Source organism: Diadema setosum, chromosome 22 (assembly GCF_964275005.1).
Source record: "Diadema setosum chromosome 22, eeDiaSeto1, whole genome shotgun sequence".
In the NCBI taxonomy this organism is placed as follows: Eukaryota; Metazoa; Echinodermata; class Echinoidea; order Diadematoida; family Diadematidae; genus Diadema; species Diadema setosum.
This window is the reverse complement of record NC_092706.1, coordinates 6,049,963-6,194,141: the sequence shown is the minus strand read 5'-3', so window position 1 is coordinate 6,194,141 and position 144,179 is coordinate 6,049,963. Positions and strand designations below refer to the sequence as shown.

General features: G+C 38.4%; 5 protein-coding genes across 6 annotated transcripts; 2 read left to right on the top strand and 3 right to left on the bottom strand.

The window, feature by feature from the left end:
• Nucleotides 1-4,527: 4,527 nt before the first annotated feature.
• On the bottom strand, nt 4,528-11,620 carry LOC140245373 (dnaJ homolog subfamily C member 27-like). Its single transcript, XM_072324948.1, has 6 exons — nt 11,517-11,620; nt 10,209-10,351; nt 9,505-9,577; nt 8,608-8,804; nt 7,255-7,325; nt 4,528-6,362 (listed from the first exon to the last, which is right to left on the bottom strand). The coding sequence occupies exons 2-6, from the start codon at nt 10,341-10,343 to the stop codon at nt 6,257-6,259; spliced, it is 582 nt and encodes a 193-aa protein (XP_072181049.1). The 5' UTR covers nt 10,344-10,351; nt 11,517-11,620; the 3' UTR covers nt 4,528-6,256.
• A 2,209-nt stretch (nt 11,621-13,829) lies between these two features.
• On the top strand, nt 13,830-18,095 carry LOC140245359 (uncharacterized). Its single transcript, XM_072324935.1, has 3 exons — nt 13,830-14,018; nt 15,719-15,816; nt 16,424-18,095. Exons 1-3 carry the CDS (start codon nt 13,893-13,895, stop codon nt 16,620-16,622), a joined length of 423 nt encoding a protein of 140 aa, XP_072181036.1. The 5' UTR covers nt 13,830-13,892; the 3' UTR covers nt 16,623-18,095.
• A 2,513-nt stretch (nt 18,096-20,608) lies between these two features.
• Nucleotides 20,609-41,400, bottom strand: LOC140245005 (kinesin-like protein KIF9). 2 transcript variants are annotated; one of them, XM_072324596.1, is made up of 16 exons: nt 41,343-41,400; nt 39,029-39,154; nt 38,439-38,604; nt 37,653-37,759; nt 34,716-34,940; nt 34,095-34,271; nt 33,184-33,331; nt 31,952-32,163; nt 31,105-31,356; nt 30,258-30,418; nt 29,179-29,435; nt 28,184-28,306; nt 27,404-27,583; nt 25,113-25,213; nt 24,311-24,415; nt 20,609-22,633 (listed from the first exon to the last, which is right to left on the bottom strand). In XM_072324596.1, exons 2-16 carry the CDS (start codon nt 39,122-39,124, stop codon nt 22,508-22,510), a joined length of 2,436 nt encoding a protein of 811 aa, XP_072180697.1. In that variant the 5' UTR covers nt 39,125-39,154; nt 41,343-41,400; the 3' UTR covers nt 20,609-22,507. The 2 variants fall into 2 exon arrangements, with proteins under 2 accessions (XP_072180697.1, XP_072180696.1); XM_072324595.1 differs by lacking the exon at nt 41,343-41,400 and adding an exon at nt 40,202-40,550.
• A 5,458-nt stretch (nt 41,401-46,858) lies between these two features.
• Nucleotides 46,859-105,646, bottom strand: LOC140245096 (krev interaction trapped protein 1-like). The gene is made up of 15 exons (XM_072324693.1): nt 105,286-105,646; nt 104,263-104,602; nt 81,997-82,130; nt 68,728-68,862; nt 61,183-61,245; nt 58,995-59,088; nt 58,255-58,362; nt 56,250-56,348; nt 55,464-55,527; nt 54,402-54,553; nt 53,550-53,716; nt 52,905-53,040; nt 51,939-52,118; nt 50,701-50,826; nt 46,859-49,110 (listed from the first exon to the last, which is right to left on the bottom strand). Exons 2-15 carry the CDS (start codon nt 104,521-104,523, stop codon nt 49,012-49,014), a joined length of 1,818 nt encoding a protein of 605 aa, XP_072180794.1. The 5' UTR covers nt 104,524-104,602; nt 105,286-105,646; the 3' UTR covers nt 46,859-49,011.
• Nucleotides 105,647-115,506: 9,860 nt separating this feature from the next.
• LOC140245121 (tRNA wybutosine-synthesizing protein 5-like) lies at nt 115,507-123,685 on the top strand. The gene is made up of 8 exons (XM_072324720.1): nt 115,507-115,619; nt 115,896-116,050; nt 118,773-118,842; nt 119,566-119,610; nt 120,136-120,273; nt 120,410-120,497; nt 121,012-121,128; nt 121,814-123,685. The coding sequence occupies exons 1-8, from the start codon at nt 115,536-115,538 to the stop codon at nt 122,071-122,073; spliced, it is 957 nt and encodes a 318-aa protein (XP_072180821.1). The 5' UTR covers nt 115,507-115,535; the 3' UTR covers nt 122,074-123,685.
• Nucleotides 123,686-144,179: the final 20,494 nt, after the last annotated feature.

The following is a 144,179-nucleotide window of genomic DNA, read 5'->3' as shown; positions in this document are numbered from 1 at the left end:
TTTTTTTTTCTTTTTTTTTTTGGCTTTCATGTTAGGTCAAAATGATTATGGAGACGAAATTTGTTTACTATACTCCCGATTTTTTTTTTCATGAATATAGTCCTCTGAAGATGAAATCTGTGACAAAGGTTAACCGTTTGTATCTGCGTCCGTCCTATCAGGGTACAGGGATATTTTTTTTGTTTTTCTTGTTTGTATTCTTTAATTAAGTTGTTTCTCAGTTCTTCTTTTTTTTTTTTTGGGGGGGGGATGATGGCTAAAGAGCAAAGAAAAACAACCGGGAAGAGATCGAACCAACAAGAAGAAGCAATAAGACGAGGAGTGGATCGAAGTAAACATATAGTGGTAGAATTAGAAGTATAATTTATAGTTAGCAGCAGCTAGTACCGGTGTACAGTAGCAGCAGCAGAAGAAGAAGAAGAAAGAGAGAAGAAGAAGAAGAAGAAGAAGAAGAAGAAGAAGAAGAAGAAGAAGAAGAAGAACAACAACAACAACAACAACAAGAACAACAACAAGAAGATGAAGAACACTAAGGAGATGTAAAAAAGAGGAGAAATGAGAAGTACAGTGTAAATACACGGAGGAACATACAGATCGGACTTGTTGTGATATCAGTGCGCCATTTTCCGAGATTTCTTTTACAAAAAGTGAAACAGAAGTGGATGGAAAAGGCCTTTTTCAGAGAGTTACTAACTCTTAGCCAGAGGAAGGCGCTAATACTTTTCAATTTATTGAGAGACACAACGGCAGTAATTTGGCAAATACAATGTAAGCCCTATATGCAAGTAGAAAGTCCCCTAATACTGTTTCAATATCGTCAGCACGGCATATCTACTTATTACTGGTGTATCATGGGCGCCTATGATTCGAGTCATTCTTCATCACGTGACAATGACGTCAGACACGTGACGTCTGATCCATTTACAAGTATTACATTCTGTGTGTGTGTGTGTGTGTGTGTGTGTGTGTGTGTGTGTGTGTGTGTGATTCATTCTTAGAAGAGAATAATCTTTTTTTTTTTATCTCCAAAGAGGGCAGGAACCACCTCCTTCTGAGATCAGTGGTAGGAGATCATGGAATTGAGCTCAAAGTTTACCAAGTAAATTCTCCCATTAAAAACAACAACAACAAAACACAACCTCAAATTACAATAAATGAAATGAAATAAAATACAGCCATGAACATGCAACATGCAAAATCTGTCTGGGCAGCAATGATGACAGAAATTCATAAGAGAATGACACCTATAATTACTTATTAGTATGACTGCCATAAATTTATTATCATCAATAATATTTAGCAGTAATGCTCATGATCTTGGATGCCAAAATAATTCGGGATGATAAAATCATGAAATAAGCAAAAATCAAAATGACATCAATAATTAGCACTGTGATTATGAACACAAGAGAATATACACTTACCGAAATTGACTACAGGGAACAGTAACAAAAGTATATACAATGGCCGGGCCATTATAACTAGTAACTACGTTTACATTTTTCAATGAACTTGAATAAAATGATCAAAAAGCAACTAGGGACTTAGCTCAGACCGCCGAGTCTCACCTATACGGCGTGAATCTTACTTCCCAGCAACGTACCTATCTCACGTCCACCTGCTCAGCAATCATTTTCTCACGCCTCTCAGAAAAAACAAGAAAGAATAAAGAACGCGGCAGGCGTATAGATCAGCGCCTAAGTAAATTTAGTAGATCTATCAGGTAGATCTGTACGCACTGTTTCTTCTATTCTCCTTTCTAAATAGATAATCCAAAGAGATCTCTAAAAATTCTGCCATCATAATTATTAGGAGCCTAAATAGGCCTACTGCAGTCATGCCAGTCATATTAGGCCCTATGTGGACTCATTCACCCGTGATCAAAATTTGGGCAAAAATGTTCAAAATGATAACTGGCAAAATCACCATAATGAATAGATGGAAACTATGCAAGTAAAACTTTATTTAAAGCTATTGTACGTGCCCAAATTGCAAAATTTCACATTCCAAGATGAAACAGCTCAAAACGGCCGGGGGATGAGGAAATCCATCCCCACACGAGGCCCCTTCCTTTTCAATAAATTCCTTCCCAATTCGATCGCTATTTAATCGCAGTTTCTCACTCCCAGTCAGTTGGGAAACTTGACATCTCTGGAGCCTATACAGAGCAATATGGGATGGTAGATAAATTGATAGATATACGCACATAAATAAAAATCTCGATTATATCAAACATAATGTATAGCACGAATATAATCACACAATATTAAAGCAGCAATTAAGAAGTTGCACTTGTCACCACAGCGACGTCGGGTAGACCCTACAGTAGCATAAGCCTACTTAAAGGGATAGTGTATAGCAGCCCTAGTTGGTTGAGGAGGATTCAGCTTTTAACGTTTTTCGAGATACTTAGAAACCACTTATGAAATGTTAAAGAGCATACAATTCTAATAGATATTCAAACTTTATTTGATGAAAATTTGTTTCCAAATGGCTGAGATATTCACAACAAAGTAAAACAAATTAAGCGATAGGCCTCCAACCTTTTTAGGATCGCTTTGTTTGGGATATATCTGAGCCATTTCAAAACCAATTTCATCATCTAAACTTTGAATACATTTTAGAATATGCTTTTTCTTATTTCATAACAGGTTTCTCATTATCTAAAAAAAAAAAAAAAAAAAAGTCATCATCAAAAAACGTTGAAAACCTGAAGCTTCGTCTCAACCCGAAACTGTACATCCTTTTAATCAGTGGCGGATCTATAAAGGGGCACAACCGACGCACGTCCCCCCCCCCCCCCCGCCCTTTATTTTTCGTTAAAAACACAAAAAATAAAAAGAAAAGAAATGAAATGAAACCCAGAAATGGCACCAGAAATCTTAGTTGCTCCCTTACAGAATTCTTGGATCCGCCCGACCGCCCCTGCTTTAATCGTGTTCGCCGATCAGTCATACGGGCGAGATTTATCGCGGGTGCAGAGTCCTCATTACGGATCAAAGACTATACACGCGCGCTCCGTACGCTATGTGCGCTTGTCCAGTACAAAATGAATGGCGGCGTGAATTGAAGAAATATATACTTAACGTGCGCACCGCTGAACGGCCGGGCGTTGTGGCGTGCGCCTGTAATCCAGCTACTCTGGAGGCCGGGGTTGGAGGATCGTTTGAGAGCGGGAGTCCTGTTCGTCGTTGCGCTATGGCGATCGGGCGTCCACGCTAAGCTCGGCATCGATATGGTCGTGTGGTCGGAGGACCGGACGACCAGGTCGTCTAAGGAGGGACGAACCGGCCCAGGGCGGAAACGCAGCAAGCAAAAGTCCCCGTGTGGAGCAGTAGCGGGATAGCGCCCGTGAATAGGTAGCGGCGTGCAGCCCGTTCGACACAATGAGACCCAATCCTTTTGCTGCTTTTTTTTTTTTTTTTTTTTTTCCAAAATCGCTGTTTTTCTTCCGAGGAACTCTTTTTCCCTTTTCTCTCCTTTTCCTTTTTTTCTTTTGAAGGCTCTGACGTCTGTTCTCTCTAGTTTACTTGCCCAGTTTGAATCCATTTTTTTTTTTTTTTTAGTTACACAAATCTTTGCATTATCATGTAATTATCATAAAAGGATACAATCTTTGTATATCTGATGAAGAATTATTCCATTTATTTTGTGATTGTTGAGTAGTGAAGTTTAATTTGGAACATGAGAAGACAATTTCACACTTTTGACCCCCTCTGTTTAATTTGAGAAACTGTTTATCTATCTATATCTCTATCTACCTATCTAATTGCAAATGATAAATTCATGATATATGCATTTTTGTGTATCTGTATTTGCAAATGATAGATTTATGATGTATGCATTTTTGTGTATCTATATTTGCAAATTTCAAAGTAATAACCCTTCATTTGCTTTAAATTAAAAGGATATCAAATATCTTATGCTTAAAAAAGAAGAATTCCCTGTCCAATTTTAGAAATGGTGATTTTATATCTACATGTATGCATACATGTGTAGCTGCATGTTACACTGTATTATACATGTCAAGGAGATGTACACATGTAAGAGTAAATTCTGAGCTTACTGCACCTTCTTTATTGCTTTTTTCGGGGAGGGGACGTTTCTTTTTTTTTTTTTTTACACCAATCATTAGTTATTTTAGTACAATGTGACATAATAGTAAGAGTAGTACATTTGTGGAGTACTGTTTTAACAAATTGAGGTTGATTAATCATGATCATTTTGACAAGCTGTAGATTATCCATGTTCATGTACTCTAAGAATGTTCAATTGTTCATATTCACTGTTGTGATTTTTGTCTTTTCAAATAAATAAAATATATAATGAAAACAATTCTAAGTTATCTCATACATAGGCCCCTACACAATGTACAGCCACACATAGATGCATATACACACATACAAGTACTATGCATCCATTCACAACCACACACAAACTAACAACTGTATGTCATTAAAAAAGAAAATTATATTCTGTACACATTTTTTATCACATAGACACTACTAAGATGGAGATCTTGGGAAGAACATGTACAACGGACTGTACATACTTTAATAATACTTTTTAAAATGTACAAATAAAGATACAATATTTCCATGATTTAATTTGTACGATAAAATACATTGTATGAAAAAGAAATGATGATTCTGCAATGTACTTTTGGAATTTGAACCATAAACATTAGAGAACTTTATTGCTCACCATATCTTTCAGGTTCAGATTTGCATGAAGGACAGTAGCGATGATGTTAAATGTAAGAAATATACAGATCAATTCTGCAGTTTCTGCATGCACACCACTCTTACTGGCACACACACACACACACACACACACAACATGTGTATTATCTCTTTTACTGAATAGTGGACAAATTTTTGCCAAATTCTGTCTTTTCAGAATCATGCTTCTGGGATAAAAATGACACATAGGAAATATGCCATGTACACCGTACCGTAAAAAGCAGATTTTTTTTTGTGTGTAGGTGTGTAAATTTTTGCACATTTTGCATGACAAGAGTTATTCAAATATACAATGAAGTCAATACAGTCTCAAATTACTTTCCTAGCAATCAGGAAAAAAGAAACCTCTTTAAATATACAATATAACATCAAAATATTCTTTCAAATTGCTTTCATGGCAATTAAAGAACTCTGTAAATGTCATACCCAATAGAATACCATTCAATTACAACAAGGTGCAAAGATGAGCAGGAGAATCCATCAAAAGTAGAAGGGAGAATGAAACCGGTTTAATATGATATGAGGCTACTCATAATCAAAGTAGTGGGAGTGTGTTTCAGTGGCCATAGTCTCTCTTCTCCATAGACATGGCAGAAGGTCTCAGTGGGTGTCATCATAAATAACTGCCACATAGTATGAACTTGATTTGTAAATACATGTACATGTACCAAGGCAGAGGTAAATGAACTACCTGAGTATGCTGTCAATCAAAGACGGACATGATATTAATTCATTTCATGAAAAATTTCATAAGGGAAAGGACTGCTACTTTTAAGATTTGCTGGCTTAGTAATGTATTCTAGGTTGATTTTGTTTTGTTATTGTTGCTTTTGGTTGGTTTATTCACCTATGTTCAGGTCTAAAAATAGTTCTGCCCACTGCTCTCATAAAAAAAAATGATATGATAGCAACTTTTGCTGGAATGGCAATTGTCATGGTAATGACAAAAATCCAGCTTCCTAATTGGCTGTTGCTACAGTATTCCAGGAAGAGTTGCTGTCCTGACATCTTTTATGAAATGGGGCCCAGATGTTGTTCAAACTGCTAGTCTCCCAATTCTCTGAGTCCCAGAGCCTCCCCTGTGTATTAATCAACAGTACAAAAAGCCTTGCCTATCATATTTTGAGGAGACAGCATAGACATCTTACCGGTAACTAGCTATTCTTCATTCACAACAGGTTTCTTTTGGATACTGCATAATCATCACACTGATATCACAAATTGTTCCACAGTCTGTGGTTACTTTGGAACAATACAATCTTATTGCACATTACATTTCTATAATTGTCTGAATGGTGCTATGGGCAGGACCCTGCCAGCGGGTCACATCATTTAAAAAAGAAAAAAGAAAAAAAAAGCATGAACTAGTGTTTCTCTAAAGTGCAATAGGATACAGTAAGGCATCCATCCTTCAACAAGAGAGTCATTGAGCCCCTGCATAGTTTCCCGGTGGCATGTACACGCCGATAATGCAATGGTTTCCTGCAACAACACTAGAGCCCCTTGACAGAGGGTCACCTAGGAATGTCTGTGTACGAAGGCTTATACATGACGGCCTGGAGAATCTCACAGAACATTTTCATAATCCCATCTCCCGTCATAGCAGAGGTCTCGTAGTATCTGTTTTGAGAACACAAAACAAAACAAAAGAAAAAGAAAAAAATTACATAACAATCCAGTAAAAACTCAGAGGTTGGCCTATTCCAGTTGCCTATGCAAGTGAATTGTACACAAAGGCTTACAAAGTGCTGTATATTTACACACCGAATATTTCGCAGGGTTTTTATTTTCTCAAATTGAATATGACGTGCACACAAACATTTCTGCATTCAGTACTGTACTCAAGAATCAAAATTTGACCACTCGCGAAATTGTCGGAAGTCTCAATTCGCAGAACATTAGACTTGATAAATATATGGCGTTTATGGTACACCTCATATATTCCGCTTAACATGATATTTCACAATTTAGTACTTGTACAACCATTTTGTAAGTGGTTAAAATGGGACTGGCAAACCACAGCGAGAGAATGAGGTATGAATATCATTCTCCTCTTTTGCATGGACAAAGTACACTGTATATGTGTCATAGGAGACAATAGTTTGGCATGTTGTATATTTTTTGAATATATTATAGTGGTTAACTCACAAACTTTGCAAAAACTAAATTCCAATGCCTAAGAGAAGGCATCACACAAAGTACAATGTATTCAATGGTTTAGTGAGCACTGTCTGTGTCTATCTGTAAATCAACACACCAACCCATCTTTAATAATAATAATGATAATCATACATTTATATCTTATAGAGCATTTTCCTTAAACGTACATGTTCAAATGTGCTTTTCCAGTGGATTATTGATATTAATTGAACAGAAAAAAATGAAAACCAACAAAATAATGAGACTCCTCATACTCATCTGGAAATGAAATACTTTCACTTTAACAACACCCTTCTGCACTATACGAGTTTACCATATTAAGTAATTTTCTTTACAAGAGCCTTTCACCTACCTCAGTTTCTTCCCAGCAGCCCAACGCATTGCTTCATCAGAAGACACAGCTCTCTTTCCTCTGATGTCAACCTGCAAGTTAGTTAAAAGATAAGAATTATACAATCACATATAATACTGGACATAATTGCAAAAGCATATTTCCTTTTTGCTTTGTGTGATTCACATTTAACCCATTGAGGATGGGCTGATTTTGCTACAACATGCATTTTTCCATAGACACTTGCCCAAGTATACTTGGGACTCGTCCTCAACAGGTTAATAGTGTTTAATCAGGGGCGGATCGAGGAATTCTCTAAAGAGGGAAAGAGGGGGAGTCTTTACAAAATTAAAGGGGGGCGCATGAGCCCCCATATTTTTCTTTTTACTTCTTTTGTTTTAACAAATGATAAAAGGGGGCGTGCCCCCCCCCCCCCCATGTCTAGATTTGGTTCATTCTGTCACATATTTCAGTTAGCTAGGAACATCCTATTTTGATGATCAACAAATCATTTCAGAGGTGAGAATCATGTCTCTCAAAAGCTGAACTAAGAAATGTTATCTGACAAGTTTTTAATTTGTTGTTTCATGTAAGGTCACATGCTATTAATGGGTGTGTACAGTTCTGGTTGAGGTGAGGATTTAGCTTTTAACATTTTGTGAGATATTCAGAAACCACTCTATGAGATGTCAAAGAGCATGCAATTCTAAGGGGTATCAAAAGTTTATTTGATGAAAATTGGTTTTGAAATGGCTGAGATATCCAAAAACAAGGTGAAACAAAGAGGTCCTAATAAAAGGCGTGGCCTGTCGCCTTTTATTATTATCACTTTTTTGGATATCTCAGCCATTTCAAAACCAATTATTATCAAATAAATGTTGAATCCTTCTTAAAATTACGTGCTCTTTCATATTTCATAAGAGGTTTCTCATTATCTCACTTAGGAATGTTCAAAACATGAATCCCACCTCAGCCAGTACTGTACAGTTCCTTTAACCTACTATCATTGCAGTATCACTATAGAAGCTAAAGTTTCAAAATTACGATAACAGCAATGTTGTTTTTCATGCATACCATATTATGAAATGAAGAGTTTTATCGCAAAGCAAGCTAACTCCATACTTGTTAAGTTGAGATATTTGTGATTAAAGCTGCTAAAAAAACCCAAAAAAACAAAACAAAGAAAATAATAAGAAAATACAGGATATTTTCATCATAACTTCTAGAATATTTCTTATGTCACAAGTGAGGTGTTACTGGAAAGGTTTAATTTTGCTCTATCTGATGATGGACTTACTTTGAAATGTTTAGAAATGGCACTTAGCTCATTTTGCTATAAAACTCTACAAATTCTCAGCATCAACTCCTGTTTACCTTGTTGGCCACCATAACTGTGTGGCATTGAGTGTTACTGTATCTGGCCAGCTCTCGGAGCCAGAGCTCCAGGTTCTCAAAGGAGTGGCGGTTGGTAACATCGAAGACGAGGAAGCAGGCTTGGGTGTCAGTGTAGAGTTCGCTGCGCACCTCCTGATAGTCTGGATGACCTGACAGGTCCCACAGGTGCACTCTCACTGTAAGAGGATGATAAGAAAATAAACTCTATGAAATGAAGAAGATCAGAGAACATTTCAAATAGGCAGCACTCTCATTTTGTTTTAATTTCATTTCAATTTCACTTTGCTTCATTTCATTCCATAGCCTTAAATAGTCATTCATTCTACTTTCATTTCACTTACTTTCTTTCCTTTCCTTTAATTTCATTCTATGTCCTTTAATTTTATTTTGTTTCCTTTTCCTTTGAAATGTAATTGAAAATAAAGAAAAATGAAGTGTAATTGTAGGACATAATACACCTGCTATCTAAAATAAATGTAAGACACTGTAATTACACATGAAAAAAAAAGGTAAAACATTCAAAATGCAGCTGTTTAATCACAGAATCTTAAGAGCAACTGTGTAAATTAGTGAGAAATAAAGACAACCTACACAGATATGATCTTCCACTGATATACACGATGTACATATTAACATATGCATGTCAGTCAATATGTGCATGGGTTAATTAAAACATTATGCATGTATACCTAAGGATATGTGTTACATGTGCATCACTGATTTTTGCTAACATTCCTGATTATCATGAGTTCTGTCTTGTTGGTAGCAGATTGAAATTACTTATAAATGATCTATAGATAAGTTATTGTCTGAATCTATAGAAACACAATTATATGAATTGGAAGACATAAAAACACTGTTTTTAATGATACTCACAATCAATATTAGACACATTCTGAATCTTGAAGCCATAATCCACTCCTACTGTGGGTTGGTATCCAGGGGCAAACTAGAAAAAGAGGGATAATAATTGTTATTATTCGTAACACTGTTCCAAGAATTGCTACGAAGACTGAAAATTGATGAATTTGTACAACATTGAAAGATTTGATAGTTGGCATATAAAAAATATGAACATGCATTTCTTATGCTATGGAAATTAGATTTACAATGTACACACATAGATGCATGTAATAGAAAGCTTGTTCTATTATACTGGAGAGGGAGGGAGGGGTTTAGGTACAACAGGTACAAAATAACTTTAAGCAGAAACTACCCAGAGTTGTCATCTAAAGGGAAATTAAGGGAGGATAGTTACATTATACTGTAGATGCTCTCTCCTCCTACATCCTTACCAAGTCACATTTTTATAAGTGCTTCATAACATCAAAGCTTTAATACCCTGAAATGAAATATTGCCTAACAATATGTGGAGTTTCAACCATCCAATTATCAAAGTGGGGGGGGGGGGTGGGGGAGGGTGACGCCAGTGGCGAGGAAGCAATTACATTCAATGTAACAATCCAGTGAAAATATTCAATAAAAAAAAAGTCTAATGAAAATGGGGGGGGGGGGGGTTGCACCCAGGGCACCCCCATCTTGATCCGTCACTGCTGCAGATGTATTCCATGTTCATTCACCTTGTCCTCACAAAAATGCTTGATGATGCAGGTTTTCCCAACCCCAGCATTGCCCGCGGCAACCACTTTGATCCACATCAGGGAGGAGACCCTGTCCTTGACGGAAATGGGAAGATGACCAGCACTTCTGTCCATGTTGATATCTGAAACAAAACAAAAAGAAAAAACATCAAGCAATTTCAGTAAGCAAAAGGTCAGCCCTAAATGACACCAATCAACGTTTCACACGTCGACTAGCAAGAGCATCATCAGGCAGGGCAGGGATCACGTCGTTGGAAATGGTAGTCGAAGCCAACGCATAATCAAGACTAGAAAAGCACTCCGAGAGCGCAGACCTCCGCCAAGCAGCTACTTTTTACCAATGATCTTGCTCTTCCCAAAGAGATATTTCTCCTCTCCACCACCACTGAGGAAAAGCTCTGTGGGCTCTTCCATAGAGATCAGCGATTTCCACCCATAGGTATACATGCTGAAAAATCAACCTATTTCCCAATTTAGGACTAGGAGCCTTTGTGTATCATAAACCCTCAGTTGCGCGGCACGCCTCACCCTAGCAGAAACTATACAGCAGGTACTTTAGTGTGCGCATGCAAACCTCAAATACGATCAGCCTGAACTCCCAAGTTCATTGACCCTATACCTGCCAAAATATCAAATATCCTTCATAAATTCCCCAAAAATTCTCGGATTACAACCAAAACTTAATCATCTGTTACAGTCCTTACTAATTGTATCATTCTTAACCTTTCCTGCAAGTTTCATCCAAATCCGTCAACTACTTTTTGAGTTATTTTGCACACAAACAAACAAACAAGCAAACGGTAATGAAAACATAACCTCCTCCCTAGTATTGAGCTTGGCGGAGGGGCATTGACCATTGTGTCTATAACAATCTAATCTGATTATGATAATCAAGAACCCGGCAATACCAAGTTTATGTTTACATGTTGTTTGTAGAAGGTTCTGATACTGAGATAGTGGGGTTTTGATAATAGAAAGTACACACTCTCTAACCAAGAACGGTGACATACCAAGTACAATTGTACACTGTAGTAATTCTAAGTACACTGTACCGTGGTACATCGCTACATAAAGAAGTGCACAGAGCGAGACCCGCTGGTTGCTAGAGTATATCGGGAGACTCGCCGCTATTCGATGGGCTCGAGTCCCGAGTCAAGAGCCTGAACTCGCGCAACCCTCGATCGTCAGCACCTGTTTGTGTTTGGAGATTCATAACTGAAATCGACTAGAAACTCTGGGGATTTTACCAAATTATGACGGCAAATTAGGGTGACTTCATGAACATACCTTTTACAGACAGTCCTCAGCTTAGGGAAGAAAAAACAAGCAGACTAGCTAGCGCAAAGTGAGCCGGTGACATCATTCATACTCGAACACTCTCTTGGGTGTACACGTTCCTGTTATGGGTCCTGGACAACTCGACCTCCAGCGTACTCGACCCTAGACAATCACGACCTGAATACCAGATAGCTCGACAGAGTTGGATTATCAAAGGTTTGGTTTTCAGGGATACAACCAACTTAAAAAAAAAAAAAAAAAAAAAAAAAAAAATCCAAGTACACATGAAAGCTACAATATAGATCGAATTTGATAACTCCATTTTCATGAAAATTCCATAGTCTTTTCGGCTTGAGAAAACTGAGCTAAATAAGGATAGATATAGATTATAGTCTCATGTGTGAAGAAACTGCAATCCATAACTTCACATTGTACATAAATCGATAGTGCCATGCACATATTTTGTGGAGTCTATTGTGGTCCTTGAGCAGAAAAAAAAAAACAGAAAATGATAGCATACTGAATGAGAACGATGCCACATACGAATAGTAAACAACGGCTCACATACAGTAGGCCCTATTATCATGTCTGAATGTAGCGATATAACTCCATACACTGCAATAAAAGTCCGGTGATAATATGAAACACCGAGCTGGTGTTAAATTTCCGGTGCTCATTTATGGTGTTAGATTAACACCTCCTGGTGTCATTTCAAAATATAAAATTGTTTTTGAATAGTTTCTTACTGTTCCTCTTGTTGATTTTTGAAAAACAAGACGATCAAGAATTTTCCGATAAAGTACTTGATTTTTGAAAAAAAAAAATAAAGTGTGAACACATTAACACAGTAACACCAGTTAGTATGGGTCTCCTCATTGAAGCTGGACGGGTGTTATACCATTTACAGTTATATCAAATGAACACCATGCGGTGTAATTATTGAATTATCACCAGCTAGTGTCAAATACCACGAATGGTGAACACTATGACAACACCATCACAATTGCTTTGTATTACTTTACATGGAAATAAAATCATTTGAATTGAATTTGAATCGAATTTGAATTGAAATGACATACTTTTTACACCTGTGGGTGTGGTCCTCTATTGACACTTGATCGGTGTTAGATTTGACACCCATGGTGTTAAATTCAGCGCCAATGTTTTTGCAGTGTAGAGTATAACAATACCTGTTGCTAAACAGTTCCCTGTGTAGAATTATGCATGCGTAGTTCTAATTTTGTTCTGTTTTGGTATCAGTTCTTGTGTTCTTTGTTTTCATATTCAAATCATGTATGCGTGAAGCTGACTACTTTGTCGAGTCTAGCGGAGGTCAAGGATTTCCTTTTAAAAGTCCTCTGATATTATCTTTTGTAATCTTCATTGTTGTATTTTGTTATTGCCTTCGTATTAATCTACATCACCAATAACTTGAAATTTTACGAGAAAAGATGACACTGCACGAAATCAACTAGGAAACCTCAGAAAAGTCCTACTTTTGGACGGATCAATTAATTTTTCCACTCAACAAGAGTATCTGCCTCGCCGCCCTGGTTTAGTGGACTCCTAAAGCAAGATGTTTCATGCATTTAATTATTCAAATTGAATATTTGGAGGAACTTCATTCCCACATGTCCTTATTAGAGCAATTCAGTAGCCCCACACGTGAGACAGACACTTATAACGCTTTCTTATTTTTTTTTTTCTCACTAAACTTGAATACTTCGAAGAGTGCCGTCTCAAATCAATGGGATATTGTTCCATCTCCATACTGATTGTAAGTTAATTATAATGAATGGTGTTTATATATAATTGAGACTCTAACATAGCTACCTTGCACAGTGGTGAATCTGACTAATGTTACTATGTGGAATCCAAAGATATGTGAACTAAAAGCTTCAACACTGTTTTACTCTTTGTGTCCGAGTTAATGAAAATTTCACTGTTCTGTAAAATGCAAACAAAATAGATATACATGTAGGGTACAGTATATGCACCGTATGTCTGTGCTTATACTAGTATAGTAGGCCTATAATAATGTGAATAAATTCGGAATGCATATGTGTATACATATCTTTACATGAATCATTCAATAAATGGCGTTTTGATTTTTAAAGCGATGTTTTCTTCACTAAAAGATAAATTAATCAAACTCATGCCCGCCATTGACCGGGTCGAGTTGTCTAGGGTCAGGCGCGTTTCCTCAAGGGCCGGGCAGTTTTGAGGTGGAATCGCCCAAACTCGCAGCAATCCGTACCCATGGTACCAAGACGCTTTGCTCCGATCCCCCAGCGACTAGCTGTGATGTGGAGTTGGCTGCATGCACCGCTACACACGTGCCGGGGTGTACGACAGGAGGACCCACGACACATAAGAGCTTTAAACATGGCAGAAGAACGAAAGATCTGTAGTACCAACGGAGACGCAAACGAGGACAGAGAAACTGGAGAAGATAATCAGAGCAGTCGATCTTTAGCAGACTTTGTGACTCAAAATTATGCTGAGCAAAGGGTAAGATGCAAACCTATTCTCTTCGCGCGCTTCTTTGTTTGTAGATTCTACTGAGTTGTAGTCCTATAGGGCCTATTTACTTCAGTACACAGTTACACGCGTACACTGCACTAGCTTTACCAGGCCAGGCCAGGGAGGAGGATGTATGGTTGGACCTAGGTCTACTACTAATCGACCGCCTAATGTTTATTTGCTTGATAAGAATATTTAACACTGAAATTCACGTAAAAAACTTGACCTACGTGATTGAGAAAATCCAGCTCTATCAAATGCCGTTGTTCCCTTTTCGATTCGAAGTTTCAGTGCAAAAATATCGCCGAGGAACTTGCGTGGCCTCGTTTCAGCTCCCCGCGGTAAATCGCGTTTTTAGGATCGACCGCTGATTTTGCATTGAAAATGCACGTAAACCGAGTTGTATTGAACACCGTGTTGTACGAAGCTTTTTAGAAGCCTTTTAGAAACTTCCATAGATAGACATTACATTGTGCTGTCATTACGATTCGGTGAAAATATTCATTCGAAATTTTGTCCTTGATTAAAACCATTAATGAACAGTGAATTATCGCGTTTTCCCACACCATCCTAATCTACATTCAAAGCCAATCCATTTTTATGTGCTTTGCGCGCAGAGAAGTGCGTACTAAGTGTTCAGTGCGCGAATTATACGCGGTCGGTTTCAATAAGGGTGGTCGATATGTAATAGGGCTACCATACATCATGATTGTACCTCATTGACTGTCGCTGTGCTCTGTCTGTACGTAGAGGCGACCCTAACTGCCGTGCCTTTAATATGAGTAGATTGTCTAGTTTGGACTGTCATGCAGTTACCTTATCCCTAACTATACACAGCCCAGTCGCCGCTGTACATACGTAGCGCGACAGGGCTGTACCAACGAAGCTCCAAACACGAAGAGGGTCCAACGATCGCATGCGATCGGATTGAATTTTGATACTTTAGATCATTTTTTTTGTCACTTCAAACTCATCTGACGAACAAAATGATAATGAGACTTCATATCTATGCTATGAATATTGAAATTTAGATTTAATAACTTACCTAAAATGATGGTTATATGCAGCATGTGTGAACGGTTCACGAACGGTACATCGTCTTTCACGCCAGGCCATTTCCATTATCCGGGAGGTCACATGATCTGAATGCCCTTTCAAAAGGTCGCGCTGTCGACCGTGCTGCTACACCAACACTCAAGCAGCGCACATCGCACGCATGCAAAAGATTTCCGCAGAGATCAAGGCGCCATTTTGAATTCTGCAACGATGAACCCTGACGATGTTAGGGAATCCGCCAGAAAGTATCATTTTTTGGTTCCACGGACTTATCACGAGGGCTCTCAATGGACTTACGAACCTTCTGTAATACAAGCATGCACTAAGGTGAGTAACGTTTGGTAACGTGTACATTGTTTATAAAGAACGTATGAATTTTCATTAAGTTTTGTAGTTGTGTTGTGGTTCCCCACTTTGTAGGTGCCCGCTCGTTGGTCAGACGCTGTATTCGCGTAGCGTATTAACAGCGTCTGGTTGGGCTACCTAATCCCATACACAGCTCGCGCTCGATCATGGACAGAGATAACAGCTACTGTACATATGGACCCAAATGACTGCCCACCACTACTAGTTACAACTAGTTTTATCCATGACCATGTGTTTTTAATTCTTCTATCTGTTTGTTTTTTCAGGAAGCCCGACAGATGCGACATGGTGTCGCTAATCCCAGCACCGATGAAGAGGAGAGAGCAGATAAATTCATGGAAAGAGCCCTGAGTGAAAGCAGAAGGTGAGAATGCCATGAAACGGAGACAGAATGTACATCATGTACAGTTTTTAGCCTTCCAGTATAATCTGACAAGGCTAGGAGTGAATTGATCCTTAATAAGAATGAAAGTTTTGACATTTGATTGATCGAGTCTGAATTTGTGTGCAAGTTAAATTTTAAGTGACTGGAAGCTTACACTTTACAGTGACATATTGCAAGATGATTGTACACATGTTTGTTGATAATATAATTTGATAAATGAAAATAATGGCAATGATAATGCTGATGATGATGGTGATGATGATAATACCAATTGATAATGATGATGATGCATGATATTGAATGATAATATGAAAACAGTTAGATACCAGTACGTAATTATAGTGATGCTAATAACAACAAGAACATGTAACAATGGGCATATTTCATGCCATATAAAATCTGTCACTGACACTTCTGTTGTTTGAGTCATATGATTCAACGTCACTGACACTTCTGTTGTTTGAGTCATATGATTCAACAGCTTAGGTGCAGTCAAGGAAATTTTGCTTCAGAGTGTATTATCCTGCTATTCCTGTATAATGCACAAGGCAATGTTTGTGTTTTTTTCTTTCCTCGATCCCTACAGGATGAACGCAGAAGTCGCCCGCTCACAGAGGCGACAGAATGAACTCTACCGCGAGCTCGGTGAGGAGAACTTCCACGCATGGACCATGGAGCATGCATCCGAAGTGATAGTCACCCTGCCCCGGGACGGGGATGCGACCGTGGTTGACGTCATAGCAACAGATGCGGACAGCTCAGACAGTGGAGACATGATGAGATGAGAGCGTCTTGTCATGAAGGGTTCTACTGTATTAAAGAAAAAACTGAACTTTTCACTCGTAATTATCTTGATGCATGCTCCTGGCATAAGAATGATGGACTAGAATCATGGATTAACAGAAGAAAAAGAAGAAGAAAGGAAGATTGTCATTGTTGTCTACACTAGTTGAGGTGTGCTCAAGGTAGTTTAGCCAATGAAAAGCATGTATTCAGGTCATGTGACCATACAATTATTCGCTGCTTCATAGCATGCACTTTATAGTGTAATGTGTTACATTTCTTAGTGCTTGACTGCAGTGTGCAAAATGAGAATAGCACGAGAGATAACAGTTCAATTTAGTATCCCTTGCAAAGCCAATGACGATGCATATACCCAGCCAGCTAGTCAACATTGTTTTTGTCTCTCTGATGAATATCAGGAGCTCTGCAGACGAATGTTAAAGGCACATGTAGAATAAAACCTGAATGATTGATTCACTGATGCCAGATACATTTTCAAGCTAATATTAGTGAAAAGGTGTTTAGTAGATCTGTCGTAGTATCAAAAAGTGCAGGGTCACCAGAATGGTATTTACATTGAAGGCATTTTGTGTTTCACAATCACACCAATATAAATCCCCTTCATGCTCAACACACAACTGTACTTTTGCTTGTCACACAAAGTGTCATTAGATTTGCATCTTAATTGTGTTTAAATGTTTCATGGGAGAGAAGTGAAATATGCTGAGTTTAAGTTGTTTTATTAGTGAAATGTACATGTCTGTGTGTCAGAGATCTGTCATATATTCAAAACATCAAGGGCAGTGGGGAGACATATATGTATATGCCCTGTCTACCTATAAAAGTTTAACTGTATTTATTGTGTTGTAACTAATGTTCAATTACATACACCATATACTGAACTTTAATATGTGCATTAGACACTTATATGTAGCTTAACTTGTCATGCTTTTTCGTCAGCATTTATATTAGTCCATCCAAACTTGACCTTACTGTGAAGTTTATGAGCTCACTGAGGTGTAGCAATTTCCCTCAGTCCAACAGGAATGCCTTGGTGACTCTATAGGGCATCATAGGGGATTTGATGGTGATCTCTTTTCAGTGACAATAAGTTTCCCAACATCTGCGTGATTTGTCAAAGAAAGAACTATGGCAATGCTTGCCAAGTGACAAACAAAACACAGTGAGGGTTATTGTGCTGCACAATAAAGCAATGGCCTCACACTTATGAAGCATACTGCCTGTAATGGCCTTCCTAGAAATGCTTGAATTGCTGTGTATGACATGTGCTAATGATATGTATCTAGCTCACTATTGAAAGCAATTCACGATTTTTCCTTGCATGCTAAATATGAGTATAAATGGGCATTGTTAGATGCACTCAAATGTAGTATACAGTATACAGGAAGTTTGTACACAGACTGTTCTTATATTTGATAGCCGCACCTGTACATAAAAAGATGCCATACATTTTACTTCTGTTGTGATTGTGTATTTATTTTGATACACAGCATTTGATGGTATTTGTGTCGGGAGAGATAGATATATATAAAAGAAAGGAAGAGATAGAAAGTGAGAAATAAACAGAAAGGGAGAGAGAGAGAGATATATATATAGAGAGAGAGAGGGAGAGAGAGAGAGAAAAGGGAAGGCAAGGAGTACAGTGTCCTGTAAAAGTGGGTATTTTCGCGTGACTAATTTTTCGCGCTCGGCTGGGTAAGAAGAGTTTCGCGTGTTTTTAATTCCGCGGAATCCAGACATCAACTACAGGAACATATGGCAAGCAAAATTATTCGCGTGCTTTTATTTTTGCGCTGATTTCAGATTGCCCAAAATTCGCGAAAATTTCAACACCACGAAAATTTCCACTTCTACAGTGTTATACTTTCTTTTTTTATTTGTGGTGGATGTTTCAGTGTCCCTCCTATGCAACCATTAAATTTCTTCATTACTGGCCATTTGAAACTTGTAAACTCCCTCAAGTATCTCTGAAATATACGTCAACTTTTGTGATGCCAGTTTATCAAGTCATTATCAGAATTTGGTATGTTAACTTCGTCTTGCATTGCCAGAGATTTTAATATTTTCAATAGATTTGCAGTCGGCCTAACTTCTGTGTTCAAGGGATGGTATAGTTCAGGTTGAGATTGGGGATTCAGATTGTAACTTTTTGTGAGGTAATTAGAAACCACTTATGAAATATGAAAGAGCATACAATTCTAACAGGAATTCAAAGTTTATTTGATGAAGATCAGTTATAAAATGGTCAAGATAACCAAAAAACAAAGTAAAACAAAGTGGTGCTTATAAAAGGCGAGTCCCAACTTTTATTATGACCTCTTTGTTTTTTGGATCTCTCGGCCATTTCAAAACCAATTTTCATCAAATAAACTTTGAATTCCTCTTAGAATTGCATGCTCTTTTGCATTACACAAGAAGATTCTCATTATCTCACACAAAAAAAGCTGGAAACCTGAAGCTCCATCTCAACCAAAACTGTACCATCCTTTAAAGGGTGTGTACAGTTCTGGTCGAGGTGAGGATTTAGCTTTCAACGTTTTGCGAGATATTCAGAAACCACTCTATGAGATGTCAAAGAGCATACAGTTCTAAGGGGTATCAAAAGTTTATTCAATGAAAATCCGTTTGAAATGGCTGAGATATCCAAAAACAATGTCAAACAAAGAGATCCTAATAAAGTTGTGGCATGTCGCCTTTTATCATTAGCAGTTTTGGGGATATCTCAGCCATTTGAAAACCAATTTTCATCAAATAAACGTTGAATCCTTCTTAAAATTACATGCTTTTACATATTTCATAAGAGGCTTTTCATTATCTCACTTAGGAATGTTCAATACATGAATCCCCACCTCAACCAGTACTGTACAGTCCCTTTAATGTATGTGCCATTGAATTAGATACCCGTCTACCAGTTGAAGTCAGAAAGAAAATACAAATTATCTTACAAACTAAGAAATGAAGACCTGCACAGACAAAACTATGACTGGTATATGGCACAAAGAGCCTTGATATATATTTGGCTTGAGTGTGTGTGTGTGCGTGTGTGTGTGTCGTTTGTTTTCCTGGATGAAAACTGATGACTAGTTTAGTGTCAGAATTTGATATCACTAGATACAACCTATTTACATACAATGTTGTCTTTTGTAATTGATATGATAGGTCAATAACATGAATTTGTGCAAGAAAATATTTTGCCTCTTTCTCACCATCTCTCTAGCTTATTATTTCTTCTTCTAAGAGGTGAATCTATTCCCCGCTCCAGTCATGAGTGAAGCTGTACAGTGGGATAGAATTTAGTTGCCATTCATACACTTATCCAGAACCAGGGATACAGGTACTTGGGCAGTAGCCTTAACCCATTGAGGACGAGTCCCGAGTATATCCGGGCAGGTGTCTTATGGGAAATGCGTGTTGTGGCAAAATCAGCCCTTCCTCAACGGATTAATAGGCCCCTATTTAATTGTGTACAAAATAAGCTCTCTTAGATCATTTTCAGAGCTTGCCATGCCATTTATCTAGACTCCTTGCAGGGAAACATGGACAGACAATTGGACACACAGATCATTCCTCTCACGTAATCAAGCTTATAAATTCAATTCAACACAAGGGAGAATCATGAACACAGTTCTTACATTAGATTTGTATCTTTTTGCCATTTAATGTGAACATAGCGTATCGTTAAATTCCGCCTGCCTACAAAACTTGACTTCAAGGTGAATGCATCAGTGGAAGGACATATTGCATGATTATGCTGATACAAATTCATGTAGACACAGGCATATGTGGAAAAAAAAAAGAAGAAGAAATAACCTTTAATTGAAAAGTTGATTAGGAAATTCAATAACATATCAAGCACAATGTATGTTTCACTTATTCACATTATTTACACACACTGGCTGCAATTCACAAAGATAGTTTAAATCAAATCCATGTTGTGAATTTAGTCTACGAACAACCCCCCCCCCCCCCAAAAAAAAAAAAAAAAAAAAAACCAACAACAACAACAATAACAAACAAACAAAACAACAAAACAACAACCCAACATACGCAATAAGAGGGCATACATCTCACATGCATGTGGCAGTGTTCATTCGTTACTGGACGTCTGTTGGCACACGCATTGGGTCGCATTGCATTATACGCCATAAAAATCTGCATTATTGATGGATTAGAGTTAAACTATCTTCGTGAATTTTGGCCACTTTAATAGAGCAGCTTAGAATAAATATATCGCACTCCTCTGGATGATCTCAATATCAAACAATAGGAGTGTCTGATTACCATATACAACAGATACACTATTTTGTTCCTCTCAGATATATACAATTTCTGCATTCTCTGTACATGTTGTAGCATCACATTCCCCGCAATTTGCACAAGTACAGCACCAGCCCAGCAACTAAAATCATATAAGAACAGTGTCTGCCTTGGATACATTAATTCTGTATAATGTCAAAATCCTGTTTGTGTCAATCTCTCAGCATAGTGTCCAGATTTTGTTTCCTTTGGAATTCAGTTACAGGTGAACAAGCACAGAAGCAAAGCATTCCAAAAGTCAATAATACTTCCTACATCCACACAGAATTGACCCCAGTGAAGGAAGTACCTTGTATCGAAATAGCTTCATGGTACACTCTGTATCACTGTTGATGTTGGAATGTATCAAAATACTGTATGTCATTTGGGTTTACACAATATATTCTCATGATTAACACAACATGTTCTGCGAGGAGACATACCAACTTACGGTGTATGTATGTGACTGCACATATAAAGTACTGCAGTGGTATAGCTGGTTCAACATAATATGATTGCGCCATGCTGTTATATTCCTGTCATTGTAGTCATATCATTTTGCATGACGAATGGCAGCACACAGGATGAACACATAATGAATATGATTAAAAAAAAAAGAAGAATGATATTTATCTCATATCCACTAAGCTTAGTATGTACTTTCAACGTATAAAGCAATATTTTCAGTTTTATAAACCACAGAAATGCAGCATACACAGACCATTTGTGAAGAAGTGCTTTGATTATCTGTAATTATTTCTTTCTTCTTGAGTTCTTGTGTTTTTGGGCATAAAATTTGCCTCCACAAAGCTAAGCTCATTTAACATTACAGAAAAATTAAACATTTGATTCTTGGAACATACATTTCTGTATACGATAAGCAGTCCTCCATATTTACGGCATATTTTCTATTAAGATGAAATATGACTGTATTTTTTGCCATAAGCATAAGGTCCCACATGAACCAGACATGGAATGACCTCATCGGGACAGTATTATCACAAGCAAGGTTGACTTGATAATCTGATTCATTAATGAGTAGCATTCTTGATATCAAGATGCCATTGACTGTTGCTTGGGAACCCTGCTCCCTCTATAATAATGGGATGGGCAAGTGCATACACGTACATTATTTCTACAACAGTAATGTAAAACTACACATTTCCATTACGCATTTTGCATTATCGTATGCAAACACCTCATGGCTGATAATTCTGTCAGCTCATTTGCTTGGGCGATGTTACAATAGCAATGTTCAGCTGGTCTGGAAAGGCCAATGTTAACACGAAAGAGGCCGGATGCCTATCTCGTAAAAATGTGCACAAACTTTGAATCAAAGAAGACATTTTGGTTCTGTGTGTTTGAAAAGTTTCAAAGGTATTCTGGCCATGGAAAACTTTTCTTCAGCTGAAATTGGCTTGAACTTCCCTTCTTTGGCTGAAATCAACTGGAAACAGCAGTGGTCTTTGTCTTTACGTGATCGCTACAAAATGCAATCTGGAAATTTATCATCCATACAGTTGACAGCATAAGATTATGAAAAAAAAAAGATTTGTTCTTTGCGTTTGCACTAGTTTTGGACAGTCATCATGGTGGGAGGTTGATTGCGAACGGTGACGGTCGGCGATGTGACCGAGCGCTTGCGATTGGATGACACTTGGGGCTGCGGCTGCTGCATGGCTTGCTCCAAGATTTGCTGCAAGTGGCAAAAATAACAAAAGGAAGAAAGAAGAATCATATGTCAATATCAATGAAGTATACTTCAGCAGGTTTTATGAGATGATTGAAGGATCCACATATTGCAAATGATACTTTTACAAATCTCCTCCTGCAAAGAACAAAATCGTCTCGTTTTCAACTGTTTACTGTTCCTGTTTAATAAGAATACTATGATTAGACAGCTATTTTCACACCTTTTTTTAAAGAGCTAATTTTGTTATCAGCAAGTGTGGAAGAAAAAGAAAATCACTGATCAGAACATTTTTGTGGGATTGAATGAATGAATGTCCATAAAGTAAAGTTTATTAGCTGCTACAGAGATATATGTTGTAAAGATATTAAAAACAAGGAAAAGTAGAAATTACGCGGTGCGTAATATATGTCCCCGCCGGAAGTAGCATTTAGTAACACAATGTACAATATAGGTAAAAAGATCAAGGTCAAAGGTCAAAGAAGTCAAAGGTCAAAATTTTGAAGCCCTCACCTAGTGCCATCACATAAGGCAAACGGAATCGAAATCGGGTTAGAAATGGGGAAGGAGTAGCATTTTGTAGCCAATGTACAATGTAGGTAAAAACTCAAGGTCAAAGGTCAAAGAAGTCAAAGGTCAAAATTCTGTGTAGAAGTTTTGAAGCCCTCACCTAGTGCCATCACTTAAAGCAAACGGAATTGAAATCGGGTTACAAATGGCAAAGGAGTAGCATTTTGTAGCAAAATGTACAATATAGGTCAAAAATCAAGGTCAAAGGTCAAAGAAGTCAAAGGTCAAAATTCTGTGTAGAAGTTTTGAAGCCCTCACCTAGTGCCATCACATAAAGCAAACGGAATCGAAATCGGGTTAGAAATGGCGAAGGAGTAGCATTTTGTAGGCAATGTACAATATAGGTCAAAAATCAAGGTCAAAGGTCAAAGAAGTCAAAGGTCAAAATTCTGTGTAGAAGTTTTGAAGCCCTCACCTAGTGCCATCATACAAAGCAAACGGAATCAAAATCGGGTTAGAAATGGCGAAGGAGTAGCATTTTGAAGCAAAATGTACAATATAGGTCAAAGGTCAAGGTCAAAGGTCACAACTGAAATTCTGTATAGAAGTTTCAAAGCTCTCATGTAGTGCTATCATATAAAGCAAACAGAATCAAAATCGGGTTAGAAATGGCGAAGGAGTAGCATTTTGAACATTTTGATCACACACGGACGCACGGACGGACGCACGGACGGACGCACGGACGGACACACGGACACACAGACACACACACGTACGGAGCCCGTTTCATAGTCCCCTGCTCGAACTCGTTCGGCGGGGACAATTATCACTGAATCAGAAGTAACCCAGTGCAAACAGCATGATACCTAATACTTTCATAGTCACTTTATTTAAATGTAATCATATCCCTGCGCGATTATAAGAACCAATCCTCATACAGGACTAACAGCAGCCTGCCTCTTGGCTAAAAAAAGACTGATCGCATGAGTTTGGTATATTTTGTTCTTCTTCCTTTCTGTTCATTTCGAACTGAGACTTATCGTAAAGTAGTGGAAACAATACAAACATTCATCAAAACACACGGTAGACCCACAAATGACAGGAAATCAATATTCCCCAGACCGAGTTTGGGGTGAAATGGCGATTAGATTGAAGAAGAGGCTCTTAACTCACCCGTCTGTCCGTCCTCATCTTGGCGTTGTAGAATGAGGCAGAGTCAGGGTTCTCCATTAGCAGCTCAGACTGCAGGCGCTCAAACTTCTCTCCCTCGTCCTCCGGCTGCAGGAGAAAGCAGAAATTAAGAGAGATAAAAAAAATTAATCTATCTCTGGTACATTTATTGTATATCCATGTTTTGGGACAGACACCACTAACTTTATTCATTACATTTCAGATACAGAAAACCACGAGTTTAATTTTGCAAGCCTGTTATGGTCTCTTCTGTTTTGTAGAATGAATTTCGAACACTTTGTACACTGACTTGTAATACAGGTGACTCCAGTTACAATGAAGACTTGGGGATCAGCAGTTTTCTTTTGTTACACTGAAATTTTGTTATAACAAAAGGAACATTTGCACCATAGACTTTGTAGTGATGATAATTTTGAGACATATTTTTACTGCGTTGTAATGAAATTTCGTTATAACTGTGTTCATTGTAGCATAAGCAGGACACTACACAAGGATTCTTTTGCAATGCAGCCATCACGGTCTGCAATACCGTGCGAGAAATAATTTTATTAACAGAGACAACATAAACACCTTTAGCATGAAACTTGAACTCATTCCATTATATCATACATTACATTATTTACCTCTTCCTCATCAGTATCTGATACTCTAATATACTGCTAACAGTAACTTTGCAGAAAACGACTCTGTCTTGGGAACCTCTCTCTCTGGTCTCACAAAATCCATGTGGTACGACGAACCCAGCCTTAGTCAAGGTAGGGCGGGCCCTTCACATTCCACTCACCATGTCATACATAGTTCCTGGTCTGACTCCAATGCCAGCCCCAGAACTGCTCTGTCCCTCCTCGGCACTCAAGAAGCACTCAGAGTACCAGTTGTCGAATTCTGGAGTGAGAGCAAGAGGAAAATTGTCAAACCTCGCCAAGCATATTCTGGAGACACATATTCCATAGCAGAGAACTTAAAATACCATTGTATCAGTCATTTTAATAGAAAAAGAGCAGAGGAAAAACTGGAAAATAATATGCCATTCAGAGTCTCTAAAATTTTGGGAATGACATTACTGTATACGCTATATATTTCGCGTGGGTTTTATTTTCGCGAATTTCGCGAGTCGGGAGCTATTCGCGAAATTAACAACACGCGAAAATATTACCTTCCAAAATGAATCCCTTGCCTTGATGATACGAACATTTCAGTACTAGTATACCATGTCACGGCTTACCGAACAGACCATACTGGCTAAGCTTGTTTACGTACATATAGCATGTCCACGTGTAACTACTAGTATACACAGCCCAGTCGCTGTAAGTAGCATTCGCACAGCACAGCGTATTAACAGCGTCTGGGTGTGGTCGGGCTAGTCCACGTCTACTTACGAATACAGTATTCATCGCATAATCGGGACAGGTTGGGAGTAGCAAACATGGCCCCTTTAAGCGGGGTGCCCGATTTCGCGATGAGCACTCACCATACACTAACGGCATACGACATGTACATTATGTACAGTGCACACACACACACACACACACACACACACACACACATGCATACTGACGTACTGTACATGTACATGAATACACAACCACGCTACCCCTCGGCGCGACCCTCTAGCTGTCCCTGCATTCTCGCAATGATGCAGTCATCGCAACCGGCTTCTTCTTCTGTCACCTCTCTTCGAACACAAAATATGTGGATTAAAAGCTAGCACTTTCTTAAACATTCGTAGAATTCTTGGACACGTAGGGCGTTCTGTATAAATACATATCCACAACCATGGGAAATGATTACCCAGAACTGATGTGGGAACGTCAATGAAAAGTCCTACAATCATTCAATCATCACGGCTTGATTGTTTACTTGCCGTGATCACTGCACTGTACATGTGTTGTTGTATAGCGATCTAGCTCGCCATATATACACATGTACAGAAAAGCGAAGGCGGGCAGCGAGCTGAAATGTATGTGTACTGGATGGACGGAGGTCAAAACACACCAGTCCGAAGCTTGCTTTGTAAGTTTGATGTAAACGACAACTGACAGGGAATCTTTGAAATATTGTTGTGGTATTTTGGTAGATTTTTTGTGTAAAATATCAACAAAATCAAAGGTCGCTTGAAGAAAAATTGTCCCGTTTATCAGAGGTCCCCGCCCGATTATCCAGTGAAAATAACGTGCATTGGAAATGTTTCTGGGAAGCGTATGTCATTTAAGCGAGGTTCCCGATTATCAGATGCCCGATTATGCGGTGAATACTGTACTAAAGTATTGAGTACTCGTACCCCTCGTACCACTCGTCAGAAATCTAGCGCGATGGACTTAACATTTCAAAAATGTTGAATTCTAACTTACTAGTTCGCAGAGTTTGGTAAGTTTGGTAAGTAACTAGTATCATTCTTATTTGCGAGTAAGTTGAAAATTCATACTTTCTTTGCCACTTCATATTTTCTCTGGTCCCCCAATCGCGAATTTAACCACTCGCGAAAATGTGTGACAGCGGCAATTCGCGAAAATTTATGTACGCGAAAATTATAGCGTATACAGTATTTTGATATCCAATCCTACATACTTCAGAGTACCATCTCTTGCTCCTTTTGCTATCAAAATGTACTGCTGAAACAGCCTTCTGTATACAGACTGTTTTCGTAGGGACATTTTTGCTCTTCCCAGTCTATCAACCACATTCTTCACTCTGACAGTCTCAAATTAAGCAAATGGTGTGGTCAGCACAGCTGTAAATATGTTACAATGCCAAATAGCAGTCTTGTTATAACGGTTCCAAAGAAAAATATCGTTTCACAAAATTGAAAGAAATTTCACAAGATTTTTCCTCTTCACAACAAGCAAGTAGCCAAGCATGAAAAAGAAAAACAAAATGACAACTGCCTTCCTCACATTCTCCCTATGTTGCTTCCCTCCTCAACTCTCCTCTCTCTAGGCTATTCTTCTGTCAATCAGCCGTCCCTGCAAGGACTGCGTACGCATGGTGTTACTGCAAACCTCTCTACCTAATTTGCTCCACCATGCAAACCTTCAAGCAACACAACCTGACAACTGTGTGAAACATTCCACTCACCTGTGACGAGACGTTGCCTGCACTGGTCCACCAGCTTCTGACAGTATTGGATCTCGGATTTGACCTGGCGGAGTTCCTCGTAATCACTGCGGTACGAGGCCTTGAGCTCCTTTAGCTTTTTGATCATCTGGAACTCTTCCTCACTAATCACCGTCTCGCCCTCCTCGTTCACAAACTCTCCTGTAGAGTCACGACAAACCGCAAGAGTGTAATGGTTCCATCCCTCATTGGCACATTATCCAAAGAGTTTCGATACCTATACCAAGCTCTAACTTCACAAAATCTGTATAGAGGATTTCTGTATGACACATTAAAACATTCATTTTAGTGGAGGTCTCAGAATATCATCATGAAAAAATGTGAAAGGAAATTCAAAGCAATATCTATTTCCAATTGAAAATACCAAAACACTGGGTTCAAAATTGACATTCCCCTTTGAACTGATATGTACTATATCTTTTAGATACAAAAGGAACAAAATCATTCTACACCCTTTTGATTTTCATATTCTTTGCCACATGATCAATAACTCTGACAGATCTGGTTCTTGATTGCAAAATCAACTACACTTAACAAAAAATGCAGAAAACCTGAGAATACTCCAATTACTAATGCAGACACACAGAAAATAAATGCTGCATAACACTTGCATTCAGGAAGTTTGGAAGGTTGGACATATCGCAAAAAGGAGCACTACACATAGAGCACAAGAAGATTACTTCTGAAATCAAATCGAACGAATATGAACCAGAAAGTGAGTTCTAGAGAAAAAATTCTGACCTTGCTCCGCCTTCTCCTGCCTGAGTTTATCGATGGCCGTCCTTGTGACGTCAATCTCCTGCTTGGTCATGTTGATAGTCTTGGCCAGATCTCGGCAATGCTTCCGCTTGGACTTCAGTATATCTGTCCACCAATGGCACGGAGAAGAGGGGGGAAAATGGCACAATGAGGAAGTGTTCACGTCTTGAATATTTGAGAGTATATGCTTCAAATTCTAATCCTCCTCTCTTTTTGTTTTTTATGTCACTTTTTTTTTTAAACATAGGATAAATTCACTCATCTGCAGCACTGAACAGGAGAGCAAGAGGTGTAACAGTCATGATATTTTGTTCATAAAGGTCCAGATGTCAATGAATATACACATGTATTCATATATGATCTTTCTACTTTTTGAAAGTATATAAAACATATCGTCGCTGCGGCGACAAGACCTCGATATCTACAAAATGTCAAATGTTCAGGAGAGCAAAAAAACATGGCAGCCAAAGTACTATATCACATGGAATAGCTTTTGATTTGACATGAATGGTGCCTTCATTTTGGGGGGTAAGAAAGCTAGGATTTGGACAGGACATCACTGAACTGATTATCTGGCCATTAAACCAAAGATAGTCATTTCCAACAAAATTTGAGAAACAAGGTCTTATCACCGCAGCGACAATATGGTATTGCTACTTTTTGAAAGCATATACATATTGAGGTATTTCTACTTCATGAAAGTATATAAATATCCAGTCAAGTCTGTCTAAGCAACCCCCTGCCTTATACATTAGTACAACCACTAAAAACAATTCCCTCCTAAAAAAAGGCATGTTAAAAAAACGGTTTATAGTGGCCATCTGTCTATAATGGCCACTTTTTCATCTCCCTTCGGTGGCTTGCTACAGACAGGTTTGACTTTATGGTATTTGTAATTCTACTTTTTGAAAACCGTGTTTAATTTATCAAAGGAATTGAGAGAGGAGAAGAATCAAAAAAGAGGATGGTGCAGGTACCTTTATTTTCCATCAGTATCCTGTTGATCTCACTGCCCTTCTCATGCTTGAACTCTTCAAACGCCACAGTGCGGAGGGGCGGGGTGTTGGGTCGGGCCTGCCCCTGGCCGTCTGAGGTGGGGCCCTGAGAGCCGGTGGCCGACCCGGTCTCCGTCCGAACCGCCGACTCTCTGGTGTCCAGACCAACGTTGCCACCCCTGACAGGCGACGCCCGCTCGATACTTGGAGATGGACTTGAAGCTCCTTTTGGCTGAGGACTGGATATATTAAAGGGAAAAAAATGTTTACAAAAGAAGATGGATTCCTTACTACAAATAGACCATAAGATCGATTGGCATATAAGGGTCATAGAAGTGACTTGCACAGGGGGTTTGTTGCTCTTTCACTTTTGGATGATATATTTGTTTGACTGGAACACACAGCACAAACAAGAACTGACTGATCTCTCAAATGACTATCACTCTTACATGTTGTTTAAAACTATACATTCATTCATGAATATCAGGTCGTGTAGGTACACCCAAATTGATAATTACACTGCACAGCATCCTTTCACAGCCAAAGGCTGAATCACATCTCCTGAACTCGTATTCTTCAGTAATATGCATTGCAAATTAGCTGATCGTTACATTTTCAACAAACCCCACTCTCAAGGAGTGCCTCATTTGGACATATTTAACAAAACAATTTGGCTACAAAACAACTCAAAACAAAGCATGTACACATACACTTCAAAGCATATTCCTAAATAGACCTCCACTTCAGCATCTGATCAAGTCTTGTAATACTCAAGTTGCAATGGTACGGCATCAGACCTCTAAATTCATACAAATCAGAAAATTGGATCTGAACTTAGGTCATGTGACGTTTTGCCGATTAACAATCAGCTTCATCTGATGCCCTTCAGGTGGAATAAGCCAATTGTTTAATAACTGGCGAAATATTGCATGATATAAATTCAGATCCAGTTTTCTGATTCATAAGAATTTGGAGGTTATACTTCAACTGAATGAATGATAATTCACATAAGTTCACACAGCATCAGACCTTCACAAAGTACTAACAGTCCTCACACATACCTGCCCCTGTCCTTTGCCTTGCGCCCTCTTCCTTTCCTCGCCGACACCACGGAGGAGTGGGCCGGCTTGGAAGACGCCGGAGCGACCCCGATACCGAAGCCCTGCCCGTCCACTTCTCCCACATAGGAGGCGCCACCATCCTCATCGAACACAACGCCAGCCTGCAAAGGTAGGAGTTCACAAGCAGAATGGTATGGAGTCAGCATCATGAGGGAACCAAGGAGAATGAAACAATAAAAACTTTACAAAAATGATCGCCTTGACTTCGTATAAGTGACCCACATCATACATGAAGGAAAATGATGTTATTATATTTGTTACATCAAAATGATACTCTGGTCAAAGTATCTAATGATCTATTGTATGACATGCAGTCTATAGATACAAACTTTGAAAATAATAAGTTCGTATGAATAATCCAACCTTGAGTGGTGTAGCACACATAGTCTATACCTGCAAGATGCACAGGGTTCAAGAGGAATTATTGACTTTATTTGTCAACATGACAAAAAGAAATTGTCCATATTTCAATATGTCTGATATGCTTTCCAAATCACGAATACCTCATTTTGTAGTAAAATACTTGATTAAATTCCATAGGTTTTCTCTATATCTGATTTTTAGATTTCCCTGAAAATGGAAACTGCCAAACCTCCTACAGCTGAAAACAGATATTAAAGAAACTATATCATCGAGTAATCCTTCAAGCAATAGAGCTTCATTCACAACCTCACAACTTTCTGGTTTCATAGCAAATGAGGGTTCTCTGACATCCTACAAAGCATAAAAACACAAACAGAATATGTAACTATAATATAAATACAAGCGAACACAGTCTTAAGCTAACCTTTTGGGCTGCAGCGACGGCGTTGGGGTCCGTGCGGTCGATGAGGGTGAACTTGTTGCGCAGACGGCTCTCCACCTCATTCTCCATCTGGCTGACCATGGTCTTGAAGGAGGTGAAGATGGACTGGATCTGCCGGACGTTGACGATGTCGATCTCGTCCAGGGATCCGTCCAGGTACCGCCTCACCTGGTTGTTGATTTCCATCAGCTGCGTGTCCGACAGTGGCTCATACGTCACCTGACTTCGGTTGGCCTGCAGGGATGGAATGGCGACGGCAAAATACTTTGTAAATGAACGCATCACAGATGAACAACACCTTTAGACACACCTGTATTTGTATGGTTTCTATAATATCTAGCTGATTCATGGAGATGAGAGTATTCCGATCTTCAAGCTCACCTGGAGCACCATTGGGCGGCTAATAAGACTAATTCTGAAATTCTTTGCAAATGATTAACAAATTGCCCTACATCAACATGAACAAGCGCTGAATTGATCATGAAATCGGATAATTACCCAGTACCCACTGCAAACTACAGGGATGAAAACCAGCAATGGCTGTTGGGCGGAAGCTCGGTGGTGTAGTGGATAAGACACCTGTCCCCAGATCAAGAGGTTATAGGTTTGAATCCTGCCCAAGTATATTATGCCCATGATTTCTTTTGTCATGGCTACTACTAAAACACAGATCAATTTGGTGCTTATTTACGTCGATGTGGAGCAATTTGTTCTTCAGTTGCAATAGCAATTCAAGGAAGAAAATTATGAACTGAATTATTGAATTCTTATTGAAACTTATAGAAATGCTTGCAGTGACAGGGAGAGACTAGCTTGGAAGCCCACTCACCAGGGTGTCATGCATGGCCAGCTCATGCTTCAGGTGCTTGATCTCCTTCTCCAGCTTCTTCACCAGCAGGGCGGGGTCGAAGAACTCGTTCACGGCAGGGTCGATGGCGATGCACATCATGCGGGTGGCGAACCTCAGCGTGGAGATCGTCTCCTCTATCTGCTTGGCCTCGCCCCAGATGTTGGCTATCATCATTGTGTTGCAATTACCACCTGTGAGAAAAGCATTTTGTTTTCCCGAAAGAACCAAATGTTGAGTCAGCATTCTGCAACATCTGTACAATAAATGCTGTAACAGTGGTAATTTTTGCAGCATTTTGCACAACATGAAACAAACAGAAATTTTGTTTGATTGTTGTGTGTAATACTGTTCCAAAGTTTGATTTGGCAGAATCAAAACATGCAAAATTTATCTTTAATACCCGACTGAGTGTGAATAATTACTCACGTGAAAATATTACTCACATGAAAATTGCCACTTTTACAGTACTTCCAGTTGAAGTTTTGTCAAATGTTTCAGTAGATACAAATTATTTTGTTCACAGGGAACGCCATGCCGTAATTCATTGGCTTTGATTTTTATTTTTTTAAACACTTGCCAATCATTATAATCGTGATGCAATTGCCATCTTTTTATAAAACAAACAAAAATCCACTAGTCAAGACAACATTCTTTATAATCAATACAATACATACTCCTTGGTAAAGTTTTTGACAAATAAAAAAAAAGAAAAAGATACAAATCAGTTTGATCAAAAGGAAAATCCAGTTGCAATTCATTATATTTTCAGAAACACTGGCAAATCACCACTGTATTGTCATTAACACCTAGGGAGAGGATTAATAAAAAAAAAAAAAAAAAAAACCACCAAAATATAATTGATTACAGCATTCCTTTACACCTGTACAACAAATACTCCTGGGCAAAGTTTTCACAGCAAAACATTCACAATATAAACCAGTCTTACCAAAGGGAACATCAATATGTAATACATTAATTGTAATATCTGCAGAAATATGACTAATTAATCAATACAAAATGAGAGTAGAAAGAGACCGCAAAAAAAAAAATACTGCTCATATAAGTAACTGGGAGTGAATTGGAAATGAGTGAACTTCAACAAATGAAGCAAACTTTACTATTTGCTATTTTCATGTTTGTTTTCCTCAAACGTCTTTTCAAAAATTAATTGTGATTGGGCTTTCAGTTTCAAATAAACTATGCATGCTAACCGATGGAGTCTTTCAGGCAGTGAGTCAACTTTGTCTGTCGGTAGGGAATGTGCTCCCTCTTTCTGTCGGCCAGAGCGATGGTGGTCTGCTCCAAGAACGTCAGCGACTTGTTGATGTACACGGCTTCTTGCTGGGTCTTTCCCTCAGACTGGATGGGAGAGATAAAGAATAAAGAATCACATATTCAATGAATTGCTTCTCCGTGGTTTATCGTGCTTTAGTCCCCCTAACCCTTCAGCCTCCCCAACCCCTTCGAAACCGACACAAAAATGATGCAGCATCACGCTCCTGAAGTGTTCAACTCAATAAAAAACTGCTCCAATTTTGCTCTCTTCTTCAGCATATGACATTACTTTGGAATTTGTAGGCAACATCATTCCCTTGAAACACCTTCTTTTTTTTTTCCACTGACTTCCCTCTCATATCTAATAAACTGACGAGAGGCAGATCATAAAACTCTGCGATACACTAATTGCATCTGACAGAATTGACCTGCACTCAGTGCAGGCCACCTACTCAGTAAAATCGATCAGCAACAAATCTGTACATCTTCTTGTCTCCTTTTTTCCCCCTTCTTCTTTCTTGTTCTTTAAACAGCATTTAGATATGCTCCTGGATAGATAACACACCACACAGGAAGAGCATCTTCAAAGCAAAACAAAAAATACTAAAGGAAGTCAATTTCTCGGTGCACTAGGACCACCAACAGAGTAGTTTCACAACGGCAATGCCCCTCGCAAACTTACAACAAACACCACTGTTTTCCTTTGATTTCACAAAAGTTTCCATTTTCCCCCATCTGGCATTGATATTGCGTGTGAGATATTTTGTTTCGTTCCCACCACCATGACACATATAGCAATAGACAGAAGACGAAGAAGAAGAAAAAAAAAAATGTTTCCATGACTCACCCCAGTCTTGCTGAGTCTCTCTGAGCCAGCCAGGTCCACGAGGTTGAGTTTGCTGCGGATGTACTTGGCGTTGGACTCTGTCCGCGAGCGCGACTCCACGTGGATGGTGAAGATGCAGTGGGAGCGGGAAGAGACACTGTTGAGGGAGTGGGCTGCGATGGCGCGGTTTGTCTCGCCCTGCGATCAAAACAACGCAAAGAAGTATGATAATGGTTGCACAAAGGAGAAGCTGCACTGCATATTCAAGTTCACTATATAATGAATAGAGTGAAATCAAACAGTCAGAACAAAGAACATTCATAAAAGTAAAACCAACAAGGAAACAAATGTAAAATAAGAACGAAGCAAAATTGCTTTTTTTATTTTCTTTGTTTTTGCTGTTACTCTTCATGAATTAGATTGTATGCTCGATCTGTATCATCATGAACAAGAGAAAAAGAAGGAATTAGTCTGGGATTTGAAGTCACATCACCTACGGTAAGCAGTAGGTGATGCAGGTTGAAATCCCAATCACTCCTCCCTCCCTCACTTTACAAATGCCAACGGCATTTGGTCCCACATGTAGAAGATCATGTTGGGGAGGAGAAAGCAGCTACTAACATTCTACGTTCCTGCACACACCTCAAATAGGAGATTCAGGGCCTCCTCTTCGTTGTGGGCCAGATGGACGCCGAGACCCTTGATGTTGATGCCGTACTCGTCCTCGGTGATGGTCATGTTAGGCAAGCCTTGGATGCTGTAGGGCAGGGTGGAGAGGAGGTCGAACATGGTCTCGTTGTAGATCTCCAGGTAGCTGATCCGCACCGTGATGGCTTGCTCGGGCCTTTCCTCAATCTCCTTGTAGACCTGTAAACCAGCAGGGAGCATGACAGACCGTCAAATGATGACATAAAGAATCAATGGTGATGATGACATACTGTATAATGCCACTGAGGTGACAAGACCTTGAATCTGAAATTTTGGTGAAAATGACTTATTTGCATTAAGGGTCAGATAATCAGTTAAGTGATGTCCTCTCCAAATCCTAGCTGTCTTACCCCAAAAATGAAGCTACCAAGGCTTGTCAAAGGAAGGCTATCCAATTTGATTTAGTGCTTTGGCTGCCATGGTTTTTTTTTTTTTTTTTTTGCTCTCCTGAACATAAATGGCATTTTGTAGATACGAGTTCTTGTCGCCCCAGCAACGATAAAGCCATATATTTCGCAGGGTTTTTTATTTTTGCGAATTTCACAAGCTGGGTGCTATTTGCGAATTAACAACATACAAAAATATCATTATATCTGATCCCAACACAGATGCAACATGCATGCATGCTTTGGTACGCTGTACACAGTACATTTAAAAAAGGCATTATAATACTGACTCTGCGATTGTGACTTTAACTACTTATAAAATTGTCAGGAAGACGTGATTCATGAAAAATTACACTCACTAGATATGTGGCATAAACATAGATTGTGTTCACGGGGGTTGCAACGATTTTCAAGCTTTAAGCTTATGTTGCAATTCCTTTGCGTGTTCGTTACCTTGAATAATGTAGCTCTCTTAGTGGAGTTGTATACTATCCTGTAACTACTTCTTATCGATGTATACTTATTGTATATATTCTGTCTTGGCTATATGAGATGTACTTGCATACATTTGTATGCATTCCTATTTTGTGAACACGCATGAAATCTTGAATAAATAAATAAATAAATAAACAGTATTCAAGCCTATCAACTCGCAAATCAAAGCGTATGACGGATGTCTCCTCAGGCTTTAAGAACTTTTGAAACATGCATTTTTTAAGGATGCATTCTTAAAAGAATGTCACAATGCGTGAGAAGGTTTGTGGCATATCTGAGTGCATTTCAAGGAACTTTTTCTCAATTAACAAGGTTGCAATCTTTGCAGTCACCCTGGTAACAACTAATTGCAATCATAACTTTTTTTCTGAATCACTGTCGTTTTCATTCTTATAAATAACCATCATGCCAGTAAATGTTTGTGAACACTTTTTGAAGGCTCAAGAACTATCATGCCCACTCTGCCTATCTAAAACTAACCAAGCCGCTTAAATGTATGCATCAAGCATACTGCGCACTGTAATGGGATACAGCTGGTAATTACAAGGCTCTAAGAGCAGCCTTTGTTTGGGAAGTAACATATCTTCCTTCATCTAAAAGCAATGATATCAGGTTTGTTTATGTCATCAAGTGACATTTGTAAGGCTCTGCACTTCTATTCAGGCAACTCCCGCAAGTTAAGACTGTTATTTTCCCTTGTTATTTGATGAATGCCCCGATTCCATTTCATATTACTGTTGACAAAAGGAACAAATCAGTAATTAGCAGTCATGGTTGCACTTTGTAATCATGAACATTGGAAGCAAACCATGTTTTGAAATACAGTAGAGATGATTTGTTTACAGTTTTGAATGAACTTTCTCCACTTTTGTCTGGCTATTCTAACCATCTACATCCCAAGAATGACTTTAATTTCAAGTGCAGACAAAAAAAGAAAAAAATAACAAACAACCGAAACAGCATTTAGCTGTCCCTAGAACCAATTCCTTTCTTGTGGAAGTGCACTAGTGTTTGTTGTTGTTCCCCATGGTGGGAATAGTTTGCAATGTATCACCAAAAGAGCCTACCTACGTACAGTGTACCTTATTGTCATTTTAAAGGGGACTCATCAAAGCATAGTTGCCATCACTTGTGTAGCTTTTTTGGTTGGTAAAGGCGACGGTCTGGTTCATTCTTGCCCATTTCAATATTCCTGTGAGCATTTTAACATAAGGAAACAGGAGACACCATTTGTGACCCTGCACCTCAAAACAAACAAAAAGTCGCCAGACATGAATTTTTAGTTAAGACCATATTCTGAAAGAGCAGACTTTAAGCTTTAAAATGATGTATAACTCAAATCAAATGGACTCTCCTAACCTATCTAAATATTGGAAAGAAAGCACAAACTCAGGAAAAGTGTGAACTGAGAAAAGAGGCTCTCAAGTACAGTGTCTATTCAAGCGCTTAATCTTTACCAAACCGTGCTGGCTGTGCGATGAATGGGACAAAAAACAGGAAGTAAACCACCAGAGTAACAACAATGAAGGGATTATCAGATTAAACTGAAATTAAGCATGCCTCATTAACACATTCTGTCCATAATTAATGCCAACTTTCAAAGCAGTAGCACTATCTTTTCAAAAGTTATTAGAGTTGAAATTGAAGAGTGTGGACAAGGTTTTTCAGAAATGAAAAAGGGATTCTAAAGACACACCTAATCACACTACTCTACCAAAAATGTTCGAGATAAACTGCTAAAAAAAAAAAAAAAACACACTTTCCTGCCCGTTTTATGATACCAAATTTTAGCATAATGTAAAAGAAGACCCGCTCTTTCAGAAAATATGAAAAATTCAAGTTCGGCTTGGTTGACCCATTTCACTTATTTTCAGTCCTCACGCAAAATCAGTGTGTGCGACTTAATGTTCGTTTTGAGGTGCACGGTCACATTTATAACCATTTCCCCCTTGTGTAAACAAGATAGAACATACATGCATGGAACACCTACCTGCGATATTGCCCGGGGAATGATTCCCCTCTGCTTGTAGTTCTCGGTGGCCCCAGTCATGGTGTATGTCTTGCCTGCCCCTGTCTGTCCATAACACATCAAGGTTCCTAGGTGTCACAGAGGAAAACATACATTAATATGGTATGAACAAAGTAACATCTGGGAAATGATCAAAGAAATACATGAAACTCGGGGGGGGGGGGGGGGGGGGAAGCAATAAACAACTGCTCAAAGCTAAGTTAAAAAGAAAGTCAAAACAGCAGTTTTTTTAAAATGCATGCACAATCTTGATGTATTATCCCTGGGCTCCAGTTTGAATATATTCAAGAAAAAAAAAAATGAAATCAAGAAAGGTAGCTCATGTCACATAATAGGTAGAACAATTTTCGTATTTGTAATTTTCTCGTACTTACAGTTTACAATGTAGTTATGTTTCTATCCAAGCAAATTTTTTTTTTTTATTATTTTACTTTTTATCTTAGTTATTATTATAGTTTTCTGGTAAAAAAAGGAGAGGCTTCCTATTTGACCCGAAAAAAATGTCTCACAACCATGAGATCAAACAGCATGCTAGTATTTTGGTATTTGTAATTTTCTTACACTTACAGTTTTATAGTTTGCTTTCTATCCAATTTTTTTTTTTTTTTTACTTTACTTTCTATTTCAGTTATTATTATAATATTTTGGGCTTCCTATTTGACCAGAAAAAAAAAAAAATGTCTCACAAGGATGATATCAAATAACATTCTGTGGTTGCCAGGACACACAGAGAGTAGGGACACTCACCATTGTAACCATCCAGGAGCTGGGTGATGAGAGGTGAGGCTACTTCCTCATAGACCTGGTCCTGGCTGGCATTGTGGAGGATGCCGTCCATCTTGAAGGACCAGTCCAGGAGCTGGTTGTTGACCACTCCTCTGCGGACATCCTTGCGAGCGTGGATATTTATGGTCTGGAAGTCAATAACATAATACAATGGGTCATTATTATAAATCACCTAGCATCTGCCAACGTAAATAGGCATAATCAGTTAAATCTTCTCATCAAATAATAAAATTAAAAAGAACAATATTTATTAGTGTTACCCACTCATCTCAAACCATTTGTTGTAGACTTTCTGATTCAATTTGTGCTCTATCTGACTATGATTTCACTGGCGTTGTGCTTCTCAATCAATCACTAATTGAATAAAATTTTGTCATCGTACGTAATTTGAAATGCTTTATCAATTAGGAAAGAGAAGAAAATTCAACAAAATAACAAAGTTGCACTCGGGTGGAAAGCTACATTGTAACACCAGTACAAGACAAATGCACCTGTACACACACTGTAAAAACATGCATATAGATGCAGTACAAAATTTGTTTCATAAATACCTTTGTGTCAGGAACGATTTCGATCATGTCCTGGGCAAATTTGGCTGTGGGCCGGGTGCGTACATAGACGCGGACTTTACTGCTTCGCTTACTCATGAGTGAAGTGCTGCTGAACTTCAGTATACCCTGTCAATTGGTATTGGAAAAGAGAACACGATTTAAGATATATTCCACAATGCATATGAACACATATTTAACTGATGAAATCTTCTGCTTGCACTTCAATTCAATATGAACAGGGCTAGCATTAATTAGTACATTATGTATTGTAATTGCAAATGAAATTTTCAGGACTATCAACACACAAAGTGTAACTGCTGAAACTAGTCAGAGTTCCTGCTAACATTCATGAGTAAATGAGCTTGTTTCTTAGTGGAAGACATAAAAAATAGTACACAATGATGCTGATAAAGTTTATTGACAGAATGAATAATATCAACAGGCACATCAGCTCCAGTGCATAGATGGGAATATACAGATATGGTATTACCGGACAGTATAGTAATTCCATACATAATAATGACATTCAGTGCACATAGGACTTCACAGACTCACCTTACTGAGCATTGTATGGGCCAAAGTCACCAAAAATGTGACACAAAAATGTAGTTCAAATGATTAAAAAAAAAAAAAAAAAAAAAAAAAAAATCACAATTCACCTCAGAGTTAGATTTTGATTTATCAGCTAAGATTTTATCGCATAAATTCAATTATTATTTCATTATGAAAATCATGTCTGAATTTTTTTTTAATGCAACTTTGCACTGCTCTAAATGACAACTTTTGTAAAGGGGTGAACTTGAAGCCTATCTTTCAAAAATCTGAGTGAACAGAATTCACATAATTTTGCAAAATTCTTAATTTTTAAGGACTTTGTGAATTTTGTGGCATTTTTGCTCGAAATCTTATCCCCTGAGTACAGAATTCACAGCATAAAAAAAAAGCAAGAAAAAAAAAGCGACATATTCAATACAATATAGACACTAGTCAATACTCTCCAACAATCTGTGGCATATTCACATGGCACAACTACTGGTAAACAAATTTCTTGCTAACGTTAAGTCTTAAGAACAATATCTAGGAGGCCTTCTAGAATCTGATTTTAGACCTATAACAGTTAGGCCCTCTAGTCTACAACAGCCAGTAAATGCTGTGTAGATTCTAACATTATACCATCTTTGGAGTTGCAGTATTTTCTCTGTAAACCGGACTCGCTGCCAATGAATAATCATCTTCCACTTGGAACTCATCCGAGTCATCTGCCCCACCGTCATTGGAGGGTTGACTTGATTTGGAACCTCCCCTCCCTTCTCGTTTGCCCCGCATTTTCATAGCTTTAGGATTTTCAGTTCGCCAATCTTCTTTCAGTGGAAGCGTGTTGGTTGGTAAACCACAAAGAGAGCCAAGCCAGGCAGAAGCTGTTTGCTAAAACTCTGCAATCAAAAGCTGTTTTACATTTTTTAGATGTTGTGTGCTCTGTCTATGTTACTTGGCAGTTCTGAGCTACATGTAAAATTAGGGATCGAGCTTCGTGCCTGCTCGTCCCTCGTGCTGTATTTCCTTGCTGCACTGCGCTGCAGTCCCAGTGCAGATATCCGTTTCCTCAAGAGTCAAATACAATAGCAATTCTGAGCATATAATGCTCAATATCCAACTTAGACTATGTCTGTCTGTAGAGACTGATCTGGTTCTGAGCTGAGTAATGTTTGGAACAGAACTTCTTTTGTATATTCCGACAGTCTGTCTGATCAGCTGGGCCCAATCCAAGTGTGCAGTTTTTCATTTCGTGTTTCGTGTCCCAATTCAGCTCAGCACTCGTCGTCACCACTAAGTCTTGTTACAGTGCACTCCAATCTCTAGCCAGCTTGTTCTTCTTACGGCCGTTATGACAACATAATTAAAACGTCATAATAAAGTAAATCATAATTACGCACGCACGTGCATGATGAAACAAAAGATATTCCGATATCCCCCGAAATTATTTTAGATAAGTAATGTCAGAGCTGTCATTTCTTCATATTGCCAGTGCAGTGTACACCCGAGCTGCGCGTACAGCATATGATCGTGTGTAGACGGACGCCTAGTACCCTCAATCCCCGGCTCCAGCGGGGCACAGAGCTGCCAGAGGTGGCGTGGAAACACGGGGTGCAGCAGCGGTAGACATTGCATTGGTAGATGCCACGATCGTAAGATTTCTTATAAATTCTAAATAGCTGGGCATCACAAAAACGCCTAAAATCAACAAAAGTAAGAATGCAGCGAGAGAATGATATCATAATCATGCTCTAACAGTTAGAACATACAGAAAACTTACCCAATGAAGAATGTCAGGAATAAAGAAAATTTGTCCAAAATAATTAATCAACAAACTGCGCGTATACGGTGATGATACAATTTCCGTGCGTGTCGACAATTTCATGTACCTTGTGTTTGCTCGACCGTCGACGGACGCGCGACGCGTCCGTCGTAACACAATCGGTATTTACCGTATCGTCGCGTTGTTAGGGATCATGCACATGCGCAGAAGCGGGAATCTTCAAAGTCGCTTGCATGCGCATCGTGCTACACAGGTACCGCGGTACCGGTAAATCTTGGACCCTGGGCCTGCTATGATAATATGATATGATAGACCGTTTAGAATTAAGTTTCAGCATTAAATTAATATCTTTAGAATTCATGAAGCCAAAGTCGTGTTTAGAATCATTTTGCACGATAATCATTTATTCACGTCACCCCTTTTCAAACCGTTGCCCCTTTTGAATTTCTTGGTTACTATTAATTTTTTCATGTTCCTATATATAATTGATATGTTTTTTAGCATTGATCAGTGATTTGCAAAGTCTCCTTTGCGACTAATTGCTACTCCAACATCAGCTACAAAGTACTGGCCTACATGCAAGCATTCAAACTGGTAATGGATCTATTCTCTGTTATCTTTATTTCTTCAGAATTAAAGGGTGTGTACAGTTCTGGTCGAGGTGAAGATTTAGCTTTTAACGTTTTGTGAGATATTCAGAAACCATTCTATGAGATGTCAAAGAGCATGCGATTCTAAGGGGTATCAAAAGTTTATTCGATGAAAATCGGTTTTGAAATGGCTGAGATATCCAAAAACAAGGTGAAACAAAGAGTTACTAATAAAGTTGGGGCATGTCGCCTTTTATTATTAGCACTTTTTTGGATATCTCAGCCATTTGAAAACCAATTTTCATCAAATAAACGTTGAATCCTTCTTAAAATTACATGCTCTTTCATATTTCATGAGAGGCTTTTCATTATCTCACTTCGGAATGTTCAAAACATGAATCCCTACCTCAACCAGTACTGTACAGTCCCTTTAAGGCCCTATGATACTTCCAGACGGATCCCTTCCAGACATGTACATATCGATTATACAATGGGCTGCAATATATTGCACTATACATACAGTTGTATTTAAAAACAGAACATTATATTACATATATTTTTTTCTTGCTTTATCATTGGGGTTACTGACTGATTTACTTATTTTACTTTTTCTCCTCTATTGTAGTGTTTACACACCACTTTCTAATTTTTCTCTGAACTGGTACCGGTAAGTCACAGTGTATTGAGAAATACAAAATGGCAATAACAACCACTTTCATACTTTAGGAGCCATAAATACAGAGAAGATACATGTATGAACATTAGCCCGACCAGACGCTGAGCAACTGGGCTGTGTATAGTTATATGGACATATGCATAGACATGAACACCTAAAAACAAACATATTTATAGTCTCCATAAAAATATATTGATACCGGTACAATGTATTCACAGATACACCCACACATCCTCTACTAGAAATAAACACCTTCCACCTACACCCATACCAGGTGAAGGTGAGACTTCTCTGCTAATACACACACAAGTTACACAAACACACATGAACAGACCAACACCAATACCATACATACACTCACAATGACTCTAGGCACACTCACAGCATATATTAAATTGAGCATTACAAGGTTATTCAATATCTACAAGGGCAAAGCAGTCATAATATGAACAAAATCAAAAAGAAATTAAAAAAAAAATGTTGTGGCAGGACCCTCCTCATTCCAAACTAGCAAATCCACTTTTAGTCCAAATATATCACTTTCATCGCAGTTACCAAATATTGTCTCTATACTCAAGGCAGCTTATGAAAATCATACTTTCCAATATGAGTTCATGATCCATCACAAGTAAGTGCTCCTGCAGACAGAATTTGGAGCAATGCCACATCATTGTTACCTCTGCCAAGATGGTCATGTTTTTGCCAATGTTTTTGTTTGTTTTGTTTGTGTGTGTGTCTGTTGGCAATATGACTTCAAAATTTATAATTGCTTTCCTATGATTCCTGCTTTCTTTTTGTTGGGTCTAATGTGGTAAGAGAAACAAACATATGATTAGAGTTTAGTGGTGATTCACGATCTAGATTCAGCATTTTTTTCAGGATGTGTTCACAGTTCTTACCCTAACATTACTCACTTTTGGCCTATGCTAGGGTTTACATCTTCCAAGTGCTTCTAGTTTATTTATTTGTTTGTTTGTTTGTTTGTTTGTTTGTTTGTTTGTTTTGTCATATGATATATCAGATTGTCATCATTCAACACATTCATAAAAAGGCAAAACGAATAATCACCACAGGGAGCAAGACAGATTTCCATGTAAAAAGCGCTACTAAAAGAGCAAAACAAGGAGCACCTCCCTTCACTTTATTCCTCGATTACTTTATCCAAAATAAGAATCATATATACACACACCCTGGTCACTTCATCCTTGCAACATTCAGGAGATATATCACAAGTTCTTTCAAGTAGTACAAAGCCTAGTATTTTTTTTTTTCTTTTTTCTACAGAAGATGAACATCCCTGGTTACCTTCTGGGCAGAGACATAAAATCGCAATTGCAAGTAATTCCATCAACCACCAACTTGGCAACTCTCAAATTCACAAAATTTATGACAATTGTATTACATCAAACATAGAATATCTTGTTTTTACAAGAACAGCTCATACAAAGACTCAGATATGGATGACTGTAAATGATGGCATTGCAAAACACACCACTAGCAACACACACTCTTCATTTTTTTCCCTCTCTTTTTTTTTCTGATGATCTGACCCCATTCAACTGGAGTTAAAATACTGCATACTGGGCAAAATGTAACAGAAAATAATATGTGCAATGTAGGAGGAGTACCAAATTAGTCTCTTTTTTTCCCAGAAATCTTAAACACCTTGACATGAAAAATAAAACAAAGAAAATTTAACAAAACAGAAAAGTAGTTCATTTGGCAAAGAGCGAGTCTATGTTTTACAAAAACAATATAACGGGGAGACGGGTTAGAGAATAAATAAATAAATACACGTTTAAGATAGTTTACTTTCAAGCTATAATTATCTCTCAAATGATATTGCATTAATACAGTGATTAAGAAAGTAAGTAATGAGAAACTTAAATCCAGATATTACATCTGCAGGAATGAATTACTAGTAATTCCATCACTGCACTTGATTTCGACAAAATCATTCATTCTAAACGGATATTCTATTTGTCACAAATGACTTGGAGATGCCGTCGGCATCGAAAGCACACAACACAAAATTCAGAGATTAATTCCAGCATTACAGTCACAAGCTCAGACAGTTTGCCGTCCAATTCAATAGGTGCTAGCTTCTCATGAAAATCTGTTTATTTTTTTGTACACATAGGGACAAGCTGAAAATGAGATTATAACCTTAGAAATCACCTTGCCACGGACACATAAAGAAGTTGACATTGTTCAGTGTGCATGTCTCATTATTCTTCAGTGAAAGGCAAATATCATTCCCGTAAGGATATGAGAGGGGGCTTGTTTCCTTGTGGCTTGATTTGATTCTAAAATGTTCTGCTGCTGATAATAACGGGAAGAACTGCCATTCTCACTGCATGGGAATATATTCGGACCATCAGTGAAATAAAGTTAATTTGAATTTGTGGGCAACTCAAAATTATTTGCATCAGTTGAAAAAAAAAAAAAAATTATTTCCAAAGATTTCTCAGTGTGAAATTCCCTCTTTAGATCTGTCCATTTAATCCAGTTGTGTCAAATCCTCAAAAAGTTTAATGACTGAAAGAAGAATTAATAAAGAAGTACACTGTGCTTCGATCGAGCCTCCAAAGATTCTACAAGAGACAGAAAAAGTGTCAAGAATTTCTAAAATTCATAAAACATCAAACTATGATCCCTAAGTTGAATACATTCATTATGAGTTGATCTATTGAATATGATAAATAGAAGTGATTGTCACAACTGCAAGAATCAAAACATTCTCTAACCAAAAAAGTTCAGTATGGCACATTTACAGTCGCACAAGGATTTCTTTGAAAAAAAAAAACCCAACAACAACCAGAAAATGCAACATAAATTGCTCACAAGTACAAACAAATAGAGAATATAATCAGTTCCTTGCTTCAGCAAATCACTCAACACACATGAATGTTTCATGATATCATGATAATAATACTTGAACCAGGGTTTGACAGTAAAAGTGGAAAATGTATGTTGCACTGCACAATATTCTATCAAAACATGCTGGAAGCAGTTTGGGGTGGCTGGGATGAAATAAATACAGTTTTCAACGTGTATATATCCTGTTGATAAATGTAAAACACGACCTTGAAGAAAAACAGCTGTCCAGCTAAAAGCAGACTTCTATACCAGTGTATGATTTTAATAAACTTAAACTCAAACTCACACTTGATGAGTTGATGAGTTTGCTGGGAAAAAAAAAACCCACAACAAACACAAAAGAAAGATAACTGAGAGCAACAACAGAACAGAACGACAAAAGGCTATGAAGTACTGAACACAGAAAGCTTCGGAATGAAGCTCTGTGTCTTGAAAAGCTTCATCTGAGTGGTAGATGCCACTTCAATTTTGGGATAGAATGGAACTGTCTTTGCCTACAGTCTCTCAAATTTCATGACCACGTGGTTGCACGCTGTTGGTTTGATGCTGAGTAAAAAATAGTGTCTTCACTCCTGATACATGGTTTTCAAATTTATTTGGCGTTTACCACAAATCGTAAGAGCACCTGCCCAGGATGCAGAGTGTCTTATATCGCGTCACTAACTGTTCGGACTTTTTCAAGAAATTTACATCGGCAACTAGCACAAGAGCATACACTGCCACAGAGTTGTCTAGAGCGATTTGAAGAAAAACAAAGTTCAGCCTCAACTACAATCATTTCACCCAGCCAATGTGATTTACTAGCTACATTTTTTCCCCTACTTCTACGACTAGTACTATTGCTAAATTCATAAATATATCATACATTGCAAATATATACAGACACATGTAAAATTAGCTCTCTTCTCTCCTACTAAATACCAACATCAAATAATGTATTGCAAAATATACAAAGATCTGTTCAAACTCTTATCACACGACACTCTATTAGATGTCCTTCCTTCTATAAGCAAAGTGGCAAATCATTGCAACCATTTCTTCCTTTTTTTTTTTTTTCATCTTCGATTTCTTACAAACTATTATGAACTGCTTTTTCTGCCCCTGTTCTGAAAAGACCAATCACAAGTTGAGATATGTTGTACTTCAATGCTATTACGGACGCAGGATTATCACTGTCAGCAAATCACATTCATTCCACTATATCTATAAGCGAATGTCTGTTGTTTGGACCAGAAAGTTGACACAAAACTTCCTGATGCCGAATCATGAGTGTTTCACTGAATATGGACGTATCTCTACAGCACTGATAACTCTTTGAAATATCATGGTCTTTTTGCACACATTTTATTGCAACTCATTTTTAAAAAAATCTTTCCATTTCATCCATTCAGCTAGTACATTACAGAATTTTGCCAAAACAAAGAAACAAACATAGTCATAATATCTATGTCTTTTTCTTAGTTTCATTTCCTTAGTTCTCTGCTTTAAAGTAGTGACACATCTAAACAGGTCGCACGGAGGCAAAAGCTCCAAGCTGATGACTGAAAATTGTAGCCAAGGGGGTGTGTGAGATACAGTCCACGTTAACAGTTTGAAGCACAGTAGGGGCCCTTTCTTTCATCAGATCTTCGATCTGGGGGTACGGACGTGAGTCACGGTGTGGAAAGGAACACCCCACCGGAATGCGAGCAAGAGGCCAAGAACCTCGAGTGCTCACTTTCAATTTGTCTCATGACCCACCCCAAAGAGATAACATCAACACACATACACACAAAAATAAAATACAATACCAACGCGAACAAGAACGATTGTGACTTTCTGAGTACTGATACTGACAAAATGAGAAATGCCTTACGGCGACAGTCCAACTCTTTGTCGGTCCGTGTCTCTCGCTCTCACTCACTATTTCTCTCTATTCCGCTTTCTCTCACACAATCTAGCAAAGCGACGATAGAACAGCGCAAAAGCCGACTTAATACTATTTGTATATATACCAGTATTGGCCAGGTCCTTGAGGTAATGACAGGCAAGCGTAGTAGTGTAAGAGTTCTTCACATAAGGTAGTCTACATTACTGGTATCTATCGGGAAATATGCAAAGAATTTCAACCCATGAACATCATGGGAGGGGATATAATTTTGCTTGCTCACAGACTAGGGAAAATGAGGGAGATGTTCAATAGTGAAGATATGATCTACCAACTATCTACCAACTAAACAGATACTGTCATTCCTGATAAAAATCTTGTAAAAGTCTTGTAAATATCTTGCACAAAGCTTTTCATCGTCCTAAATTTTGCTACTGTGTACTAGGTGTTGTTTCAATGCTCTCTTACCAGAGTGAATACGCAGCACATGTTCACTAAAGAAAACATTAACAAATACTATGACTTATATAATCATATCAATAAATTACGTAACTGGTATGGTGAGGGAAAACATAATATAAGAGCCCATCTGCTGGTTTATCACACTGAAAAGGAATGGGAAAGGATCTGTTTTAAGTAATTGGTCTTCCATTGAAAGTGACTGCAAAGGAGACAGTTGAAAATCATCAAAAATATAAACTCCATTATCAGTGATACTGACTCTAGGATATTATGAAACAAATTTCTGTGACTAATAGCATTTTCATGTTGATGAAAATTTTGCAAACACCCTTAAAAAAAAAAAACTGGAAAATTAGTGTAATTGGCCTATCCTATTTTTCTTTTCCATTTTCTTGATGGCTTCCAATTAAAAACAATTTTGATTACACCATGTGTGAACACATTTTGCGGCCCTTGTCAGCAAGCCTTATGGCAAGGGGAAGTAAATACCACAGATGGCCATGCCAGGCCCCCTTGAAAATTATTCATCTTGCCGTGATCACATGCAAAAAAAGCTGTTATCTACTGCTACATCACATGCAGATGCAGGGGACTATGAGGTACATGTAGATAGTACACAGACAGCATCTTCGTGCCGCAACTAATATCCTGGTCAAGAGAATCATTACTACCACAGCTAAACTGTGGTTAGCATAAAGAGTCAGGCCCTTGATCAGCAACCGCAAAACTTTCCCATGGCACACGTTATGGTTGTTAGTGCATCACAAATAAACTATGGTGCCACTGGCTGGTTCACTGCAAGTTACGCAGTCCTTGCTTTCTTGTAAGCACTTCACAATCGCCATCCCTCGCTATTAAACAGCTCATCTCCGTGGCTGGGTCGGGTAAGAAGTGAAGTGGACAAAGTCAGGAGCCTCAGTCCACAGCTCACGAGGCTGGACGAAAAATAATCTTCAGCAAAGAGAGCATTCGTATGCAGTTTCTGCTAGCGAGCAGCGAATGTTCCTCAGAGCAAACGAAAGTCATGCACAAGTGTCCCACGGACAGAAGTGGTCTATGGAGAGCCACTCCTTTTTCTTTTGGACACATCAGCATGAAACTCTTTTTGGACGCTTTGGAAATGAGGAAGCGGGGAATCCAATTCTGCCGAGGAGAGTCTTGTTACATGCCTGCTACCACGACCTGGCTGCCTCAGTGCCTCTGTAGGCTGTTAGCCCTGCTCGTCGATGGCTGGTCCTCGGCGGCGAGCCGGCCCGACAGCTTGTTGGCAAGGTTGCTGATGATCGCCGCCTAGAGAGAGAGAGGAATTGGAGGAATTTCACGTGTGATTACCATCTCTACACATGGTCTACAAAACAGGGACTCAATCGTTATCTTACCTGTGCACAAAACAATCATACTGCATCATCTTCACTTGATCCCTTCCATTTGTTACTGACATACAGTATTCATCGCATAATCGGGCATCTGATAATCGGGAACCTCCCTTAAATGACATACGTTTCCCAGAAACATTTCCAATGCACGTTATTTTCACTCAATAATCGGGCGGGAAACTCTGATAAACGGGACAATTTTTCTTCAAGCGATCTTTGATTTTGTTGATATTTTACACAAAAAATCTACCAAAATACCACAACAATATTTCAAAGATTCCCTATCAGTTGTCGTTTACATCGAACTTACAAAGTAAGCTTCGGACTGGTGTGTTTTGACCTCCGTCCATCCAGTACACGTACATTTCAGCTCGCTGCCCGCCTTCGCTTTTCTGTACATGTGTATACATGTATATGGCGAGCTAGATCGCTACATATTGACAACACATGTACAGTGCAGTGATGGCGGCAAGTAAACAATCAAGCCGTGATGATTGAATGATTGAAGGACTTTTCATTGACGTTCCCACATCAGTTCCGGGTAATCATTTCTCATGGTTGTGGATATGTATTTATATGGAACGCCCTACGTGTCCAAGAATTCTACGAATGTTTAAGAAAGTGCTAGCTTTTAATCCACATATTTTGTGTTTGGAGAGAGGCGACAGAAGAAGAACCCGGTTGCGATTACTCTACATCATTGCGAGAATGCAGGGAGAGCTAGAGGGTCGCACCGAGGGGTAGCATGGTTGTGTATTCATGTACATGTACAGTACGTCAGTATGCGTGTGTGTGTGTGTGTGTGCACTACATGTACATGTCGTATGCCGTTAGTGTATGGTGAGTGCTCATCGCGAAATCGGGCACCCCGCTTAAAGGGGCCGTGTTTGCTACTCCCAACCTGTCCCGATTATGCGATGAATACTGCACTTGAGTGGATCTCCGTGAATATGTCACCAGTTGGGTAGAAGTGTATTTGGTTATAAACATTAATTGTGAGCGCCTTGAGCACTTTTGAGTGGATATGTTGCGCGTTATAAATGTCTATGTTGTTATTATTATCACTATACTTCTGCCATCGTGGGGCACCAATTATCGACTTAGTTCTAAACAAGTGTTCTAGGCGTGGACTCAATATCATCTCATAAGCCTATTTAAAGAATAAAGCACATTTTACATCGAGTTTTCTTCAATGAATGGAGTATTATACCCCTCCCCCCCCCCCAAAAAAAAAAAAAAAGAGGGAGAGAGAGACAGTTTCAATGTCATTACAATAGGACAAACACAAAGAAGGATCTATCATTATGAAGTTTCACATGAGAAAGCGTTAAGTTTCATATGTTATCATGAAGTGGTGACTATCACTATTTACAACATATGAAAATTAGATTAGTCAATGGTTTCTTTTCCCATCACTGACTGTCCTAATATGTATATATTTTTCATCTTCTCTTTTTTTTTAGGGGGGGGGGGGAGGGACTGGTAGGAGGGGGGATATTTGTACCTGTTTTGTCTTCACAGGGAGCGTTCGATACCCGTTGCCATCCTGTATGAGCAGCGTGAGGGTGAGCATGTCACTGGACACCTCCCAGGTCAGCCCTTGCTTGTAGCCCACGCTCAGGATCATGGTCTGTGGAAGATGGACGCAAAGAATTGACTTCATTTTTATCTCACAGATTGCTTATGAGGAAGAGTCTATCATGAGCGTAAGTCTTTGTTCAAGCATTCACTCATTGTTACGTCATTCAATTATCAGATATTATAGCTTTTCTCTGGATAATATATATCACATTTCCTTAAATGTGTAGTTTATGGCTATACAAAAAATTATACGCTCTCATCTGAAATAAATCAGACACTTTTCCATAGCACTGACCAAAATCAGTCACAATTACAAGATCCTATTTTAGCAAATTATCACAACAGAATGTAAATCTTCCTTCACTTTTATTTACTGTACTGTGTTTCACTTTATTACCTCTGCCAAGGGAGGAGGTTATGTTTTCGTTACCGTTGGTTTGTTCGTTCGTTCGTTTGTTTGTTTGTCCGTGTGCAAATTGACTCACAAAGTAGTTAACAGATTTGGATGAAACTTGCAGGAAATGTTTAGAATGATACAAGTAACAGATGATTAAATTTTGGTAGTGATCTGAGAATTTGGGGGGAATTTATGAAGGATTTTTGATATTTTGGCAGGTAGGGTCAATGAACTTGGGAGTTCAGGCTGCGCGTATTTGAGGTTTGCATGCGCGCATTTAAGCGCGTGCTCTAGTTTCTGCTAGGGAGAGGCACACCGTGCAGCTGAGGGTTTATGACGTAAGAAAGGTTTCTACATGTATATTAGGAAATCGGGCGATTTTTCAGCACGTATACCTACGGGTGGAAATCACTGATCTCTATGGAAGAGCACAAAGAGCTTTTAAAATCTCTTTGGGAAGAGCAAAATCATCTTTGGAAAGTAGCTGCTTGGCGGAGGTCTGCGCTCTCAGAGTGCTTTTCTAGTTTCATCTGTTTTCATTCAGTTGCGTCTCTTTTGACATTGTTCTGTTTGTTAGGAGAGGTAGTATTACATAACATGGCCAATTCATCGGGCAAAACTTGTTTGCAAGACAGTAGAACTATCAGTACGGGATTTCCAAGCTGTTCTTTGCCATTCAGCAATTCAAACAAAACTACACACTTTCTCTTGTCACAATTTCCAAAAACATATCATCAACAGACCTCTTTTGTAGACATTTATACCTTGCTTATTGCATTGATAAGATGTATCCCTCTTGAGTTGACCCCTACAAACACGGCAGGTGACCTCTGCGACCCTCCTTGACCTCTCCGACTCCCACCAAGCTGGGCTGAACCAAAGAAGAACGCCGACCCATAGACCGGGAAAGACCGGCAGAGCTCCAAGTACATCATTTGAAGCTTCTGCAGAGACAAGAATTCCACAATTTTAGAATTAAAAAGAAAGAAGAAAAATCTTTGCCAAAAATGCAATGTCAAATATAACAATTCTAAGAACAGATAACAGTCTAGCAAATCAATTAAACAAGAAATGGCATCACTCCTGATGCACTGGCAGCAGTAAATAATCCAATTGATTAAACCAATAAAGCTATTTGCTCCTAAAATCTGAAGGCAATATACTAAAACAAATTTTTACAACTCAAAAAATATGAAACAAATTATTGCTGGCAGTGACGACAATGGCAGAATTTATATCTGACAAAGTGATTAAAACACAAACATACTCTATGAGTTACTGGATACACCATACTTCTGGAAAACTCCATAAAGCCATTTTATACAAATGTGTACTGTTCCAGAAGACGTGGATCACACACACACAAAAAGAGGGGAATCTGCATAGATTAGAAACAATATAACTTGGGGAAGAATACTTCTGATGCTACTTCGCGTTTCATTTCATTTTTTTTCTTTTTGTTTCTTCTGTTTCAAGAAAATTAAAACCAGCACTGTATACATCTCACGCAATTTTCTTCAAAACGCTTGGCTATGTTATTGCAACTTGCTGTCTCCATGGTGGAAGTCACAAATCAACCACTTAAAAGTGAAAATTTCCGTTTATTGCCATGGTAAGTGTAATAATAATTCCACATTGCTATTATCATGGCACGGTCTTTTATGAGAAGGCCTCCTGGTCTAGACTATAGTAGGTCCGCTATACACCACAGCGGATCTTGAGACCCTCACCGTGACGTCGCGAATTCCCTTCTGCGTGACGTTCCGGTGCTCGTTGACGATCTTCTGTGCCCAGTTGATGCCCCTTGACCCCTGACCCTTGGCCTCTAGCTTGATGCCGGGGATGAAATGCCTCAGGTTGATATTACTGTGATTCGAGATGAGGAATAAAGAATGTAAAGGATTAGAATGAAGAGGAGTGCCAATGCATCAATTATCAGTAAAATGGCAAATGCATAGAAAATAATCTCTCAGGGTTGTTTTTTTTGTTCCTTTATTTCTTTCTTTTTTGTACCCTAGGTCCAAAGAAAACTGTAACCATTTATGAAGAATCATGGATAAGTGTTTATACAATACTTGGAATGAGTTTCTAAGAAGTAAGTATGAACTGGAAAATATATACTTTTACTTCTTTTGCACATATGTATGAAAGAAATGTTACGCATCAGCTTTATTGTTACCCATAATGAAAGTGCATGGACTAGAAATATTCTTTAAGTATATATCTTGCGCACAGGATGTGAATGCAAACAGTTTCACTTTACTGATAAGACAGCAAAATATATAAAATACCTTTAAAGCACAGCAAGAACAACAGATAAAGCAAAACAAAACAAATTTGACCTTTCCATCAGCGCTGGGAGCTTGGGGACTTACTTGAGGAATCCGGCACGATGCCTCTTAGCGTCATGATCGCCGTACGTGATCTGCATGTAGATACCCGCCAGCGTGATGGCGTCGGTGTCCGTGGAGGGATACATCCCCTTCAGGACGTTCAGGAGGCACTCGTCAAAGAGCATCTTTATTGCCTGTGGGTCCCGTATCTAGGCAACAGGAAAGACAGAGCACACACAATGTGATTCATGTTCTATCAAATTACTGAGATGTTTGTTGTTGTTGTTCTTTGAACCACCACTGGCATTTGCCTGACATTTACTTTTGGCAGCGACAACAACCATATTCTCGGCACATATTTAATGATGGGCTTAGATTAATACGTGAATGGCGTATGATAAACAGACCGTAAATAGCCAAGTTCTGGTGAATGACTAACAGGATGAACAGCCCGGTAACATAGACGTTACAAAAGCAAAATGTCAGCTTTCGTCTCGGTCACATGATCTTGAGTCATAATCACTCAACACACATTAAGAACATTTTGTTGTTGTATGGCCTATTGTGGATTTCTACTATCATTGCAGCAAGCTACTTACTCCATAAAACTGGAGGAGAAGTGCCAGAAAGAAATACTGTATAAGCTGTTATTTTCACGAGAGTTTAAATTTCGTGAATTTCGCAAATCACATTGGGATTGTGAATTTAACAACACGTGAAAATGTCGCCACGTGCTGGGGTATTAGTGCTCTAACAATAGTGTCAGTTCGCAAAAATAAAACCTTGCAAAAATGTCTGTGATCTCCTCATTCGCAAAAATATCTGTACAAGAAAATAGCAGCTTATACCGTAATCGATTCCACGTGACTAAGGGAGATAGCAGCTCGCACTTACTGCACGTTCGTCCTCAACCGTGAGCAGGGCGTCTCTCCTGAGGTATAGGAGAGGGCGCTCTGTATCCGGGTTGTAGTTGGTGAGTTGTCTAATGATGGAGTCCCACTGCTTGAGGTGCAGGACCGGCTTGTGTTCGGGTCTCATCTGCAGATCTGGATGGGGAGGAATGACAATGGTTGCCAGGGTGAAAGGATTGGGAGAAATATTCATATCTAAGCAATGCGATATACCAAGCAGTCGGAAGGGTCTGGTCTTTACAACAAGCAAAAGGAAGTGGCCCATTTCTGCAAAACCCTCATAGACCATCAGCAAATTGGTTTCTAAGATAAGCTCACCCAGTTATGCCCAAACAGAGGGCAAGTGTACTACGAGTCTAGTGATGTGAAAGTAAGTGAGAGTATTTCTAAAAATATTTGATCTGCTCTCAGCTGTTCTGCATCTTCCAATCACCTCATTTGAAAACAGGACTCAGGATTAGAATACTATGATCTTTTTTGACAATTTGCAAATATCTATAGCAATGAGATTTCAACTACTGGAACACAGTGAGAGCATTCAAATATGAGGGTAGTTTGCAGTTGAAAATTTGCCTTTAAAGCTCTGCTATACCTTATGTGGAAATGGACAATCATCAACTTCTTTATGAATGTACAATCATGCATGCATGTCTAAATGTATACGTGTAAGTATGTAACTGTGACAGATCAGTGTGTGATAATACGCATGGATGTATATGTATGTAAACCTACTATTAATCTGCTACTCTCTCTCTTTACTCATCTGACTATGCATCTATAGTGCATTTATAGGCTGCACTGAGGACAAAAATTGAAAAGCTCTCTGAGAAGATCTTACTATATGGGAAATGGATTGACAAAAACCAAAGTGTGAAACCCCATTTTATTCAGCCACCAATTAGCACTGCACATGAACAATTTGCAACTACAAAATACTAATTCTACTTTAGAGCACAGATATTTGTAGTGGACGCATTGAAAGATATTTACAGTGAACACCACACTGTAGTATACATGTACCTCATCACAAAGAGACCAAACTTACGCAAATTCTGTGATGCTATCCAGATGGCAAATATGTGATGTCCACCCCGCGGTAGCTGGAGTTGCTGGAAGAGTGAGAAAAATGATGGAAAAACATAAAAATATCAGATACATATGTGACTACTTTCCGTCAAGATTTCTTTGAGCTTAACAATTTGTCTGCAAAATAGTTCGTTCTAGCTCAAAACATGAGAGCAAAACAAATTTGTGACTGCATTCATAGATATGTTCTCTTTTTTTATTGCAAAATGAAGATGTATTAAAGGAGATTTTTCTGTACAGGGCAATAGACTGATAAGTACAAGGTTTCACTAAGACAATGCATGGTGTATGAACACCCCAGCTTTACACGACTCTCTTTATTAGTACCATAAATTTTCCTTTACGAGATAATGTGGAAAAACTTATTTCATATTTATGCAATCCTTGTTTTCAAGTTATAATTTCGTGTGTCCTACATTAAACCAGCTGAAAGACAAATTACAGTCTTCAGCAAATTGTCAAAAAGAATTCAAAGTCACACAAATAATCTATTTACTTGCCTTGTAGAATTTGTATCTCTTTATATGCATCTATGGACAACACATCTTTGAAATGAATGATGCACACTATTTTGTTCTGACAGCACTCCAATTAAAATTGCAGTCTGAAAGTAAGAGCCAATAAAATACTTTTTCCCCCCAGGAAATATAAGGAAAGAACATCAGATGTCTGATGGGCCCAACCATAAAAGATGCTAATTGTACCTAGACCTCTAACACATTGCTGTCTGTTGCAAATATTTTACCTGTACCAGGTCCCCAATGCTAGTATTGCTTCCACGGTTCAGATCTAACACCACATGGGACCCATCCAGGTCCATCAAATGAACATCAATCTTGTGAGGCTGTTAGAGATACAGAGAATGAGAACATGTATACATGTTAGGGTTGTCAGAGTCAAAGGTAAGAGGTCAAAAGGTCCAATGTCAAATGTTTGTAGCCATGACTGACTGTACCTAACTTGATTTTCCTATAACGACACAGGAATTAATCTTTTAAAAATGTGTCCTCACAATCAGCTTTCATTTTCCTATTTTCATTTCCATTTTCATCAGTCCACCCTCAATGGGTTAAGTTTAATTTGATGTGAGGATCAGAATTAGGGTTAGGGTTATGCTTGTGGATAGAATTCATGTTTGACTCAGCATGCAGATATTAAATGGGAGCAATATTGTCCTGGGAGCAAATGTCATGGAACCAATTTCAAGAGAATAAAAAACACACCAAGATTAAAAGCGTGTGTGAAGGAATTATTACGGAATCTTATTGAGCATAGGAGTACCAATAAACAGAAAATGATCAAAGTATTAAAGGAGGATATCAGGCATAATGAAAAACAAACAAATACAAAGCATGTCATGGTCCAAATTTCCTGCACCTGTCAATATTAACACCCACTAGAAGTTTAAACAACATTTGCTATTGTGACAAGTGCTCTAGTCTTATTTTCTTGGAGGACTTCGGGTTTTGTGATAGGGTTTGACTGATTTTGCTACAACAGGCATTTCCCATAGATGTCTGCCCAAGTATACTCGTCCTCAACAGGTTAATACAGCGTATCTTTTCTTTCATTTCCTTTTCATACAAATCTGACTGACTTGTAATGATAGCAAACCCACTCAAAAGAGGCAAGAATGTGCCCCAGTTTAGGAAGCAGGAACGCCATAGTGACACAACAGGAATTAGGCAGATTAGGTAATCTTTATTCACTGATAATTAATTTCAAGACATCTATGCCAATCGGCAAGGAAAGCACTCTAGTGTGCATGCCAATTAGTGAACACAGCACAGTAAGGATTAAACAATGACAAAATTCCACCATAAATGCAAAGATAATATACTGTCCTGCAACATAGTGAAGACTGAAACTCTATTTCAAAGAAATGTATCACAGAATAGTTACGGAGAATAACTCTCGCTTTCTACACAAACATACAAAATGTGACTACTCCACATGATTATTATCATTTGCACTATATGACAAGCATAATATACATCCATCTATTATTGACGATCAGCAACTGTCGTTCATAGTAGTCTGCACAATCTGTAATGACTTGTTGGTATCATCATTAGCATACATATCCTCCTCGTCCTCCTCCCTTTTTTCTGCAGTAGCAACAAAAATATAATTTTTTGCAGCATCATCAACTCTTGACATCATCATCAACTCTTGACATCATCATCAACTCTTGACATCATCATCAACTCTTGACATCATCATCAACTCTTGACATCATCAACTCTTGACATCATCATCAACACTTGACATCATCATGAACTCTTGACATCATCATCAACCTTTGACATCATCATCAACTCTTGACATCATCACCAACTCTTGACATCATCAACTCTTGACATCATCATCAACTCTTGACATCATCATCAACTCCTGACATCATCATCAACCTTTGACATCATCATCAACTCTTGACATCATCAACTCTTGACATCATCATCAACTCTTGACATCATCATCAACACTTGACATCATCATCAACTCTTGACATCATCATCAACCTTTGACATCATCATCAACTCTTGACATCATCATCAACTCTTGACATCATCAACTCTTGACATCATCATCAACTCTTGACATCATCATCAACTCTTGACATCATCATCAACTCTTGACACCATAATAAAATCTGTTACAATCAGCACATAATCGGCACCATCGTAACCTCATATGCCGGAAACATTAATCCTATAAATTTCTCATCTGGGCGGCACTGCATCACTTACTGGTTTCCTTGCTGCCTCTTTAAGTAACTTGATGGTTGTTTCCCAGTCATTTTGTCTCGACTCCTCGCAAAGTTGTAATGGTGTTCTTCCCTCCTTGTTTACAACCAGCTGGAAATGAAAGATCCACCATAAAGAGAGCATGAAGTAAAAACAAAACAAAAAAACTTTGAACTAATAAACTACCAAAATGCCCCAAAAACAGAAATGAAGAGATAAACAAATGTATAAGCAACATACAGAAAAATCAGTGCATTGATGAATAGAATGTAAATGGAGCATGTAATGATGAAGTCTATTCATTATTCTTTCAAACTAGAAAAAGTAGGAAAAAAAAAAACACGTATGACTGTCAATATCGCCGGTTGAGAAAGATAGGGGCAGTAAGCGTCACTAACCCAAAGGCGGGGGTGACACCTCCACGCCCTTATCTTTCTCAACCAACGATATATGAATGAGCACATCTCATAAATTTCAAGCGAAAAAAGTAGCATCAATTTCATACCTGAAAGACACATGACAAATAGAGCTAACACATATCATTCAATCTATTTTTTTCCCCCATTGTCTTTATTTTTGCCATTTGTCATTCCCATGAGGTTCTGCTGGCCATACTCCCCCCCCCCCCCCCCCCCCATGAAGTCCTGTCCCTGTTCCTGTCACTGTGAGGGAACAAAAAAACACGGCACTAACAAGACAAGACTGATCATCCCATATCACCAGGAAAACGTTTGCAGCTGTACCTTGTCAATATCTCGGTGATTGAGGAGCAGCCGTACAACCTCCGAGTGACCCTTGAAAGCCGAGAAATGGAGCGGCGCTGACCCACTGTCGTTTCTAAGAGAGAGAGAGAACAAAAGGAAACCACAGAAGACAATGTAAGAGAAAATTATGATTGGCAGTGCTATCAGATATTACTCTTATCATGTTTTCCTCAGACAGGCTAGAAAGAAAAAGGAACCACAGCCAGGGCATCAAATCAAAAGCCCATGCATGTATAATGGATGACTTGACTTAACTTGATTTGATTTGATTTGATTTGATTTTCATTGATTTACTGTTTTGAGACTCTGAGGAGTACTACTATCGTCAAGTTCAAATTCATTGTGATGCAAGTGACGTGATGCAAGTCTTTTTCTACAAGAACAATATGTGACAAAAGGAAAAGGATAATATGTGACAAACTTATAAGTGATACATCAATCCCATACACAAGGGTTATTGAATTTTTGATGTTTAGACACTTATGATGAAGAATACGACAGGTAGTAAACTTGAGGAAAATACCACATGCTGCTATTGAAGCATGGATGTCTGTGCACCATCACTTTCATTCTTTTTCCTGGTTTTCTTGAGTTGACATTTCCTCGTTTTCGTATCAAGGAGAAAGTCACTCTTGTGCAGATTAGCACAGATGGTAACAAAATACTGTACACCAACTGCTACTTACACTTCGCATTAATTAAAAGAACTAAAACAAAGCCACTAATTCTCCATCTACCAAGGATGGCTAGGACTGCAAACTTGATTGTTTATTGGCAGTCACCATATTAAAAATCACTAGTTTTACGAAGGCATGTAGGCATCCAAAGTCGTATTCACCTTCTTTCTTCTTTTTTTTTTTTGTTTTTTTTTTAAGTGAAGACAACAATAGGATAGAAATGGAAAGTGGTGAGCTACCATCATTTTTTTCCCCCTATTTTAACATAGACCAGGTCTGAACTATCCCTTTAACCCTTGGCCTAGAGGATCCCACAGGAACACACACAAAGTTAACAGGAATCACAGAGTCTTGTGGGAACAGTTTTACTGACAGGCAGATCGGCTGGCTGCCCAACGACTAATATTTGGGATTAGTTTATAGTTTGTTCTGTTTTGTTTTTTGTCACAAATTCAATATGTTGTCTGAGTTTGCATCGGCTGATTGGCAGTGACATTTCCTTTTGTCACGCTCATTTTCCGACAGCATCATTTCATTTCGCTCAGTACTTTGCAGGTGTAGAGCGTTATTTTATCCCTTCCCCTCAGAAATTACGACTATTGTTTCTCATCAATAATCATGTCCTACGAGTGTATCTTGGCTGCCGAGGGGAGACCCGGATTTTGACCAAAGTGTATCCCCTATCGCAAGAAGAACCTGAAACACATTTGTTGATTTCCAGATTTGACAGAAACTAGACGTACTTCGCACTGGCAAATGTACCCTGCACACGGCTTGAACACATAAACGGAACGGATTTCTGAGGCACTGGGTGATATTTTGTCATTTGTGGAGATTAATGTTGTCGAAACTATTTGCGTTATGATCTCTCGCCACCCACTAACGTTTCCTCTCCAGACCGAACAATACATCGTGTCCAAATTTTCGGGAGATTTCTGAGATTTTGTTCTGCCCGTGGCTAAAGATGACATCTCTTCATAGACAGGATACTGCAGACAAACATAAACCGCAACTATAATAACATTCAGGCAGAACGACAAAAAAAAAAAAAAAAAAAAGGAAAGAAGAGTACGTTTCCCGACTCAAGGATTAAGACCTGTTGGGCTAAGATGCACAGCAAATGTTGAAGTGTTCACATAACCCTCAGTAAAACATATTTCAGACTTTCTTTCTTTCTTTCTTTCTTTGTACTTTTAACAACAGTTTTGAATTTTTACCTATGATATAAAAGAAATTCTTGAATTGTTTACTCTTACGTTGTCAAAACAATTTATACTTCCATCCCTTGCACACTGCCCACACATGTTTCTCAAACAGGATAGAATTTGCCATAACAGCAAGATTATATGATTACAGTACATAAGTGTTGTTGTTGTTGTTGTGTGTGTGTCTGTATGTGTGGGTTTTTTTTTTACCATATTTTGCATGACAAAGAGGTTTTTACGAGGGTTTTGATGCTGGTTGTATAATGCAAGTTATTTGGTACTCACTCTGTGTTCGGTGAACAGTTGGGATCTAGCAGAAGTGTCTTTACTGCTTCCACATGACCATTCCTGTGAAGAAATGAAAAAAAAAACAAGAGGAACACATGCTTTGTTTATTGATCACATTTTGAAGCAACTTGCTTATGTAAGTCCTTTTTTTTTAACATGAATCTTGTGTGGTAGAGGTATGTTCTTGCGAATATTAGAATCATTCAGATAAGAATTAACGAGGCATTAAACACCATGGAAATTTGATGGCATCGTTCTTATTGGCGAAATATAACAACAGTAATATACTGTAAAAGTGGAAATTTTTGTGCATTTCGCGCAACCAAACGCTGGCGCAAAAATAAAAGCACGTGAATATTTTTGCATGCCATATGTTCCATTATTAATGTCCTGATTCCGTGGAATCAAAAACATGAAAAATCTATCTTATCCAGCCGAGCGCAAAAAATTACTCGCGCAAAAATATCCACTTTTACAGTACCACAGTAATTCACCTGGTATCATTTTCATTTTAAAATACCATATATTTCTGGCTAACACTGTGCATGTAGTATCCAACAGGAAAAAAAAAAACATCAAAACAAAATATGAGAAATACACTGCTGTACAATCGGTGGTATTTCTTGACAAGATTCACACTTGTCTGCCAGTTTTTGTGCAAAGTTTGAATTACAATGCTAAATACCACAGTATTTTGCAATGTCTGTGTGCACATCACACAATACCTGGCATGCAAAATATTGCGGTATTTTATCGTCAGTGTGAATGCACCTATTGAGTAACTGCATAACTGCAAAACAACCGCATAGTCAGGCTTATCAGCCACAGGTGTGCAGGTGTACAGGTGTGCTTCATCATGACAGTCACGTCCTTGGCAATGTCATACTTAGTGGTTTTGAGAGTGACAAGCAATAAAAAGGGTAACACATAATACCATGGAAAGAACTTGGATTATCACAACGAGGTAGAAAGGAAACAATAAAAACAAAAACAAAAAATAACAACACAGACTTTCATGGGGATAGGGGGATAGAAAACTCTGCGGCAAAAGGTAATACGTGTGAAGTATAAGACCCGTCAAGATCAAGCTTGTTTCTATCACATGTCAAGTACGACGGAGAACTTGTATCACACACGACATGGAAAATATGAGTCTCTGTGGATCCCAATCAAATCCTCCATCCCGCCCCTACCCGCATGGTCTGTACAGTATGTCAGTTGCCAAATGAATGAAGGGTGAAAAAGCCAAGCTTGCCATGACGATGTGTCATGGCATCTCATTTTGACGGAATAGGTTTTGTGATGGTGCAGACATCAATATCAATTGTGTCTGCGTCTCACAGAGGGCACGGAACTTTCACGGTCATGACTGCCACTGCACAGAATGTGCTCTGCATACTGTATTCGCCAAATATTTTGTGAGGTTTTTATTTGCGCGAATTTTGCAAAGCAGGTGCTATTCGCAAAATTAAAAAGACACACAAAAAAATTGACTCTGATCTCAATATGAACGTGACGTATTGGTATGCACATTTCTCCGTTCAGGTCAGTACTCCACCATCACGAATTTAACCACTCGCGAAATCGTCAGGAAGTCCCGATTCGTGAAAATTTAGACTTGCTAAATATATCGCGTATACAGTACTCTGCCATGTCCAAGAGTATTCATTATGTGTGTAAACTAAAACCTATAGCAAAGAGTTTTAACTTTGCAAGCACTACAACAGCAAATATTAGATGCTCACAGCTGACTGTTTATAGCTAAATTGTTGCCATGGTAACTAAAATTATTCTTAACTGCACATGATTGAATAATGCCTCCAGCACCACTTCATGGCGGAGGCATAAAAAAGGGACACACATAAGAAGCAATGATAAACACAAAATACAGTTAAAGAACAAATATCCTGTAAACGATGAATCTACAGATGAGCATGATGGATGAAAGATACAACTTTGCTTCACAAAGGAAATGATCCAATTACAGAACATTTTGGCTTTAAGAACTTTTCATGCTATTGTAGGTATCCCTGAAAAAAATTGTGTTTAGATAGTTCTTCTATGAAAACACTGTAAAAAGTAACAATGAAACTTTGCAAATTGTAATTTTGATTTCCAAAAAGGCACACCTAAGTATTTGTGGCCATGTCTGCTTCCGCGGTAAAGACCAACAATTTGGTCCCCATACTAGGAATTTAGGAAGCGGGAGGAGGCCTGGTTCAATCAGAGATTCTCTTGCCAAAGTTTAACCAGATTATTATTATTATTATTTTATTTTTTTATTTTTTTTTTTTTTTGGGGGGGGGTCATTTTCATGAAGAATGCCACTTCCTCTGATGTCATTTGAGTATGACACAGTATATAAAAGAAAACAACAAAAATCTGAATACAATATATTACAAAGCACAAAAGGTCTATTCCTTCATTTCGTTCGTCATTGTGGCTTCATTTATCTAGTATGTAAAACTAATCATTAATACATGCATCACAGCTGGCCACCGACAATTTTTTTTTTTTTTTTTTTTTGCAATGAAATGAATGTTGTATGTGCTTTGCACCAAACATTCTTGAGATAAATTCCTTCACTGAGAAAAAGTTGTAATAACTGATTTGTGATAGAAGAAAAATGATCAGCTGGTTCAACAGGGAACAGTGAAAACTGACATCTCAAATTTCCCAATGTTGCATCAAGAAATTGCTTCCACATTGTTGGAGAACTTACTAGCTAATACATGCATATTTGCTGACTTGCACTGCAGTTTGCATTTCATGGCATTCTCAAAACCTGCTATGTCCATAACCATCTGCATGTTACATAGGAAATACACCTCCAGACATTAATCATGAAGATACAGCCACAAGAGACGGACCTGCTTGATTCTGGCCATGAATAGCCATGTGCCTGATATTCGAGTGCATTTGAGCGTATGTCTGCTTGTCCAATTGCGTACGACCATGTCGTAAATGCAAGCCTGCGCAGCAATCTTGTGAAAGGCAAGAGAGCATCTCCTAATGTTGCAGACATGTAAGTCCCAATGGCGTGGGGAAAGTCCCACACTGCAGGACTTTCCCCTCCAAAACCATAGCGTGAATGTTCATTGGGACTTTCCCCCTCCCCAAGAAGCAAGTCAGTCCAGGGGACAAAATTTGGAGGGGAGAGTGACCCTGGGCCGTAAATGATAGCACCCAGCTGTATTCATCAAATCTGCGCGTGCTTGACGTCTGGTTTCAAAGGGCAGGGCTCACTCCAAAGCCCTGATTTTCCTCGCATCTTGTGGACAGTCAGTCATAAAAAAGATAGGAGTTCTGTTGACTGTCCCTGCAATGCAGCTATGGGGGGGGGGGGGGGGGGGAGTCCAATGTGAATTCGGGATTGTTGTCTTAAAACACTACCCCTCTATCTCAGCGAACTTGACTCCTTCCCCCAGAGACACCAGTGAGAGTGGCAGGTGTGGAATGAAAGATAACAACCCGCTACGAGCTGATAGCCCTCTGTTAACACCTAACCCGTCATTTCTCTCTGGGAGAGTTGGAGGAGGGAGGGAGGGGGGCAGCAGAGAGGGGAAAGGGAGGAAGAGGGAGGGAAAAGGGGCGGAGAAGAAAAGGGGATGTCCCTTGTGGTGTGACCACACGCCAGTTATCTGTCAAGGACAGATACACTGTATCATCTGGTTATAATTTAATGTACTTTATAAATTCTCTTTGAAACAAAACAGAGGACAAAGAAGTAAGATACCTTTGCTACATGGGAGACTTTAATACCCAAATTGGGTCAGAAAGCAAGGAGAAAGGTTCACATTTTCTATGGCAGATGACATCATTCAATGATGTGTCATCACTGCTTCAGTTCTCTTCTCAAAGACAGAATATACCGTAGAAAGTACTTCATGTATGATCTTACATTCTGTTGTGAAGCCATAATTGTATTTTCATCACATTGTAACAAACATTTTACTATTTTAGAAAAAGATGAGAAATGAAAAAAGAATGACATCAAAATTAAGCATAGTGATTTATAAATGAGATTCCCAAGGCAGGAGACGACTAAGAAATCCCATATATGTATTGTGTGTATATACATCACATCCTCGAAAATATCTCATGAAGTTATTATAATTGACACCAATGATATCCATCAACACAGTGCCAGATCTGGGAAAATTTGCCCCCCAAAAGGCCAAATGCTTAAAAGATTAAGATGAAATGAATATCATTATCCTACCTGGCACAAGGTCCTCAAGACAAACTAACAAGTTTTGAATACAAAGTAGCAATTCTCATTTTCATTTGTGCACTTGAATACTGACCAAATACAAAATATGTTTCTGTATAAAGGTGAATTAGGTCAGACATTGGGAAATAGTTTGGTGCATTACTGTATAAAGCTTTTATTTTGGCGAGGGTTTAATGTTCACGAATTTCGCGAATCACAGTTGGACCGCGAATTTAACAATACGCGAACATGTAACCATGCGCTATTAAAGGTAATACAATGTAGTACACTTTTATGAAGGCCTCGGAGTCAATTTGCGAAAACTACATATCATGAAAATGTCCGTGACCTCCTTGTTTGCGAAAATATCTGTATGCAAAAATAACAGCGTATACAGTATCTTGTCATAGGCTGCCAAATTCAAAACCGACATCATCCATATTTCAAATTTGCCAGTCAAACTGTCCAGACAAAACTGTGACCATTGTTTTATCTCCTTTGATATCAACATTATATGCTTTCTCATAGTGTTGCTTGTTTCTTTCTTTCTATTAGTGCCTGGCATGAAATTAAAGTTGTCAGGTGGCCAGTCTACCTCACAGATGTGAGGAGGCGAAGAAAAAAATTTGACCCACTTATGACAATACCCTTGTGGCATGCATGCATGCTTGCATTCTACTGAATGATGTCAAAAAGGGGGTGGGGTGGGGGAGAGGGAGGGATGGGTAGGGGATGGGGTGCTCTAGGAAACTAGGTGTCATGAGTCACAATGAATTGAAAGGGTGTGTGGGATGATGCTTCAGGTTTCTGATTGACTGATTTGGCCGAGGGTCTGGCGGGCAATACAGACGGCAGATCCCTCCTGTGTGAGTCGTCTCATCTGCCAAGCCTCGTCCGAAAGATGGCATTCTACTATCTGAGCAGCGAGGGCTGAATTTCAGTCCAAAACAATGACTGTATTCTTACAGACCTTGAGAATTTGCAAAAGTCCCTTTGATACTTCTTCCAGCTTCTACGAGAGTACAACACAGCAACTTTGACTCTCGTCAATGACTTTAGATCTCTGAACCTGACGTTACATCATTATTCATGATTAAACAATTGAAATCCTATTCCATGTTTTCTCTATGTGTCACGGTTTATATCTAAATTGACTCATTGACTTCCGCTTGACACATCCTCCTCTTCCTCCTCCTCCCTGCCACTTGCAAACATGTATCATCACCTTTTTAGAAATCATCCAACAAAGACAATGACTGGAGCGGTTGGTATGGAACACACAAGAATGTTCCATCCAAAGGGTTTTGAAATATCATTGAGAGACATGTTGTTAAACAGGTATCTCCCTACAGTAGCTTTGTAGAGCCTAAAGTTTAATGCATTCTGTGTATTCCTGACAATGATGGTGATAATAAATCTTTGTCATACAAGTCTAAGTCAAAGTGTTCTGACATACATACCTTCAGCTTGTTACAAAAAAAAAAAAAAAAAAAAAAAAAAAAAATCTGCTGAACCTTAATACTGATTACAATAAACCACTACCATTTCAATGTTTGGTATGACAGTTGTCATTTGTTAATTACAATACAAAAATATTCTCTCATGGGAAAACATAACAGAATATTGTGCCCATGGGCAAATAATGAAGAAGGTCTGACTAACTTCAACTAATCGCTGACTGAGTATTTCACTAACCTACACACTTTATTATCACTATGCATACGCCCCCTAGCTAACTCACGCTGAAAAGCAACGATTGAAGACATAGGCCTACTATCAATACAATCCCTACGTAGTATTGTATCCACAATTTGTACAAAACCATGATTGATTGTTGATAGTCTGATAATGATGAGTCAGTGTTTTCTTCAGTGCATAACATACCTATGATCTGTCACACCCTCCAAACACCAGTTAGGGACTTGTCAAAAGGAGTCCCTGCAATACCCGCTGCATGGGCACACACCATGTGAGAACATGTGTTTTCATTTGAACACGTGACGCCCATGATCTAGCGGTCGGGTAGCAAATTGAGTTTGCTCGGACAGCCGAAGTGCGGCCACATCTTTCGAATGTCAAAACGAAGCGACATGTAATCTATAAAATGGCTGTTGTCGCAACTTACATATTCTCTGTAGCCGAGAACTGTTCATGCATGTCAGATTGAACCAATTTGTTGGGCTACCTATCTCAATGTACAGTATGCCCCTGGCTAAATTGTAGTAGCCTCATCACATAGCTGTATGTTAAATGAAGTGATGCTAACAGTTGCTACGATGTGGCATACTCTGTCGCTTCATGTCAAATTCCACCTGCTTACTATCAGCTGCCTTTACCTCTCCCATTACCACAAACACCTGCACTGCTCGAGAAATGTCAATGGCATATCAAACTATCATCCCTTAAAGGGCTAACAAAGACTTCCAAATAAGTATTTTTCTTAAACTTGGATGGTGTACTGCAAAAGCAGAACTTCTGCATGAATAACTTTTATCTCGTCTAATTTGTTCAATGATTTACACTTGTTTATGAGTATTTCTGTACAAAATTGTGCCTCCAAAAATACTCATGAAACTACTTTTTTTGGCACTGGTTAAAAAAAAAAAAAAAAAAAAAAGGTCAAATAAATGAAAATATCAATCACACATGGATATGATTTGACAAAAATATCAAAACTCCACAGAAATGTGTTTATGATTGCTCTTTTTTGGGCATTTCAGAAGGTCATTTCTAACCCCATTTTCAAAACAGCTTTGAGTTTTATCAACAGCCCAAATATCCCTGACAGTTATTTGAACCTTAATTCTACACTAGAATTGAAATAATAATGCACCCACAGTGTCACTTGGTTAGATCTAATAAGTATCAATTATTAAAGTCAAACCTTAGTTATAGAGGTACTACCTGTTGATCCTCCTGTTCAACTTAGCAGGTGTATACAAACACACGGTAGCGTGGGGAGTCATGGGTGGCCCCATTCATTCCCTGCCCGCAGGGGTACATTCAAATACCACAAATAGCACCGGTCAGTAAATATAAGCATCAAAGCGTACGCTCATCGGTAATAGTTGACTCCAGTTGAGGTTCTACGGCTGTGTGTGTACTTGCCCAGAGATCAGTGATAAAGCTTTGGACAATTCGTTACGGGGATTGTCGACTATACTTGGCATTACAACTGAACTGGGCCGGCCTTCGCACTCCATGGTGTTGCCATGCTACCGGGTCTTTACAAGATAAAGAAGAAAATTACTGGCTAAAGAGGGAAAGGGAAGGGGATGGGGCTTTTAAGATGTCACAAGAGCGTTGTCCTGGAAGGAGCCGCATCTTACCAGCAGGCATAGTGGAGAGGAACCCACAGGTGAACGTCTGGCTGGTCGGCCGGGTAGCCCATGTGGAGGAGCTGCCTCACGGCGTTGGCGTTACCCTCGTAGGCAGCACTGTGGAGTGGGTACTGGTCCACCCAGCTGTAAGGAGAAAATGCAAGAGTGCAAAAGGATAGGAGAGTTAGAATTGAATATGTGGTTAACCCATTGATACAAGTTTTCTCAAGCTGTCACTGATTGACATATCATGATTCACAGCTAGAAATTGAGGGATTAGTTTTAGCATGTCTTTAAAAGGGTGTCCAAAAAGAATTCAAAAATTCACAAAGATCAAAAATACTTTTCACTCATAAGAATATTTCTCAACTTGTCAGCAATAGCTTTGACTTGCTTCACAGTAAAAAATAATGAAATTTATCCTGTACAGTATATTTCCTTTACCCCGTTGAAGACTAGTCCAGAGTACATTCTGGCAGGTGTCTATGGGAAATGAGTGTTAAAATAAAATCAGCTCTTCCTCAACAAGTTAGCACAAGAATATTATGACAATTGAGTTTAGACCACTGTTCCCCTCATTTACTACAGGGAAACAATCTCACTGATCTTAGAAAGCATTGTTTCACAAGCTACAAATCAAAATTGTTTTTTATGTCACATGAAACTTTCCAATAAAAGCATGAAAACTGTAATGACCAAATTTTGTTCTGATTTCAGTAGTTCATGTTCTTGATACCGGCCATTCATTTATTCCCCTGATTGACCTTCAAACATAAATTTGACAATAAAGCTACACAGCAAGTTGAAGGGTAACTGTGACCTTTTATCAAAACTCCCCACGCTCAAGATGTTCACTCTGTGTGTGCAAATACATGATTTTCAAATGGAAACACAGTGTGCCAAGTAGAAATGACTAGTAGACCGTTTACCAGGAAAGATGGGCAATCCATTTGACTATCAATATCAATACATTTCTGTCATCTCTGTGGGGGTGAACAAATTCTAGTATGGGAACAAACCGCAGTTTAGATTTCATAACTCGGTGGTACAAACCATGAGGCAAGTTGAGTCATGTACGCATGCACCATACTGAGGAGGATATGATTAAACTTGTTCAATCAATTATCAACCAAAGATAACCATAAAAACCTCTCATGCTTAAATTCACAGCTGAAGTGAAGCATAATTCTCTGAAACCTACATATATTGAACTCAACTTTTCAAAAGAAATGGATGCGCCACTGAAAGGAAGTTGAAGACTGCACCAAATTTGGTTTTCTGCGATCAAAGGAAGTTTTGCAAATCTTTTTTTCCTCTCCAATTTTTCATTTTTTCTCTTTCTTTTCTGCGGCAGGGCCTCAGAATCCTGTCTGCAGGGAAATTGCGATAACTGCCCGGAATATCCAAGCTGGCGTTTTCTAAATTGATTAACCCAGATCGCGTAATTACATGTATGCGCCAAGAGAGCCTTTCCTCCCGATAAGATCAGAGTTGGCACGGGGTTTGGTGTTTCAAGGATAATCATATCATCACCGTAGTCTGTGAGGGAAAGGTGTGTCTTTCTTTCTTTCTGTACTGTGGTTTCCCCCTTTAACCTCAATAGGTGTGATCGACACAGGAATGGCTTTATCTTCATCTCATTCTTCATCCTGTTTTTTCTTGATGGTCAGTGGTCTGGCAATGTGAGCCGATTTGATATCTGCGGTCAATAGACCTCACTTTCGAGAAACAATAATGATAAAGAAAGTTTTGAGAAACAATTTTATGTTAAAGAAATAATGTCTAGTTGTCCAGATTTTGTTTAAAAAAATGAAAGAGAAGATGAAGATTAGTGCACAAGCAAATGGGAGATTTGTAAAGGGGTGACATCATCACTCAGTTTAACTTACATTATACACTTCATGGCAACATGCCTGAATATGTGCAAGAACTCACTACACCCCTTGGTAACACACATTCTTATAGTTCATGAAACGCAAGTAATAATGGTCTAATAATTCCACAAGTTAAAACTCGAGCAGGAAAAAAATCATTTTCACACTATGCATCATGTATTTGGGATCAGCTCCCCTCTGAAGTCCGAAACGCCACCTCCCTTCAAGCATTCGTAACAGCATACATATCTCACTTGGGTAGAATTCGGTTATTTTTTATATTCTTGTATAATGTTAAAGCCCCCGTTCCACTATCATGATTTGGACCCCGATCTGTCCCGATCTAGCAGATCGGGAGAGAGCGGCAAAAGCGTACGGGGATCGGAAGCATCGTAGCAGCAGCGTGTGGAGGTCGGGGTTGGAGCGGGCATTTTTTCAGATCGGGAAGAAATTTTGAACCGGTTCAAAATTTCTTCCCGATCTCCCCGATCAAAATTGAAATATCTCTAATCGTACGGCAAGCGGGGAGAGCGTAGTGACAGCGTAAACGCAGCGGGGAGAGCGTAGTGACGGCGTAAACGCAGCGGGATCAGTGTAACAAGGTCTTTCTGAGCGTAGTAACATCGGCACAAGAACGGGAAGTAATTTTAGCCGTAATTTTCGAAGAAGAAGAAGAGATGAAGAAAAAGAAGAGAAGAAAACAGCGAAGCAGCTACCCAAAAGGCGAAGAAAGAGAGACTGCACGTGATGCTGAAAGAGGAGGAAGAGGACATAGCAGAATTTTGAAGAATATGAAATCATCTACAACTGGAGGAAGACGGACTATAAAAGCAACGACATCAAGAAAAAGCCTTGGAAAATCAGCACGCCTTTGTTTATACAATGCATTGCTGCAAAAGAACCGAGAGTTGAGGAGCCTCTTCGAGGTCCACAGTATATTTCTTCGGTTCTGCATGCTAATAAGTTGACTGACTGCAGACCGACAGTTGAATCGGGGTACATCGGGGCACATCGGGCACTTTTCAGCTCTCTGAACGGGGTAACAGCGTGATAAGATCGTATAGATCGTTCAGAGCGTAGATACAGCGTGCATCGATCGGATAACATCGGCAACATCGCACTGACAGCGTAGCTACATCGTTCTAAAGCGTACCGGCAGCGGCAGAGATCGTAATGTCTCATTCCCGATCATCATAGTAAGAGCGTAGCAAGCACTTGGTAGTCGTAACTGCAGCATACTTCAGAGCGTTCTAACATCGTACTGTGTCCAGATCGGCTCAGGTTTTACCCGATCCTTCCCGACCTGAGAAAATTGTCAAATCGTAGCGAGAACGGCATAGTGGAACGGGGGCTTAAGGTATTATCTTTTTCTTCAAACAATGTGAGCTTGTGTATTATTAAATTAAGATTAATTTTGCAATTATAAACATTTCGAGTATTGATATTGTGTTGATGTTACGATGTAAAAAGGGATGTCCTTGATTTGTTATTTTGTGTACGTTGAACTGTTATATTTTGTCATTCTGTTGCAGGGCCCCCTAGGATAACAGTGTGCAAACCACGGATGGGGCTACACTGTACCCTGGGTAAAGAAAACTGAATGAATAAACAAATAAATAGATAAAGTGCCAATATCACTGTGCCAGTAAAGAGTAAAGCATGGTACAACTTTACCACTACAGTAACCTTTTGTCTGATTTTCATGATATTATGCTGACTGTTCATTTGACTTTGCTTTGTCTTGAAATGGATTTTCACTTTAATGTATGCAAGAGAATACAATTCAATCACAAGCATGTGCATGTTACCTTGAAAAAAAAAATCTGTGAATAGTCTTACTTGTTGTCAGCCCACATTGATGAGTAGACATTTTACAAGTTAAAAAAGGTTAAACTCTCCCCTCTAGCAAAGATGCTATATACCCGAAGATCTCACTCAGTATGTAGAAAGGAAGAGCAATTACATTATACTGCAAATATCAATATATGAATATTACTGTCACTTCATTTAGTTTCCAAACATCATCCTCTGTTTAATCCATTCTTGAATACAAAATGCACTTTAAATTTCAATAGTACCTTTAAGTTTTTTGAATGGTACACAATAAAGTTTTGAAATGGGTGAGGTATAAAAAAACAAAGTAAAACAAAGTGGTCCTCAAAAAAGGTGTGTCCCACCTTATAATAATAGGACCTTATTGTTTCTGGATATCTCAGCCATTTCAAAACCAATTTTCCTCAAATAAACCAAATGAATTCCTCTAACATTTGCAAGCTCTTTCATATTTCATATGAGGTTTCTCATTATCTGACAAAAGAATTGGAAACCTGAAGCCCTATGTCAACCAGAACAATTCTATCTCTTTAAACTACTGTACATACAACATGTGTATGTGGAGTTGATTGATCAAAGAAAAAGTTGTGGGGAAAAAAAAAAAAGTTGATTAATTCTTCCTCTAGCATGTTTCTATAAAAGCTTTGATGCTGGATTCTATTCTGACAAGGGATATCTACTACAAAGTGTAATTAGGGGTACAGTGGAGAGGAGCCAATGAATAAAATAATGTAGAAATAAAGAAAAGGGCTGAGCTGTGTACACAAGCATTGAAATCAACAAGCTGTTGGATGAGGAAGACGCAACTTTTGCAACAATGACGAGAAGCCGCAAGCGAGAAATTCAGCCCTTCCTCGACGAGAAATACAAACCGCCAATTAAACGGCGGTTTAATTCCAGAATGCATGTGTTCGGCGACGATAGACGGGATTCGGAGGGGATTCGCAGGGCAGGAAAAAACAGTGCAATGTCATTCTGGAGAGTGCCGGCTCTAATTAGGGGAGCGAAACGAGCCGCTCGCGAGCACGGATCACATTTGAGCGACTTGTAAGTGACAGTTTCCCTATCTGTCAACGTTCTTCTCATCGCCTGTCAGGTTTCTAATGTGAGGCGATATCTTGAAGGTCAATGCACAGGTAAAGAAAGACAAAGAATAAAAGGGAATAAGCAACAAGTTCTGGAAGTCAAAGAACACTTTTGTACCAGGCCACGATGCCTGTTTGCATTTTTATTTTCTTAACCTAACGGAAACATGATAATCAATATCATAAAGTCAACTATATGCCTCTGCTCTCCACAGCAAAAAAGCCTGCTAATGTTGTGTGGGAGCACCAACTACAAGAAGAATGAGGTTTTCTATAGATCTCTTAAAAGCATCACATTCTATTTCAGACCATGATCCTAATCTAATAACAAATTAGTTGCTTTTTGCTCTGCCATGTGCTCTCATCTAGTTTCAAAATAAGTCACTACCAATTTGGAAAGCAATCTTATACTTGGGACTTTACTTTTAAACTCAACTAAAAAGCAAACGCTAGCATAATCATTTTCCTTCCAATGCCTGCTTTCTTTTTAGTTCAAATCTGTTATCAAGCATACTTTAAAGGGATGGTACCATTTTCATTGAGATGGGGGATTAAGATTTAACTTCTTGCAAGATAATTAGAAACCACTTATGAAATATGAAAGAGCATACAATTCTAAGAGGAATTTAAAGTCTATTTGATTAATATCACTTTTGAAATGGCTGAGATATCCAAAAACAAAATAAAACAAAATAGTCTGAATAAAAGGTGGGTCCAACCTTACCCGACCTCTTTGCTTTTGGATATCTCAGCCATTTCAAAACCAATTTTCATCAAATAAATTTTGAATTCCTCTGAGGATTATATATTTTTTCATATTTCATGAGAGGTTTCTCATTATCTTACCAAAAAAGGTTGGAAACCTGAAGCTCCATCTCAACTGGAACTATTCTATCCCTTTAACCCAAAGAAACACAATTTAATCAACATCATAACATCGACCATCATGTCTCCACTCTCCACAGTAATACAGTCTGCTAATGTTGTGCAGGAGCACCTACTACAACAAGAATTAGGCTTTTTATCTCTTAAAAGCATCACATTTTATTTCAGACCATGATCCTAATCTAATGAAGCTATTTGGTGCTTTTTGCCCTTGCGTGTGAGCTAGTCTTGTTTCTAAATATTCAAGGTCAATACTTAAACAATCTCATAATTGGGTCTTCACTTTTGAACTCAACTAAAAAAAAAAAACCATCAACATAATCATTTTCTTTTCACTGCCTATTTTTTTTAATAGTTCAAATCTGTATCAGGCATACTTAAATATTACAAACTGTATGTTTAGTTTCTATACAAGAATATAAAACCTTATACATGCTTTGGAATTTATCTTTCAATTGTGACCTATAACTTTCCAGTAACAACTCCCAATAAGATATATAATTTTGAAATGCTCTGCTATACATTCATAACATGCTTTTACTATTTCAATACTTGGAATACTTTCAATACTTTGAAGTTCATCTAGTTTTCTTGAATTATACTTAAGTAAGGGAATGTAAATCTCTGTATTTTGATATCAACAGAGATGCTAAGACCTGCAATTATCATCCAAATGGATTGCAGTACTATACATGTATTAAACAAACAGCATGTTATCAAGATTTCAGAGAATGTCCTTACTCACTAAACATTGTAACTCAATAGATGCAAGCATGTGTGTATGTGTGTGTGTGAATATGCACATAATAGACAGAGAGAGAGCAGAAATTACCAGTAATTGCCCATGATCTAGATTATGCGATCATACTGAGGACTTTGGATGGGCACAGACAAAAAATACAAAAGTTTACCATTTTGTTGTTATTGTTGTTGTTGTTTATGAAAAGAAAAAGTTGACCATGCTCCCCAGAAGCATGCACTTGAACATAGCCAGCCTTTTAGGTTCCAACTCTACAGTATACCCCACCTTGTGGTTCCTATCACCGCTTTCTTCAGAGATACAGAAGCTCCTTAACCATACACCTACTTAGATTATAACAAAACAAGGGCATGATATCACATGAAATAATCTCCCACAGCTAATTAAATGCATGTGAGGGTTTTTTTTTTCTTTGCCAGAAATGAACTATTCTTGCCCTTGACTTCTATAAATGTGGTTTGTCTTTTCCTTTATACTTACCTTTGCCTTTCCCCCTCCCCTCCCCGGCACTCCGAGTAAAGCCTCGCCGACACGCGAGTCACAAATACACCGGGTAAACGTCGTCTCACCACCGGTATAGCCTGCACCGGCGGGCCCTATTGGAAGCGATCAATTAGTGGCTAATCGCATGATTTACTTTGACATCCAGTGCTCCCTAATGATGCGGCAAACTTTGGTTACGTTGTACAATATCAGATTTAGAGCACAGCTGGGACCCATCCAAGTTCACCTGGCCTGCTATAAACCGCGCAAGAACGTGTGATACATTCGAGGGATTAAATGTGTATACTTGTACAACATACCGGCACGAAACATTGGTTGTACAAGTTGTACATGTACCTGTTTCATCTGTGTGACAATCTTGAGACAAAAATGGCCATCATTTCCTTTAATAGGGGTTCATTATGGGGCACTTTGGACTAAAATTATGACAGGGTTTGACTCTTTTTTGGGGGGCCGTTACATGTAATGTAGGGTAAGACACAATTGACCAGCCCTGTAGTATTTGCAGTAAATGTGAAGCCTAGTGATACTTCCTATTGAACAGCAAACTAGAAATAGAATATGAGCTCATATTCAGTATACATGTACATGTGTATGTATTCAATAACTTTGAAATAACCCACAATCATAATGATGATGAAAATGATGACAAAAATGAAAATAATAGAGGAAAATAAGCCATGAATGGGCAGCAGCATTTAATGGTAATTTTGTGATGGTTATAAAAAAAAAAGAATGCAGATGATATTACTAATGACGCTACAATCATATGTACAATGTATCACCATTTTAAGGTTCAAAAGCATTGAACAGAGGTGATGAAGGCACAAATTGAAGTATACACGAAAGCTTCTTTTTTTTTTCACAAGCGAGCTTGCGTTGGATTTGGTAATCGGGCAAATAATCTGTTGTCACATTGAAAAAATGGGTGTGTGCCAATTATTCTACCCTCTATATGACAGCTCCGATAATGACATAATCCCCGTCCTGAAGTTTTACGAAGAATCTGCAGTTTCACATCACACATTTACCCCCCGCCAACTTATGATTGAGCCTAATGCTACACGAGCTAAAGGCATCAACACTTCATATACCCCTATTTCCTTCTTTTTCACACCCAACAGATATCACATGAAATAGAGTAAGGAGTTGACAAACTTGTTTCATCAACAATCCATCATCAACAAATAATTTTAAAACATCAAAGCCTGGCAAATTGAAATCAATTCTCTACAGTCTAAAAACAAAACAAAACATCAAACGTTCAAAGGTACAAGGATTATTTAAAGGGTGATAGGTGTGTGAATGCAACACTGTCACTCCTTCAGAGTACTGTGAAACGAGGAATTTTTGCGTGCATTTTAATTTCGCGAATTTCGCGAGCGCCAAAATTCGCGAAATTAAAATGCACGCGAAAGTTTTTGTCTACACTACATGCATTGAACGCCAGTGGCAATTCGCGAAAATTTCATGCCACGAAAAAGGCTTTCGTCTCCAATTCGCGAAAATTTCATGCCGCGAATATATCATGTTTTACAGTAAACATGTATGTAAAAGTATCCATCCAAAGAATTTGACCCCATCACATGACTATAGTGCCCTCTTGAAGCTAAATACATTTCCTGTTTTTGTGTAGTGGATGTTTTTAAAAGCCTACATAGCTCACAGCATCATGTTTAGTACATTCACATGTTGGCAATCCCTACAAACCATTCTGACAGTACACTTTTGAAAAAGAAACAAATTCTGGGAAAAATCTATTGGTAATAGTAACACTTTCCTTTCATTCATCAACACTTATAAAAAATACTAAAAAAAAAAAAAGAGGGCCAGAAATGTTTGATGATAAATGAAAAAAAAAAGGAAGGGATTCAACAAGCTGAAAGTAAATCTGATGTGCATTCAAATTGGCTTGTTCATTGACAAATTTATTTGTATAGTTTTTGCGGATATTTTCTCTTTTCAATGAAGAAATTTTACCACTCTATGATCAACTACCATACAGGATACACTTCTCTGCTTGAAACCACCTCATTTGTAAGCATTAGCGCTAAAACAGTGTATGTCCTGAAGACAAGCATCGTGCAAACATCCTAGTTGTCAGCGATGCCCTTTAGGAGCACTTGAAGTGCTTGTAAATATGTCTATGACACTACTGCCATGGCATACTGACAAAAATTTTGCAATAGGAGATCAACGGTTAAATCTGTGTATTCCCTCTTTGCCAACAGGGACGTCACAAACGGACGTTTCTCTCTCTCTATGACCTAAGGGAAATGAACGCTGGACTCTTGTTTGCCCCAAACCACCAGAAGTCCGGTGGCGGCAAGCACACTCGTCCCCCTACACTCATTCCTTCATGGGCCATGAAGCGCCGCCTGGGTGTGATGGGCTATATTAGATTAAAGGGATATCGCCCCGGCTCAGCAGCACTTTGCGCATCTGTCCTCACAAATACGGTTCACGTCGCAATCTTGGTCAGATGTCTGTTGTTGTTTGTTGCTTGCCCCTTTGCTCTTTTTCGTCATCTTCCTCGTGAACAACAATCTTACTTTAATACCTCACAGTCCTCGGATCTGACCTCCAATCCTGTTTGCACTTTTGTCAAGTCTTAGATGAGAAGAACGCTGATTACGAATATCCTTTACGAGGCTGTTTTATGTCTGCACAACAGCATACAGCTAATCTATTGCCGTGCATTAAACACTGTCGTAAATTAGACTCTTGCAGAAAGGCTAGAACTCTTTGATATTTGTGAGGACCCACCCAAAAAGTGCTATGCCACCGTCTGGTAGCGGAAGGCTCTCTTTACAGTCACACCCACATAAAAACCCGCACACAGGCATTGGCAGCAACGCAGCGACTTGCTTATTTGAAATCATGTGCCAGAAATAGGACACTCCCGGTGTCACGCTGGGGTCAAATTTGGGTGTTCACTTCCTGTTGGTTCCCTTTTGTAGTATGATCAGTCCGGATAAGATTTGCAAAGTCTGAACAACATCCAACGTGCGCAGATTTCACTAACTGATAAACAAGACTGGTTGCATTTTGCAGCTTTTCTATCAAATTTTGTTTCAACATTCTAGACTGTGCAGATGAACTAAACTCAGACCATTGAAGCATATCTATCCTCACGTTGACATATATACTCTCCATAGCAGAACTTGGATGTGTTCATGTGTATTATAAATGGGCAAAACTTTCTTCCGAATCTGTGTTATAAACAGACAAAAACAAAAACAAAAACAAAAAAAACACAGATTCTACATACAACTTTAAGTGAAGTGTATAAGTTGAAAGTAATAACAAAAAAACAAAAAAATCTTAAAGTCCCCTGCAGCTCAAGCTCAGGTTATCCAGTATCTTTACAATTCTTTGACTAGTCTCTGTTTATCCTTGATAGACATTTACCACAAAAAAAACAACAACTTATCAACAGACCCTTCATCTACTTTTTGTCTTTTGTGTGACCCAATACCCCAAGCTAAAATCCTCCACTGACTCTTTCTCCTAGTCACCTAGGATGAGCCACAAGGGGTCAATAGTCAATCATTCACATACTTTTCCGGAGTGCGAGCGGGAGGGATCGCTTTTCATTCCTTCACTTCCTCTCCGTACTTCTGGGTTCCTGGCCGGACAGCGGGGCTTCTCGTGGACGAGGGGCATGTGTGTCCCAAGAAAACTGTCAGAATGACAATATCACTCAGCACAGCCGCCCGCCGAGAGCCCCACCAAACTCTTTCCTGTCACCTCCCAGTTACGCCCACTGCTACCGATAGAGTCCCTCAACAGAAGTACCTCCACCGCAAATAAACAAGTATTCCATTAACTCGGGGACTCCGACGCATTTTTATCACTGCGCGCGGGGCATCGTAAAAAGCAACAACAGAAAGGGGGATACCTTTGATATCAAAAAACCCCTTGTCTTTCTGGGTCACTATTCGTGACACACACGGAGGAAAAAGAAATGAGGGAATTCACCAATAAAACACATTTACTGCAGCCGGGAGGCAACAAGATTCATCAGCCTCACCCTGGAAAGAAAAGAAGGTGTGTAAGCTGCCAAATGTCCCACTGTTCATCAAACATGACAGCTTTATTGGCGATCTAGGCAATAAAGGACCCAGATTACTTGCTTGACGGCACAATTGCTACAGTAATTGACACAGCTCTAAATTGTATGATGCATTTTGAAACTTAGTCATTTGCCATTGCAAATGAAAAAAAAAAATATGTGAAAAGTAAATATCAAATACAAGATCATAGAGGAAAAAAAAAAAAAAGGAATTTGGAAAATATATTGCCTAGTAGCAGAAACTATAATGAGCACACCTACTGCAAAATCATTTAATCTGAATAAAACCCCGTTTCCAAAAAATCAACAAACAAAAAAGTTAATGATATTTCTTTGAGGTTGGTAAAAGGTAAGTTGAAAACAAATAGCTTTAAAAATTGATAAACTGCCACACATAGAAAAACAAGTATTTGAAAATGGTTTTAAAAGATGTTGTGTGTTTTCATTATGCATACAAAACACACATCCCATTATTGTCTTAAGTTTGTGTGTTGAACACAGGCACACACACACGCACTAACTCCATAATCATCACAGTTCAACGAACTGCTTATCATAGTTGAACAACCAATTATTATGATGACTGATACTCAATTTTCTTTCTCTCCTTTTTTCTTTTTTTTTTTTTTTTTTGCTGCTGTCATTGTTATGATTTGACAAGTTCTTAAATGTTTCCATCTTCCATCAGGTCCAAGGGAAGGAAATCATCTTAATTGGAAGGTTAGGATGGGTGAAAATTATGGATTTCGCATCTAATGTTGTTGTCTTGGAGATGTTGGTGTGTGATGCCGGATTAGGAGGGGGAGGGGAATGCGACCATTCTCCCTCAGGATATTTCGTCAATCGAAATCCTGACTAATTCAGAGTAATTTCCTCCTGCGGCCGCGGGTAATTGTTACTCGGAGACTTGCGGCAGGCAGCGAGGAATACCTCGGTGTGCCGTAAAACGAGCCGATTTCTGGTCGCGGGGACTTCTCGCGGGTAAAGACTTGCATTAGATTGCTCGAGCTGTAACTTAAATCAAGCAGAAAATGTGAAGAATCAGCTTGGATTTGCAGCTAGTATCATCAACTAACAATGACATCCTGGTTTGTTTGTTGCTGTTTTTTTCTCCATACTTTTCTTTTCTTTCTTTTTTTCATTTTGGGGGAGGGGGAGCACATTCATCTTTTCTGAAAGGCAATGTCATTATCTAGGCCACAATAGATGCCTCAGTGCTGAAAGGTCCACATGTCATCGTCAATACTAAAGATACATGGTTTTTTAAAATATAACAGCAGTGCAAATCCCATCTACTTTCACCACCATGTTTTCTGTTTTGTTTTGCTATTCCACGGGGACCATTTACTATGGCAAAAACAGAGTTTGCAAAAAGAAAAGAAAAAAGAATGAGCTATTTGATTCGATGTTTACATCAGTAGAAACTCCTGCAGAGAAAGCAAAAAAAAAAAAAAATCCTTGGGCTCTGCTCTGATACCAGGTTTGGTATTAAAGGACAAGTTCACCTTCATTAACATAAGGATTGAGAGAATGCAGCAATATTAATAGAACACATCAGTGAAAGTGACATCATACACTGCAGTAGTCTTCTCATCCAGCAGTGACTGCACAAAAACTTCAAAAATTCATAACTTTTGAACGGATTGTCCGATTTTCCTCAAACTTTCAATAATATGTTCTACTAATATTGCTACATTCTCTCAATCCTTAAAAGGTTAATGAAGGTGAACTTGTCCTTTAAGTAGTGCCCAAGCACAGCATGTCTCTGCTCTGTGGTCATCATCAACAACAATGACCACGTATCCTTCTTCCTTGTGTGTGCCAAGGTGGGGAGGGTAACTAGACCAAGAATCCCCCCGCCCAATAAAAGGACAAATACGTGAATAATCCAGACAACAAATGGCAAAAGACCTGCAGGAATTTTACTCAAATTAAAATCATACTTTGGAAACGGCCCCTTGAGAACCAGAGGCGCTCAATCTTGAAGTCCCTGGTTCAAGTCCCTTGACAGCAGAGTGGCAGTAACTTTAATAGGTGACAAAGTTTAAAGCATCATTCCCTTGTTCTTAAGACGGATCTTAAAAGAACTATTGGTCCTACGGTTGCTTGCTTTACAAATATTCACAATTGTCTTGCCCAGTGGACATGGAAGTTGAATCCAAACTCATGCCAAGTTCTCCTGTTGATGTGGAAAGGTCTTTATATTCAAAAAAAAAAAAAAAAAAAAAAATCCCTCTTCAAAAGTTGAATGGAAGGACTTACTTGTCTGGTGGGGTGTGTATGTTACTCCTGGTGTCTTCATTCTGCGATGCTTTTATCTTGTTGTAGTCTGGCACGCCCCTCCCAAAAAAGAGGTTGATGACTGCCTTGTCCACACTTATGAATTCGTTGATTTTCTACAGAGAAATAAGGGAGAGAGAGAGATTTCATTTTTTTTTATATATAAGTGAGAATTGTAATCACTTAAGAGAGGACGGCATCTCTACAGAGCCTGCATGCTTTTCTGTTGAAGTCACACCTTGAGACAAGTGAATAGTGCCTTCTCTGTGGTATATGTGTTTGTTGAAGCAAGATAACTATGTGTTTGCAAGAATGCCTCCTGCAAAAAGCCATACCCACATATGGGAATTGAGGCTCTATAATCATTAAAACTGAGTATGATACAAACATTTGATTCCTCACAAATAACATCCAATTTCACTTTCAATCTAAGTAATTTGAGAAATAGACATACATACACACACGAATACAGATGTATATAAACATAGATATAAGATATGATATATATTACATGTTAATGTGTTAATGTAGAAATAAATAGAGATAACAATATATCAAGGAATTGGTTTAAATACCAATCCTTAGAAGAAAAAGTTCCTATTCTTTATGTGAATTCATGGAATTTCTGAGACAAGTAAAAAAAAAAGGAGAGAAAAAGAAGGAAAATACTTAATGAAAGAGAGCTATAAAAGTGAAAGTCTGCCTCCCCCACAAACACCAGACACACCAGTTTTTCAGTGGATTCAAACACATGCATGAAGACGTGGTTTTATCATTCAATTCTCCCCTTTTTCCATTTCCCCAGTGAAGGGAATTCACCTGTCAGTGATTCTCACACACAAGGAATGGCCAGGATGTCTACCAAGGAAGGTTACCGCCCATGTTTTACTTTCACCTGAGTGATTTTAGAGCATTGGTGTTTTTCCTCATTCTTCTCAGCGCTCGACGACAACAAAAAAGGGCGGTGTCACGCCGAACAATTCAGTTCTTAAAATAGCAACCACACACAGGTCTACCAGTATCTGTTTTGTGACTTTCTAATAAGTGGGTGCTTTCTATAATTAGTAGCAGTCTTTTACACTGGTGAAAAGGGCACGATTGTAAAGTCTGGAGAGTAACGGGTATGCACGAAATAACCAACAGACAACAAAAGATGGGTATGACAATCAGATGATAAAGATCTTTCTGATCAATCTGGAACACTCGTGTTATGCCGCTATAGAGCAGGCTCACCCTCCGCTCAGCGTGACTGAATATGAAATGAGCAAACTTGGCCTCTATGACATGCAACCCATCATGAGTCGTGTGCCTATAATCATGACATTATCACATGTTTGCCCACGACTTGACGTTAAACCTAGAACGGACTCCCAAATTATCTGTGCGCATCCACAAGGAGTTTTTTACCATGGTCCATCTAACTCTCTCAGACCCCTTGGCGACTCATTTGTGTACACCATCTACAGCATTTAAAGCTGGTGGTCCTCAGTAGGTTAACGCTCCACGTGCATGAGATGCAAGAGAGTCTGTGAGACAAGACTAGCATGGACACACTCAGAGCAGATGTCAACATGGACATGCCCCTTCATCAAACACAAAGCATTGTTGCAAAAAGTCTTCTCTCGTTTGCTTTGAAAAGCTTCCTCACTATACAAAAGTATGAGAGTTTGCACAAGACCTGGTCTCTAGATCTTCACCCAATGATTGCTCAACCCTCATCCAGGTTCACTTGATTATAACTGAAGTGTCATTAAACAGACCTGCACTATAAATCATTACTAAAAAAAAAAAAAATGATTGTCACAGTTCAGTATCTTCTTGGTTAAATTATGAAACCAGAATGTAGGGTGTCTAACCCAGTCAAGTGGTCCCACCTAACATCCCAACTGGACCCCATGGAAGACCAGCTATTGCAGCTGAATATGGGCTATCAAGCCGTCTTCCCAGGTGGGAATGAAACAAACAAACAAACAAATGCAAGACTTGGATGCGGTTCGATTTGACACTCAATAAAATCTGACGCCAAGGTTCGACTCGTGAAAGAGATGCTCAGAGATCATGGATGAGGGTTGGGGGGAAGCAACTCACATTCTGAGCAATACACCCTTTTTCAGTTCATACCTGTCTAAACATCATTTAAATTTAATGATAGGTAATATCACGACTGAAATTCTGCAGTCCACACAGTGGTGAACCCAACACACAATGCATGTAAACTTGGCAGAGAACTTCTCCGGTCCACAAGGGACGACCTGCTCATATCAACTCATGACAGAACCAATTTGGATCCTCATATATATCTCAAAAGACACAGTCACACCTGATTAACGGTCCAGCCGCTGACTCACAAGCCATTTCATCTGTTACCTTGCTACGACCAGCAGAAGGCAATATGCCTACTAGTTTTTCAGGTTTTTTCTAACTGTTCATACTAACAACATGGCATTACATACCGGTAAAATGTAACATGCTTTCTCCCACCCACCTAAATGTTCATTTGGGGGAGGACCCTATGACTTTTCATACTGCTTGCCCTACAGGAAGATTTAGCTGCCCCTGGCAAGCTGGCTAGTGGGTTTGCAATCCTATAAATGAGATAAAAGTGCTGTTCATACACAAATCATGCTACTATAGACCTTCACCTTCTATGACACACTGGAAGACATCCAAGCAAAAGGAAAATATCCTCATTACACATGAATGCCACACCCAGCTATGATGCTTCAACATACAAGGCACTTCACATCATGAGCAATATGTTCGACGATTCAATAGAACTAAGTAAAATTAATTTCATTCACTAGGAGTTGCTTATTTAGGTGATCCGAGTATCCTCTCGGATCACCTTCTGTATCTGTACGGATTCTTTGTTGGGTTCTTCTTATTTCTGGACAAAAGTTGTGTATCTACTTACTCAAAAAGTTCTCAGAGTATCAATTTCAAACTCATACCATATATGTATCATGTCCCAAAGACGACAAATCTAATGTATCATTGTGATCAGTCGACCATGACGTCACCATGACGTCATTATATGAAAACACATTTTCATTCATATCTCATTACTGGAATGGAATTTTTCAATGAAATTTACGTCGCATACATTTCAAGTTATGCGCATTTTACTCATATTTTCAAAATTCATACTTTCTCTTAAGGCGTACGCGCGCGTTGAAATATTTGTATGCTCAAATCCAGCTCAAATTTTTTTTGCACACGTTTCAGACCATTTAGAGCATTTTTTGAAAAATTGAAAAAATTGGACGGACGCGTACGCGCGCGCGCATATACGCTCGCACAGCTCATATGCAGTAGAAATTTCCTGTTTTTTTACACTTATCGGCTGCCTAAAATGTCAAGGAATATTTCTACCAAGTTTCAAGTCAATCCGACTCAATATGACGTCATACGGGCCCGTCAAAGTTGAAATTCCGCGCGCGCGTCAATGGCAATATACAGTGCAACAATGCCAAAAAACCGCCAATTTTAAATCCGATTTTACTCGTCAGGATGGACGGTGACCCCCAATTTTCTTTACATATTCTGAAAGCTGATGAGTTGTACATGTTATTTCATGGGTTTGCAATGCTGGAAAAATGATTAAAAGATATCAAATTTCTTTATGAAGTAAAAAGAGTAAATTTTCAAAGTGACGTCATCAAATTTCAAGTTCACTCGAGCGTATCTTACTTATCCTTTGCCAATTTTCACCCAGATTTCAGTATCTTGTAGCTTACTAAATACTCTTTCATTAATATATAAACAACATTTTGATTAGATGACGGCATCACCTCGTAATATTTGGATTGAAAGTAATCTTGTCAAATTTGACCAGTTTACGTGTTATCTCTATGGGAGTGCAGTTTTTCTGGAAATGAAAATTGACATGACTATCTTTTTCGAGCACTAGCTCACTTATGCTTCGGTGAATTTCTCCCAGATTTTAATATGTTGTAGCTGAGACTTTGGGCTATCGTAAGTGTGCCCTTCATTTTTTCATACGGTATCGAGATCACGTCCAAAAACTTGGTTGAAATCAAAGCCTATCTTCGATATACTTTCTTATTTCTTTCTTTTTTCCAACTTTCTTTGCAATAACTCAAGAAAAACATACTGTTTCACCACCATATTTTGCACATGTTTAGTTCATGTCACGTACATTATTTCATAAAATAACAACTACTTGATCAGACGTCATCTTGGGTATGTAAATTAGGATCAAAGGTCATAAATGTATCATCTTGTATCTTGGTGAATACATGTCCTATCTTTTCCATATTTTGCACACGTAAAGACCATGTTACAAGGATCATTTCACAAAATAACCACTTTTTGCTCAGATGCCATCTTGGCTGTGGAAAGTGGGGTCAAAGGTCATATGTACTTCTTTCTTTATCTTCGTTATGACGTGTTATCTCTATGGGAGGGAATTTTTGTAGATGTGAAATATGACATGATTGTCTTTATCGAGCACTAGCTCACTTATGCTTCGGTGAATTTCTCCCAGATTTTAATATGTTGTAGCTGAGACTTTGGGCTATTGAAAATGTGCCCTTCATTTTTCATACGATGTCGGTATCATGTCAAAAAACGTGGTTGAAATTAAAGCTTATCTTCGATGTATTGAGATATTTCTTTCTTTCTGCAACTTTCTTTACAATAACTCAAGAAAAACAGGCCTTATCACCCCCATATTTTGCACATGTTTAGTTCATGTCACGTACATTATTTCATAAAATAGCAACTACTTGATCAGACGTCATCTTGGGTATGTAAATTAGGGTCAAAGATCATAAATGTATCATCCTGTATCTTGGTGAAGACATGTCCTATCTTTCCCATATTTTGCACACGTAAAGACCATGTTACAAGGATCATTTCACAAAATAACCACTTTTTGCTCAGATGCCATCTTGTCTGTGCAAAGTTGGGTCAAAGGTCAAATAAACTTCATTCTGTATCTTCGTTAGTGTATACGGAATTGTGTACCATAGATGGCAGGTCTGACTCCCTTTTCTAAATGAGAATCCAAACATCACACGGCCAATGTCCACTAAACACAGATGAAACCGGTATGGTCATGCCTATTGGGATCAGGAGACTCAAATCGTTGATTTACGAACAGATCGGATCACCTAATTTGTCAGTGTTGACAAATTCCAAGTCTAGTTCTGGTTTTGATCTTCTCCAACGAGTTGCACAACAAATTTGATTTAAATTTCAAAAATTGTGATCAATTCTGTAAATTCTGATTTTTCTGTCAAGGTAGTATCTTCAAAAGGTCATGCCTCCTGGACCTATTCAACAGCACAGGTACACAGTGCAAATACAACCAAGAATACAATTTTGCAATATATGTTTTGGGGGTATGTTTTTTTTTTATGCTGGCCATCTGCAAGAACAATAAAAGTCAAAGCTTTTTCAATAAAAGTTACATCACAGATTACAGTCTTTTCTAGAACTTTGCAGCACTTGTTGCATTTCTAGCATTAATTCTTAGAAATTACTGGGCTTTGAAAAAAATTCTGTTTTTCAAAGCCGAAAGCGCTCAAGAGTTGCTGTTTCAGAATAATGTGGCACACAGGGGGTTTGTTAAACACTGTGACACACAAGTACAGTCAAATCATTCATAATTTCATGATTAGTCCTACTATGCTTTGCTATTGTACTTAGAACTTTTAATTCTTTTCTGCCCTGTTTGAATGAAGAAAAAAAAAGAAAAGGACATTTACACAGGAAGAAACGTGGTTTGTTTGTTTTGCTGCTTCGCTGTCGCCTGGGGACAGCACATGAGAGGCACATTAAAAAGCAGTTACCGATACAGCTTTAAACGTTTCTGACAGGAGCAGTCTTTCCAGCAAGTTCAGGGGGAAAAGGGGCGAGTACAGCATACATCTTGCTGGATGCAGTCTACTCCAGCTGCAAATGATATTAGGTTAGATTGGCTAGGATCTAACAACTGCTAACAACCACCTGCCATTCATCAAAACTGTAGTTAAAAGCTAAAGCTGTTTCACTTCCATACAGGGAGTGGAAAAAGAATTCCCCCAAAAATGCACAGCGACACAACTCAAGTATTAATACAATCAATGGCAAAGGAGATGCCGTAATTCGGTTTTCCTCCATTTCCAGAATTGCCCGAAAGATCACCATGTGGATGTGTTTACACCGATACGGTTGATAACGCCAGGATGCACGTGATGACAATCCGCTCCTCTTTGGCTCAACTGAGTTTCAAGTCCTCAAAATTCAGCTTCAAGAAGGTGAAACCTTTTATAGACTGTGCTTGATTCACAGACCAAAGTTGAATACATGTCCATGATTCCACCTCCAAAGTACAGCATTTTTCAAGTTTATACCAAAACCACCCTGTTCATAAAAACAACAGGCACAGAGATGAAACTTTAATAATCTACAAGACAAGACACCAGTATAATCATTAAATGCATATTAAGTGGACTCTCCTGTAAATAGTGAAGATCAAATATATCAAAATTTGGAAGTGCAATCATTTCACCAAAAATATGGTTATTTAATGTAAGCACTATTGTCCTTTTTGGTTTGATTGAAATGATCACGCTATTAGAAAGGTATTATCAAAGCACTCTATTTATTCAAAAACTGACAATGTACTGGAAAGGCCTGAATCATGCCATAAAAACTGAACACCCCTTCTTCATTAGAGTACACCCAAGATAGTGTCAGTTAGAGAAGAAAGGGCGGGGTGGGGGGGGGGCAAGAATGAGAGAGAGACGGAGGTGGGGGGGGGGGGGGATAAGAGGAGGAAGGGCACAAACATCTAAAGAACTGACCTACATCCTTCGCTTTGAAGAAGATTGTTGATCTGGGCAAGGTCAATGACATTGGCTTTGATTGTAACCCACTGGGCCCGAGTTGATGTCGCAGTGAAAGCAGCCATGACAAGGTAGATTTGCACCTTGCAGTCGGCTGCAATTAAGATGAATCATTCCCCCCCCCCCCCAACAATGACAGACACCTTATAAAGGGAATAAAGGAGTGCTTAGAGATCGACAATGCATTCAACATTTTGTGAGCACCTGTTCAGGTGATGCAGTTCCTTTATACAGGATCGGGATTGGACTCCTTTGCACATTGAATTCCATTGGCATATTGTGAACATTAAAAAACAAAAACAAAAACAAAACAAAAATATGAAACTTGGCAACAGACCAACAAACTCAACTTTACAGCTTCTCTATTTCCGCTAAAGTTTTTGTCATCTTCAACGGAGGAAAGTATAAGAGATAAATCACAGTTTGGTGATATTATTCCACTCTATAATGGGACACACAGACGAATTCTAGACCCAAGACTTTGATCATAACATGTATCCACAATACAAGCAGTAGAGCCTACCCAAAATTATACATTGTACATCAGATAGCAATTCAACAACTCTCACCACTGTAAAGTTACCTGGGAAAAGAAACTTGATGCCTCTTGTGATTGTGCTTGTTGCTTTTTCATTGAAGCAAAAGCTGTGTAGGAGAGACTAGCACCAGGGAGGTTGATCCCACCTCCCTGCTAGCACAGCAGGAACATAGTACTTGTACAAATGTGAGGAAACCTTCTTATAATAGTGAGCTTGCTTATGATGACAGTACCGCTTCAAATGAGGCGAATTCGGTGGTTCCGATCCATTGCTGTATTAAGTTGATTTTCTTTTTAGTACGTTTACAAGGTATCATTTATAACAAGGTAAAATCAGCAGTCCAAGCAACTTTGGTTACAATGAAGTTTCCATATAAAATTAAACCGATCATAAGTATGACAGTAGGCAAACACACTGAAACAGCATGCACAGAAAGTTGAAGATTTGTTGACATCAATCTCAAGCATGACACAACCTTAGGTGGATATTTGTGCTTTGACTTTTAGGCTCTTCCACCAGAATGCACCTTTAAACATGGCAAAGGAAGTATGCGCCACAAACTTGGCACAAACATGAAGTGAAAGCCAAACAGGTCTTGCACAAAAACAAGAGGTTTACACCAGGAAAGTCATTCTGCAATTTACTTTCTTTAGGTTTGAGTCCTTTTGTCAGAAGAAATGCAGATCTAAATACTGCAGGGTGTGTGGCATTTTTTCCTGGTGACTAGTCCCAGTACTCATGTTTTCATATTGTCACAAGCACATTCAAGATAAGCAGGCTATTACAGGTGGCTATTAATGTGCAATGATATGTTGCACAGTAAAGAGCTTTTATAGCATTTTGAAATTTAGAGAGTGAGTGATCTTGTGCATATTAAATGCTTTGGCTTATTCTGGTTAAAAAAAAACAAACGAACAAAACATAGCCTAAAAATGCGACTTTTTGGTGATTGGAAATCATACTTTGTTTCTGCTTTAGGTTTGTTTTGGGAATGAGGCATGAGGAAAAGCTTGTCAAGCATGTGAAGCCCTGTTTTAACAGATCTCACCACGGCAATGTTGCGACAACATCCAGAGAACAAAATTCCTTGCCTCGGACAATAATATAAGCACAAGATTACAAAAGCAAAAAGCAAAAGTTGCCACTACAACGTCTGAGCAACAACTGTTTTAACAGGCAGGGTGAAAAAAGATTACCCCGACGGTGCTGCGGTATTATAACTCTAGTTTGAAATGCTCTGTTAAAATGGGGCTTGAGAGTGAGAAAGACCCCTGATGTGCGAGACTTGGTAGGTCTGCTCAATCTACTTTACGTTGGCCGACAGACAGCTACATAGGGTGCTAATTTATGATTCCGGGCAGTAAAGATGTTTCCTTTCTTACCCCTCAGACCATAGCTCACACTCAACCTGCTCTGTATCTTTATTTTCATCTCTTCTTTTTATTATGATTATTTTTCTTAGTTATAGTGCTATGTCTCTCAAGGAAGCATTTTATAGAGGAAGGTGCCTCCCAGAGGAGCACCTGGATAGAATTTTAAAGGAAGTTAACTCTCAGGCTGAATGCATACTGAGTACCTCATCACATAACTTGTAGAATTTATTACGCTATATCAATCACCGATGCATCCTCATAATCATGGATTATATAAATCACATTTAAAGAGCATTCTTTGATGTTGTCATCAAAATATGATCGTCGTACACATGGAAGTTCTGTTCACAAACTGCAGGATCTTGTCATTGTGAATGGTTTAAAGAAGTCCGTGCTACAATCACAAGCAACCTACAGAATGACATCTTTAAACACTCCGATGTTAAAAAGACTTAGCAGGACTGTTAAATGCTTCAAACATTCCCTAATGAAAAATGTTGAATTGCATAAATATAAGTAATATTATTTTTCATTTTTGCTTTGCATGGATTGCAATATCAAAATGTGATGAAAGATGATAGCCTGCATGAGAATCACATTTAATTTAAATTGACAGTGAAGTAGGATCAAGGTCCAATTTAAAGGGAAATATATGGAAGAAAAGTTCTGTATTCAAAAAGGCAGTGTAAAGAAATATCAACATGAGGCCATCTCAGAGGCTCAAAGATACAATAGGCACTTTGCATGAACAGTGAACAAACTTTAAAATGACTAGAGGAAAGAGAGGGTGTACTCGTAATTTCCTCCCCCTGACAAAACGCAGAGCAACTCAGAACTTGCAGATTGTCGATGCCCGAGATCTGTCATGCGGTCTCCTCCGTTTCACTGCAATTATTATGAATTAATTGACCCTGGCACCAGGAACAAATAATGGGGTTGCATGTCATCCCAAGGGGTAACAGGGTAGCAGGGTAAAGGGGACTGGAGATTAAAACTTATTAGGAAAAAACGAAGCCTGGTCTTCCGTGACTGTCTGGACTGCTTTGACGTAAATTTGTTCGGCTTTCCGGCCAAACAGGAATATGAGCATGATGCTGTTGTGGCCGTTGTTTTAAAATTTGAGTTCACCTTTTTGACGATACCTGTAGTTGTTTCTGATTTAAATTTACAGATTTTTTTTTTCTTTTTTTTTTTTTGGTGATGGTGGTGGTTCTGTTTTAGTTTTAGTTCTTGTCTTTTGAGGGGTGAGGAGGGGATTACAGTACTGTATACGCCATATATTTCGCGAGTCTAAATTTTCGCGAATCGAGACTTCCCTACAATTTCGTGAGTGGTTAAATTTGCGATTGTGAAGTCCTGTACTGAACGGAGAAATGTGTACGCGTACGTCGCATTCATACCAGGATCAGAGTCAATTTTTTTTTGTGTTTTTAAATTCGCGAACAGTAGCTGACTCACGAAATTCGCGAAAATAAAAACCTCACGAAATATTCGGCGTATACAGTATACAGATTTGAACATCAGCAGAGACTCCAACCACATGCATCTCTTAAACTGGTGGTTCCCCTGCTTGGACCCTCTCACACGCGGGAGACTCTGATTGCCCGAACCACGGCCACGTATGCACACAGGACTACAATGTACATGTATGTACATGTGTGTGTATTGGGTCCAGGGCCCTGGGAGTTCTAGGGTTATACCTGTAAATCATATGTTCTCTGGTACTATCTTACCCTCATCTATAAACTAAAACATGACAAAAACTAGTTTGGTGGGAAAAAATACTGCTTGAGCAGGAGAAATTCAAAGTCCAGTGGATGAGCAAGGAGGAGATCTCCCGCCGAAGGCAGGAGAGTTGGGGTCTGTGCTTCAGTACAGCCTCATTTCTAATGATCTTCACCGAGACTTCATCCTGCTATCAGAGAGCACATCTGTACAGTATTTATTACAATAAATGGAATCAAAAGTTCATTAATTAAATACAAAATAACAATTAATACCAAAACATTTCTTTGGCCAAAGAAATGTTTCAGTATATTATAAAGATGCCAATCATTTCATCATCATTCTTATTAAAATCAAGACCACGAGGCTTTCACTTTGTGGCAGTGCATATGAGTGAGTTTGCGGGTATGTCTGTCTGTCTGTGTGCAAATTCTTTGAGCAGGGTATCAAGGGGGAACCCCCTGTATTTCTTTCATGTAATAACTCACAAGGTGTTGGATGAAATGTCAAAATATTTGATTGCACAACGATATTACGCAGAATAAACAGTTGTGCCTCCAAAGGAACACTCACACACTTGTGCTCAACACAAGAGGGAGAGAGGGGGGAAAAACAGAAGAGAGACAGAGGCGTTAACTCTTAACTTGATTAGGAAGTCAAAAGATGTTCATCATCGGACTCGTAGGAAAGGCAAAGTGACAATTGAATGCTCGGAACGAAACCGAGACTGGATTGCTAATGGTTGCACTGGAGTTTTCTTTGCTAATCCACACAAGGGCTAAGGCACCTCGGGGCAGCTGCACTTGCGTCCTATCCATGCTTGGGACAAAGGAGCGAGATAGGACTCAGAAAGCACTGTTCACACCCCGCGGGAAGCGAAGGTGTGGGCAAGCGAGATATTCGCTGCACCGCATCTGGACATGCCGCGAAACATCACTGCCAATTATATCAAAGCCAACTCAACATTTAAAATATCCGCACTCTAAGTCCCCGCAGGTACAAGCACTTTTGGTTGCAAATGGCATACCAATTGTGTACTGCCCCACTCCATCCCCCCATCCCCCCCCCCCCTTCGAAAGGTCCAGAATACGTCACATTGCATTGTCAACTTTTGACATCAGATTGAGATGACTACGAGCAGACCGCGAGAAACTTGAACAATGCCACACCTCTCCCACCTTCAGTCTAGAGGGATAAGCATCTGGTCCTGATCCTGTAGAACACTAGAAAACACATACCAACTGCCTCGCATCGATGCCAATCCGAGAGCTCGGACTGTACTTGGATGCGCCTGCCTTCCCCTGTCCTAGATTCTTCATCTCCCGTGCTGATGAAGAACATGCAAGACATTCAATGTGGAATCGATGAAAAAACACTTTATATCATGTCCTGTACATGAATGCTCCAAGCTGGGTAAAAATACCAGCTACATGTACACTCATGAAAAAAGACAAAAAAAAGTTTCTGGGCACAAACATCAACACATGTGACCCCTCCGATAAGGTCACAAAGCCAAGAATGAGACTACAGTAAAGTGATTTGTCTACAAAATTAATATACATTTGTAGCATCCTAATTTACTTTAAAAATATCAAAAGATTGATATATTATTTTAGCATCCTCCTGTCTGAAGTGAGTAATCCTTTATTGGAAAGTTGAACTTTTTAATTCTTATTACAACATGTCATCTTTGTTTTCAATAATCCAGTGTTTTAAATGATTTATTATCTCATGCATGCTTGAGCGGAGCCCTGCATATACACTATAACATCCAAAGCTCATTTTCTCAAAACTATGTCTGCTTAAATCTTTTAAAGTAATTGTAACTAATTATTTCATAACAATCATTGTCATCATCAATATTATTAATTATTATTATTATTATTATTATTATTATCATTATCATTATCACTATCATTATCATTATCATTAACATTATTATTATTATCATTATTATTATTATTATTATTATTATTATTATTATTATTATTATTATTATTATTATTATTATTATTATTATCACTGTCATCATTATTTTCATAAACTGGCTTTTGTATACAGTGGTCCAGATTAGAATGAATGGTACTTCAAATTACTACAAATTACTTTTCATATGACAAGCCTAGATGTTGTATGTGCAAGAAAAGCATTTGAAATTCACAGGTACAGCATTAGTATAACATGAAAATGGTGGATTTCATCACTTCAAAATTTCATCAAAATTCTTGATCCTTGCAATCTGTCACGCTAAAAACAAGACAAAAGCAATGCATGATCCAAGTACCATCAATTTAAGTTTTTAAGCCACTGACCTTGGTTAATAGGTCTAAATTTGAACAGCAGATATGGCGCAGGGACGCCTTTAGATATTTTGTACAAACTGATCGGGAATACGGGGGTCAAGATTTTCTAGTTGCTTCTAGTTGTAATTGAATTAACTTTTACAGTTGCTTTTACAAGCAGAAACTGACCCAAATTGGAGGATACATCAGGATTACTCCTTCGAATACCATGTGAGGAGTTCACAGACAGAGAGCTTGCCGCCACTGTGGATTTGAGACGGTTCTACCGAATTTCCTTCCTCGACTGAGCGCGGACCAAAATCAGAGCAGGATTACGTGAGGTCCACACTCAGGCCGAGAGGGGTATGAGGACGGGGGAGGGGAAGATGATATTCTTGAAGAAACATCCAAGGGACAGACAAGATATGTCATGTTCTCTCCTACCTCCCTCCCCTCCCCCCCCCCCCCTTCCTCCTGGTCAACTTCTTCCAAGCAGATCTGTCAATCTAAATTGACCAGACGGATGCAAACATGAGGAAACAGAGAATTTGTTCGGCCCGGTGCACATCAACGCGCGCGGCAGAGATCTTGGTTTCGGGATTAACCTGGATTTGCTTAATGAGAGCCAACCTGCCACTCTCCAGAATTCCTGGTAATACGATCCCAACCTGCGAATACGAACGAGGGAGGCAATCTCATGATAAAGAAGAAATGATAACAACAGTCCCAACTTTGGCCCTCGACAAGTGCGCTGTAACGAAATACTACTTCGTACCTTGTTTTGAACCTCAGAACCTGTCTGCGGTCGCAATTTGGGGTCTGTTTGCAGTAACTTAATTTTGAATCTGGGTCATGTATAGACAGTGGAGCCATAATTTTCAAGGCTTGACTGTAGATGCCATCACCACGTTCATGATGTCACTGCAAGCCAGCCGCTGCCTACAACTCAAAGGAAACACCCCCCTTCAGATGTCAAGCGTAATAGCTTGCATCATATCGGCGATTCTGATGGGAATTGTCGTCATATAAACCCACGTTTCTCAAGGAGTCACACACAATCTATGTGTTCTATTTTGTAGATCTACCTAAGGCCAAGTAAAAAAAGATAATAGTTTCTCGTCCGGGTTTTTTTAGCAAGGCGATGAGGGAGGTCCTTACTATTTGATATCTTACTATTTTTTCGAGGATTGTCAAAATGAAAGTAGGCCTACATGGTGTAATATGTGTTCTCGTCCGGTAATTCTGAGAAAGGTAACAAGAGAGGGCTTGGGTACTATTTTCTATATCCAATTTATGAAATGAAATATATCACTCTGGTAGCTGTGTTATGAGAGACCAGGTCCCAAGTGTATGTCTTGCTGCACTCTGTGCATTTTCAAACAAATAGATTATGTATGATTCACGCGTGCAGAAATAGATTTGCTTTTTCTTTCCACTACAGATGTCAAGGGAAAATGACCATCTTAATACTGGTATTTAGTGTTGTAATGGCATTTCTGATACCAGTGTACTTGCAATTCTGATGTATTGTGCTATTAAATGAAACAGGTATAAAACATGTTTTTCAACAAAGAATGTACAACTGAAATAAATTCCATGATATTCAAAACACTGATTTATTCATCATTGGTGTTTGTGACTTTTTGTGTCCACACAGCTGGTACGTATCTGCATTTCTTCACAGTACAATTGTAGCGCATTCAACTGGAAACTGCAGATGGATGTCAAAATAATACTGATATGGCATTATAACATTAAACATTTAAAGATGTTTCTTCATGTTCTAAAAAGACATTTGATAATCACTCATCATTTGGATGATGAATGATTGTATACCACACTGCAGATGATACGACTCACGGCCGTGTCCTTGAATTTACATCGTAAAGAAAAGTATCCCGCAGAAATACAAGATAAACCAGAATCCGTGAAAAATTATTTATTTTGTACATACACCCATTTGATAATTCTACATTTGCTGAAAAAGTGCATTCATTTTCTCTTCAAAATAGAACAATACATCGCCGTCAGATGCAACGTATACAGAGCAGAGTGTACGGGCTACTACACATTCGAATGTGTTCATGCGTGCGTGCAGACAGCTGACAGAGGGGGTGTTTCATAAAGCTGTTCGTAAAGTTACGAATGACTTATGAGCGACTGGTGATCAGTTCTTGTACTGAATTATGGAAATTCTGATAAGTATAGCACATCAGAACTGATCACCAGTCGCTCGTAAGTTGTTCGTAACTTTACAAACAGCTTTATGAAACCGGGCTCAGGGGATGGTACTGTACCGGTGACCGACCCTGGACAGCTACCCGACAGACACGCACACTTTGCCAATACGGTGCGGCACACGGCCACTGCACCGGCACCGTACCTTCCGACACTGCACACACATGCACATAGTCACAATGACATGAAAATGTATAGGGCCTACAAACTCGATACAATCCTCACAAGCATTTGTACAGTACAATTTATCCGCTTGAAATATGAGAAACGGGGAAAAATACGAACAATGCGCGAAATATGCGTGGAAAATCAGCGATTGATCGCAAAAATATTGCCGCCATCGCGTTCACGACGTACCGAGCGATGCGCTGTACATCACAGCTAGCCCGCCCAGGCCCGCCCGCCCGCACCCTGCCATCCAACTACAGTTCGACTGCTTTGTGGGTCATTCCTTCTTGCCGAGCTCGCAGTGTAAAATGCATGCGTTATTACATACGCACTACAGAAGCTACAGCTACTACGGCTAAGTAGAGGACGCAATGCGTAATTAGAAATGAGACATCATGATTGGTAGGTGAATTGTCGATTTTTTTTCGGCGGCCGAAAAAAATAGTAAATATCAAAAAAGTCGATGCGGCAACTGTAAATCGACGCGGGCGGGGAGCGGGCTGGGACGAGAATTATGAATTTCTTGGTATTTTCGGCGCCATTTTGAAAATAGTAAATAGTAAAAAAATCGATGCGGCGGCCAAAATCGATGCGCGCGAGGACGAGAAACTGGTTTCTTTTTTTACTTGGCCTAATGCAGAAGACTTCATCCCCCAGCCCCCATCAAACTTTACTGTTCAATACTCTATTCAAGAGACCTCTGCAGCATCTGGTGAATGCATGAGGGGGAGAGTCTCTCTTTACAAGTCAGGCCGAACTTCATTTATAACTTTGCAAACTTCTACTGGTCAATTCATGCTGCAATGAGTAGACTTATTCCTTTAGTCCCATGCATTATCATTTTTTTTTTTAATTCATCATGAAGTCAATATGAATAACAACAAACAAGTACTCAATGTTGCAAAATGGGACATAACCTCACAAAGGATGGAGAAACTGATCATTTCCTATCCGGTGCAGTCAAACCTGCCTATAGCGGCCACCTGCTGTATATGACCACTTAAAAATCCCCCTCCCCCCCCCTCCCCCGAGAAAACCACACTGAAGACTCCGTCTTCAGCAGCCACCTGCCACCTGTCTATAATGGACATTTTTTTGTCTCCCTTGGGTAGCCGCTGTAGACAGGTTTGAATGTTTTTCAACCAAAGCAGATATCATTACATACTGTACAGGGGGGGGGGGGGGGGGGATATGAAGGTACTTCAGAATGAACTTAAGCAATCAACAATTATAATTTTTTATCTAACTACAGCTGGAAATCTGCATGAACTGAAAGGTAACAACAGATCAGTGATGCTCATTTCAGTAGCTGAGCAGTACAACACCTGCAACTACCTTGGCAGGCACACAGCATTTGTCAAGACAATGTCGCTTCACTGCAGGGACATGCTTTGACTTTACAAAGGAAGACAGAAAAGAAAAAAAAAAACACCAGTGTTATTATACTGCTTTGCAATGTTCCCAGTCTAACCTGAATGTTACAAAATCCTATAAGTTTCCTGGTTTGTCTTCATCTGCACCGTTCCTTCTGGATTACGAGCTACATTGTACAATGCTTTCTGGCCTTGCGGCTAGTGTGGTGCGGTCAGCTCAGATTAACTTCAGTATGCGATTTATATCACTGTATTATGTGAATGTCCGCAGCTAGTCTCCCTCAAATGCTGACAGGTGAATTATCCAGATGGTTTGCCTGCTTCAATCTACGGTTTATAAAGCTTGGAATTGTTTCTGTGCCTGTGGGTTAATATCCGCCCACCCCTCTCGTATCGATCCAACTCCAAGAGCAGTGTCTACCGCACCGAAACCACTCTCGGCTATGACTCCACGATTTGTCATGTACCTCTGCGAGGTTGGTGAGAGGAAGGGGAGAGGGATTAGCAATGAGGAGTATCAAATCGTCGAGCAGAAATACAGGATTAAGTCAGATTAGGAGATCAACTTGGCAGGGTTTAAACAAAGTCATCAGGTTGGCTCCGTTGGTGGCCAGGCTCTCGACAGAAATTAGTATCGACAATCGCACAGATTTCCTCGCAATGCATTAACCTACAAACGCGGCTTTGCACCGTGTAAATCCTAACACAGCGGGGGAATTCAGTTTCTCTGTTGTTGTTTTGTTTTTCGTCTTTCGATCCACCAATTGAAGGCCTGTCATTGATCATCGTTTGACAGTCGGCTGTCAGATCCTGACACTTCAACATGCAGCTCAGACAATTCTTACAATCACTGACAGCTGAGAGACACAGTGTGCAATGAACAATGGATGCTTGCATGAATGCAGAAAAAAAAAAAAAACCAAATATACAAACAAGTAAAAGCGAACAATCCAACAACATCTGCTTGAAATTCAACCTGAAGTATTCTTTTTTTTCTATCTTTTCTCTTGCTCTCTCTCTCATCTCTCCCTTTTCCCTCCCTCCCCTTTTTTTCTCTAGACTTTCTCCCATTTCTTCTTCTCTAAAATAACTAGCATTCATTTCTGACTTGATTTTTTTTAATTTTTTTTAAGCTGTATGGTCTATGATAAATTTTTGTGATTTTCAAGGACAATACGAAGAGTTTGTCTGCAAAAACCGATAAGTCCATTTTTGCCAAATGGAGATATTTGCAATTAAAGGTCAAGAAAAATAAAGAGAATAATAAGAAAATTTTTGCTTCTTATGACCATAACTTCAAATATGTACCTCTATATTATTATATAGTGACCAATATATCGTTTAAAAGGTATTATTTTGTACTTTACAACAGCGACCGTACTTCAAAATCATCAAAATGGACTTGTCGGTTTTTGCAAACAAACTCTTCATACACGTATGTACCACTACCAGACTGTAAAACCCGAAATATTCGCAGCATGAAATTTTCACAAATTGGCGCAATGGCCTATTTCACAACACAAAATTTTGGGAATTGCCACACTGTCATTCCATGCAAAGTACAGCTGTATAATTTGTTTTCAACATCCCAAATATTTGGCCAATCGTACATTGTACTGTACCAGCTTATCTCAAAGACTCTCAGTTCAAAAAATGAATTGATAACAAGAGGCATAGTTATTCTAATAGGCCTTTCATTCCCTACAGGCTGCAATATATAAAACAAAACAAAATGTACCAGTCAGAAAAACATGGAAAAACGGTGTAAAGAAACTTTTTGTTGTTTCTTTTTATTCAACATTTGTTATCAAGCTAGCAGATGATCCTTTATGTGATGCTTATTTTATTTCATATAGAGATGCATATATGAATGCTTGTACGTACTACTCTCATTTACAGTGTACCCATGGCAACACTGTGAGCTTTACTGGTTCTGTAGCCCACTTTAATATGTAATCATGCAGTGATTGGTATGAAACAATCTAGTTGCCATGGCAACCAGAGTGCTCATAGTTGCTAAGTTGTGGCACAGCTAACCACAGAAGAGCTAAGATTGTGGTATGTTGGGGAATCAAATAATGTCAAATCATTTGTGAAACATGAGCTACAAATAGGGTAAGATATGATACCAAAATACTTCGACACTTGAAGCCTCCCCCCCCCCCCAACCCAACTTTTTTTTTCTAATGCAGTTTATCTCACACATTCAGACTGTAGGGTAGAAATCGTCCACATGGGGCAAGACACATAGCTGGTCGAGAAGTAAAACCAGTCATCAAATCCGCATGTATGCCCTGCAGATAGAGAATTATCAGCAGTTGGGGCTCAGCCTAAAAAAATCAGGATCAACAAATTTGGTCGATGACAGACTTATTGTCCGGTAGCTCGTCATGGCTGCATCACCAACGTGGGCTGCAGCATTCCACCGAAGTGATTCCATACCTCTGCAGTCCCTATCATCGAGTATCGACGGTCACAATGCGTTTGTATTCTTTACCTCGATTACAAACCCTCCTGACTTAATAACCTAATTCCTGTTTTATCGACCGATAAAGTGCCTGGGAAACAAGACAATAACAGAATGAGAGGTGTTAGAAAGATGAGATCTTAGCACTCCCACTCCCCTCTCTCATTGTTTGTTTTCACTCTTCTATGATCTGTCATTGGTGTTGAAAAGTAACACTCCTGGAGAGCTCCAAGGGAGGTGGCAAATTTCCACCCAGCGTCCCAGCCCACAGGGCTGGCCTATCAGCACAGGATAACCCCCTCTCCCCGCTCCTTTCCGACACCAGGGCCCAGTTGAAGCACGCACTGGATTTAACCCTCCCGGAATCAGCACCCCACTGTTCCACGGACATTGTTCATGCTTTACATTCTTCTACAGCACTGGAGGGGTTAAGTGAAATACAAATTAGCTTGGGGAGGTGGGTAAAGCTACCTTTATCTCATCAATGATGTGATATCAGCTCTTTTCCTCTCCAAAGGAGAAAAGGGTTCGAACTCAAAACATAATGCGGACGCCTTACGTCATGCTCCCCGGAGAGGACAGGGCCCGATTCATGATAACTGTGAGATATTTTTCCTTGAAATCTGGAGATTATGTTCTGTTCTTTCGGAGATTATAAACTACCCTCCAAACTAATCCCATGCTCAGTATGCATGAAATGCTCAGAGAATTCTGAGTCATTTGAAGTATATATCCAAAACACTTGTTATTGGTACAGTAAAGTGGCATAAGATATTTGTTATGTGGTGCACAGTCGTGTACATACTGTGTAGCCATGATTGCTTGTATCACAGCAAATTGATCTAAGAAATGCATCAAACTATATTTCATGTACATCTTAAATAGACAGTGCATGTTTTGTCATGTGCCACTCTAGATTATTAAAATGTAATGCTTTTTCAGCATACCTTCGCAGCTATCAAGACGAAGATCTTGCAAAGTGTGGCATAAACAAGAAATGCATAAATTCACTTGCAAATTGTGTTTCCAAAATCAGCGGGTCAAGTAGCTGCAAGTAGACCAAAAATAACGAGCAGAGCATTGTGGGCGGCATACTGTTTTCTTTGTGTTCCCTGGACACAAAGAGATTGCGATCTGTCATACGGAGGTGTTGGAGGGTAGCGTCCTGAGTGCATGTATGATACTGTTACCACCATACCCTCTCTCTCTGTTTCGCCAGATCAAATCTCTCAGATCGCTGTGACTCTGACACATGCATTCACAGCATCATGCATCATTCATGCCGCCGAGGGAAAAATCATTTCTCAGCCGTGTGAGACCAGAGAAAGAGAGCTGTTAGAAGCTCTTTCACCTATTCCTACACTTCATACTTGGCAAAAATTTTTTAATGGATTTGAAGTGATTTTTTAACTCTCTTTTTTTACGGGAAGATTTTCATACAAAGGCATTAAACAAAATGTGCTGTTCTTATGATTAAGATCTGTCATGCATGATATGGAGGAATTTTGCATGGTTAGATTTGCGACCAAAACATTAGTGTAGCTGCTCAGTCACATTCAATGGCTTCTTTTAGTTTGAAATCTTAAAATGGTCTCTTTTTCTCTCTCTTTTTTATGGGGATATTTATATACTTTGCAACATTTTAAAATATATTGGGTTAATGAGTCTGATGTGATGGGGGGAGGGGTGAATTTCAGCTGTCTTTTCAAAGAGATAAATACATAGTACAATACGAAATGTGTGTTGTTTTGATATATTGATAATCTACACTGTATCACAATTTTGCATCTAGTTAGATTTTTTACCAGAACACCAGTAGCTGCTCTGTCATACTCCATGCCTTCTACAAGTTTGAAAACTTTTTAAATGCATAATTTTTCTTTACTTTTTCTCTTTTTCCCCCTATGGGAGGGGGCAGGGAGAGTCCTTAAAGGGACTGTACAGTACTGGTTGAGGTGGGGATTCATGTTTTGAACATTCCTAAGTGAGATAATGAAAAGCCTCTTATGAAATATGAAAGAGCATGTAATTTTAAGAAGGATTCAACGTTTATTTGATGAAAATTGGTTTTCAAATGGCTGAGATATCCGAAAAAGTGCTAATAATAAAAGGCGACATGCCACAACTTTATTAGGATCTCTTTGTTTCACCTTGTTTTTGGATATTTCAGCCATTTCAAAACCGATTTTCATCGAATAAACTTTTGATACCCCTTAAAACCGCATGCTCTTTGACATCTCATAGAGTGGTTTCTGAATATCTCGCAAAACGTTAAAAGCTAAATCCTCACCTCGACCAGAACTGTACACACCCTTTAAGTGATACAACATATCAACAGGTTCAAATCTAAAGCTTTGTTCCATTATAAAGTATCTTACCACTTCGTTGCAAAGTCTCCTTTGCAAAGTGCATGACAATAAACCACAAATGAAAGTGTCAAGTCTAACTAAATATGAGATTGATACCAGAAAAGATAATGCATGCAGATGTCAATAACACAGCAGAAACCCCCTTTTCATTGTTTGCTTTTCTCTCTCAGTATAAAACATCTGTACATGCACCATCTCATATTCAATCATTGAGACATTGACGTCCATTCCATCCTGTTTGCATCTATTACCAAATGAAAGTTAATATATTTAATTTGAAAAAAAAAAAAGTTTGCAGTGACATTTGGAATCATTTGCTAAAACCTATTTCACCCAAAATTCATCTTTGTCATAGATAGCTTTCTTTTTCTGACTACAGAATATTGATTACCAAATCAAAAATTAATAAATCTAACTCAAAATTTGTGATCTTGCAATGTATGCCCCAGGTGGATGGTATCTGACTAGAAATGAATTCTCAACACAACACTTTTAATATACACAATGTACATGTATGCCTAATTCTGTTTCTTTACCGTTTAAATGCTGAGGAAAATTAGCATAATTTTCATCAATCAGGGTCCAATGTACCACTTTAAACATCATTGTGTATCCATGCTGATTACTTAAATCCAAGAACTCATTGTCTATATATCCATCCTTGTTACATGTATTAACATCGAGATGGTATAATGAATTGTATGGGTACTATGTGTTACTTGAAGGTTTGTATGGGTACTTACTCAAATTACGCCACGATAGACTAATAGTAATATAGATGCTGCATTAGCCTAATACAGTCTTATTAATATTCTTCACTCAATGTTTCAAGAGGATAATGATTCTTGAGAGGCACTTACTGGATCGTTGGATGGAAGATCGGAGGACGGACGATGGAACATGGGATTGATGACTGCTCTGTCACAATGCTCAAGCATCTTCATCTTGGTAAGCGCCTCGGCCGGGGAGACCCGATACTGCGATTGGCTGACCTGGGTGATGTACGCGGGATTTGTCACATTGCCGCGAAACCGCCTCTCGGGCGGGGCAGGTCGGTTGCGGTTGCGGGCATGGGAGCTCATGTCTCCGTTGCGTCGGAGTGACTTCGGGACCACAGGCATGAGTCAAAGTGTGTGAGCGCGAGCGGGGCAGAATGTCAAAACAAAGAGGGCAAGGTGACGCTAAGACCGGTGGCGTATCCTGGTTTGGTGGGAGAGATAAAACAGACACAAAGCCATCCCCTGTCACCGACTAATCTCTCACTAATAGGCATCGAGCATTATAGTGTAATTTACAAGGCAGTAGGACTGAATCATGGGCTGCTTATTAATCACGCCACATGACCACATACTTTCACACCACTCAAGTTCAAGACGACATGACGCAATGTTTTGAACACTCCTCTGAAGAGCTAACCCCCCGGAGCATGACAATTGAGATGAAAATTTGGATATTAGCCATCGATTGCTTATTCACCCATATACATGTAAAAGGGTATAATGTTCTTTTTAATGCACAAATGTATTTTGCCTGCTCTAAAACTTTACTTAGAGCTGTGTAGTAATGATGAGACTACTACAAAGATAACCCCCAAAAATGATCAAACAGGCACTGCTTTCATTTTATAAAAGAATGTCCAGTGTTTTTAGCAATAAAGGAAAAAAAATATCGATTTATTCAGATGGTCCCATTAAACTTGGAAAGTTAATTATATAACGCAAGAGTAAAAAAATTTCACTAATCTTAAAGAAAAAAATGAAACTCAATAAAAATTTCATAGAATTGAAATAGACTAAATGAATAAAAAGTTATTCATTTGTAATAGCAAACAGATTTTGATTTTAAAAAAAAAATAAACATCATTTTGTCATCAGAAATCTTACCTTTTTGATATGCTGTCACATCATAAGAACAAGCAAGCGCTATAAGGTCAAGTACAACTCAGACACTGCTCAGCAAAGCAAGGACCTGTTGCTCTGTGCTTATTGAGCGTGCCCATCAAACTGAGTCAGACAGTCTCGCAAATCGTAGCACGGCGGCTGGAGGGCACGAGTAGAATCGGCGCTCTCTCTCCCTCTCTCTCTTTCCCGCGTCTGGCTGATCTCGTCTCTTCACTGCCTTCTTAACGATGCCTGAACGCCCGACTTTCTGCGCAACTGCTGTGAGGGTGACCGTCGTGCGGCGTGAGCTGTGCCTCTGGTTATCGTGCCTCTGCTCGCTCCGCTTGCGTCAGAACTCTCTCCCCCTCACCCCCTCACCCTCTCACCCCTTTGCACACTGGTGTCTCCTGTCCTATTTGGCCAGGCTGGTCTAATTAGATTTGGTGATTCAAAGCTGGGCAGGATGCTGCACTGACTCGAGAGGACATAACCTGCAACGACAAAAGGAGGATGGGCATTCCTGTGTTTTGTGTTGGGAAATCTTGAAAAAAACAATTATCTGCAAGACTCTGGGCACCAGTCATTAGATGGTGTTACTTCCAGCCTTTTAACGAAGGTGGGGTATGCACATTAAATTTAGACCCTTTTATTTAAAAGAAAAAAAAAACACATTCCATTTCTCTTTTACTACTAAACACTCTATATAGCAAGTCATCAGCAAAACAAGGAATATACATGAGATTACGACACAAAACTTATTACATTTTCAGGGTACCTCCTTACTGTGCGCGAATGAGTTTATAAACAGGTCTCTATTAGTATAATTAATTAAGGTAGCAATTAAAAAAAAAAGGGCAAATATTATTCATCACATGAGTGTAATGTACAATGTACATATTTTAATCAATCATACATCCACATCTAACCACAAATTGGATAATTTTCCTTTGCACTTGTAACATGAATGCAAACTCTGTCAGTAAATTTCTTTTTTTATGTGTGTGTATTGTGTACTGTAAAACATGATATTCGCGGCATGAATTTTTCGCGAATTGGAGCTGACGGCCTTTTTTGCGGCATGAATTTTCGCGAACTGCCATTGGCATTCAATGCATATAGTGTGGACAAGAACTTTCGCGTGCATTTTAATTTCGCGAATCTTGGCGCTCGCGAAATTCGCGAAATTAAAATGCACGCGAACATTCCTCGTTTTACAGTATTCTGTGTATAATACATTTGTACATTCATTCAGACCTGACCCTACATATAGTAGGTTTAGGACGAGTTGAACTAAAATTTTTGTTTCAATGAGATGGTTTGTGAATTTAGGTTTAGAGCTGCTTTTTAATAGCATTGGCCTAAAAAATTAAAAAAAAAAAATTAAATGGAAAATAAAACTAAACTCAGGTACTGTAAACACTGTTTGCTTTTTTGTTTTTGTATGTTCATTTGTTTGTTGTTTGTTTTTTGTATTTTGTTTTTAGATCATTAAACCTGCATTTCACATGGTGCTACATAGGTGCTTGCCCGTCTGCCTTGGTTAAGTTAAAAATCAAAGTCAGCAAGTATTTTGGAACAATGAGAAAAAAAATGCTTGCCAAACTTGGGGAAGCATAAGGTTTTGAAGCCATCCTTTTTTCACATTATCCCCTTTAACAAACCCACGAAGTCAACCATACAGAAGCCAAAAGATAATGACTATTAAATGATGCAATGCACTTCAATTTCATTTCAGTAACTTTCCAACACTTACATGAAGAAGCCCAAATGCAATGCAACACCAACACTCAATCAAACCAAGTTTGTGTACACCAATGTTTTTTAAGTGTGTGAATCAACCTGAGTGCTGTTTCATACAAATTTATGATTGTGTTCTACAATGTATTATAAAGCCCTAGACTTACAAGTGATTTTCTGTTATCATTTTCTTATATTTATTGACTTTCTTTTCGGGCAAGTACAATTCATCTTTGGGTAAGTGTTCTGCAACAACGAAAAAAAAATATCTGCTTGGCTGACCAGGCAAGTGGTAAAAAAAAAAAAAAGTTATGTTTAAACATCTTTCATTAACAACATATAATTATCCTCACACCTTTACAGAGATATGTAATCAAAATTGGTCTCTGCTGATATAAACACTCTTGGTTTGCTTTCAAATGAACTGTACACCAATTTCACAGATGCCAGATAATTTAGGAACAGCTAAGAAAAAAACCATAAACAAATTTAACACACTACCCTGGATAGACACAAAGAACTTTAAAAATACGTAAAGTGGCAAATGTTATCAAGCTACATGTTGTACTACGTACCACTTCCCAACCAGAGTATCTTTGTTCAAATGAAAAACAATAAATGTCATCTCAAGACATCAATGTGTCTCCACATTTCTTATCATCAAATATCAGAGTTCATTGTTAGAATGGTACATATTATTGTTGTTTTCTGTAACTTTTCATGGCTAGTCATTAACTGTGCAGGGCATGGGTCTAGATCCAATATTATGCATACAACATACAAAGTCTGTATACAGCTGTAAATACTCATTTTTTTGTTGTTGAGTGCAGTATTATTGTGCATTCTTGAACACTCATTCCATTACTCCACAGGGCCTTGAAGTAGTTCCATTTTTTATACCCTCTCAGATTTGACTGCAATATATTATATAAAGATTACAAATTCTTTTACATGCCATCCTAAATCTGAGGAGGAAAAAATGCAAAAAGAGGCAAATAAAAGGGTACTTTGTATCAGAGTTAGTCATGACGATCTGTATTTGGCTTTTTTCCCTTTCGTTGACTTACAAGTGTACTCAAAACATTTTCCACCTATTTTGGAACATGGTTTCTTGCAAAATTACAAGTTGCACGTGGTAAGTGGCTACGTGTACAGTTAGAAACTCAAGGCCAGGTAGCATATAATTGTGTAGTAGTTGTGTGCCAGTCAGCTGGTGCCTCGTGATCTTGTTCTAAGGCTGAATATTCAGCCATTTAATAAGGTGCACCAGACTGACTGAATCTGATTGCCCCTACCTACCTAGAAGAGTCACCATCATCATCATCAAACAGAACTAGGCAAATTACACGTACATGCTACTCCAAAATAAAAAGCATTTAAATTTACAATATTATGATAACCTACTGTACAATGCTGATTCACAATCATACATTGTGATCTAAGACAATGGAGATGTGATAACGATGACCACATCACAGACATTATTATGGCAACAGCATTACACATTCGATGCTGCATCTAGTCCCACTTACCCACGGCCATTTATGGTGCTTTGTTAGCCCGATGAAATGCCATGCGGAGCACGACTGGGCTGTGTAGTAGCTAATAGTGTTTTGTGCTTTGCGTTGGATTTGCATGAAAGTATAAACACTTGCACTCAAACATAAATTAGATTTTTGGTTCTCCCTGCTGGAGTAAAACTCTATTATTTATACAATTTAGGTTCATATTTGCAAGCTCTCATTTCACACACACTACATTAAAGTCTAACATTAGAGTATGAGCTGGTATGAGCATGGACGTAAAAAATGTTCTTGACTCTGGCAAGAGTAGGCCCTATTATTAAGACTGATTAATAATCCAATCATAGATAGGCATAGAGTGACAAAAAATGACCGATTGAAAAAAAAAAAGAGGACAGATTTGAGAGTACAAAAGAAAAAATCTTAGTAGCGTCATTCATTCTCCAACTCCAAGCTTCAATAGGCGTTTTCACATCAGCCCGATAAAAATCCAAGCTCAAAATATTTTCCGCGATTGCGAATTAGAGCGCTATTTCATTTCTTATTCAGATCAGCCGAAGAAGAGGGGGTAGCCCGAATAGCTAAAAATTCTAAAATTGTAGCTAATTCGACAGCTGAGTATGTGCAAACAGCATCAGCAGAAATGCGTGTGCCCTCTCAAAAATTCCTCATGATTTGTGTGCAGTTTGCCTCGGTCGATCGGGTCACACACGCTAGGCATGATGGGATTCATCGCGCTAATTTCTCGAGTCGTTTTCACATTATCAAATAGTGCGCTACTATCCCGCTATTTCAGAAATTTCCCGAGTTGGACTCGAGAAATTTTCTCGATCAGAGCGATACAACTAGCGCGTTAATTTGTGTTCACATTACATCAAATAGCGCGCTATTTCGCTATCGGGAAAATTTCCCAAGTCAGAAAATAGCACGCTATTTCGAAACATCGGGCTGATGTGAAAACGCCTTACATGTAACTTACAAGTACTTTTCAAAGGAAGAGCTTCAATGAAAATAATGATCATGAAGTTGATGACATGCAACACAACACGACTTCACGCACGTCTGACATGTCGACATTGTCGTATTGTTGCAATGTTGATTGTTGGTTTTCATTGGTTTTATGATTTTATGACGCTCTCAATATTACCCTTCACTTCATGACGTATGAAAACAGAAATAGAAGAAATCCTTCCACTTAGACATTACTCATTTTATGTTGAAACATTTAATTCACTAATGAACAGGTGACGGTTTTCTGCGGTAGGCCCCTACTGGAACGTAGTGAGACAGCGTAAACTAGCTTCTCTGCCAGCCCGCTGCTCCGGCGCGCACATGGGGCAGTGATCCGTTAGTCTACGCCAGCAGCATACATGTATGAAGTCCCAGTGCACTGTACGTAAATTTACCAGTAATCGCACCTTTTGAATGCAAATTCAGACGTCTAGAAGTCATTTTCTTGAAAAATAATGTCACAATTACTCTTATACGAATACTCACTTTGGACATGATGTGTTTGTAATGTGAAGACAGGTATATTCCTATGAGAAACAGGCGACTCCACCCAAAATTCCGAGGTTTTCTGCTGTCTTTCGTTCGGTGGAGTGCTTTTACCATGTAGCCCATAGCACTGACGTGCAAAATCGCCGTGTATATCCGCATAGCATGCAACGTTCAGTCCGGGTACACACTAATACATGCACACACACACACAAACACACACACGCTGATTGCCGATGACCAATACAGGCCGGTGCTAATAGCCAGGGACGCTGATCAGAGTGACTCTGCTGCAGCTCCTTGAAGATCCCAGCGTAGCAAACTGATGCGTCAGTTCGTGGCCGTGAGTTTTTGTTTGTTTGTTTGTTTGTTTGTGATTTCCGACCTCAGAAAAACCCTAGGTCCATTTGCTTGAAAAGTTACCCCTTCTGTTGTTATTTAGCCCTTCTTTAGGCCAACGTCCACGTCATAGAACACCATGTCATTGTAATGATTGTAGACACCTATTCACAGCGATGTTTCAGCACATATTTTATTTCGCAGATCATACAGGTTTACAGTATTGAAGAGTTCTCTTTGTTTTGTTCTGTTCGCTTTCCTTTTGTTCATTTGATCGGAAGTATTTCTATTCATTTTAGAGAAAGAAACAGAATTTCATTGCAAAATATATTGCATTGTTAATTTTCAGTGTCATCCATTTTTATATCTTTCTTGCGTTTAATGCACACATTGTGATTGTTTGATTTTCCCATAAGGGAGTTTATCTCTCAAGGGGAGGGGGCAACAAAAGTTTCTATCTTTATTTAAGAAGAAAAAAAAAGAAATGATAAATTAATCAATCAAACTCTTATGGGGTCTTTATACTTATTTCTTTTCTTCCTTTTGTTTTGTTGTGTGTTGTTTGTATCAAAGTTGATTAATAAAAATGGTAAATTTAACATTCAATTTGGGGGTATCGTTTGGCAGATATACATTGGTACAGGTGCTTCGAAGAAATCATAGGGTCGACGATAAGTTATCTTTTATTGCATACATTTAATTTTAGAAGGAGTGTTTATGTCCATAGATAAAGCTTTGAATTGTAGGCCTACACAGTTGTAATAAATAATAAAGAAATTCACTATATAACATCTTATATCATCATAAAAAAATGAAAAGGGCATTATTTACAGTTTGTTTTGCGAAAATGTTTGACACTTGAGTTCTGCAATATATCACTTATCTTTGTCCAAATGTAACGAACCATTTCTTTGATTTGATATTATCCTGCTCATAATTACATTATTCGATTAGCGTATTGTAGGCCTAATAATATCTATAATGTTTTGTATCCCCCTTGTTTTACTTCAGTGCGTGAGATTTTCTTTTCAGAGCATAGGGGTGAATGAGGTCCCGAGACTTTTAGTGCAGAATCAGACTCGCCATTTATTCAACTTTATTACTTTTTATCATTTTTTGATAACAACTAGGCAAGGAAGAGAGGAAGTCAAAGGAAACACAATTCAAAAAGTTGAATATATACTTAAATTTCAAATTCAATTTGAATTCACTTCATTTTACTTCCCTCAATAAAAGGTAATATACATAATACAAAGTAGGCCTATGCATGTCAATTCATGACTTGAGCAATTTGAAAAACAATTCATGAAATAGGCCTATAGTACAAAATATGTGAACAATATTATATATATATCCTTCACAATTGAACGGACTCTTATCAATGATAATTCAGAATAACACTTAATTATCTATCAGTCCATCAATTTTAGAGTTGAAATATTGAAATGTCATATATCATGTGGAGGTATGGAGGCATCTATAAAAATTCTTGCTTGTCAAGGTATGGGCACGATTCTTTCAGATAAACATTCCACTTTTAAAAATGGTCTTGAAATATTATTAGATCCAAATGATCACACCACGATTTGATTTTTGTCTTCGTAATACAGGCGACACTCCTATAAATTGAAAGATGATTTTTATCTTAAGCGTCCATGTATAGGTTACATGGGGAAATTCAAAAGCGTTCGATTGTTGAACGGGGAGACACGTTAAAAAAAAAAGTCATTTTGATCAGATCTTACGAACTTTCGATTTTAGTGTCTGGTAGACCCAGTGATGTAATGTATGATAACCCTTTTTCTCCTTTTTTTTTTTTTTTTTTTTTTTTTTGGCCCAATGAGAGCAAGCCTCTATAACGAAACACTGCTTGGGGGAATTCCAGCAGCACAACTCCAGAAGGTTTTAATTGACCGCCATCTCCCACAAACCTCTTCCTACTCTCGCTCGTGGGACGATTTCGGGGGTATTTGACGTCATATGAATTTTTGGAAATGAATGAGCAAGTTGCAGCTCTGGTGCTCATCCGAACCCCCTGTCCCTCCCACCGCTCTTTCCAATTCCCCTCTCTCTAAAACTATATTTTTTCGTGGTTTGCTGAGTTTAAAGACATGAGACCAGAAAGACCCACGTGTTATTAACATGGCTGGTGCCTCAAAGTTCAATTGCACACAATGTATAGTAACAGAAGACGAACAAAGTGCTGGGGGTTCAAATCGGTCAGAAAAAAAGAAAGAAAGAGTTGTTGAGTTCGACAGTAAGCAATAATTGCAACCCTTACGCAGAAAGCCATTGTTCCTTGGAAGACAGTGCAACAAAACAAACATAAAATTTATATTGTGATGCGAAGGATATCGGTTGCTCTTTATTTGATTGTTGTTGGGTTTTTTGTTTTTGTTTTTCCGAGAGAAGATTATGAATGTCATTTTCTTAAGTGAAAGATTCAAATGCTCTGTCACCCACGTGCAAGCATCATCGCCTTATCTAATTTGCATACAAAGTGGTTAATAAAATATCAAGTGATGTCATTGTTGCGTGGAAAAAAAAAATGTCTTAACAATGAGATTGAATAAAATATCCACTTTCATATTAATAGCTCCGACTTTGAAGGAACCCCCTACAAATTCTTTGCCTAGTGTTGTCATTCTTTTCACCACAAAACTTTTGAATATCATTATGCAGTGACATTGTACTTTTAAAAAGTTTTCATCATGTATTTCGACACCGTCCGTCTTGTCTTACGACACCGTCCTGCCTTAGCAACATTTCTCATGTTAATAATTTTCGTTTTTGTTTGTTTGTTTATTTGTTTTTGTTTTTTGGGTTTTTTTTTTGTTTTTGTTTAGTAAGGTTATAAAGGAAACCAAATCCCAAACATTAATGTGAATGAGTGAAAGCAGCAACTTTAATAGAACAAGTGAAAGTTTGAACAAAATCGGGCAATCGATTCAAAACTTACGAATTTTCAAAGTTTCGCTTGATGTGGAGACTATAATACACTTCATGACGTCTGATTGACGAGATAAAGAAAATATTTTATAAAGAAAATTCAGCATATTTTCACTTTTCTGGCATAATAGAATAACATTTGACGTAACTTTCAGAAAGCAAGGGGTATGATAATATCACCCCTAACATATATCAGAACAAGGCCATAGAATGTGTGATTTTCGTGAAGAATGAGATTTTGTGGAATTTTCCTTTTATATATAATTATTTTCTTTATGTTCAGTAGCATAAAATGATGTCATGAACTGTAGTAGTCGTCTTATCCTGCAATGATGTCGCCGAGACTGATTGTCTGATTTTGCTCAAACATTCACTGAGGATGTATTGCAAATAATATTGCTGCTTTCACTCAATCCACATTGTGCTTTATGACAAAGAGCTTCCACATCTCTTGTTATGTAAGATGAGAAAACGACATGATTGTTTGTGATGAGCGTCTGAAATGTGAGACACACACACACATTATTCAAGTTTATAATTGTATTTCAACTATACATTGGTGTGTCCATGATGTTTTGCAAGGGACATCCACAGTATTTCCTTCGTCACCATCTCAGGATAAGTTTCATGATCTACTCGTTTCACCAAATCGAAATCTTATTTCGCTCACAGAATCCTACTTTCAGTCTACTAAGATCTGAATTAGAGGGCGCTGTTTATCTTGACTAGCTCACTTTGAAGATTGACTTTGTACATTCGCTCACGGTAGAGACAGAACACTGCATCAAACTGCGTTACAAAGGTAAAAATGATATTTATTCACATAAAGGGTTTGTCATTTATATTGGGGAAATGTGGATACGGTGTTCAGTACTGTTATTTACTACTACTAGCTACTTTGCTTGAGGATCCGAGGACGTCCTGTAACGTATGCGCGTATTGTGTAGTCCCATCTATCAAAAAATATGATGTAGCAAGCTTCCTTCCCCGAGCATAATACATAATGCATGCCGAGTAGAAGTCTTGTCTAGTTGTAACCAGTTACAACTACAAGTAGAAATCTATTCAACATTACGAAACCTAAATTGCAAGCGCAAGCCGCAAGGAGGGTCAAACGGGTACTGCTCATGACACTGCCATGCTATGCCTATGAATGACGTGTTCTTTATGTTTGACCATGTTGACTAGCCTCTATAGTTATATTATTCGTTAAAGATTGTAAGAATCAAGATACTTTTTAATATAAATTTAGTTTTAGGAGATATTAAATGAGCAAAGAAGGAGATACTCGGATAGAGTAATTCAAACCTCCAGTTTTTGGCCGGCCTCCAGAATCCGGACACCTATCACTTGTCACATGAGCCAGCAAATTTTATTGTCAAACACACGCATATCACATCGCTTCACATACTGGCATTGTTGATCACAAGACTAGAGGAAAGGGCCGCTGAGGAAAGTGACGTGCCTTAATAGTCACCTCAAAAAATCCATCTAAAATCCCAAATTTCATCATCAAAAATGCAGAATTGGTGCAACTTTTCCAAAGTGCATGCAAATCAAGTCCCTTGTTAAGAATCGGGGTCACCGAAAAAGAGCTAAAAATTGAGAAATATGCCGATCTGTTGCGAGATTTTTCGCTTATCGTATTTATTAGCTCAGTGTGATACAGTATCCTCAAAGACACAAAAGAAAAACAAAATCTCCATACATACGTGCGTATACATTGTATATGCAGCGACTAAATGTACAGGGGTTGAATGCAAGTGCTGACTTGCCAGAATTTAGACACCAGCGCGCGCCGCAGATATGGCATGGTGCATTTTTCAGCAGCCTTTGTACGTGCAGTGACATTGAACACACATAGCACACGTCCGTATTCTGAAAAGGCCGGACGCATTCTGGGGGATTATCATGGTAATAATATTTTGGGATTTTGTGAAATTTTATGTTGTATTTAACAAAATCAACATTGAGAAAAAGTAGTTTCAGATATGTTTAACATACATTGTTTTAGATATAATATTATTTGAGTTGAACAAATATTGCAGAAAAGCTTAAGTGTCCGAAAACTGGTGGTTTTATTCTAGGTGGTCATAAATGATGGGAAACTACAAAATTTATATTTTTAGTCGTGATTATATGATTATGAAATGTTCTACACTTCGTCTTCTAACCCCTAGGTCAACCCAGCACTAAATCGTATTCCAGATGGCATCAGAACTCATCGGAAAAGATGTCCCAGTCTTCAGTGGCATTGGAAAAGAAGAGTTTCTTGGAGTCATTTATCCTGAGGTGAAAATGGTTATATTTCTTTAAGTGCTAGATTGATTGATTCTCTTATCTGTATCTCATGTTTATATTTTTGGTTTAACTGTAGTGTTTTGTAAAGGATTGCAAGCTAGGAACCCTTGTAATGGCAAGGTACATGTTTGTGATATACTTATAATGATACAAAAATGGAAAAAGAAACAGTAGAAACACATGTTTTGGATGAAAATAGGATGGCACATATTCCATCTAGCAATCCCTTTTTCCTTATCAACTTTCTTTGATCCCTTTTTCATGCAGAGGAAGCCAGCCATTCTTCGGGGAGTAGACATTGGGCCTTGCTCGGCAAAGTGGACCCCTGACTACCTGGCAGAGCAGGGTGGAGACAGAGAAGTCAAGATTCATGTCAGCCCCACCCCTAAGATGGACTTCATTACCAAGAACTATGCGTACAGGTAACTTGTAGGGGAATTGCATACCCCCAGATTTGTATGCACAAATTAGACTTGGCAATTAATACAGAGCACATTCCATGGTCTCAAGCTTGTGTGCCGATAATGGTGGAATTTTATAGTTTGAGGCTTGAATATTCAATAAGTAAGGCACCTGTGGCTTTCTTTAGGATCTCAAACAGATACATGCTATATCTATAGTATTATTTAGCAGGGAATAATTTTCCTGGTATCGCATCACAATTTGCTATGCATTTTCACACCACTGCTACACAAACTAACTTTTGTATCTAAAGCAGTTTTCTTACATAGAAGTGTACACGATGTCATTGCAGATATTTTTCATCAGCTGAAATTGCTAATCAAATTTGAGTTTGAAAATTAATCCCTGTTTATTAAGAATATCAACAAGTTAAATTGCTCTCCATTTTGTTGAGGAATCAAAGCTGAAAGAAAAGTCTATTGAAGATTTGGTGATGAAAGAGGCAAACTTTGGCGAACCATGTTCTTTGTAATTGCAATACTAGGAGACAATTTCAACCAGTCTTCAATCAGTCTTTCTGCGACAGATACGGTACCACTGACAAATGAAACTTTGTGGCAATTTGATGGACCTCCAGAAGAGGATTTTCGCATCATAATGGTGAAAGGCTTCTTTCTGTAAACTATTTAAATTGACGTTCATCCAGTGGTGATGTTTGATATCAGATTAGCGTCTAACTAATCGTAGCGCACACTGCCAAATTGCTTTGTGGTAACCAATGAAGAAGATTTCTTTAAAAAACAAAAAGATTGTGAATGTGGTTTGCATCAATTGCCAAGTCATTAATGGAACCCGATTGCTGCAGTATAAGCATTTCTGATGTGATTACTTCTTAAGTTCTTGCATGCTCTATAGCGCTCTTGTCATATTTGGCCTTTTTATGCCTCCGCCACGAAGTGGTGCCGGAGGCATTATGTTTTCGGGTTGTCCGTCCGTCCGTCCTTCCGTCCGTCCGTCCTTCCGTCCGTCCGTCCGTCCGTCCTTCCGTCTGTCCGTAATGAATTTTGTGGACAAGGTAACTATCAAAACCTGTTGAGGTATCCTAATGAAACTTGGCATGTATGTGTATTAGGGGATGAAGTTGTGCCTATCAACTTTTGGGTGCACATGCTCAAGGTCAAAGGTCAAAAGGTCAAGGTCAAATACATAAAATTTCACTATTTCCACCATATCTATTGAAAGCCTGAAGATATTTTCTTGAAACTTAGTGTATACATGTATTACCCAATTAAGATTCTCTGGTGAAAGTTTGGGTCATGAGGTCAAAGGTCAAAGGTCAAAAGGTCAGGGTCAAATACATAAAATTTCACCATTTCCACCATATCTATTGAATGCCTGAAGATATTTTCTTGAAACTTAGTGTATACATGTATTACCCAATTAAGATTCTCTGGTGAAAGTTTGGGTCATGAGGTCAAAGGTCAAAGGTCAAAAGGTCAAGTAAAAATATTAAAACTTCTTTTTTTTTCTCCATACCTTGGAAAATTGTTCAAGGTATCTTCATGAAACATAGTATATACATATACTGACTGGAAGTGATTATCTAGAGAATGTAGGGTTCATGGGGTCAAAGGTCAAGTGCAACACTTCAAAATTTTACTATTTCCCTCCTATCATGCAATGCCAGCAGGGTTATTTTTTTTTTTTTTTTACACTTGGTGTATGCATACATGTGTAACCTAATCGAAATTCTCTGGAAAGTTTTTTTTTCTTCTTTTTTTTGCCTCAAAGGTCAAAAGGTCAAAGATCAAGTGAAAGTGCTGAACTAACTTTTTCCTCCATATCTCGGAAGTGGCTCAAGTTATCTTGAAACTTAGTACATATTATGCATGTTCTACCTGAAAGTGATTATCTTATGAATTTTAAGGTCAAGGGCCAGATGAAAATGGTAACAATTTACTATTCAATTCGGAAATTGCACTTTTTCTCCACACCTGTACCTTGAAAATTACTCAATGCCTAAATGTATGAATGGGTCAAAGTCGAGTTAAAGTCCTTAAATCCCTAGATACATGCTCTCCTATTCATCCAATTAAACCTAGGTCAAGGAAGGTGAACATTCAACACATTTGTGACAAACTTGTTATTTCAATATTTTGCCAATTTTGTGAAAATGTAATCACACATTGTCCACATGTACTATCTAGACCTATTGGGAAAATCATGCATTATGGCGGAGGCATACCAGTCGCCAAAGCGACATTTCTAGTCTTTTCTAAGCTGCTACATGAACATGAACATGAACATGAAGTTAATTAACGACCAGCAAGCATCTGACTCATGTTTCCCCTACAAGTTTGTAGAATAATTTATTAGATTTTTGTTCCTCTCACTTCAATGGGTAAAATTATAGAAATAATTTTTACATACTGTAGATGTGGAAATTTTACAGTGTGGAAATTTTGCATATTTTGCATGACCAGAAACTGCAGTGAAAAATGAAAAAATAAAAACATGCACTTTTTTGTTGTTCGCTATATGTAACACTATTTACTGTTTTGATTCCGCAGAATTAAACACACACTTTTTTTTTCTTTTTACCCAGCTGAGTGTGAAAGATTACTCAAGCGAAAATTTCCAGTTTTACAGTAAATGAATATGATTCATTATGTTTCTGTGTATTTGTAGATTGCAGTAAGCAAATCAAATTCATGTTTGGTTCCTTATTTACTCTTGTTCCAGGAGTCTTCCATTTGCCGAACTTGTTCATCGATGCTCAAAAAACTCTCAAGATGAATATTTTTTCGACAAGGTGAGAAATTTCCGTTGTTTTGACTCTTTCGTTGTCTGTAAGAAAGGTGAAATGTAGCAGAAACTAAGAAGAGGGATGTTGGTACAGTTGAACCTCTCGTATCCGGACAAGTCGGGACCGGGGCTCATCCGGATAAGGGATTTGGCCGGATACGGGAGACTCAATGCTTTATACATGTACATACCGTATAATAGAGCTCTATGGTACATACACATACACATGTACTGATGTAGCCCATTGTAGTACCACATGTAGTAATGTGTATGCTGCGACCTTTTCATTGTTACACTCAGTAACAGACCCCAAAATAGAGGTTCGTGTTTACAAGCGGAAATCATTTTCTTTTATAAATTCTTGGGATGATTTACCTAAATAATTATTAAGAAATGTATCAAGTATATGTAATTCATGTGTGTTTCCTCCCGTAATTATAAAAAAAAAATAAAAAAATCACGGCGAGATTGCGTCCGGATAATAGAGAGATCCGGATAAAGGGAGGCCGGATAATAGAGGTTCAACTGTATATTACAAATCCTTTAACCCTAGAGTAAAAAATTCCAGATGTCATCATTATTCCATATTGATTTGTACAATTTAACTTAAGAGTTCATTTTTTTTAAACTAAAGCTGTGCTCCCAAGTGAAGCTTGTCATGACTGTTTTTGGTGTTGCTGCTTTTATTTGTGTAACTTTGCTCCATGAATTGACATTGTTTTGACCACAGGATGAACTGTATTACCTCAGATCACTTGGGGAAGATCCAAGGAAGGTGAGACACCTTGCCTTTTTTTCTCCTCCACCTTGAGGTAATTCGTTTGTTTGGCTCTCAGATGTTAGAAGTGGGACCATCCTGGCCAAGTTGGAAAAAAAAAAAATGAATATTGCATTTGATGCATGTACCATTCAGTGTAGACCTACCCTGGTTGTTGACAACTGATTTTCATAACAACCTTTGAATTTCAAATTGATGAAATTCTTCAGTCAACTTTTGAATTGCTGTTTTAGGTATTAGAAAGTGTATGCAAAATAGAAGCTAGAAGGACTTGTCAGGGATGAAAATCCATCACAAGAGATCAGTGTTTCAGATTGCAACATAACATGTTGTCATGCTTCCGCTAAAATTCATCATTCTAATTCCATATCGCTGTCTTTGATCTTCTGTGATGTACAAGCACTTGTTTACATCCACATGATTTCTTTTTTTGTTGTTTAGGGCTTTTGTTCTTGTATGATTGTTCGCTTGGTTTTAAGATTCTTCATTTTGTTGGGGGTTTTTTGGTTTGGTTCAATGCAGGGCATTGCCGATATCAAGATACAGTTCCCCGCCCTGGCAGCTGACCTCACTATTCCGGAGTTCTTCACCCCTGAGCAGTTCTTCTCCAGTGTGCTCCGGGTGGGCTCAGCCAATCTGCAACTGTGGACACACTATGATGTATGTAACTTGATGTGAAATGAATACCTGTAGAACTCTCCCTCATAACTAACATATGTCTGTATACTCAGCTGTAAATATTTGAAAGTCATCTCATTTCTACCCCCTCCCCCATCTCTATCAATTCTCTTTGCAGGTCATGGACAATGTTCTAATCCAGGTCAGAGGCCACAAGAGGGTCATTCTATTTAGTCCCCAGGATGCCAATTATCTTTACCTCACAGGTGAGGATGAGCGATAAGAGCCCCCCCCCCCCCCCCCCCCCCAACACACACACACCATTTATCAAGAATAGAATGGGTGGAAAACTCTCAGATTGCTGTGGACTTTGCTCACTGATAAAGTCCTGTTTTTTTTTTTTTCGATCAATCAGGTTTGATGCGAGAATTGACATCAGAGCTTGTAGTACTTCATACATTACAATCTTAGCACACTGCCAAATCAGTCAATTTGCTGGAACTTCACAAACAAATTTATGATGTGGCATGTAACAGAGTACAACTGTTTCATTTAAAAGAGCAATCTCACATATGTTTCTGTGTCAGATAGAGTTTAAAAACATCTTATCTTGTCTCTTTTTCATTTCTAAGACTTAAAGTTTGCATGATATACAATTTCACAATAATTGATAAACAGGTTCAATTAGTAGGATATACCATAAATCATGTATGAGGTAACATTATTCTACACCAGATTTTAAGCTGGATAATATTTGCTTGAATCCCTACTAATTTGCAGGAGATAAATCGGCCATAAGTGACCTTGACAATCCAGACTACAAGAAATTTCCAGACTTCAGATTTGCCACACCCTACCACTGCAGGCTGCAGCCTGGGGATATCCTCTTCATTCCAGGTTTGCAAACATGACAGATTCGCTAGCATTTTTCCTTGGTTTTCTTTTCAGGAAAACAACAACATCATACACAACAGCAACAACAACATACAAACACATATACATTGCATGTATAAGTTTGCATGCAAACAAAAACATGCTCTCATGGTTATGTACTATGACAAATGATTCATTTGTAATCTCTTGATTATGTGAACTAAACACATGCAAAATTCATCTTATTCAGTAGATTGTGAAAAATTATTCACAGAAATATCCATTTCTATAGTATGTCAATGTAAATAGTGTTCAAATTCAATGTAACATGGCTTTGCTCTGACACAGTTGCTTTCAGTCCCATTTCGTGACACAGAATGGTTTGCTCTGACCCCCATCTTGATCTCATTGTGAGGTGGTCCACCAGTGAAAGCTTCCTTACTCCATTCGCTCTGGCAACGGTGTGCTTTGGGAGCATTCAGTCCAAACTCCCGGTACAATCTGAACCACTTTCGATGACTCTGGTTTGCTCTGGCATGCTTTGAATAATAGGACTGAGCCTACCTTAGCTTCAGCAGCCAATGTAGAAGAAGTCTTTTCTTTGATCTTTGGTCATGTGCACATATTTGGTCTATGTTTTCTTGTGATGAAAAATATCATGCTACAGAGCTCACAGTCTGTTATAAGTTTCCTGTTTTTTTTATTACAGCACTGTGGTTCCACAATGTGGTATCCCTGGACTTCAGCGTGGCTGTCAATGTCTTCTGGCGCCACCTCGACGCAGGTTGCTATGACAATAAGGACACCTACGGCAACAAGGACCCGTTGGCGGCCAGCAAGGCCCTGCAGATCATTCAGCGTGCCATCAAGTCCCTCGAGGAGCTCCCGGAGGAGTACAGGGACTTCTATGGCCGGAGACTGGTGCGCGAGATCGAGAAGAAGACCTACTTACCTGCCGACAATAGGTGATGAAGAGGATGCTCCTCCCCTCCCTCCCCCCCCTTCCCCCATCCCAGATGAGATGGTAATCAATGACTTCAGCCACACCCCCAGCCCCCACTCGATTGACTTTGCGATAAGCTCCATCTGTGTCACTTCTTCCTGGCTTGCGGAAGCTTGTTAAGAGTAGTACACCACGATTAGGAGCTGCCATGGGCTAAGTTGTAATAGTTTGCCACAGAAGAAGAGTCTCACGTCATGGGTCGCATCATCAATTTTTTGTTTAAGATTGTCTCATATGCCACAGAAAGGAGACATATACCTCAAACACATTTCAGGAAAAAAAAACACACACAACAGCAATAGAATAAAAGTGTTGAACTTGAAAAAGAACATTGAAAAGTATGTTAGCTTTGCAAACAATTTGGATAGTAATGTACTGTCATATGACAATGCAGCTTTGCCAAATGTTGATTAATCGTGTTGACAATTGAAAGGAGTAGTCTAGAGCTACATGATGAAAAGTCCATGATTTCTCACAGAAATAATCTTAATGTGCATGCTAGCTATGTAACTTGCTCTTCATAGACGGGAAGGAAACATCATTGTGATGAATACAAGTTTATTTGCTTTTTTGGACTATGAATGAATATAATGCATCATCACAAAAGCCATCATGAAAGCCATATACTTCACTACATGGAAAATATTTTTAAAAGGAATTGAAAGTTGGAAAACTGTAAAGGTTATATTGCTAAAGTTGGCTGTCATGTTCATTTTTTCCTATTATAATCTCCAACTTTATACAGGTAACATGATGATGCACCACAAATGTGTAAATCACAGCTTACTATCTGTTGTTGAATACTACCCATGTATATCATGAAGTTCAGACAGTAATGCACAAGCTGTTGTCGCTCAATGTATTCAGTCAAATCTGGAAGAGAAGTACCACAAACATGAGTGTATGATCAAATTGAAACCAATATCTGACTCAATTGGGGGATAGGTAAGGAATCGCGTTGGGGAGGAGCATTTTCAAAGTAACAGCCATGCAATTTTATACTCTGTGCAATGAACGCCAGACGATTTGTCTAGGTTTAAATGAGTAGCTAAGGCATGAGGAAAAGCCAATGTGCAATGCCTGTTGGAACGATGTCAGTTTGAAAAACTTGGGCTTAGTGGCTTGTGTGCTGCGGATCTCTGTAGGAGCAAATGTTGTCCCCTGCACAGGGTCCACAGTGTGATGGGAAAGATTATGAAGCTCATAACCAAGATGTGATGGATCGCAAAGATGTACGGCTGGGTTGTGAGAAGCAACTGTGCTGTAAAAAAGACTGAAGAGCATCTGTCTTAAAGGGAAAACAGAACTCATATTATATGAACAGAGTTGTATCTAAAGACAACCATTCTGTGAAGGACAGTGAGGTGCTGAATGCAAGATAGTCTGTGTGTCAGGAAAGAGAAGCCCTTACAAGGATGTAACAGTACCGGTATGTATCACAGACACTAAATTGTGTGGTAGAATTGTCCTTCAAGGCTGCACCAGGAGCCAACAGTGGTTACAGTTTTACTGTTCTGTGCTCTAATAAATGTAGAATTGATGCTGAAATAAAGTGGATGTTTGTGGTCATCCTGCGAAACTGGAGATATGCCTTACATTGCGTTCGTTCTCAGTCATGTAGCCTTACACATGATAAGACAGTGTTGATAAATTTGAAACGCAGTGTACAATCGATATATACATAGAAGATCTTGGATTCAGAGTACAGAAGAAGCATTACACAAGATATGAACACCACTAACAACAGGCTTCAAGCTTCAGGTTTTATGGACATTTATTTCCAGCAAACAATACACAAAAGTACGGATAACATTTCAATGATTTTAAACATGCTTGGGGGCACATCTCTAGAAGTAAAGAACTTGTGGCGAGTGTGCCCTTAACAAAAATGAATATACATTGTACAGTGAAACCCCGTTATAACGAGGTCCGTGGGACCGGCGATATTACCTCGTTATAACCGGTACCTCGTTATAACCGTACGCATCAAAAACAAAGAAAAACATAAGCACGACATCGGAATATACCCATCCTTTGCGTTGTTTTTACACAATTATGGATCATTATTATTGAGATAATAAAGGGAAATTATTTGTGAATTAGACGAAAAAGTAGATGTTGAAATGAGGTAATTCTTTATTGTAATTCTTGTTTGTTAATTTTTCCTAACACCAGCGCAAATAGAGTAAATTACAGGCGTTGTTTACCATAACTTGCGAGGTATTTTTACGCTGTTGGTGCCCAGCGGGAATGCGATGATTTCATGAATCATTTCGGCTGTAATCTTGTACAATATAATCTCATGATCGTTGCGCTCGAAGGGATTAAAAATGCGTTCTTTATTTTCTTCCGAAAATTTCTTCGCGTTTTGTACATCCGTTCTTGAAAAATATGCGACAGGATTGAATGTGAAGGTTACGTTGTGATCCTTTTTACGCAAATCTGTACCTCATAGACCATTCTGAAAGAAAGAAAAATCTTCATTGTGAAATGCAGTGTTAAAATTGTGATAATGAACAAACCCAGATCTATTCAAACTAATAAATACGTTTGTTTCTAGGTTAACATGCTTATTCAACTATTTTTTACGCTACTGTCACCTGGCGAGATCGCGCTAATTTCAGAGTTACATACATGCGTTATTTACCGTTAACTTGAGAGATATTTTACGCTGTTGGAGCCCAGCGGGAATTCGATAATTTCATCAATCATTTCGGCTGTAATTTTATACAATGTATGATCGTTGCGTCCGACGGGATTAAAAATGCGTTCTTTACTTTCTTTCGAAAATCTCTTCGTGTTTTGTACATCCTTGAACTGTTAAATGCGTTTGTTTCTTTTTCCGAACACCGATTAAGTAGGTTAATATGCGTTATTCAACTATTTTTTACGCTGTCACCCGGCGATATCGCGATGATTTCATTAATTATTTCGGCTTTAATCATACACACTCATATTTAAATTATCATTTGTTAAATGATAATGAACAAATCCAGATCTATTCAAATTAATAAATGCGTTTGTTTCTTTTTCTGAACACCGATTAAGTAGGTTAACATGCGTTATTCAACTATTTTTACGCTACTGTCACCCGACGAGATCGCGATGATTTCATTAATCATTTCGGCTTTAATCATACACACTCATATTTAAAATATCATTTGTTAATGATAATGAACAAATCCAGATCTATTCAAATTAATAAATGCGTTCGTTTCTTTTTCTGAACACCGATTACGGAGGTTAACATGCGGAATATTCAACTATTTTTACGCTACTGTCACCCGGCGAGATCGCGATGATTTCATTAATTATTTCGGCTTTACTAATCATACACACTCATATTTGCTAAGCAGCAAAAGAACTGGAAGTCGGAACTAAAAATGGAAAGGATATAATAATGAGTTGCACACGCATTCCAATTGTCCATTTTTGGCCACAAGTGTCACTACATGAAAAGTTTTTGAATGCGTTATCTTTTTTATTTCTCGTTGCGGTGTGGTCTGCCCTAATATCACGCACGCGTGTCTCGCGGAAAAGAAAATCGAATGATTATGTTTAATGATTTAGTAGGAACATCGGAAGACATTCCTGTGTCTTATCGCGTGATTTAGAAGAAAACATGGAAGGAACGGTTCTCTGCAAAACGGAAAAAGACGTGGATAGCGTGATTTCGGTTTTCAGGGTTTCGTTTGTCGCGTGTTTGAAAGCGGCAATTTAGTCAAGAAATGGAACCTCGTTATATCCGATCAAATTGCTTATGTTTTTCTTTATCATGATGCACCGAAATTGTCCTCGTTATAACCGGAATCTCGTTATAACCGAACTCGTTATAACCGATTCGTTCTGCCATAGGTTTACACGCAAAGGAAAACGGGACCGACGTGATTACCTCGTTATAAGCGGTTCCTCGTTATAACCGAACTCGTTATAACGGGGTTTCACTGTAATATGCAATACATTGTACTGCACGTGTACCTGTATACAAGAATACAAGATACAGAAACGGATAGGAGGACAAGAACAGAGACATATAATGAACATTTACCGTGAAAGTCAATATTTTTGCATGATTAAATTTTTCACCCTTGGTGGCTCAAAAACATATTTGCAGGTTCTTGAATTTGTGCTGTGCAATTGTCAACCCATTCAAAATGTGTAGATGAAATTGTTAAGATATTTTTGCAGGTTTTGGCGTTCGCGCTAGCCAAAAGTAGCGCAAAATATTCCAAAATTTCTGCATGTATGTGTGTGTGTGTGTGCTACGTTTGTGTGTATTTCTGCAAGAATTGAAAGCGTTGATCTAACAATTGTGATTAAGTAACGTCAAATAGGGTAGCTTAGTATGGGCAGTGCTCTCTAAGATTTCATTCTGGCATGCTATGTTTTAGTGTGCTAGGGCTTAACATGACAGAGTGATTTTTTTTTTCTCCGATGCCAAAAAACCCCCCAAAAACAAAACAAAACAAAACAAACAACAACAACAATAACAACAAATCCCCTGGGGCTTGGAATTCTTGGTCTCCAGGTATATTCATTTCACATCAAGGTCATGATTCACAGTCTTCTTGTGACATTAAAATGTATGATAACATTTTCCATCACAAAAAGAGACTTTCGCTTCTGGGGAAAAAAAATGATTTCATTCAATGAAAATATAAGTCTAATGACTTTATGCAAAATGAAACAGATACTGTTTCATCAGACGGATGTCATTAGCTCATTTGTAACGTGAGCTCCTCAAAACAGCCTGTGTTGATATACAATACCACAATATCGATCATAATTATCGCATCTCAATGTATGGATGCACACATATTCTATGATGTGTCATCCTCACAGAAAGTGAGTTTAAGTAGCACGCTTATCTTGGGAAATGTGACTATTTCATTTGAGAATGGAAGCCAATAGCATGGCATTAATTTCCTGTTGATCTCAAGGGGGATAACATGCTATCATATTTTTCAGCGTTTGGCGCCCCCGCACGGTGACCTTGGGGAATGACTGACATGAATTTCTTGGATTTGCTCTTCTCATACATGTGTTTCAACTTCGGAGAGATTATCTGCGTCAGACAAAAATATTCAGAAAGTAGGGAAGCGAGAGAGGGTTACAATGATTCCTCTCTGTCCCAACAGAACCAAACATGGCTTGGATTTCAGGAGTTTTAGGAATGTAGAATCTAGAAAACATCTCAACGAAATTTACATTTTCCGAGAGCGCGGGGGATTGTGATGTTTCTGGCACAAAAGGAATGTGGAAAATATGTCGGCAATAGAACAGAGATAAGTTTCATGAACCAAATTCAAGTACTATTACATGAAGCTAAGTCGTTTACAGACTTGAGAGTAAAGAGATCTAGTGAAACATAGTTTTATATCCAACGTAACTTCACAGAAGAAGCAGTATCGAAACAAACAATTTTATAGAAAAAGAAGTTTCATCAAAATCTGACCAAAAAAAAAAAAATGTATCAAAAGATGTGAAAAAGTGCTTTAAGTTCAAATGTTTTCACGAAATGGTGAAATCAGTCACAAAGAACAATATGGAAATGAGACAAATGTTACGACCAAAATCACTCTGAGAATGATCGCACAAAAGAAACCATCAACTAATGTTCAGGCGGTTTATTAACAGTGATATTGTGGGTACAGACTCGTAATCGGTTTTCACATCAGTACAATAATGATCAATAGAAACAATTACAAATCGGTAATGGAATCACTTACACGTGTCTGAAATCAGGTAATCCTTTAATTGAAAAGGTCCAAATGCGATGTTCGGTGCACAAATGAATAATCCTTGACGTGCCGATGAATGATTCCTCCGACGTAACTCCAGAGACACAGGTTGCATTAATCCACAGTATAAATCCGGGGTAAAATCCGCGATATATGTCCACGGTATAATGTTCACAGCGAAACGTGTAGAATCCAAACGTTATGACGACCACGTCCAGTTGATGCGTTGAATGATGATTCACTTTACAATGTCCAGCGAGGAATCCAGCCCGTCACAGCTTTGCCGTAACAATGTCCGTTGACATTAAAATATGGAGTCTATCTCCAACGTAGGCAAATTAATTCTCTGCAGGCAAAATGTCTCCCAGGCCTTATCTCCACAAACACAATTTGTATAGCAGGTCAGCAGGTAACACAGGACGGACTATAACAAGTCGCTTCAGAGCCAGAAGTGACGTAACTCTCAGAGCAGAGGTGTTGGGTACTCTGCCTACCTCAGAATTTCTCCGGCTTATATACTATCCATTCACCCCTTTCTAGTACATTCTGTAATTTTCTCCAACCTGGGGCCACATACCTGAACATACTAGCAAGTCCAAATTCCAGGAATCCTGGATGACTCACTGCCTAACTATGTGCATAACATCATTGCCAAAATTAACTATCAATCACATTGGGCTACAGGGACAGTTCCTCACTCAGCCAAATATGTAAGCGCTTCCTAGAATTTTCTGGAATGGGTTAAATCATTCTAGATTGAGTGAGCTATAATGTATTTCCTGTCACATGCATTACTGTAGCTACATTGTATACCACGTAGAAAATTCTCCGCTGATCTGGTCAGCCTGTATGTACTATATCTAATATCATATAGAATGTTCTCCATTAATCTGGTTCACCTGTGTACATACACATTAAAACAACCATGCATACAGCCTTGATACATGTACATAACTACTTGTTTGTCCATTTGTGACACAAAACAACCATGATGTGATTGATTCTCAACGTGGGTTGTACATAGAAAATATACATAATTATAATGTCAAGATTATATTTTGGAGTGGTAATTTTGCATTTCTACCTTGCCATCACAACAGAAAGCAGCTGTGAAGTTGCAGCATGGTCACAATCTGACTCAAAAGATAGGTTTATTCAATTTTGAATTCTTTTTCAAATGTGTATTTAGTAGAAGAGTTGCATAGAGATCAGGGGGAATTTTATGACGTGCTAGCTTAATCATCTGTTATGGTTTATATGCATATGATAATGACCAATAACCACGTTTCTGGAAGATACGTATATATGATTAACATACAATATAGGTATGTGTGTATGTTTATATAAGCCTACAGACCTATATCAGTAGATGAGATCGTAATGAAACTTGATTTGACAAGGCAATTCGAAGATGGAGTGAACTTTTACCTTTCAATATTTTGAAAAGTATCACTTTTTTTTCTCTCAAATGATAATAACAGAACACTTACTCATATTATGAAAAGATAGTCTTTTCCTCTAAATATGATTCGTACAAGGAGAAAGCCTCACTTATAAACCCAATAAGAACAAAAGTAGAAGCGGAATCAGAACAAAACAAAACAGCCTCATCTCTTCCCAGCGTTCGTGCCTGACGTGCGATCAGTATAAAAAGATGGGGAAATTAATTTCACGGGTGTGCGTGGAAACTGGAAACCCGATTTGCCGACATCTAAGTATTAAAAGTAATCTATTATTGCTGAGACTTCGTGCTAACTCTCCCTCCGGTTTGATGTTCTGTTTTCGTCTTGAGCTTATAGCGTGACCAGAATCACGAAGATTCCGGGACTCTTCGTTCGTCCATCGCCTGACCTCGTAAATAATTAAATTCTTGTTTATTGCAAAACGAGAACAAAGAAGATAAGGTAAAAAGACAGCAACACCTCTATCGAGGAAAACCAGCTTCAGCCATCTGCTGTAACGCCCCAGCGTCACTCTCGATGACCAAGGTATAGTTATACAAAAGTGTAACAATCTTAAAAGCGGAAGAGCATCTTGCCTGTCTAATAGTTGGGCCTGTGATTTTACTCCGGCGAGGAATCGCATTTTATCTTGGTTCCTGAGTGTGCAATGTTCTTATAGCCTAAAGGTACCCTATCATATTCAGAGGATCGTCTGACAGCTAGCTGCCATGGTATGTACAAGGAATTGCACATTTGCTGTGATGAACGCCAGCATTAGATTTGCTTGTCTTCTTGAATAATACAACTGTTTTTGTTACTCATAAACGATTTGCCAAACTGCTTTGATAAAATTTTCGAAACATTTCTATGCAGACGACACTGTCATCTACTTTTCAAATAGAGATCCCAAAATAATAGAACATATACTTAATGAAGAATTACAGAAATTAAGCGTGTGGATGAATCATAATAAGTTGAAAGCAAACTGTTCAAAAACTGTTTCTATGTTAATCGGCACGAAACATATGCTTCATAAACATAGTACACTCAAGAATAAAGAACAAATTTATATCTCAAGTTGAAAGCTTTAAGTATTTAGGCATTATCATTGATTCGCAGAAAAAATGGGACTTACATATTGGGCAATTGTGTAAAAAGATTAGTAAGATGATAAGTTTTTTTGGGCAGAGTGAGAGGATTCGTCAACGAATCAACTATGCATCCGTAATTTTACCACACTTTGACTATGGTGATATGATCTGGCACTCAGCAGTCAAAGCCCATGTAGAAACGTTACAGAAACTACAAAACAGAGCAGGCAGGATAATACTCAAAGTAAAGTCGTCTGAACATAAATCAATAAGTGAAATTCATAATAATCTAAAGTGGGAAACTTTACAAAGTCGCAGCACAAGGCATGTTTATTCGATGATGTACACAATTCTTCATGAAATAGCACCTACTTATTTACGTGATAAATTTATTTACAAAGAAATCGGTTACTCTTTAAGCACTAAGACAATGTGAGAAATTGATTTTACCGAAACCTAATTCTCAAAATTGTAAACGTACATTTTTATATCGTGGTAGTACATTGTACAATGATCTACCTTTGTCTATTAGACGTTACATGTTATCATCATTGTCACATGTCAACTTGTTAGGTGATCCGAGTATCCTCTCGGATCACCTTCTGTATCTGTACGGATTCTTTGTTCTTCTTCTTCTTCTTCTTTAGGTGATCCGAGTATCCTCTCGGATCACCTTCTGTATCTGTACGGATTCTTTGTTAGGTGATCCGAGTATCCTCTCGGATCACCTTCTGTATCTGTACGGATTCTTTGTTTTTCTTCTTCTTTATTTCTCCTCAAAAGTTGTGTATCGATTAGCTCAGAAAGTGCTCCTCCTATCAATTTCAAAATTATACCATATATGTATCGTCTCCCAAAGACGGCAATCGAACTAAAATCAAAGTGATCAGTCGACCGTGACGTCACTATGACGTCATTATATGAAAACACATTCTCAATCATATATCATTAATGGAATGGAATTTTTAAATGAAATTTACGTCACATATATTTCAAGTTATGCGCATTCTACTCATATTCTCAAAATTCATATTTTCTCTTAAAACGTGCGCGTACGCGCGCGTTGAAATATTTGTATGCTCAAATCGAGCTCAAGTTTTTTTTGCACACGTTTCAGACCATTTGGAGCATTTTTTGAAAAATTGAAAAAATTGGACGGACGCGTACGCGCGCGCACATATTCGCACACACAGCTCATAAGCAATGAAAATTTCCCGTTTTTTTAGACTTATCGGATGCCTAAAATGTCAATGAATATTTCTACCAAGTTTCAAGTCAATCCGACTCAATATGACGTCATACGGGCCAATCAAAGTTGAAATTCCGCGCGCGCGTCAATGGCGATATACAGTGCAACGATGCCAAAAAAACGCCAATTTTAAATCCGATTTTACTCGTCAGGATGGACGGTGACCCCCCATTTTCTTTACATATTCTGAAAGCTGATGAGTTGGACATGTTATTTCATGGGTTGGCGATGCTGGCAAAATAATTAAAAGATATCAAATTTCTTAATAAAGTAAAAAAAGTAAATTTTCAAAATGACGTCATCAAATTTCAAGTTCACTCGAGCGTATCTCACTTATCCTTTGCCAATTTACACCCAGATTTCAGTATGTTGTAGCTTAATATATGATCTTTCATTAATATAATTACAACATTTTGATTGGATGACGGCATCACCTCGTAAAAATGGATTGAAAGTAACATTGTCAAATTTGACCAGTTTACGTGTTATCTCTATGGGAGAGCAGTTTTCCTGGCAGTGAAAATTGACATGACTCTCTTTTTCGAGCACTAGCTCACTTACACTTCGGTGAATTTCTCCCAGATTTTAGTATGTTGTAGCTGAGACTTTGGGCTATCTTAAGTGTGCTCTCCATTTTTTCATACGATGTCGGCATCACGTCGAAAAACTTGGTTGAAAATGGCACGAGGCTTTGATGCGGCGTCATTTTGCTTAATACACAGGGCCTATGGAGAATGAAATAGGTCATTGCGTAGCGCATCCGACTCGTAACCCTAAGGTCCCTGGTTCGAGGCTCACCCCTGCCAATATTTTTTTTAAATTTTTTAAAACACTTTTTTCCTTCTTTTTCTTTAGTTAATCTTAATCTCCCTTTCCTTACTTTATCTTTTCCTGATTTTTTTATGCTTCTCCTTGAAATTTCTATAAAATAACATAGTTTTTCTTTATTAGGTGATCCGAGTATCCTCTCGGATCACCTTCTGTATCTGTACTGATTCTTTATTCTTCTTTCTTTATTTCTTTATTTCTCCGCAAAAGTTGTGCAAGAGTTAGCTCAGAAAGTGCATTGCCTATCAATGTCAAACTTATACCATATATGTATCATGTCGCAAAGACGACAGTGCAAGTAAAATCATAGTGATCAGTCGACCGTGACGTCACTATGACGTCATTATATGAAAACACATTTTCATGCAAATCTCATAAATATAATGGAATTTTTTAATGTAAATTACGTCACATATATTTCAAGTCAAGCGGGTTCTACTCATTTTCTCAAAAATTCATATTTATCTTAAAACGCGCGCGTACGCGCGCGTTGAAATATTTGTATGCTCAAATCGAGCTCAAAATTTTTTTGCACACGTTTCAGATCATTTGGAGTATTTTTTTAAAAATTGAAAAAATTGGACGGACGCGTACGCGCGCGCACATATTCGCACGCACAGCTAGTATGCAATAGAAATTTTCAGTTTTTTTACACGGATGGGATGTCCAAAATGTCAAGGAATATTTCTACCAAGTTTCAAGTCGATCCGACTCAATATGACGTCATACGGGCCCGTCAAACTCAAAATTCCGCGCGTGCGTCAATGGGGATACACAGTGCAACTATGCCAAACAACCGCCAATTTTAAATCGGATTTTACTCGTCAGGATGGACGGTGACCCCCCATTTTCTTGACATATTCTGAAAGCTGATGAGTTGTACATGTTATTTCATGGGTTGGCTATGCTGACAAAATGATTAAAAGATATCAAATTTCTTAATAAAGTCAAAAAAGTAAATTTTCAAAATGACGTCATCAAATTCCAAGTTTACTCGAGCGTATCTCACTTATCCTTTGCCATTTTTCACCCAAATTTCAATATGTTGTAGCTTATGAAATGTTCTTTCATAAATGTAAAAACACAATCTTGATTTAATGACGGCATCACCTCGTAAAAATGGATTGAAAGTAACCTTGTCAGATTTGACCAGTTTACGTGTAATCTCTATGGCAGTGCAGTTTTTCTGGAAATGAAAATTGACATTACTATCTTTATCGAGCACTAGCTCACTTATGCTTCAGTGAATTTCTACAAGATTTTGATATGTTGTAGCGGAGACTTTGGGCTATCGTAAGTGTGCCCTTCGTTTTTTCATACAATGTCGGGATCACGTCAAAAAACTTGGTTGAAATTAAAGTTTATCTTCGATGTATTGAAATATTTCTTTCTTTTTGCAACTTCATATGCAATAACTCAAGAAAAACATACCCTATCACCACCATATTTTGCACATGTTTAGTTCATGTCACGTACATTATTTCATAAAATAACAACTACTTGATCAGACGCCATCTTGGGTATGTAAATTAGGGTCAAATGTCATAAATGTTTCATCCTGTATCTTGGTGAATACATGTCCTATCTTTCCCATATTTTGCACACGTAAAGACCATGTTACAAGGATCATTTCACAAATAACTACTTCTTGCTCAGATGTCATCTTGTCTATCCAAAGTTGGGTCAAAGGTCATATGTACTTCTTTCTTTATCTTCGTTATGACGTGGTATCTCTAAGGGAGGGAATTTTTTTGAATGTGAAAATTGACATGATTGTCTTTATCGAGCACTAGCTCACTTACCCTTCGGTGAATTTCTCCTCGATTTTAATATGTTGTAGCTGAGACTGTGCGCTATCGAATGTGTGCCTTCCTTTCTTCATACAATGTCGGAATCATGTTAAAAAACTTGGTTGAAATTAAAGCTTATCTTCGATGTATTGAGATATTTCTATGTTTCTGCAACTTTCTTTGCAATAACTCAAGAAAAACAGCCCCTATCACTCCCATATTTTGCACATGTTTAGTTCATGTCACGTACATTATTTCATAAAATAACAACTACTTGATCGGACAACATCTTGGGTATGTAAATTAGGGTCAAAGGTCACAAATGTTTCATCCTGTATCTTGGTGAATACATGTCTTATCTTTCCCATATTTTGCACACGCAAAGATCATGTTACAAGAATCATTTCACAAAATAACCACTTTTTGCTCAGATGCCATCTAGGTTGTGCAAAGTGGGGTCAAAGGTCATATGTACTTGTTGTTGTATCTTCGTTATAGTGTATACAGATTTGGTACCAAAGATAGCAGATATGACTCCCTTTTCTAAATGAGAATCCAAACATCACACGGCCAATGTCTCTGACCACAGATGAAACCTGCATGGTCATGCCTATTGCGATCAGGACTTGAATCATTTATTAAAAAAAAGATCGGATCACCTTAATTTGTCAGTGATGACAAATTACAATCTCTAGTTAGGTGATCCGAGTATCCTCTCGGATCACCTTCTGTATCTGTACTGATTCTTTGTTCTTCTTCTTCTTTTTCTTCTTCTTTCTCCGCAAAAGTTGTGTAACGCTAATCTCGGAAAGTCCTCTTCCTATCAATGTCAAAATTATACCATACATGTATCATGTCCCAAAGACGATCCTTATAATAAAATCATAGTGATTAGTCGACCGTGACGTCACTATGACGTCATTATATGAAAACACATTCTCAATCATATCTCTTTAATGGAATGAAAATTTTCAATGAAATTTACGTCACATATATTTCAGGTCAAGCGCATTCTACTCATATAATCAAAATTCATATTTTCTCTTAAAACGTGCGCGTACGCGCGCGTTGAAATATTTGTATGCTCAAATCGAGCTCAAATTTTTTTTGCACACGTTTCAGAACATTTGGAGCATTTTTTAAAAAATTGAAAAAATTGGACGGACGCGTACGCGCGCGCACATATACGCCCGCACAGCTCATACGCAATAGAAATTTCCCGTTTTTTCACACTTATCGGATGCTTTAAATGTCAAGGAATATTTCTACCAAGTTTCAAGTCAATCCGACTCAATATGACGTCATACGGACCCGTCAAAGTTGAAATTCCGCGCGCGCGTCAATGGCGATATACAGTCCAACAATGCCAAAAAACTGCCAATGTTTAATCCGATTTTACTCGTCAGGATGGACGGTGACCCCCCATTTTCTTTACATATTCTGAAAGCTGATGAGTTGTACATGTCAATTCATGGGTTGGCGATGCTGGAAAAATGATTAAAAGATATCAAATTTCTTAATAAAATTAAAAAAGTAAATTTTCAAAATGACGTCATCAAATTTCAGGTTCACTCGAGCGTATCTCACTTATCCTTTGCCAATTTCCACCCAGATTTCAGTATGTTGTAGCTTATTAAATGCACTTTCATGAATGTAATAACAACATTTTGATTGGATGACGGCATCACCTCGTAAAAATGGATTGAAAGTAATCTTGTCAAATTTGACCAGTTTACGTGTTATCTCTATGGGAGTGCAGTTTTTCTGGAAATGAAAATTGACATGACTGTCTTTTTCGAGCACTAGCTCACTTATGCTTCGGTGAATTTCTCCCAGATTTTGATATGTTGTAGCTGAGACTTTGCGCTATCGTGAACGTGCCCTTCGTTTTTTCATACGGTGTCGGGATCACGTCACAAAAACTTGGTTGAAATTAAAGCTTATCTTCGATGTATTGAGATATTCCTTTCTTTTTGCAACTTTCTTTACAAAAACTCAAGAAAAACAAGCCCTATCAGCCCAATATTTTGCACATGTTTAGTTCATGTCACGTACATTATTTCATAAAATAACAACTACTTGATCAGACGTAATCTTGGGTATGTAAATTAGGGTCAAAGGTCATAAATGTATCATCTTGTATCTTGGTGAATACATGTCCTATCTTTTCCATATTTTGCACACGTAAAGACCATGTTACAAGAATCATTTCACAAAATAACCACTTTTTGCTCAGATGCCATCTTGGCTGTGCAAAGTGGGGTCAAAGGTCATATGTACTTCTTTCTTTATCTTCGTTATGACGTGTTATCTCTATGGGAGGGAATTTTTGTAGATGTGAAAATTGACATGATAGTCTTTATCGAGCACTAGGTCACTTATGCTTCGGTGAATTTCTCCCAGATTTTAATATGTTGTAGCTGAGACTTTGGGCTATCGAAAGTGTGCCCTCCATTTTTCATACGATGTCGGGATCACGTCAAAAAACGTGGTTGAAATTAAAACTTATCTTCGATGTATTGAGATATTTCTTTCTTTCTGCAACTTTCTTTACAATAACTCAAGAAAAACAGGCCTTATCACCCCCATATTTTGCACATGTTTAGTTCATGTCACGTACATTATTTCATAAAATAACAACTACTTGATCAGACGTCATCTTGGGTATGTAAATTAGGGTCAAAGGTCATAAATGTATCATCCTGTATCTTAATGAATACATGTCCTATCTTTCCCATATTTTGCACACGTAAAGACCATGTTACAAGGATCATTTCACAAAATAACCACTTTTTGCTCAGATGCCATCTTGTCTGTGCAAAGTGGGTCAAAGGTCAAATATACTTCATTCTGTATCTTCGTTAGTGTATACGGAATTGTGTACCATAGATGGCAGGTCTGACTCCCTTTTCTAAATGAGAATCCAAACATCACACGGCCAATGTCCACTAAACACAGATGAAACCGGTATGGTCATGCCTATTGGGATCAGGAGACTCAAATCGTTGATTTACGAACAGATCGGATCACCTAATTTGTAAGTGTTGACAAATTCCAAGTCTAGTTCTTCTTCTTCTTCTTTCTTTATTTCTGGACAAAAGTTGTGTATCTACGTACTCAGAAAGTACTCAGAGTATCAACTTCAAACTCATACCATATATGTATCATGTCCCAAAGACGAAAAATTTTATAAAATCATAGTGATCAGTCGACCGTGACGTCACTATGACGTCATTATATGAAAACACATTTTCACTCCTATCTCATTAATGGAATGGAATTTTTCAATGAAATTTACGTCACATATAGTTCAAGTCAAGCGCATCCTACTCATATAATCAAAATTCATATTTTCTCTTAAAACGTGCGCGTACGCGCGCGTTGAAATATTTGTATGCTCAAATCGAGCTCAAATTTTTTTTACACACGTTTCAGCCCAATCGGAGCATTTTTTGAAAAATTGAAAAAATTGGACGGACGCGTACGCGCGCGCACATATACGCACGCACAGCTCTTATGCAATAGAAATTTCCCATTTTTTTACACTTATCGGATGCCTGAAATGTCAAGGAATATTTCTACCAAGTTTCAAGTCAATCCGATTCAATATGACGTCACACGGGCCCGTCAAAGTTGAAATTCCGCGCGCGCGTTAATGGCGATATACAGTGCAACAATGCCAAAAAACCGCCAATTTTGAATCCGATTTTACTCGTCAAGATGGACGATGACCCCCCATTTTTTTTACATATTCTGAAAGCTGATGAGTTGTACATGTCATTTCATGGGTTGGCGATGCTGGAAAAATGATGAAAAGATATCAAATTTCTTAATAAACTAAAAAAAGTAAATTTTCAAAATGACGTCATCGAATTTTAAGTTCACTCAAGCATATATCACTTATTCTTTTGTTGATTTTCATCCAAATTTCAATATGTTGTAGCTTATTAAATGGTCTTTCAGTCATATAATAACAACATTTTGATTGGATGACGGCATCACCTCTTAAAAAGGGATTAAAAGTAACATTGTCAAATTTGACCAGTTTACGTGTTATCTCTATGGGAGTGCAGTTTTTCTGGAAATGAAAACTGACATGACTATCTTTATCGAGCACTAGCTCACTTATGCTTCGGTGAATTTCTCCCAGATTTTAGTATGTTGTAGCTGAGACCGTGGGCTATCGTAAGTGTGCCCTTTGTTTTTTCATACGGAGTCGGCATCACGTCCAAAAACTTGGTTGAAATTAAAGCTTATCTTCAATGTATTGAAATATGTCTTTGTTTCTGCAACTTTCTTTGCAATAACTCAAGAAAAACATACCCTATCACCACCATATTTTGCACATATTTAGTTCATGTCACGTACATTATTTCACAAAATAACAACTACTTGATCAGACACCATCTTGGCTATGTAAATTAGGGTCAAAGGTCATAAATGTTTTATCCTGTATCTTACTGAATACATGTCCAATGTTTACCATATTTTGCACACGTAAAGACCATGTTACAAGGATCATTTCACAAAATAACAACTTTTTGCTCAGATGCCATCTTGTCTGTGCAAAGTGGGGTCAAAGGTCATATGTACTTCTTCCTGTATCTTCGTTATGACGTGTTATCTCTATGGGAGGGAATTTTTCTAGATGTGAAAATTGACATGATTGTCTTTATCGACGACTAGCTCACTTACCCTTCGGTGAATTTCTTCCAGATTTTAGTATGTTGTAGCCAATTTAATACTCTTTATGTTTTGTTCATCAAAGATTTAATCGGATGATGTCTTCACCTCGTGAAAATGGATATAATATAACCTTGTCAAATTTAACCAGTTTACGTGTTATCTCTATGGGAGGGAATTTTTCTGGAAACAAAAATTGACATGACGCTTTTTATCGAGCACTAGCTCACTTACTCTTCGGTGATTTTCTCCCAGATTTTAATATGTTGTAGCTGAGACTTTGTGCTATCAGTAATGTGCCTTTTGTGTTTTCATACGATGTCTGGATCATGCTAAAAAACTTGGTTGAAATTAAAGCTTATCTTCGATGTATTGAGATCTTTCTTTCTTTCTGCAGCTTTCTTTGCAATAACTCAAGAAAAACAGCCTCTATCACCCACATATTTTGCACATGTTTAGTTCATGTCACGTACATTATTTCATAAAATAACAACTACTTGATCGGACACCATCTTGGGTATGTAAATTAGGGTCAAAGGTCATAAATGTTTCATCATGTATCTTGGTGAATACTTGTCCTATCTTTCCCATATTTTGCACACGCAAAGACCATGTTACAAGAATCATTTCACAAAATAACTACTTTTTGCTCAGATGCCATCTTTGGTGTGCAAAATGGGGTCAAAGGTCAAATATACTTCATTCTGTATCTTCGTTAGTGCATACGGAATTCGGTACCAAAGATGGCAGGTCTGACTCTCTTTTCTAAATGAGACTCCAAACATCACATGGCCAATGTCCCCTCAACACAGATGAAACCTGTATGATCATACCTATTGGGATCAGGACTCAAATCATTGATTTCCCAATAGATCGGATCACCTAATTTGTCAGTGTTGACAAATTCCGAGTCTAGTTAGGTGATCCGAGTATCCTTCGGATCACCTTCTGTATCTGTACTGATTAGGTGATCCGAGTATCCTCTCGGATCACCTTCTGTATCTGTACTGATTCTTTGTTAGGTGATCCGAGTATCCTCTCGGATCACCTTCTGTATCTGTACTGATTCTTTATTAGGTGATCCGAGTATCCTCTCGGATCACCTTCTGTATCTGTACTGATTAGGTGATCCGAGTATCCTCTCGGATCACCTTCTGTATCTGTACTGATTCTTTGTTCTTCTTTTTAATCTTCTTTATTTCTGGACAAAATTTGTGCAGAGGTTAGCTCAGAAAGTGCATTGCCTCTCAATGTCAAACTTATAACATATATGTATCATGTCGCAAAGACGACAGCGCAAGTAAAATCATAGTGATCAGTCGACCGTGACGTCACTATGACGTCATTATATGAAAACACATTTTCATGCATATCTCATTAATAGAATGGAATTCTTCAATGAAATTTACGTCACACATATTTCAAGTCAAGTGAATTCTACTCATATTCTCAAAATTCATTTTTATCTCAAAACGCGCGCGTACGCGCGCGTTGAAATATTTGTATGCTCAAATCGAGCTCAAATTTTTTTTGCACACGTTTCAGACCATTTGGAGCATTTTTTGAAAAATTGAAAAAATTCGACGGACGCGTACGCGCGCGCACATATTCGCACACACAGCTCATATGCAATAGAAATTTCCCGTTTTTTTACATTTATCGGATGCCTGAAATGTCAAGGAATATTTCTACCAAGTTTCAAGTCAATCCGACTTAATATGACGTCATACGGGCCCGTCAAAGTTGAAATTCCGCGCGCGGGTCAATGGCGATATACAGTGCAACGATGCCAAAAAAACGCCAATTTTAAATCCGGTTTTACTCGTCAGGATGGACGGTGACCCCCCATTTTCTTTACATATTCTGAAAGCTGATGAGTTGAATATGTTATTTCATGGGTTGGCGATGTTGGAAAAATGATTAAAAGATATCAAATATCTTAATAAAGTAAAAAAAGTAAATTTTCAAAATGACGTCATCAAATTTCAAGTTCACTCAAGCGTATCTCACTTATCCTTTGCCAATTTACACCCAGATTTCAGTATGTTGTAGCTTATTATATGATCTTTCATTAATATAATTACAACATTTTGATTGGATGACGGCATCACCTCGTAAAAATGGATTGAAAGTAATATTGTCAAATTTGACCAGTTTACGTGTTATCTCTATGGGAGAGCAGTTTTTCTGGCAGTGAAAATTGACATGACTCTCTTTTTCGAGCACTAGCTCACTTATGCTTCGGTGAATTTCTCCCAGATTTTAGTATGTTGTAGCTGAGACTTTGGGCTATCGTAAATGTGCCCTCCATTTTTTCATACGATGTCGGCATCACGTCGAAAAACTTGGTTGAAAATGGCACGAGGCTTCGATGCAGCGTCATTTTGCTTAATACACAGGGCCTATGGAGAATGAAATAGGTCATTGCGTAGCGCATCCGACTCGTAATCCTAAGGTCCCTGGTTCGAGGCTCACCCCTGCCAATATTTTTAAAATTTTTTTTAAACACTTTTTTCTTCTTTTTCTTTAGTTAATCTTAATCTCCCTTTCCTTACTTTATCTTTTTCTGATTTTTTTATGCTTCTCCTTCAAATTTCTATAAAATAACATAATTTTTTCTTTATTTTTCTTTCTTTCTACTTTCTGTGCAATAGATGAACAACAACAATGGCTATCAGTTCCATATTTTGCACATGTTTAGTACATGTCACGTACATTATTTCATAAAATAACAACTACTTGATCGGACACCATCTTGGGTATGTAAATTAGGGTCAAAGGTCATAAATGTTTCATCCAGTATCTTGGTGAATACATGTCCTATCTTTCCCATATTTTGCACACGCAAAGACCATGTTACAAGAATCATTTCATAAAATAATCACTTTTTGCTTAGACGCCATTTTGGGTGTGCAAAGTGAGGTCAAAGGTCAAATATACTTCATTCTGTATTTCCGTTAGTGTATACGGAATTCGGTACCAAAGATGGCAGGTCTCACTCCGTTTTCTAAATGAGAATCCAAATATCACACGGCCAATGTCTCTAAACAAGGATGAAACCTTATGGTCATGCCTATTGTGATCAGGACTCTAATCATTGATTAAAAAAAAAAACGGATCACCTAATTTGTCAGTCTTGACAAATTCCGGGTCTAGTTCTTTGTTCTTCTTTTTAATCTTCTTTATTTCTGGACAAAATTTGTGCAGAGGTTAGCTCAGAAAGTGCATTGCCTCTCAATGTCAAACTTATACCATATATGTATCATGTCGCAAAGACGACAGCGCAAGTAAAATCATAGTGATCAGTCGACCGTGACGTCACTATGACGTCATTATATGAAAACACATTTTCATGCATATCTCATTAATAGAATGGAATTCTTCAATGAAATTTACGTCACACATATTTCAAATCAAGTGAATTCTACTCATATTCTCAGAATTCATTTTTATCTCAAAACGCGCGCGTACGCGCGCGTTGAAATATTTGTATGCTCAAATCGAGCTCAAATTTTTTTTGCACACGTTTCAGACCATTTGAAGCATTTTTTGAAAAATTGAAAAAATTGGACGGACGCGTACGCGCGCGCACACATTCGCACACACAGCTCATATGCAATAGAAATTTCCCGTTTTTTTACATTTATCGGATGCCTGAAATGTCAAGGAATATTTCTACCAAGTTTCAAGTCAATCCGACTTAATATGACGTCATACGGGCCCGTCAAAGTTGAAATTCCGCGCGCGCGTCAATGGCGATATACAGTGCAACGATGCCAAAAAAATGCCAATTTTAAATCCGATTTTACTCGTCAGGATGGACGGTGACCCCCCATTTTCTTTACATATTCTGAAAGCTGATGAGTTGAATATGTTATTTCATGGGTTGGCGATGCTGGAAAAATGATTAAAAGATATCAAATATCTGAATAAAGTAAAAAAAGTAAATTTTCAAAATGACGTCATCAAATTTCAAGTTCACTCAAGCGTATCTCACTTATCCTTCGCCAATTTACACCCAGATTTCAGTATGTTGTAGCTTATTATATGATCTTTCATTAATATAATTACAACATTTTGATTGGATGACGGCATCACCTCGTAAAAATGGATTGAAAGTAATATTGTCAAATTTGACCAGTGTACGTGTTATCTCTATGAGAGAGCAGTTTTTGTGGCAGTGAAAATTGACATGACTATCTTTTTCGAGCACTAGCTCACTTATGCTTCGGTGAATTTCTCCCAGATTTTAGTATGTTGTAGCTGAGACTTTGGGCTATTTTAAGTTTGCCCTCCATTTTTTCATACGATGTCGGCATCACGTCGAAAAACTTGGTTGAAAATGGCACGAGGCTTCGATGCAGCGTCATTTTGCTTAATACACAGGGCCTATGGAGAATGAAATAGGTCATTGCGTAGCGCATCCGACTCGTAATCCTAAGGTCCCTGGTTCGAGGCTCACCCCTGCCAATATTTAGGTGATCCGAGTATCCTCTCGGATCACCTTCTGTATCTGTACTGATTCTTTGTTTTTAGGTGATCCGAGTATCCTCTCGGATCACCTTCTGTATCTGTACTGATTCTTTATTCTTCTTCTTCTTTATTTCTTTATTTCTCCCCAAAAGTTGTGCAGAGGTTAGCTCAGAAAGTACTCTACCTATCAATTTCAAAATTATACCATGCATGCATCATGTCATAAAGACAACAAATCTAATGTATCATTGTGATCAGTCGACCATGACGTCACTATGACGTCATTATATGAAAACACATTCTCAATCATATCTCATTAATGGAATGGAATTTTTCAATGAAATTTGCGTCACATATGTTTCAAGTTATGCGCATTCTACTCATATTCTCAAAATTCATATTTTCTCTAAAAACGTGCGCGTACGTGCGCGTTGAAATATTTGCATACTCCAATCGAGCTCAAAATTTTTTTGCACACGTTTCAGACCATTTAGAGCATTTTTTGAAAAATTGAAAAAATTGGACGGACGCGTACGCGCGCGCACATATACGCACGCACAGCTCATATGCAATAGAAATTTCCCGTTTTTTTACACTCATCGGATGACTGAAATGTCAAGGAATATTTCTACCAAGTTTCAAGTCGATCCGACTCAATATGACGTCATACGGGCCCGTCAAAGTTGAAATTCCGCGCGCGCGTCAATGGCGATATACAGTGCAACTATGCCAAAAAACTGCCAATTTTAAATCCGATTTTACTCGTCAGGATGGA

Bases quoted from the DNA above. Each gene is read 5' to 3' on its own strand.
- LOC140245373 (XM_072324948.1), bottom strand. From the start codon at position 10,343: ATGGACAGAAGTGCTGGTCATCTTCCCATTTCCGTCAAGGACAGGGTC. The intron at 9,578-10,208 runs GTGAATGAACAT...CTCTTTTTCTAG, and splicing joins AGCATTTTTGTGAGGACAAG to TTTGCCCCTGGATACCAACC. The intron at 8,805-9,504 runs GTGAGTATCATT...ATCCTCTTACAG, and splicing joins GAATGTGTCTAATATTGATT to TGAGAGTGCACCTGTGGGAC.
- LOC140245359 (XM_072324935.1), top strand. From the start codon at position 13,893: ATGGCAGAAGAACGAAAGATCTGTAGTACCAACGGAGACGCAAACGAG. The intron at 14,019-15,718 runs GTAAGATGCAAA...TTGTTTTTTCAG, and splicing joins AAAATTATGCTGAGCAAAGG to GAAGCCCGACAGATGCGACA. The intron at 15,817-16,423 runs GTGAGAATGCCA...CGATCCCTACAG, and splicing joins GCCCTGAGTGAAAGCAGAAG to GATGAACGCAGAAGTCGCCC.
- LOC140245005 (XM_072324595.1), bottom strand. From the start codon at position 40,360: ATGAAAATGCGGGGCAAACGAGAAGGGAGGGGAGGTTCCAAATCAAGT. The intron at 28,307-29,178 runs GTACCTGCACCA...ATTGGTGGACAG, and splicing joins GATACTGATGGAAAATAAAG to ATATACTGAAGTCCAAGCGG. The intron at 22,634-24,310 runs GTGAGTTAAGAG...TGCCACTTGCAG, and splicing joins AGATGAGGACGGACAGACGG to CAAATCTTGGAGCAAGCCAT.
- LOC140245096 (XM_072324693.1), bottom strand. From the start codon at position 104,523: ATGCCTGTGGTCCCGAAGTCACTCCGACGCAACGGAGACATGAGCTCC. The intron at 58,363-58,994 runs GTACAGCTGCAA...TTTCATTTCCAG, and splicing joins ATCACCGAGATATTGACAAG to CTGGTTGTAAACAAGGAGGG. The intron at 49,111-50,700 runs GTACAAATATCC...CTCTCTCTCTAG, and splicing joins TCCCTGTGAAGACAAAACAG to GCGGCGATCATCAGCAACCT.
- LOC140245121 (XM_072324720.1), top strand. From the start codon at position 115,536: ATGGCATCAGAACTCATCGGAAAAGATGTCCCAGTCTTCAGTGGCATT. The intron at 115,620-115,895 runs GTGAAAATGGTT...TTTTTCATGCAG, and splicing joins TTGGAGTCATTTATCCTGAG to AGGAAGCCAGCCATTCTTCG. The intron at 120,274-120,409 runs GTATGTAACTTG...TTCTCTTTGCAG, and splicing joins AACTGTGGACACACTATGAT to GTCATGGACAATGTTCTAAT.